Source organism: Myxocyprinus asiaticus, chromosome 6 (assembly GCF_019703515.2).
Source record: "Myxocyprinus asiaticus isolate MX2 ecotype Aquarium Trade chromosome 6, UBuf_Myxa_2, whole genome shotgun sequence".
Classification (NCBI taxonomy): Eukaryota; Metazoa; Chordata; class Actinopteri; order Cypriniformes; family Catostomidae; genus Myxocyprinus; species Myxocyprinus asiaticus.
The window spans coordinates 10,538,960-10,680,919 of NC_059349.1; the positions used below are offsets into that span (position 1 = coordinate 10,538,960).

Below are 141,960 nucleotides of genomic sequence, written 5' to 3' on the forward strand. Positions count from 1 at the left end.
GCTCTGGCTGACCCGCGGCAGGCTGGCTCTCTTCAGGTTGTTATAGATGAGGAGGATGGCTGTGGGAAGTTGTTGGGCCACAAGTTGCAATTACCCGGAGAGTAGTGGCAGCAACCGGGCATCCCACTGGTCAGGCGGCCATCTCCACACCTTGGCTGTCTTATCGAAGAGGTCGAGGAAGGCTTCGGGATCATCGAGGGGCCCCATTTTTATTAGGGTCACCAGTGGGACAATCGAGGTGGGATCCGGGGTCACAGCAGCAACCCCCCCGTGTGTGATCAGGCTCCGGAACGCGTGTCGGTCTTCCGCTTGTGCCTGGAGCAGGAGTTGAAAATGCCATTCCTGCTCCAGCTGCAGCTCAACGAATGCTTGGTGCTGGTTCTGCTAGATGCCGGCGAGGGTCTTGATCTCTTCTCCCAGTGGTAAAGTTTCCACGATGACCCAATTGGGTACTTTATATGTATTTAAGGAAGTTATAAAATATAGTTTTTCACTATAACAGGTGCCCAACCCTGTCACTGGTTTGTCCCTCCTCAGACTACTGTCGGTAGGTACTCACCACTGCTGACCGGGATTACCCCACAAGCCTTGCCGTTTCAGAGATGCTCTGACCCAGTCGTCTGGCCATAACAGTTTGGTCCTTGTCAAAGTCACTCAGGTCTTCACTTCTACCCATTTCTCCTGCATTCAACACATTGACTACGAGAACTGATTGTTCACTTACCATCTAATCTACCTAGACCTTGACATGTGGCCTTGTCAGGAGATGATCAACGTTATTCGCTTCACCTGTGAGTGGTCATAATGTTTTGGCTCATTGGTGTATATTGGAAAAAATACTTGTTTGTTTTATTGCCTAATGTTTTTTTTCTTTTTGTCAGTTACCCTGTCTTTCATTTTCCATTTTTACTGAATTAACATGACATGAATGTCAAGTACCTAATATGCTTAGAAAAATTCAATAATGTGGGTTGTGAAAAAAAACCCAACAACATTTATTTCAAAACACTAGCAAATATACTGTACGTTTTATTTGGCAAATTGGCAATTTAAAAAAATAATAATTTTAAGCCAGTGAGACGGGAATTCCCAATGACACAAAGGATACTAAAAATGTTACCACTTTTATTTAGAAATTATATTTCAATGGAAACATGCTATAAAACAAGATGTGAAACTTATGAACTATTGCCCAACAGTCAAAACTTGTATTAGAAATTACCTCTTTTCTTGCTAAACAAATTTCATAACATTAACCATCAGCTCGTTTGGGGGGTGATGTGTAATCTAGTGGTACAAAATTTGAGCTTGTACCCAACAGATCCATGAACTGTGTCCTTGAGCAAGAAACTTTTTTTGTTAATTCCAGTGGGACTGAATGTGTCATGTGACTGAAAGTTGCTTTTACATTTACATTTAGTTGTGTAGCAGATGCTTTTATCCAAAGCGACTTACAAGTAAGGAACATAGCAAGCAATTTGTTACACAAAAGAAATATTTGTCAATTTAGGTGTCATCTAATAGAGAAATTTGTAAAGATATGTAAATCTACTTGAATTCTGGTGAATATTTAAGAAAAATGTGACACAGTTCAAGAGATTTCCCATCATGCGCTAGTTAATTCCTACATATCACTGTGAAATTACACTAATAGGAGGATAATTTATTATTAAAAGTGTAGATTCAACCCATAATGCACTGTTGTGTCACTGAATAGCAGCTGTAGCACAGTAGCAGGATTAAACACTAGACACATTTTACAGGAAGTTAACAAAAACAGGATGGGCTGATGATCTCTTAAGAGTTGTGACCATACCAAGAAAAAAGGAAGGCTAAATGAGACTGAAAATGGATGAAAAGGGTAATGAGATTTTGCTGCGACTAATAATTATGTTCCTTCTGAGAGGTAAACACATTTATATTTTTATTGCTCTATAAAACATTTAAAAATTACATGGTGAGACAGACGCTGTTTCTGTGTCAATAAAAAAGTGTGTAGTATGTGGCAAATCAAAGACAAAACTGAACTGTGTGTTCTGTTAACTCTTAATCTTAAAGGGAGACAGTATTTGCGGGTGGGGTGGGGGGGGGTTGGGTCACGGTATTTTCCCGTCGACGTTCTCAATAAAAACGCTGACGTAAACACAGAGAGGGGGCGCAACGGCTAAAGCTGTCCGTGTAGCGCATGATCATCGAGCGATAACATTCCACCACAAGCCATCAAACAAAGCCGAGCTGCTTGAATTTTTGCGCCAGATGTGACATAAAGTCACCCAACAGCAGTGTGAAAGACTGGTGGAGAGCATGACAAGACGCATGAAAGCTGTGATTGAAAATCAGGGTTATTCTACCAAATATTGATTTCTGAACTCTTCCTAAGTTAAAACATCAGTATTGTGTTGTTTAAAAATGAATATGAACTTGTTTTCTTTGCATTATTTGAGGTCTGAAAACACTGCATCTTTTTTATTATTTTGACCAGTTGTCATTTTCTGCAAATAAATGCTCTAAATGACAATATTTTTATTTGGGAGAAATGTTGTCAGTACTTTATAGAATAAAACTAAAATCTTCATTTTACTCAAACACATACCTATAAATAGTAAATCCAGAGAAACTGATAATTTTGCAGTGGTCTCTTAATTTTTTCCAGAGCTGTATATATACACGAAAATAGCCAGCCTAGTTATTTTTTGCCGCTGCTAAATGTCTTTTATCTGCTATATTGAATTATAAATGGAACAAACAGTTTTTTATTTATTATTTTACATTACAATATAAACACCTACATCTATCATGTTTCAGGTGCGAGTGGGGTGCTAAAGAACGATGTGTTCTGCAGTTACGGAGATAATGTCACTCTCTCCTGTAAAAATACTTATTCTTATTATAATTCAACTGAATGGATCTATGAGAGAAACAGAGATTCAAGGGCAGTTGTACTGTATGCTGACGGAATAAAGCAGAATGACTCAGAGAGGCATGACAGACTGAGTCTGGGATCTGACTGCTCTCTGAACATCTATAAAGTTACAAAAGAAGATTATGGGCTTTACAGCTGCAAGCACTATAAGGACGGAATCAGACTACTGGAAGATGGTCTCAGTTTTTCTCTGCATGTTCTTCATGGTCAGTGTTTTTGTTAATTATATGACTGCTTAGAGAAGGCAACATTCTGTCTTTACATTTACATTTACATTTACGTTTCAGTTTCTTCACCATCTACACAAACAGAGATCAGACCAGGCAGCTCTGTGACTCTCTCCTGTCATCTGTATTCATATGATGGATATTATTGTGACCCTTTGGTTGGTATTGATGGAGTTCAGCTGGTCTGGGTGAATCATGCTGGTGTTAATCTGCAAAGAGACTCCAGATATCAGATATCACACTCAGGACGCTGTAACAGCACTCTGACTACAACACTTCTGAATGAAGACAACAACGGAGAGTGGAGATGTGTGGCTACTCTTAGAAATGAAGAGAAGACCTCATCCAGCTACACTGTCAAGTATTTAGGTGCGAAAACTGACAGTTCCATAGTATATTTATCACACTTTTTTGAATGTTGTTCAGCTTTCCATTATACAGCTCATGCACTGTAAATAAATGTTTTGTCTAGGTGTGCTTCATGTGGTGACATAAATTAACTGCTTTTATTCCATTCAAAAATGTTATTTAATCTGACTAAATGTACCTTTCAAATGATGTTACACCAACTATTTTATTGGATTAAAACTTTTTTATGGATTAGATAAAGTAGAAATAATTCCATGAGGTAACAACTGCAGGTACCACTTTTTTTTTTTCAGTGTGCATAACCAGGACAGCCTCATAACGTAAATGTTGCTGTAGTGACCTTTATTTTGTCTTGTGACATTCTGCAATCTTCAGATAATATCATGTGTCTACATAACCACAGTGTTTTATTATATTTATCTAAAAAAATATTAGGATAGTTACATTATACTATTATATAGATATTTTTGAAAATAATTAAAAAACTACATAATTGGTTCGGATCCCTCGTTGAAACCAGGAAGTTATTGCGTTTGCATAATCAGTGACGAGCATGATTCAGAGGTTGTATTTTTTCATAACATAATGAAATGGGGGGCAGGGCTGTTTCTGCATTCCTCTTCTCTGTTTTACATCCTGTATATCTGAAAAAAACTTGCTTTTGGCATCCCTCTGTTGACATTACACCCAGAAAATGGAGCTCACATGTGCCCATATGCCCAACAACATTTACCGCTTTGGCCACTGGGGGCAGTGTTTTGAATTTCGGTAAATATATTGTTTTTTTAGCTAAAGAATGGTCAACCTACTGTTTCCGATTTCACTGTGGGTGCTTCTCAAACAGAAGGCTGCAGCCTATTAAGGCTGTGTCCTTCCTAAACCAGTCCTATGGAGGCTGTAGGCTAGACTCCTGCTCAACATTCAGCGCTAGAAAGAGACGGTCTAGTAAGTGCACATGGCGAACCATAAACTTAGAACTATGTGATATTTTACTTTGTTTAGAAAACCCATATACTTCAGAAAATGAGAAATATGTCCTTAATCCTTGAATTATTTTAGCCAAACGTTTTATTCAAAGCTAGAGTCACTCAAATAAAGCCTTTATATACTACATTTTGCAACACTAATCTTAGAATTTATTCTTGATGTGTTACATGCAAACAGTTTGATATATCAAAAATCTGTGAGTAACTTCTAACTAGCATTGCCTCTAGATTATTTGACCCAAATTTGGGGTTGACCCATTGAACACCCTAGGATGAGTTTGCAAATATAAACTGGTGGCCAATGACTGTATATATATATATATATATATATATATATATATTACAAAATGATCACCAACATCTATCATGTGTCAGGTATGAGTGGGATGGAAGAGACTGGTGTTTTCTGCAGTAATGCAGATGATGTCATTCTACCCTTTAATAATGCTCATCCTGACTGCACCTCAACTACATGGAATATATACAGAACTTGACGTCAGTATGTCAGAATTTTTGCCAAAATTTTTTTGGGCCAAACAGTTTAGACAAACTTTACCTATGAAGTTAAATATATTTTAATATACATTACTAAATGAACACTATCTCTCATGTTTCAGGTTCGAGTGAGCCAGAAGAGAAACATGTGTTCTGCAGTTATGGAGAAAATGTCACTCTGCCCTGTAATAATGCTCAATCTGACTGCACTTCAACTACATGGATCTATGAGAGAAACAGAGATTCTGGGACTATCGGACTGTTTATTGGAGGAATAAAGAAGACTGTCATAGAGAGACTCAACAGAAGGAGTCTGGGGTCTGACTGCTCTCTGAACATTTATAAAGTCACTAAAGATTTTGGAGTTTATAGCTGTCAGCAAAATGTAAATGGACAAAGACAAGGAAATGATGCTCATGTTTTTCTACATGTTCTTTATGGTCAGTGTTTTTGTTATTTATATAATCAATTTAAAAAGGACATCATTGTCTCTTTAAACTTATTTTACTGAAAAGTCTGTAATGTTATTTCTGACTTCTGTCTATTTCAGTTTCTCTACAATCCACACAGACTGAGATCAGACCAGGCAGCTCTGTGACTCTCTCCTGTCATCTGTATTCATATGATGGATATTATTGTGACCCTTTGGTTGGTATTGATGGAGTTCAGCTGGTCTGGGTGAATCATGCTGTTGTTAATCTGCAAACAGACTCCAGATATCAGATATCACACTCAGGACGCTGTAACAGCACTCTGACTACAACACTTCTGAATGAAGACAACAACGGAGAGTGGAGATGTGTGGCTACTCTTAGAAATGAAGAGAAGACCTCATCCAGCTACACTGTCAAGTATTTAGGTGAGAAAACTGACAATTCCATAGTATATTTATCACACTTTCCTGAATGTTATTCAGCTTTCCATTACACAGCACCCAACCAGTCCAGAAATTAGCCTACAAAATGAGTCCTTTTCACCTTTAACACAACATGGAATTTTATTCAACACTAAGCCAGCTGAGCGATTAACTAGAAAAGATCAATTTCTGCAAACTGTAGGCTTTGCAATGTTTACAAGCAATGCTATATTCATGATGCTACACAACACAGCGCAGTGGTAGGCAAAATCGTAATGCGGCATTGCTGTGGCTGGAATAGTAATCATTTATAAATTCTAATTGTAAGAAACAACAAATAATATTTTAAGAGATTTTAACAGGGTAATGCAGTAAATTCAGGTACATTAACTTTCAAAATTAAACAAACTGCTTTAGAGTTTGTCAGGAACCTTAGAAACGACCTGATAAAAACATCATATCTGTGAACAGGCCAAGCCGCTAAACTTACAGCTTGCTTCTGTTTGAAGAGATGCTGTCAATTAGGCTTTTGATTCAAAACCTCCTAGTTAATTAAATATAGTCCTTAGTAATAGACAACTTACCATGTGACTAGCCCTGGTCTGCCCTTTATAGGATTCCTTGCATATTATGACAGTATGGTATACTTCAAAATGTAAAATTCTGTATGTAAATGTAAATGCCTTTTCTAGATATACCAACAATCATCCCCCATGTGCTCTAGTATTATGATGTTGTTGATATGATGATGTGGACCTGAACTAACTAATGCACATCTAAAGCTCTAGTTGACATAATTTTGCTTTGTGACACCATCACAAACTCTGCAGGAAGCTCATCTACTGAAACATCAGCAACTCCAACAAAAGTTAAATAATCAGCATCCAGCAGTCTTCAAGAGACTGAATTTGTATTTACTGTAGTACTAATATCTCTACTGTATGTCATTTGTAACACTTTTTTTCTGAACGTGACAGTCAGTCCAACTTTGGGTGCATCATCAAGCAGAGGTATGAAATGTCTGTACACCATTAAAACAGTGAATATAGTTTAAGTTACAAGGCTATTTACAGTGTAATGGATTTAATCCTGTATTTGTCTTTCTACTGTAACATCTATTTGAACAAATCTTTCCATGACTCTAGTGATTATACTTCTTGGTGAAATTGCAGTATTAATGGCTCCTACTGTAATTCTTCTTCTGATCATCTGTGAAAAAAGACCTAGTGAGTTTTGGTTCATTATCTGAATTGAATGATTCAGGCTGTACACATTAATTCGGATACATTTTTTTTTTAAAACAGCGTTTTCATTTTCGCAACGCTCTCCGTCCACACTGCCATTTTCAGGCGTTTTCCAAAAGTTTCTCATCCACACTGAACCATATGAAAACGCTTAAATCCCCTTACTGCACATGTGAAAAATCACCTTTCCATGTATGGTCTGAAACGCAATTGTCCTCATGTTTCGTTGCCGGACAGCAATTCTGAGTAAACTTCCTGTCGCCTTTAGGAATGAAATGTGAAGGTTGTACAAAGTAACATTTATCTTTAACAACACAATCAAAGTGAATCGCAGGCACAACAACGGTGCTACATCATGAGCCGCCATCTTGATTGTTTTAGTTTGAATAGATCACATGACTGTGCCACATGACATCTTCGTTTCCCCTGTACACACTACAATGCGAAGTTGGCATTTTCAAATTTATCCACTTGGGAGAGCGTTTTCGAAATGCTAAATTATTTTCTGTCAAAAACACTGTCTCAGTGTGGACAGAAGTCCAAAACGTAGAGAAAAAGATGTGTTTTCAAGCGAAAATGTATCCGTTTGGATGTGGCCTCACAACAATCTATAACAATGAATAGAAAGTGACATGTACACCAGTTTTAATTGTTGCAGTTAAACATGTAAATAATATCAATCCCAGTAATGTGGATTATATAGAAATGTATATTCTTTCTGAACAGTTTTACAGATGTTGCTTTTGTTAATGAATTACATAAGTTTTATTTATTTATTTATTTATGTGTGTGTGTGTTCTTCTCAGGAAACAGAAGGTCTCAGAACACCCAGAAGATATAATGATACCATACATAATTAAACACCCTCTTTTCAAATGTAAAAACAATGTCATTTTTAATTAAGTGTATTTTTACAGTGGCCCAAGTGCTATGTGCTTTAAATATGATACTATGTACTTTTTTTAAATAGTATTTTATGAAGTAATTTGTCTCCAAGATTAATGCAGCATATTTGAATCTTTTAATGTTTACAAACGCCAATTATGACTTTCTTTCTTCAGTATAGCACAAAAGTAGATGTTAAGCCAATGTTAGACTCAGCCACCATTCACTTTCTTTGTAAAGAAAATAAGATGCAATGAAAGTGAAAGGTGACTGCCCAACATTTTGCCCATCTCTTTTTGTGTTCCACAGAACATAGAAAATATTGCAGATTTGGAGTAACATAAAATTATGTTGTAAATGATGACAGAATATTCATTTTTAGTTGAAAGATCCCTTTAAATGTCTTACTTATATCGTGGTGATACTGTTAAATACCAGAGTAATGTGTGTACCTTTCAAAGAAAAATTATAAACCTTTAAGTGATGACCTGGCAGCTTATTGTGTTTCAAAAAACAATTTCTGGCTGGGAGTCTATGGCAGCCCAAAGTTGTGAAATATGGCGATTTTGGTGGGTCTGATCATTAATCTGACCAACTTTAGGGTCTGTCATTCAAACTCTCTAGCTCCACCATCAGCTCAAAATCAGACTCTTTGTTGGTATGTTACTTTTGACGCGTTTTGGCTAGAACCATAATTGTTTTGTCTTCTGATCTGAATGATCATGCCAAAACAAACCAAATCAATACAATTCCTGCCCACGTCATGGCCACCAGTTTGAATTATATCGAAAACACAATTATCGAAAACATACAAATCAAACTCATCCTAGGGCATTCATCGGGTCAACCCCAAATTTGGGTAAAATAATCTAGAGACAGTTCAGGTAAAAAGTTACTCACCAATTTCTGATATATCAAAATTTTTGCATATAACACATCAAGAATCAGCTGATGGGGAGGCAAAACATGATTTGAGGCTGTATCATATTAAAATGAAATTTTCAGTAATTCAGGCATATTAAATATCAGAATTAATGTTAATCAAATCCAGCACAACTGCTTTAAAGTGAGTGAAGCCTTGGTTCTCTAATTGGTGGTCTTTCACTGCTGTACCATGGGTAATGTAGTTGTTTACCATGAATTCTGCTATCAAACACAATTTTTAAACAAAGTAGTTGAGATAACGTAGATGGATGGCTTCATCGGAAACATATACCATCGATGAACATCGTCATAGCTCACAGTAGGTCTGTCTTTAAAGTTTATAAGTTAACGTTGAAAATCAATTTGTTTATGTCAGTGTTTCTCATTTCTTTCCTGGAGTACCATTAACACTTAGTGATGTCCGATTCTTGAAAGAATCATTCTTTTGAGACAGTTCACAACATCGAACTGAATCGAACTTTAGATCTGGGTTGATGACACAAGATGCACAGCTGAAGTAAATGTACTGGCTACGCAACACGTCGAACTGTCTGAAGAACCGAATGAGCCGGTCTCACTTACTGTCGAAGTTTGCAGAGAATTACCGAAGACTTGTTATGTGCTGAGATGTTAATGGCAGTAGCCGAATAAAGCATTTATAAACCTACAGATGTTTTTCTGTGTTATTTTTGAATTATTTCCAAATATTTCCAAATGAAGGTCTTGAGTACGGCGTAATTTTTATATCACCAGAACCTGAATTTGAAAAAGCCTCTGAATTCATGATCTTGAAAATGACTGAGTGTAATTTGATGTTATCAAAAATTTTTGCTGTTTTAAATATTTGAAAATATTTTGTGTAAATTCACCTAAAAAAAATCCTGGTTGTGAAATTCAAGCTCTTATTATATAAGTGTAGATCTCAGGTTGTGAAATTCAGGTCTCAATATTCAGGTTGTTGAATATGGGTGTCATGGTTTTATGTGTTTTTGTTCATGTTTTGTGTTAATGTCTTTTATTTTGGAAGTTTAGTTCCTGTTTTATAGTCATGTGTTCCATGTCATGTTATTTCCTGTTTCCCTGCCATGTCATGTGATCATCCTGTTTCCCTCCATGTTCATGTGTCTTGTTTTCATTGGTTTATTATCTTGTTATCTTGTTTATAGTTCTGTCTGTTCATTGTTTGTCTTTGTTACACTTGTCCATGTATTTATACCCTCATGTTTGCCTTGGTCCTTTGTCAGGTATTGTGTGTTGTAATGTTGTTTGGAAGTCAAGTCAAGTCAGGTCAAGTTGTGTCATGTCATGTTATGTTATGTTATGTTATTTCAAGTCAAGTAAAGTCAAGTTATGTCAAGTCTAGTTTAGTCAAGTCAAGCTCATGTTTATGTTTTGTTTTATAGTCAAGTCAAGTCAGGTTCATGTTTATGTTTTGTAGTCATGTTTTTGGTTTTCACGCTTCTAGTAATAAACTGCACTTGGGTTCTACATGCCAGCATCGTTACAGAATACCTGACTGCAAAATGAACCCAGCAGTTCAGCTTCTTCATTTAAGTTAGGGGAATCGTCCCCTTGAGGAATATGCAGAGTACTTCTGCGCTCTGGCCTGCAGGGTCGACGTCATGGTCGACGAGCCAGCATCCTACGTCAAGGTTGACGAGCCAGGGTCCCACGTCATGGTCACCGAGCCAGGGTCCTACGTCATGGTCACCGAGCCAGGGTCCCACGTCAAGGTCGACGAGCCAGGGCCCCACGTCATGGTCGCCGAGCCAGAGTCCCACATCATGGTTGCCGAACTTGTGCCACCTTCTGCCCCGGATCCTGAGTCTGCTCCATGCCATGTCACAGCCACCCCTGAGTCTGCTCCATGCCATGTCACAGCCACGCCTGAGTCTGCTCCATGCCATGTCACAGCCATGCCTGAGTCTGCTCCATGCCATGTCACAGCCACCCCTGAGTCTGCTCCATGCCATGTCACAGCCACCCCTGAGTCTGCTCCATGCCATATCACAGCCACGCCTGAGTCTGCTCCATGCCATGTCACAGCCACGCCTGAGTCTGCTCCATGCCATGTCACAGCCAAGCCTCAGCCTGCTCCATGCCATGTCACAGCCACGCCTCAGCCTGCTCCATGCCATGTCACAGCCACGCCTCAGCCTGCTCCATGCCATGTAACAGCCACCCCTCAGCCTGCTCCATGCCATGTCACAGCAATGCCTCAGCCTGCTCCATGCCATGTCACAGCAATGCCTCAGCCTGCTCCATGCCATGTCACAGCAACGCCTCAGCCTGCTCCATGCCATGCCACAGCAACACCTCAGCATGCTTCACACCATGTCACAGCCAAACTCTGGCTTGGCGGCCATGACGTGGACCTCTGGCTCGGCAGCCATGACGTGGACTTCTGGCTCGGCGGCCATGACGTAGACCTCTGGCTCAGTGGCCATGTCATGGACCTCTGGCTCGGCGTCCGCCTCCCCCACAGTGAACGTGGAACCAATAATCTGCAGGGCGAGGTCGATATATTGAGCCAGGTTGTGGGTATTCTGACCACATGGCATCAGTGAAGAGATTGGCTCATTTAATCCAAAATGGAAAATGTCTTTGAAGGCAACCTCATTAAAGTCCATGAAGAGCGCAGAAGTCCTCAACATAATCCTCCAGGAGACGATTCCCCTGACGTAGGCGTTTGAGTTCAATTGCTGGTTTCGTTATTCGGTCAGATATTCTGTAACATAGCTGCCAATGAGGTAAATGAAGAGACGATGATGATGAGTGAAGAACCCAAGTGCAATTTATTTAACAAAAGTGAGATCTAAAAAACCCTACCTACAAACGTGAAACATAAACATGAACTAGACTTGACGTGACATAAACTTGACTTGACATAAACTTGACTTGACATGGCATGACAATGTTACCAAACACAATACCTGACAACCAACAATGGAAAACATGAGGGCTTAAATACTTGGACATGGGAGAACATAAACCAATGAACAAACAGAACTCTAAACAAGATAATCAAACAATGAACCAATGAAAACAAGACACATGAACATGGAGGGAAAACAGTACATCACATGACTAGGAACACATGACATGAAACAGGAACTAAACTATTCAAAATAAAAGACATGAAATACATGAACACACACATTAAACATAACACAGTGTTTATGACTAATGTTTATATTGTAGTGAATAAAGTGTAGTGTGAATAAGGTCTGTGCTTTATAATCTTATGTGTTGTTTATTGACCAACATCAGTATACTGAACATTTACATTATAGTGCTTTTTTTGTTTACTATAATGTGTTACAATAATGACATACCATAGTCTGGGTGTTATGAACTTAACATTGTCCTATGTGAATTTTCAGTTTAATTGTATGTGACTCCATTGTGTTATATAATATATATTGGCCTATTTACACAGTATTTACACAGTATATTACAGCATATAGTTACAGAAATACTCAAACCAGCCCATCTGGTACCAACAACCATGCCACTGTCCAAATCACTGAGTTCACATTTTTTACGCATTCTGATGGTTGATGTGAATATTAACTAAAGCTCCTGACCTTTATCTGAATGATTTTATGCACTGCACTGCTGCCATATGATTTGCTGATTAGCTAATCGCATGGGTGATTGTTGGTGCAAAACGGATTGGTTTGAGTATTTCTGTAACTGCTGATCTCCTGGGATTTTCACACATAACGGTCTCTAGAATTTACTCAGAATTGTGGCAAAAACAAAAAATATCCATTGAGGGGCAGTTCTGCGGATGGAAACACCTTGTTGACGAGAGAGGTCAACAAAGAATGGCCAGACTGGTTCAAACTGACAAAGTCTAGTAGTCTACGGTAACTCAGATTACCACTCTGAACAACTGTGGTGAGAAGAATAGCTTCTCAGAATGCTATTCTGAGAGGCGGGTTGGTGCAGTTTTGGTGGCACAAGGGGGACCAACACAATATTAGGCAGGTGGTTTTAATGTTGTGGCTGATCAGTGTGTATATATATATATATATATATATATACACACACTCACACACACACGCAAGCAAAACAAACAAAACCCTTGCATCAATTTCTTGAAAGTTGCTGGAGCATTGAAAAGAACAAAAGGCATTCTTTCAAAGTCAAACAGTCCAATAGGGGTCTTTCAATCTCTGGGGTAAACCTCCACTAACCAGTAGGCATCAGCCAAATGAAAGGTCGAAAACCTCTGTGACTGCTTTAGACAGGTCAGTGACTCCGCAATCATATTTACTGTATTATGATGGCACCGCAAATGGCCGCCTCAGTGTGGAGCTCTCCAATTCTTTTGCTGTTTTTGTTTGTTTGTCCTGTGTTTAGTCATTTTTTTCAATCAGTTTTTCCAGGGATGAACTGCTGAACATTCGACAGCACACAACAGACAATCTTTTCCCGGTTTTTGACTATTCTGACGTTTTGCTGGACATTTGAGGTGCAGGAGCAGTGGTGTTGTTTAAGTGGGCTAAGAGACGCAAGTGAGGGAAGTGAGGATGCAAGCAAGGGAAGTGAGCCAGCTTTCAAACAGCACTGCCATCTAGTGAATCTCCACTTTGTTCATAACAAAATGGATGAAGTACTTCTCACCCATACAAACAAGAACTTTTCAAACTCTGCTGCCTTGTACTTCACAGAAACCTGGCTGAGTGAAGCCATTCCAGACAACGTATTACATCTGCCAGACTTCTAGCTGTTCAGAGCAGATCGCATCGCAGAGTTATCTGGGAAAACGAGAGGCGGTGAAACTTCCTTTTACATCAATGAAAGTTGGTGTACAGATGTAACAACGTTAAAAATGATATGCTGTCCTAATTTGGAAGCGCTCTTTATTAACTCTAAGTCTTTCTACTCGCTGTGGGTGATTTCCTTGTTTATTCAGGTGAGTGTTTATATTCCTCCACAAGCATGTGTGAGCACAGTGCTGCAACAGGTTATCAGATCACAAACACGAAACAAAAATACCCAGTTATTATAAATACTCACTTATTATTTTAATTATAAGATTTTAACAGAGCAATCTCAACCGTGAACTGATAAAATACAGACAGCACATTACATGCCCCACCAGAGACAGAATTATACTGGATCACTGCTACACAATATTATAGTATGCATACCGCTCTGTCCCTAGAGTAGCTTTGGGACACTCTGATCACTGTCTGGTTCATCTTCTTCCGACCTACAGGCAGAAACTTATATCAGCTAAGCCTGTAATAAGGACTGTAAAGAGATGGACCAATGAAGCAGAGCTGGAACTACAAGCCTGCTTTGACTGCACTGATTGGAGTGTTTTAGAATCTGCAGACACCAATCTGGATGAGCTCACAGATACTGTGATATCGTATCAGTTTCTGTAAGAATATGTGCATTCCTACTAGGAATTATTTAATGTTCAACAACAACAAACCATGGTTTACAGCAAAACTCAGGCAGCTTCGTCAGGCCAAAGAGGATGCTTACAGAAGTGAGGTACAAGAAAATCTTGTACAATCAGGCCAAAAATAAACTGACAAAGTAGATTAGAGAGGCTATGAGAAGCTACTCTGCATCAGTGTGGAGAGGCCTGTAAGACATTACCAACTACAAGTCACCATTCCCCAACTTTGTGGGAATAAACAACTAGCTGATGACCTGAATGAGTTTTACTGTAGATTTGAAAAGCCCAGTCTCACACCCCACACCCCATCTGAACTTTTCTTCACACAAACATCAACACCTCCTGCGAGCCCCCTTCTCCCCCTCCTGCTACTCAAATTGTATTTAGGATCTGTGAAGAGGATGTGTGCCGGGTCTTCTGGAAACAGAAGACAAAGAAAGCATCAGGCCCAGACGGCATTTCACCTGTCTGTTTAAAAGCCTGTGCTGACCAGCTGGCCCCCATCTTCACACAGATCTTCAACAGATCACTGGAGCAGTGTGAAGTTCTCAGCTGCTTCAAACACTCCACCATCATCCCAGTCCCAAAGAAACCAGAGATCAAAAGACTTAATGACTACAGACCCATCACACTGACATCTGTGGTCATGAAGTCATTTAACAGACAGGTGTTGGCCCACCTGAAGGACATCTTTTTTTTCATCTGGACCCCTTCAATTTGCTTATCGAGCAAACAGGTCTGTGGATGATGCAGTCAACAAGGGATTGTTTCATATCCTGCTACATCTGGACAGACCAGGGACATATGAAAAGATCCTTTTTGTGGATTCAGTTCAGCTTTTAACACCATTATCCCAGCAATTCTCCAGACTAAATTAAACCAATTCTCTGTTCCCACCTCTATCTGTCAGTGGATCACCAGCTTTCTGACATATAGGCAGCTGCTAGTTAGACTAGGGAAATTCACCATGAAAAAGCACCTGTACGATCAGCACTGGCACCCCCCTGGGATGTCTGCTCTCCCCACTACTCTTCTCCCTGTACACCAATGACTGCATCACCAAGGACACAGTGTGAAGCTCCTGAAGTTTGCAGATGACACTACTGTCATCGGCCTAATCCAAGATGCTGATGAGTCTGCATACTGAAGGGAGGTTGAACAGCTGGCTGTCTGGGGCAGCCAAAACAACCTGGAGCTGAACACACTCAAATCAGTTGAAATGATTGTGGACTTCAGGAGAAACACTCCAGCATTACAAGCTTAGTCAGTTATATTTATTTAACATACCCTACTTCTTCTGCACATTAAATTATCTTGCATTATCTGTATATAACAGATTATATTTGTATATATGTATATTTTTGTGTCTTATTGTATATTTATATAAACTTTATTTTCTATTCACTTATTTTTATTCTTTATTCTTTTTATTATTATTTCTTTATTATTATTGTATTGTTTGTGCACTGGAAGCAAGTCAAATTCTTTGTACGTGTAAGCATACTTGGCAATAAAGCTTATCCTGATTCTGATTCATATGTAAGAGATATCCTTTTGAGTCAGGGCATGGACCTTACAGTAATCTATACAAAACCTCCATGAACTTTCTTTTTTCTTCACCAGCAAGATGGAAGCAGCCCAAGGAACTTTCTTTTACTACCCCAATATACCTTTCAGAAGAGCCATTAATTAATTTTCACATCCACATCTACAGTTTGCTCCAGTACAAGGGTGTGGATAATAGTGGGGGGACAACTGATTACATCATCTTTTCATTTTTCCACATTAGGAATGCCATAATTATGTTGGTGGTGCCAGAACTTCTGTATCCAGCAGTGAATTTCTTTGCCTTGCTGCTCCTGTTCTTAAACCTAGACTTCTGAACAAGCCTCAGTGCAGGTGAGTTTGTTTTCAGCCCTGTTATCATCAGATCTCGGACTCCATCTTCCTCCAGTAAAGCCCCATTTAGTAACCTTTCTCTCCATACGTTATAAAGCTCCTGAAAACGTAGAACATAATTTTACAAAAGATGGCTGTTTATATTATGTTTTTAGTTCAAACTTTAGATCAAGAATGTCATTTGGGTGTCTCTTCTGTTGCCCATAATAGAAAGTCAACTATTTGCACCTCATCTCAGCTCTGAGCTCTAAGTATTGACTCAACCTGACCTAAACATGTGTTAAATTTAACATCTCCATCTGTGACAAGGTTCTTTGTTTCTCTCAAGGAGGAAGCAGGAGCTGGGTAACAATCCAGCGTGAGTCTTTTATTTGTACACACAAATCTTTTGCTTTATAGCAGAATTCTCTCCAACACACACACTCTCTGGAAGCTCATCTCTCTCTCCCTTTAAATCACTCTCCGCTCTCACTGCAAACACAAAACAGCTGTTAAAGGTGATTTCCCACAGGTGCCAACCCTTACCGCACTCACTCTCTCGGCCTTGCTCTCCACAGATGTTGCTCGGCCACGCCCCCATCACCACATACCACCATCGCCCAACTCAGGTTGGGGAGCCATCTGGCCTGTTACTTACTCCCCCCCCCCCCTTTCTGGAGAGGAAAACCGCAACAGCCATCTGCACCCCCAGCCTGTAGACCACTTTGAACTTAAAAGGCTGGAGAGCTAGATACTAATAGGAGATCCGCGCATCTTTCATGCGATGGAGCCACTGGAGCGGGGCGTGGTCTAAACAGAAGGTGAAAGCACGTCCCAACAGAAGGCAAAGGAGGGTGAGGACTGCCCACTTGATGGCCAAACACTCCTTCTTGATTGTGCTGTACTTAGTCTCTCTCATCGATAGCTTGCGACTAATGTACAGCACAGGGCATTCCTCCCCTTCCACCATCTGAGACAGTACCGCTCCCAACCCCCTGTCCAATGTGTCAGTCTGCAAGATAAAAGGGAGAGAGAAGCCAGGAGAATGTAATAATGGCCTGCTGCAAAGCGCAGCTTTCACTTGCATGAACGCCTGCTGACATGGCTCTGTCCACTGGACTGGATCTGGTGCCCCCTTTTTATTCAGATCAGTCAGCGGGCTGGTGATGGCCAAATAATTAGGCACAAACCTATGATAATAGCCAGCTAGCCCCAGGAACTGTCTCACCTTCTTTTTGGTCTTATGTCTGCATTTGCTGCGGTCTTATCAATTTGGGGCTGCACCTGTCCATGACCCAAGTGGACGCCCAGATACCGTACTTCCACCTGTCCAATTGCACACTTCTTAGGGTTTGCCATGAGTATCGCCCATCTCAACGACTTCAGAACAGCCCACAGATGCTGCAGGTGCCGCTGCCAATCATTACTGTAAATAATGATTTCATCCAGATAGGCTGCGGCGTAAATGCCGTGCGGTCTGAGGATTCTGTCCATGAGCCGCTGAAATGTAGCCGGGGCCCTGAACAAACCGAAAGGAAGTTGGTGTAAGCTGAAGAGTGGAAAATGCCATTTTTTTCACGGGACATGGGAGTAAAGGGGATCTTCCAATATCACTTTGTCAAATCCAGTGTCGAAAGAAAGTGAGCCACGCCTAACCAATCGAGCAGTTCATCAATCCGAGGCATCAGGTATGCATCAAACTTAGACACCGCATCGACTTTTCTTTAATTCACACAGAAATGGACTGAGCCGTCACTCTTCGGAACCAACACCATTACACCATATCCAGCATGGCCTATAATTCGTCCTGAACCACTTTTTTTGTGTTCAGGTAATCGGTAGGGATGACTGCCCACCACTACAACTGGGGTTTTGATATGGTGCTCTGTGAGATTTGTATGACGGGGAAGAGGCAAGAACACATCAGAGAATTCTTCACGGCGACCACCTCTCTCCATGGTTTTAAGAGATTGAGGTGGTAAATCTGACATGCTCCGCCTCTGTCCGTTTGTTTAACCTCATAATCGATTTCCCCGAATTGCCTTGCCACTTGGCGAGTAATTTAGAGCTTGATGTCGGGAATAATACAAGGACTTTATCTCCCGGTGCAAATTCCCATAGTCGAGTACCCCTATTATACAGCCAGCTTTAACGTTCCTGAGCCTGGAGCAAATTCTCCTTCATTAATTGCCCCAGTGTGTGGAGTTTTGCTCACAGGTCAAGAATGTATTGAATTTAGTTTTTACTGTTTGAACACACCATCCTTCCCAGAACATTTAAGTTTACATTGAGTGCCCATTTATGGAAGTAAGAAGCAACCTCTCTGACATTTATTTTTATTTTCATCAAACATCCTGTATTGCTGTGGTGTGGTAAGGGACCCTGCCAGTTATGTCACAGGTCTTTCAATTACTTGTTACCTTTTCTTAGCTCTAGCGCCCTTTACTTTATTAGTGCCATTCAATGTATTCTAAACTTACAGCTCCACTTGGAATCATGGTGCTCTCTAGCTGGGTGGATTTTTGACCCAGTGTATCTTCTACTCTCTCTTTTGAAGGAAGCTGTTAACTGACAAACACCCAAAAAATATTCAGCCATGGGTAGTGTTACGTAATTAGGATACAACATTTATTTAACAGTCTACTGCTTTGTCTCGTGGTTGGTTAATCCATCAACCATCTACATCCCTAAATGAAATTTTTGTAAAACCAAAACAAAAACCAACAAACATCATTAAATACATAAGTATTAAAGAGAAACCAAAAGTAAAAAATTCCCATTACAACCCAGTAGGCTATTATTTATGTTACAACATAACATGTACATTTTGATTGATTGATTTTTTTTCTTCACAAAGTAAAAGGGAGAAACAAAAAACAAGAACTAAGCCCGTTTTAAGTGTGAATAAATTGCATCTCACTTGTAAATCAGCATGGTTTGTCAATATGGCCACTTCTTAAGTGCCGTGATTGTGGCCATCGGAAGTGGAGAGGTAACGACACAAACGGAGAGGAAATACACACAAACGGAGAGGCATCTTTAAAAAGCCGCTCTCCGTTAATGCCACTCTTTTAGAAGGGAAAATATACTCTTTAGCTGCTGAAGCGCCCAGGGGCGTTCTCTGCACTTCACCAGTGCAAGAGGGGGAGAAGCCGCTGTAATGCACCATAAATCCAACAGCTTTTCGAGGTGAATGGATCGGCAGAGTAATTCAGCTCTCTGAACACAACCACACAGCTCCGAAGAGAAAATCTGAATGAGTGGTTGTGAGCCAGCTCCTTTTATACCCGTATGTTCGGGGGAGTGGCATGCAAATTCCACTCTTCTATTCCCATTAGCCTTTTTTCAAAATCAGAGGTGTTTGGGGCTCCCAAGAGTGACCCCCAGTGTCACTACATCGACACAACATCGAGTGACAGATAGGGAACTTAAAATTTCCAAATCAAATGCATTATATTTTCTGTTATTTTTATGAGATGTGTCATTATACGCACATAATACCATGGTTTACTCGAACTGTCATGCCCCCTCAGACATTTTGATCCAAGTGGATTTTGCACACAGCTTCAAAAAAATATATAAATTAAAGAAATAAAAAAAGAAATCTATTGCACTTTGAAAAATTACATGAAAGAGTTTGCCAAACATGCTGTGGCAGAAATCCCCGTTTAAATTTCTAAATATGGTTACCAATTCAGTCACATCCTACACAGATCATTTGCTTAAACTAAAAACTATGTCATCATCTTCTCACCCTCATGTCAGTTTGAACTTCTAACATAACTCTTCTACAGTTGATGCCATTCCAATCAGGGCCACCACGTTAAACTCTGAAAAAAGCTTGTCTCCTGAAACATCAGAAATTCCAAAAAAAGGTAAATAATCAACATCTCAGGGCTCTCAAAGAGAGCATAGATTATCACTCACTTTGAATTCATATTTACTGCTGCACTGTATTAATTTGTCTGTATGTCTGATGTAACACTTTTGTCTTTTTTGGAAACCCTTGCAGTCAGTCCAACTTTGGGTGTATCATCAAACAGAGGTATGAATGACTCTACACCATTAAAAATGTGAATATATTCAAATGGTCATAAGGTAATTTACAGTTTTGTGGATCTGAATATCAATCTGTCCATGCCTCATTTCCTGTATAGTGATTATATTTCTTGGTGAGATTGCAGCATTAACAGCTCCTACTGTAATTCTTCTTTTGATAATCTGTGAAAGAAGAGCTGGCGAGTGTTGATTCATTATCAGAATCAACAATATATAACAATTAATTGAAAGGCACATAGTATTTGCAATTAAATTAGTGAACTATGTCTCAGTATGTTAATTAAATATGGATTATCATTTCTAAATGGTTTTACAGATGTTGCTGTTATGACATTTATTTATCCTAAAAATTCTTATAACCTTAGATGTTTGGTGAAAATGGAATTATTTGTGTTTTTTAGAAAACAGAAGGACTCAGAACACCCACAAGATATAATGACACTACACGCAATAAAACATCTTCTTTATAACTAAAATAATTTTATTGTGACTTTATTGAGCCCACAAATTGATATTTGCATACTGATTTGAAGGTAATTTTTTTAGTGGCACATATTCAATCTGCTTTAAATATGAATGCATAGCATGTATAGCAGCCACATGTTGTTATTTTCCTTACTCAAGCAGAGATCATTTTACTTGATTTATACATAATTAAAAACTCAGCATATTGTTAACTTGACACCATAAGGGCTGCATCATATTTAAATCTCTTAATGCTTACAACCCAGCATGTTATGAATTTGCACACTATGGTTATGATAAAAAAAAAAAAAGACATGTAAGAAACTGTCTGCATGAAACCTTTTCACAGACTGTGATGACACATTTCTGCCTTATTTAGCAGCGTAAATCTAGAAAACCTTTTATATTTGCAATATTTTGTTTTTATTTTTTTTTTATTTGGTGTAAACTTTTTACATTATAATTTGTATTATATTACCATGGAAGTTTTAAAAAAACGAGTTATCACAGCTGTGATGGGGTTTCTAATACAGCTGCTGAGGGAGTGCCGGACAATTTGGCATCTTTCTCTTTGCTGTAATCCACTGCTCTCTATCCTTCAGAAGGATCCCAACATTAGAAATGAGAGGCCAAATGGGTTAGTTCACCCAAAAATAAAACTTATGTTGTAATTTACTTAACTTTATTTATTTTATTAATTTTTTTTTTATTTCCAAATATGATTTTCTGTTATTTTTTTCTTGAGTCTATGTAAATGTAGGGATGGGTGATAGAAGTAAAAAATTATATTGTGATATTCTTGAAATATTTGATAAATATCGATCACAAAAAAAAAATAAAAAAAAATAAAAAAAAATAACAAGGTAATGGTAGGCCAGTCAAGTCCATTGCAATAAAACAAACTGATCAAAAGATAATATTATTTAAGAAATAATATAAAAAATATAATTTAATATATATATATATAGAATATATATAAAAATATAATAGAATAATAATATAGACTATTATTTTTAAAAATTAGTTATCTATCTTGTCTGCTCTGCATAATTTTTTAATACAAGCAAAAAAAAAAAAAAAACAAAACAAAAATTAAGCTTCTCTCTTTTTTTAGTTTAACATTAGGATTTGCTTTGAATCTGAAGCAAATCCCTCAATCACATATTTGTTTTGGATTTAGTCATCCATTAGATAGTGGAAACCTTTTTGGCTACTATACTAGAAATAAATGCACATTTAATAAAGGCTTAATTTAATCATTCCTGATGTAATTGACTCATCAATACAGTACACTGTAATTAAGTGAGATCGCTTCTCTCTCTGTGTTTGTGGTAGAACAGATGCCGGAAGATAAGCTTGATGACATCAGCAATAGCAATTCTTCCGATTTCCTTGAGCTTTTCTCAAATGGAGTGCTCCTGGGAAAATATTCTACCAAACTAGTTTAAATGTGAAGTGATTCTTTTTTAAATATACACTGGTGGCCAAAAGTTTAGAATAATGTACAGATTTTGCTCTTATGGAAAGAAATTGGTACTTTTATTCACCAAGTGGCATTCAACGGATCAATGTGGCAATGTATAGTCAGGACATTAATAAAGTGAAAAATGTATATTACAATTTAAAATTTTTTTAGCTCTTCTACCAAAGGCCCAGAAAAATAAAAATGCTCACAGGCAGGATGTATGTCACCAAGTTTTAGCTTGAGAAAATGTTTGTAACTCGGTGCAGAAACCATTGTTAACATTTTACTTCATTTGAAATATATGGTGTAAATAATGTTGTGTTGTGGCATTTCATTCTTTGATATACATTTCTACAGATTAATGTCAAAAGCTCTAAATGTAGTAAATTAAGACTGAAAAGGCAAACATGAATAATCTTATCTATAATGACCATGAGGTCATTTTATTAATTTTAAGCTATTCCGAAGCACGTGAATACAGGCCAGCATCGTATGCTCGTGGACATACGGCGTGCACAACAGCACCGATGCTGAAAACAATCTAGGAGAAAAAATGAACACATTATTAGAAATATAAATTTATATAAATTGTGTCATATCTTTTTTGTAAATGATCTCTTCATATGTTTATAATGTAATGAGCCTTCAGCCCCTGCATTCAGGGGGTTTCTAGTAAAATGTATTCACACATACTAGAACAAAACATAGACTAAAATTAAACAGAGTTGAATAAATAGAATAAAAAAGCTCACTCCAAACCTACAAAACGTTTTGAATCCCCATGTCAACATACTGGAGAAAATATATAATTTGTTTGCTATATATTATCTAAAAAATGCTAATTGCTCCTTTAAGCTCATACTATATTACACTTTTATCAAATGTGTTATATCCAGATTTTTAATAACAAATATTAATAATTAGGTTATGTAGGTAATAGATATCCCAACCAGCACTCTAGTCCAGAAGACAGCAGTAATGCACCATAAAGTTGCCAACCCCCATAAAACTTTGTAAGAAGATGACAAACCTTTTTGTGGCCTAGTGCAAGTTCAGTTGGACTGCCTTAGCACCATGGTTATATTTTCCTAACTCCTTATGAATTCTCCTTTCTACCTTTCCTTGACCTCGTGACATTTTCCATCGAGGTTAGAGGATAATTCTGGTATTTGTAAACCTGGGCCCTATTTTCCCATGTTTTCGGGTCAAAATGATTAATTGGGACCAAAATGCTTGCAGTCAATCCAATATTTTGCGAGAACGCTATAACCGGCAAACGCATAATGGCTGCAATGTAATCATGCGGGGCATGTGTACATACTACTGGATGATTAAATGACTGTTTACGATTGAGTACGCTTCCTGTTCTGCAACTCTGTAACATTACTCCACTCTTCCCCGGACGGCTCTCTCTAACTGTCACTCACATTTACATAGTTGTCTTCCTGCAACGACTCAACTCCCGTGAGATTTCAGAGGGAGACTTCTCCTTAAGCAAGACTTCTGTTACATGTTAGACACATGTCTATCTCTGTAGGGATTCTTTCCATAATGTTGTCAGACATTTATAATAACAATCTGAGCAAGTTAACTTTTAGCTCAATGCATGATGTGGTTTGTCTGTCTAACTTGCTAATAGCTTGTCAATAATGTAAACTGAATCTTTCAGTGTGACCTACTCTTGTAAAAACACTACACATTGTTCTGCTGCTGTATGCATTGTGTGTCTGCAGACTCTATTCGCCCATTGCACATGATAACATGTTACATAGTTTAGTCACCCAACCAACATATTTTGTTCATTTAAAATCCGTCAGTCATCGACTTGGTTGTAAAAGTGTTCCAACAGGAGAAACATTATAGACTCCTATGCAATACTCCTGTATTTATATCAATTGTTGGGCTCATTGAAATTACTATCACTGTCTTCTTAAGACTCATTTGTTTTTATGTAAATTGTGCATGGGGTCATTGCATATACTCAAATGCAACACAGAAGATAGACTGTGTGTGTGTGTGTGTGTGTGTGTGTGTGTGTGTGTGAATAATAATAATAATAATAATTATAATGTAACAACAAACACCAATAATAATAATACATTTGCTATTTCCTTGTTTACAGAGTTGGTTTTCAATATAAAACTTGGTGAAATGATTTCAGTGTGTGTATCAGTACTTTTTGAACATTTCTAGCACATTTTAACAATACTGCGATAATACTGATAACCGTGATAATTTTGGTCACTAAAATCTTTTATGAAATTTTCATACCGTTTCATCTCTAGTCTCAGCCCGTAGCTAAGTTTACAAGAATTTGCCAAATGTTAAGATACACGGCAAACTAAGCTAAACAGTTAGACTGCATACAGACAGCTTTCGTTTTAGCTTGTTTGTAACAATTCGCTTTCAGCCGAGCTAGTGCACTGCGCTTGTGTAAAACAAACCTCTGCTCTCTTCGACACAGATGGGGCTGGGAGAGTACCTGTAGTCTAATAATAAATTACACCAAAACGTTAAAAAGTATTGATAAAAGAACCAGTAATGTTGGAGCTTATTATTACTATGGTCTTTAATAATTTAGCCACGGGCCCTTTTAATACCGGGTTTCGGAACCCATCCCCAAATCAATCATACAAACTGGACCCTCTCCCACAGCAACCCACATATCATTAGCATTAACTTGCTGAACAAGAGCAATTTGAAAATTAAGAGAATTGGCTTAACTGTGTTTCAGACATTGAAGATTTGCTTTAGTAGACTTGCCAATAATGTTAAGGTTACATAACTATTTTACAAGCTAACGATAGCAAACATTACAGTAGCAATTTATCAGAGGAATACTAACATTAGCTTCAAGGTTGTCAACTTGAACACAAAAGCGCAGCGACACGGTATGACACATTGAAAATGTAGGGCTTTACTGGTTGTTTAGATCAGTGTTACTATCAGAAACAATTAATAATTATTTCTTTAGTTATTAATTAATATTTAAATTAAATAATAGAATCTAACTCATTAAAACCTCATATGGGGCTCCAGTAAATGTAGTGCGCTATGTTCAGGAGCGGGTTTGGTTATTAGCAATAATTCATATTTATCAAAGATAATTACTAATTATTAAAATCAATAGAACACTGATGAGAATCAATGTTAGCTTTTTTAATCCTTTAAATCAACAATTATCAAAAATAATAATTAATTATTAACATCAATGAAACATTGATTAAAAGTAACACTAGCTTATTGATCCTCCAAATTCAACAATCATCAAAGATAATTATCGATTATCAAAAATCAATAGAATATTAATAAGGATTAATATCGCCGGGGCACCACCCTGGAATCAGGAACTAATAACCAGATAGTATAACAGTCTCAATATTAGATTGTTCTCTTAATTAAATTGACATCCAAAGAATATCGATTTTCGAAAAAAACAAAACAACGAAGGCTTGAATCCGAGCACTGACATCCCGTCAGCATTTGACACAGGTGTATGCAAAACAAACCAAAACAATTCTCTTTGAAATATAACAAAGTTTATTTATGCAGTAATATCAATTAATAATCAATACAATGCAGTCAATAAACTTCCGACTTACAACTACAAACTAAACAGTGATATGATTAGATATGGTAACCAAAATAATCCTATAACACATGAGGAAGGTGTGTGTGTGTGTGTGTGTGTGAGAGAGAATGTGTGTGTGTGTGTGTGTAAGGAGGGACACGCACAAAATGGCAGACGTGACTCTTGTGGAGAGCACGTCACACGAGATTTCCGGCCAGAGAATTTGGCCGCGAATGTGGGCGGAGAGAAACCGGTCAATGGTGTCTGCCCGTTTACCGCGTGTCTCCGCTTGTACGATAACTTAGGGACAAATCTGAGCTTTATCACAAAGTTATCTACTAGCCAAAAGTGTATGAGAATGTTTGTGAGGGGTCGCGCGCGTGTGTGTGTGTGGTTAGTACGAGAGAGAGGGAGAGAATAAAGTGACGGCACCAAAGCCGGTTTCGCAATCGTGGGAGAGAAAGCAGCTGTTAGTTTATCACTCAGAGTTGCGGTGGTAGGCTCGAAAACAGTCCCGCGGTCTTTGATTCTTTAATGGATAAACTCAGTGTGCCGGTCTCACCCGCGATGGCGGAAATACACAACAGTCCAATGTGGTTGGACTACAACACAGCAGATCTCATTCGTGATAACAGTACATTACAGTAATACCTTTAGTATTATTAGCAGCAATGAGCGGACTCGGCGGTCCGTAAACTGTACAAGCAATAACTTGATACACAAGAATAACACACTATAATATTCTATCTCTGCCCAGACGTAAACCTCTTACTTGAATCGCATGAGGATGCAGCTAGAATGTGTGTTCATCCATCGTTTGTCTCCGACTCGGTTCCTCGAGGCTTGGGTAATAACGGGAGGCCGTTTCCTCGCTCTGTCGGTGGGCGGTACGGCTGCTGATTCTCGGCGGGCTGGCGGAGAATTTAGCGACGTTGACTTCATTGAAGATGGAAGAGAAATCTTTTATCTCTTCACTTCTGCAGGCAAACGGATGAAGATGCGGATTGCTAAGCGGTCTCCTTCGGATCCGTTAGAGTGTTCGGTGGAACACAGAGTAATCTCAACTCGTCCAGCGAGATGGAGATTGTATGACCACAGTTTCAAGTCGGACATTACTTCCTTGTGCCACGAGGCTACACCTGAGGGCAGCGATGAGCTGTGTCTACGCACGGCGAGCAAAGTTGCTGGAAGCAAATCCCGGAAGGATCTCAGAGTTATTTCTACTCCCGATGACGTCATGGTTGAGGGGCGTTCTGTTGTGTGCCTCATCCAATAGGAGTTGAGAGTTCGATCCTTTAGTGAGCAAGGCTTCATGGGATTTGTAGTCTGTTTTGGACTCCCTTTGTTTGATTTTGGTGCGGTTTTTATCAGTAAGATTTATGACTTTTGTTCTCTGGTAGGCTTTTACAACTGTTAGGCCTGCCTTTGTTTTCTATCTGAATACATGAGGCCCAACAAAAATATTATTCACGTGTTATCCGAGACACTTACCTCAACCGGTGGTCGGTTGACATGTCTGCTGTGGCTTTGATAAAGGTTGCTATGTTTGTGCTGTTGGCACCATGCATCAGGCTCGCTGAAAGGGCACGTTATTTTTTCCCACACAGTCACCCAAGACACATCTGACATTGGTTGTTGTAGGTGGGATGAAGCAGACTGGAAATTGGTGGCAAATTTAAATCTGCATCATCTGATTGCATGATGGACATGCGCACGCACACACACACACACACACACACACACACACACACACACAAATATATGCCTCTGAATAAAGTGTGTTGTTGTTTAAAAGTTTGAGTGTTAATTGTTGCTGCTGGCACCTAGCTTGAGTCTGTGTTTGTAGCCTGCTAGCTTTTTTAGCATCTCTTATCTATCTGTTTTCAGCTTTTAATCTTTAATATCTGCCACTTTCAGTGCGCATCAGGTTTCCCCCTGCATTATTCTCTTATCGCGATTCAACTGCATGCATTTTTCCATGCGTATCCGCTTTCTATTTTTATCGCGATTAAACTGCATGCATTTTACAGCGTGCACCCGTTTTCTCTTCTGTGTTACATGGATTATTGCATCGATCTCAAAGCACCGCATCTCAAGAACAACCATAACAACAAACAATTGCGTGAGGAATTCATATTGATCTCAAACCCTTGCCGCTCGGGAACACCCAACAACAACAAACAATTGCGATAAGTCATGGCATATGCTCATATTATTGCTTCCTGTATTACATGCCACATGTTTACTATAGCTTCTTCCGTCAACAGTGAGGGATTCACATGTGATAAATGTAAGGAATTAGTCAGGCTGACGGAGAAGGTTAATGAGTTTAGAGACCCGCATCCGAACACTAGTGGAGCTCAGTGAGAAAGAGAAGCTGATAGATACTGTTTCGGATGCGGGTAGAACAGCGAAGAACACACACACTTGGGTTCCGGCTCTTGAGCCCCCGCTGCAGGGCATTTGGGTGATGTCTCGGCAGCATACTCGCTCAGCAAAGCGACACCACTCTCCCATTCCTGTTAGGGTTTCCAATCGATTCTCCCCACTCAGTGATGCACCCACTGAGAATCATGTTGAAAGAGCCTTGGTCATAGGTGATTCTATTGTAAGGAACATGGAAATAGAGACTCCAGCCACTATTGTTAAATGCATTTCGGGTACCAGAGCATCTGACATCAGATCAAATTTACAAGTGCTGGCTAATGCTAAACATAGATTTTCTAAAAATTGTATTAATGTCGGCACTAACGATGTCCGGCTTCGCCAGTTGGAGATTACTAGAGATAATGTTGAAGAGGTGTGTGAACTTGCAAAAACTATGTCAAACACTGTAATATGCTTTGGCCACCTCCCTGCTCATCGTGGTGATGAGGTTAATAGTAGATTAGTGTCACTGAATGGCTGGATGTCTGAGTGGTGTCTGGAGAATTGCATAGGATTTATAGACAATTGGAAGAGTTTTTGGTGTAGACCTGACCTGCTAAAGAGACACGGACTCCATCCCTCCAGGGAAGGTGCCGCTCTCCTCTCTAGTAATTTGGCTCATAGTCTTAATAGTGATAGTATTTGACTAACTATCCTTAGGACATGTCCCAAGAAACTTTAAAATTGCAGATATCAAACCGCTTATTAAGAAGCCACAGCTTGATCCTGGAGAACTGGCTAATTATAGACCAATTTCAAATCTCCCGTTTATGTCAAAAATACTAGAAAAGGTTGTGTCCTCCCAATTATGTTAATTTCTACAGAGAAATAGTATATATGAACAATTTCAGTCAGGATTTAGGCCACACCACAGTACAGAGACTTCACTTATCAGAGTTACTGATCACTTGCTCTTATCATCTGATCGCGGCTGCATTTATCTTCTAGTGCTTTTAGATTTTAGTGATGCCTTCGACACGACAGATCATGATATTCTCTTGAATAGGCTAGAGAATTATGCATGGTTTAAGTCCTATTTATCAGACCGCTACCACTTTGTCTGTGTAAATGAGGAATTGTCAAATCAAACAAAAGTTAAATATATATGCCACAACGATCAGTTTTAGGACCTCTGCTTTTCTCCTTGTATATGAATCCCCTGGGAGATCATGGAATAAGTTTCCACTGTTATGCTGACGACACCCAACTTTATATTTCTTCAAAACCCGATGAAATTTCACAATTCTCCAAATTAGCAGAGTGTATCAATGAAATCAAAGATTGGATGGCCAGAAATTTCCTTGTATTCAATTCTGACAAAACAGAGGTAGTAGTTTGTAACAGGGTTAAAATGGGCAAGGAGGAGGCGGGTACCGGACGAAGCATCAAATTAAAATTTTAATGAAAACTTAAACAAAAAGACACAAAACACAAACACACATGGCATCTATGTGTGGCTCTTTCTCCTCGGCTGTTTAGCCCAATTGGGGCCGGCCCCGCCCTCCTCCTTGTCACACTCCTGCCTCCTTTGCTTCAGGCCGGGGAACCCCCGGCATGACATACACCCCTGCGAACTGCGAAGCACCTCACTGATCTCAGCCTGCATCACCTCGGTCTAATGATGGACAGCACTCTTAAAATGGAATACATAGACTATCAATAAATGTCTTCATTAGCCAAAAGACAAAGGACAATGCATCTATATGAACATCTGCAGTTAATCCAAGATGAATTTCAATGACATTAGACATTATTCTTATAGTTCATACAAAATCTTTGTTTAAACACTGGCCCTTAACACTTACTTAGTTTAATCATTTTAAACCATGACTTGCACTGCACATAAATAAGTAATATTGGCATTATATTCATTCTGTTAGCCAGAGGAGAACTGGCCCCCACAATGAGCCAGGTTTCTCCCAAGGTTATTTTTCTCCATTAACCAACATTTTATGGAGTTTTGTGTTCCTTGCCACAGTCGCCTTCAGCTTGCTCACTGGGTTTCTAAATACAATTATAATTTAATTACTTATTTTTATACACACTTCATAATTTTATTTAAACAAACTACACAATGATGACTCTAAGACTTTATAGATACAATGTGTGTTGTGAAAGGCGATATACAAATAAAAATGACTTGACTTGAATTATGGAGCTGAAATTAGTATAATGGTGTTTCAGTTATGTTTTGGAAATATTCTGATCAATGTCAAAATGCACAAATCTTTGACTATATATATATATATATATATATATATATATATATATATATATATATATATATATATAATACAGTTGAAGTCAGAAGTTTACATACACCTTAGCCAAATACATTTAAACTCATTTAAAGTTTTTTACAAGTCCTGAAATTTAATCATTGAAAACATTCCCTGTCTTAGGTCAGTTAGGATCACTACTTTATTTTGAGAATGTGAAATGTCAGGATAATATTAGAGAGAATTATTTACTTAGGTTTTTATTTCTTTCACCACATTCCCAGTGGGTCAGAAGTATTCATGCACTTTGTTAGTATTTGTTAGCATTACCTTTAAATTGTTTAACTTGGGTCTCGAATTTTGGCCCATTCCTCCAGATAGAACTGCCGTAACTGAGTCAGGTTTGTAGGCCTCCTTGCTCGCACATGCTTTTTCAGTTCTGCCCAAAAATGTTCTATTGGATTGAGGTCAGGGCTTTTTGATGGCCACTCCAGTACCTTGACTTTGTTGTCCTTAAGTCATTTTGCCCCAACTTTGGAGGTATGCTTGGGGTCATTGTCCATTTGAAGACCCATTTGCAACTGAGCTATAACTTCCTGGCTGATGTCTTTTTTTTTTTTTTTTCAATTTGGAATGCCCAATTTCCAATGCACTCTTAAGTCCTCATGGTGGTGTAGTGACTCGCCTCAATCTGGGTGGCGGAGGATGAATCTCAGTTGCCTCCGTGTCTGAGACCATCAACCCACGCATCTTATCACGTGGCTTGTTGAGTGAACCACATTATAGCGACCACGAGGAGGTAACCCCATGTGACTTTACCCTCCCTAGCAACCAGGCCAATTTGGTTGCTTAGGAGACCTGGCTGGAGTCACCCAGCATGCCTTGGGATTTCGAACTCGCGAACTTCAGGGGTGGTGGTCAGCGTCTTTATTCACTGAGCTACCAAGGCCCTCTCCTGGCTGATGTCTTGAGATGTTGCTTCAACATATCCACATAATTTTCCTTCCTCATGATGCCATCTATTTTGTGAAGTGCACCAGTCCCACCTGCAGCAAAACACCCCCACAACATGATGCTGCCACCCCCATGCTTCACGGTTGTAAGATATAAGTAAGATATTTGTCTTCATGTGCACTTGCAAACTGTAGTCTGACTTTTTATGGTGGTTTTAGAGCAGTGGCTTCCTCCTTGCTGAGCAGCCTTTCAGGTTATGTTGATATAGGACTCATTTTACTGTGGATATAGATGCTTGTCTACCTGTTTCCTCCAGCATCTTCACAAGGTCCTTTGCTGTTGTTCTGGGATTGATTTGCACTTTTCGCACCAAATTACGTTCATCTCTAGGAGACAGAATGTGTCTCCTACCTGAGTGATATGATGGCTGCGTGGTCCCATGGTGTTTATACTTGCGTACTATTGTTTGCACAGATGAACGTGGTACCTTCAGGAGTTTGGAAATTGCTCCTAAGGATGAACCAGACTTGTGGAGGTCCACAATTTTTTTCTGAGGTCTTGGCTGATTTCTTTTGATTTTCCCATGATGTCAAGCAAAGAAGCACTGAGTTTGAAGGTAGGCCTTAAAATACATCCACAGGTACACCTCCAATTCAGTACACCTCCTATCAGAAGCTAATTGGCTAATTGTCTATAGGCTTGACATCGTTTTCTGGAATTTTCCAAGCTGCTTAAAGGCACAGTTAACTTAGTGTATGTAAACTTCTGACCCACTGGAATTGTAATATAGTCAATTAAAAGTGAAACAGTCTGTCTGTAAACTATTTTTGGAAAAATTACTTGTGTCATGCACAAAGCAGACATCTTAAATGACTTGCCAAAACTATAGTTTGCTAATATGAGGTGTGGTTGTTTCAAGGTGCACAGTACTTGTTGACCCCTCTCCAAACATGGCGCTTATGGTTGTGGCCATAAAGCTCTATTTTGGTCTTGTCACTCCAAATTACAGTGTGCCAGAAGCTGTGAGGCGTCTCATGGTGTTGTTGGGCATATTGTAACCAGGCTTTTTTGTGGCATTGGCTTCTTTCTGGCAACTCGACCATGCAGCTCATTTTTGTTCAAGTATCGTCGTATTGTGCTCCTTGAAACAACCACACCATCTTTTTCCAAAGAAGCCTGTATTTCTCCTGAGGTTACCTGTGGGTTTTTCTTTGTATCCCGAACAATTCTTCTGGCAGTTGTGGCTGAAATCTTTCTTGGTTTACCTGACCTTGGCTTGGTATCAAGAGATCCCCAAATTTTCCACTTCTTAATAAGTTATTTAACAGTACTGACTGGCATTTTCAAGGCTTTGGATATCTTTTTATATCCTTTTCCATCTTTATAAAGTTCCATTACCTTGTTACGCTTTTGACAGTTCTTTTCTGCTCCCCATGGCTCAGTATCTAGCCTGCTCAGTGCATCCAAGTGAGAGCTAACAAACTCATTGACTATTTATACACAGACACTAACTGCAATTTTAAAAGCCACAGGTGTGGGAAATTAACCTTTAATTGCCGTTTAAACCTGTGTGTGTGTCACCTTGTGTGTCTGTAACAAGGCCAAACATTCAAGAGTATGTAACCTTTTGATCAGGGCCATTTGGGTGATTTCTGTTATCATTATGATTTAAAAAGGAGCCAAATAACTATGTGATAATAAATGGCTTTATATGATCGCTATCCTTAAATAAAAGACAATTGTTTTGCATGATCAGTCATATTTTCTAAATCAATGCCAAAATTTCACAATTTCTGCCAGGGTATGCAAACTTTTGAGCACAACTGTATATATATATATATATATATATATATATATATATATATATATATATATATATATACATATTTATTTGGAATGGAGGGTGTCTAGGGAGCTGGATTTTAGGTGATTAAAAAATTTGAGTGCTCTCTTTTGAATGTTGATTATCAATGAGTATCTGCCTAATTCGGCTCTATATGCATTTGCTGGTGTTTTTCTGCAGTAAAGTTTTTCACCTCCTAGCTATGATGAATGAGTGGACCCCATACTTCACTATATAGTGCAATTGGGTTGGATGACACAATTAAATATTTTAAGCTTGCTATAGGTAGAAGTGGTTGCTAAGCTGTTACAAAGCAGATTCGCAGAGCAAAATTTGTGAATTAGCCTTTGATTCAAAGCACTGTCACCACCCAGTCCGTGGTAATTCTCACAATTAGTCACTGTATTAAATAATTCAACTATTTAAGAAAATCAATTATGAAAAAACAAAGTGCTATTTTTTTACAGGGTACAATGACAACTAGTCCCCCTCCACAAATTACATAAATCCATAAAGTCAAGTTTCTGTAATTTTACATTCATTTCTTTGTTATCACAAACAGGAAAAAATCAGTAAAATATTACATTTTTGAATCTGTAAAAGTACTATAAATTGCCATTTAAAAACATAATATTGATGTAATCTCAAATTATGTTTAATTACCTGCAATTTTAAAGGGTAAAACTTTAAATTACGGAAAATATCTGTAAACAAGTGGCATTTCAATGTTTATTGGGAAAAAGGGAAAATCTGTAAAAAAATAAAATAAATAAAAATACAGAACTTTTCCTGTAAAATTATTATTATTATTATTATTATTATTATTATTATTATTATTTAACAGTGTTCCATACACATTCAGTTGGAAAATGTCTTAATTTGTAGTACAGAGTCATACACAGGCTGACCGTGAACATGCACATGACCTTCTTCACTGCTGGCATGATAGAATACATTTCAAGGTTTTATTTAAAAGGACTGTAGGTAAATATCCAGCCCTATTTTTGATCTGTCTTCTAAAGCATACCGTTAATGTTTACCGATTTGAGAAACCGCTCCAAACGAGTCAGTCTGTGTGTGAACTGAATTGTTCAAGTGATTTGGACTGAATCGCGTGCCAATTTAGGCCATTTTGCTAGCACATCAGACCAGACCATCTAAATTTATGCATTTGGGTGACGCTTTTGTAGAATCAGAACTCTAAAGAATTCTGATTCTACACAGCCGACAAAACCCTCACCCTGCTAAATCTGTCAACATTCTAGGGAGGGCGCTACTACATTTGTTCACTTTTTATAGGAGCTGGATGTGCTACTCTTCTCCCTCCCTGAGGACGGAAGCCCACTCGTGGTCCTCTGTGACTTTAACATTCACCTCAACAAACCTCAAGTCGCAGCCATTTGCTTGCCTTGCTTGACCTCAAATGCCTCACAATGTTGCCAACTCACAAGTCAGGTAACCAGCTAGACCTCATCTACACATGCAGCTGCACCTCTGACACCGTTCTTGTTACTCCACAGCACACTTCTGATAATTTCTTCCTTAGTTTTAACATACATCTTCCATTTTGCCTGACCCACTCTCCTCCTCAGGTCTCTTTTTGATGTAATCTACACTCACTGACCACTTTAGTAGGAACACCTGTACAGCTAATTATTCATGCAATTATCTAATCAGCCAATTGTGTGGAAGTAGTGCATAAAATCATGCAGATACAGAAATCATGCAAGACCTTCAGTTAATGTTCACATCAACTATCAGAATGGGGAAACAATTCGATCTCAGTGATTTTGACCATGGCATGATTGTTGGTGCCAGACAGGCTGGTTTGAGTATTTCTGAAACTGATGATCGCCTGGGATTTTCACACAAAGCTGTCTCTAGAGTTTACTCAGAATGGTGCCAAAAAAACAACAAGAACAAAAAAAAACATCCATGCGACAGTTCTGCAGATGGAAACTCCTTGTTGATGAGAGAGATCAACGGAGAATGGCCAGACTGGTTCGAGCTGACAGAAAGGCTACGGTAACTCAGATAAGCACTCACACTACAAAACACAATTGTAGTGAGCAGCACAACACCCCACATAGCAATGCTTGTTGCCCAGCTCCGTTCCACACAACCGATTTCATTCGGCTCACATGCAGCAAAGAATGATGGGCGGCCCAGATCCAGTTTGCCAACAAGGACTACACATGTGCCATAGCTTGACCAACTGATCAAAAGCTAATAACCAGCCCTGTGTTGGCCAGGAATTTTCGATACATATTATATATTAAATAAAGCTTCATTATTATTCATGATTTTTATTCTTGTGCTTCTCTAAGCAATTCACAACTTTGTATTACATTGCTTCTCATATTACTGCCTTCTTAAGATGAATCGCTTCTGTTGTATTCCTCATTTGTAAATAAATTAAATGTAAATGAACACCCCTTGGGGCTTTATATAGCTCCATCTCTACAGGTATAAAAACATACACTGAGAAGAGCTTATGATGTGTTATTGAAATGTTTCATCTGAAGTCACCTTTATGGTGATAAGTGTTTTTTTGGGTGAGACACTTGAACCTTGTGTTACACTGTATTTATTATCTTCCGGCAGGGTCAGATTGGGACTAAAAGTGGTTCTGCGCTTTCTGGCCTGCAACACACCACTCCATAACACTCCAGCTCATTGATTTCATTTTCCAGCTCAATTTCAAAATTTTGTGTTGAAAAAAAGACATTTCTATTGATTGCTAGTCATGACAATAGGCTCACCAGTGCAAAAACTGTCAAAACTTTAAAACTTTTAAAACCACTTTAAATGTGATGAGTGGATTTTTTAGAGAAAACACTAAAAATAAGGACTTTATTGCTCAGACAAATAACATAACTTTTAAAACAACGCAACAAATCTTTGACTTATCACTGGAGCAGATTTGGAGTAAATAGTGGATATATATCTCTTGTTTGTAAACGAATTTCAATTAAGTGTGATGTGGAATAATCTTGGAGTTTATGAGTTGACAGTGTCTTTTACAGTGATAACATAACTCATCATATCTGTTTTCTTTATTGCAATGAATGTGGTAGAAAGTGACTCTTTGAAAAATTAAAACCATACCATGAGAAAATTGAACTGTTACACCCATAATTTATTGGCTTTTAGGCTTGTATGATATAATATTGTATTATAAAATTAATAATTCTTAATATAAAAATGAATATACCCTATACATACAATATATATACAGTATACACCAATCAGCCACAACATTAAAACCACCTGCCTAATATTGTGTAGGTCCCCCTCATGCCACCAAAACAGTGCCAACCCACATCTCAGAATAGCATTCTGAGATAATATTCTTCTCACCGCAATTGTACAGAGCGGTTATCTGAGTTACTGTAGACTTTGTCAGTTTGAACTAGTCTGGCCATTCTCTGTTTACCTCTCATCAACAAGGCATTTCCATTCACAGAACTGCCGCTCACTGGACGTTTTTTGTTTTTGGCACCATTCGGAGTAAATTCTAGAGACTGTTGTGTGTGAAAATTCCAGGTGATCAGCAGTTACAGAAATACTCAAACCAGCCCATCTGGCACCAACAATCATGCCATGCTCCAAATCACTGAGATCTGAGAGTGTTCTGCATTGTGAGTGTATCGTCTCACCAATTCGTTTCTGATTATGTATGTTTATCTTTGTGAATTATTTATTTATTTTTTATTTTTTTGACAAATGTAAGAGAGAGTGAGAGAGAGAGTGGGTGTGTATGTTTTGCACTGAGAATGTTTTAGAGTCTCTGCATTTTTTTGCATTGTGACTGATTTATTGATTTTATTTGACAGTTTAAAAAAAAATATATTCTGTTTTTAGGTCTTTCCTGTTCATTTTCAATGGTCGGTCAATTCTGACCACGAATACCAAAGATGTCACTTTTATATATGACTACTTAGACTTATCGAATCGAGCCTAATTTTTTTTATTTTACTTTTTTATGTTCAGATGGCAAATGAAGGATGGCAAATGGTGTTTCTTCTACATCATGATTTTGTTTCTGCATTTTGGATAAATTAATTATATGTTGTTTTTAATTGATCAACTTAATCTAACATTAGGTTTACAGAAAATTTAGAAAATATGAACGTTGCCATATGGCAACAGTGTACTATCCCACAATAGAAACATTTCTATGTTGCCATATGGCAACTCTGTACTATAATGGAATTGCACGAATGAATTTTCCCATTGGGAATTTTTATGGGATCTATTATATTATTGCATTTTTCATTTATTTGGAAATGTTTACCATAATATAATTGCATTTATGCAAATATAATACAGTATATTCACAATTTGTATTTCTCCTTTTCAGACAAAAATGAACACTGGAAGTTTTATGGAAAGGACAAGAAGAGTGCACAGTGCTCATTTCTGACTGACAACAGTGAGGATGAGCTAGGCTTTAGTGACAGTGAAAATAATCAACAACATTGAAGAACACATGATAATGATTCACAAAATTTTTGTTTGTAATTTAATTAAAGAATTACTGATTTAATTTAAGGAGAAATTGATAATATAACTAGTTTTGGACCATTTTCCATAGAGTTGCCATATGATATGTTTTTCAAAAATGTCTTTTTATTTTTGATATTAGAGCTCAACAATACACTTTATACTTTATTTCAGAAATTAAAATGGGGAAAAGTACTAAATCGTTAGATAATGCATATACAGGAATGCAATGTGTGCTGTCAGAGCTTAAATTAAAATGTTTAAAAAAAAAAACTAAAAAAAAACATACGACCAAAATCTAATTCTGTCATCATTTACTCACCCTAATTTTCTTTCCAAACCCAGAAAATGTTCTTTCTTCAGTAGAACACAAAAGCAGATGTTACTGTAGGCAGAATGTTTGGGACTGACAGCCTTAGTCTTCATTCACTCTTTTATTGTATGGAAAAAAAGAGCAGCGTCAACATTCTTCAAAATTTCTCCTCTTGTGTTCCACAGAAGATTGAAAGTGATACATGCATGTATGCTGGAAATAAAGTTCCAGCATGAAAACTGGCTAACTGGTTCAGTCATTGAGTCCTACAGAGTGAATCTGTGTAAACCTTAGCTTGGGGCCTGCATGGTCTTGTCTGAAATGATAGTGTAGCTTCAGCATATAGTGCCCATGATGGCTGTCTGAATAGGTCTTTCCCTGGGATGATTCATCATATTTGTCAAACTGCAGCAGCCCTTAACAGATATCATGCACCCTCATCTTTCCAAAACACACATTCCAGCTCCAAAATGTTGTTTCAAAGACATTTCCCCTGAGCCACTGCCAGATTTGGGATAAAGAGATGATGTGTTCACAAAGTTCATATGAAAAACAAACCCCAGAAGATGATGAAAATGTCACCCTATAGGCAAGTGATGACAACAGCATAAGGACAAATATAGACTGACAACAAAAGTAGCTTGCACTTACACTGTCCCACTGGCTCAGCATTATGTCATGTATTACAGCAGTGGTTCTCAACTGGATTGGTCAGGACCAAGGGCATAGCCAGGAAATTACTTTTAGGTGGGCCTCAATAAAAATGGATGGGTCAAATTTTCGGGCACAATTTTTTAAATTTTGTTTTTCACCAAATTTTCATTGACAACAGAAAGGTGGCACATTCAAACAGTTCTTTCACACTTTCAGAAATCAGAATTTATGCATTTTGTAAACTATTTAAAAAATATATATTTGAAGTCAAAGAATAATCTGTAATATTCTTTGTGGGCCTGGGTCTAATTTGGGTGACTGACCACCCTTGGCTACGCTACTGGTCAGGACCTGAATTTGACATTCAACGTCAAGTGCTGACACAGTATCAAAACTATTTATTGCATAAAAGTAACAAATATGTGCTTAAAATTGAACATGGAAATGTATTAATGGTGCGTACACGTCATGTCGTAATTACTCAAGTTGTAAACTCTGAATTTTTATGAAAGCTCCGACTTGACCGTTGTAGCATTGTGTAAAAAGGACCAATATGGCAGCGTGCTCATCAGTTAAAGATAGTGAACACACATTTCTGTTTGATATGCCATTTTATTATGCCATTGTTACCTGGAGTGCTGTCTTTGTTCTTAAACATTATGCAAAAACATACTGTATAGAGGTGAACTGATGTAGTGATAAATATTTTGCTGTTGTCAACAACAGAGTCGTTTTGTCATAATGAGTGTTGCCATAGAAACAAATAATTTCCAAGTTGTTCCAAACAATCTCCAAGTTGCCATCTCATCATTACGGTAATTCCAGCATGTGAACGCAGCATAACATTACCAAGAACAGCATAAGTCCAGCCATATGCAATATTATTAGCATGGCATGAGATAAAAAGAAAAACATCAGAAGAGTATTTTCACAGCGTCACATGTGAAACATGGTCTGAGGAGGGACAAACCACAAACCGGCCACAGGGTGTTGGGCACCCAAAGCTCATTGATGCGTGAGGGCAACAAAGGCTATCCTGTCTTGTCCGAACTGACAGAAGATCTATTGTGGCACACAGTACTGGTCGGAGTGCCAACATACTTTACACAGGCTACTATGTTGTCTTTTCTGCAGAGGATTAATGCAAATAGCTGAAATAATGATTTTAGTGTATAATTAATAGATTTTTTTTATTTTTATTTTTTTTTATAAAATTAACATCAGTACGAAAATAAGAAAGAAGCAGTTCATCTGCAGTCATATTTACCCATATGCAAAGATTTACATACACAGGAAAACAATATAGAAATGAATTGCAATAAATCTGATAACAAAAATCTATTCATACATGGGTGAAAGTCAGAAAACCTGGGCCCAGGATCATATATACCCCAAAATCAAAGTATTTATATATCATGGTAGTATTTGTTGTTCCTTTCATTTATGCTGATTTAAATAAAAAAAAAAAAAAAAAAAGAAAAGATAACTGTGTAATAGTACATTTTAATTTTCATGAAAATAATAACACAACTCTTAATGTTCCTAATATATATATATATATATATATATATATATATATATATATATATATATATATATATACACACCGATCAGCCACAACATTAAAACCACCTGCCTAATATTGTGTAGGTCCCCCTCGTGCTGCAAAACAGTGCCAACCCTCATCTCAGAATAGCATTCGGAGATGATATTCTTCTCACCACAATTGTACAGAGCGGTTATCTGAGTTACCGTAGACTTTGTGGGTTCGAACCGGTCTGGCCATTCTCTGTTGACCTCTCTCATCAACGAGGCATTTCCGTCTACAGAACTGTTGCTCACTGGATGCTTTTTGTTTTTGGCACCATTCGGAGTAAATTCTAGAGACTGTTGTGTGTGAAAATCCCAGGAGATCAGCAGTTACAGAAATACTCAAACCAGCCCATTTGGCACCAACAATTATTCATGCGATTATCTAATCAGCCAATCATGTGGCTGCAGTGCATAAAATCACGCAGATACGGGTCAGGAGCTTCAGTTAATGTTCACATCAACCATCAGAATAGGGAAAAAATTTGATCTCAGTGATTTGGACCGTGGCATGATTGTTGTGCCAGATGGGCTGGTTTGAGTATTTCTGTAACTGCTGATCTCCTGGGATTTTCACGCACAACAGTCTCTAAAATGTACTCAGAATGGTGTCAAAAACAAAAAACATCAAGTGAGCAGCAGATCTGTGGATGGAAATGCCTTGTTGAAGAGAGAGGTCAACAGAGAATGGCCAGACTGATTCAAACTGACAAAGTCTACGGTAACTCAGATAACCGCTCTGTACAATTGTGGCAGTATCATGTAGGATTTCAGATCATTAGGACTGAATCAAGTACTCGCTTGTGTAACCTCTCTAGCTGCCAGTGGCGAATTCTCAATGCCAGCAAAGCCTTCTCTGCTGGCCTAACATGCCAAATAAATAAATATTTTTTTCTCAATCACCTTTTTGCCTATGTATTTTTAGTCGCTTTCCACTCTTAATTAATCTACAAACAAACAGAGAAAAATTAAAAGTTTATCCAGTCAGAAAGTGTGACAACTGTTTCACAAATCACATGCCTGAAGCAGTGCGTGAGTCTGAGCTCCACCCCCTCAGGCCTTCAGAAATTCCACAGAATCCCTCAACAGTGCAAATGAATGGGCAACTAAAGTCAGATTGTCAGATTCAACAGCCAATCAGATTGATTTATTTGTTCTTGGTGGGTGTGATCTTTAGGATATGTCCCAGCCTTCTAGCTGACCTTGAGTGACACGATCATGCTTTAAGTGATGTACGTAATTTGAAAGCGAAGAGTGCGAGATCTTGCTGACAAATCAGTTGTCATCACTGCCACATCACCACTGAGAAAGAGATCCTTATGGATTTAAAAGCACGAAATGTTCTGCATGATCGTGTGAATGCTTAATTTATTAAACAAGAAAGGAGGACTGATTTTCACTTCAAGTAAATTGGTAAGTGCTTTTTGCATTGTTATAGCAACATCAGGAGTTTTCTAAGTGTAAATTAGGTTGCTTGAGCATTCAGTGTCAGATCAAGTTTTGAAAAGAAGTGCTGCGTTCCATTCAACTTGGAAAGTCAGATTTTACAACTTCCTACTAGGAAAAGTGCAATGGAATGCATCTTTAAGTCAGAATTACAACTTGTAGGCTCGTGCAGAAATTCTCAACTCCAATTTTGCCTAGATGAAGGGGCATGATGTCACACAAACATGTCGACACTCAGAGAGATATACAAAGTAAGTGATAAACATTCACTTTATTAAGTAATATCGATAAATGAGTTTGTTTCCACATTACATGATATTAAAGCTTGTTTAACAAACGCCTGCAGAAACAGGTGTATAAAACATTATAATCTCTTTTGATAATCATACACCTGAAGCACAAATGTTATCGCTGCAGCATTGTTTATCAGTTGGGTTTCTAGGAGAGATCTCTAATGAGAGTCAAACCCCTGCTAAGCTAACGGGAGAGTTGCAGTTCCAAATATCGGGGAATGGAATGCATTTATGGTCGGAGATATCAAGTAGGAATATCCCTCATCCAACTTGAATGGAACGAAGCATAACAGTGTACCCTGACGCAATGAAATTTATTGCATGCAACATTTAAATCGCAAATATTATATGATAGATTTTTCCAGGTATTATAGACCTCCTTGGTAGATTCATATGAAAAATTATTATTTTTGAATGTCTGTTTGGGAGACGTTCATTTCACAAAACAGTCATGCTGCAGTTAAAATTAGGCTTGCTTAAGCATTAAGTGCCGTTTCGAGTTCTGGCTTTCGTGCATGGACGTGTTTTTAAAATGTCAATTGGTATTATTATGTAGGTTCGACTGGTTGTTTAGATCAGTGTTACTATCAGAAATAACTAATAATTATTTCTTTAGTTATTAATTCATATTTAAATTAAATAATAGAATCTAACTCATTAAAGCCTCATACAGGGCACCAGTAAATGTAGTGCGCTACGTTCAGGAGCGGGTTTGGTTATTAGCAATAATTCATATTTATCAAAGATAATTATCAATTATTAAAATCAATAGAACATTGATTTGAATCAATGTTAGCTCTTTTAATCCTTCACATCAACAATCAAAGATAACCATCAAATTCAATAGAATATTAATCATTATCAAAGATAATCATTAATTATTAAAATCAATGGAACATTGATTAGAATTAACACTAGCTTATTGATCCTTCAAATTCAACAATCATCAAAGATAATTATCAAATATCAAAATCAATAGAATATTAATAAGGATTAATATTGCCAGGGCACCACCCTGGAATCAGGGACTAATAACCAGACAGTTTAACAGTCTCAATATTAGATTGTTCTCTTAAGAAAATTGACATTCAAAAGGATACAATGAAGGCTTGAATCCAAGCACTGACATCCCCTGCCAGCATTTGACACAGGTGTATGCAAAACAAAACACTTCTCTTTGAAATATAACAAAGTTTATTTATGCAGTAATATCAATTAATAATCAATACAATGCAGTCAGTAAACTTCCGACTTACAACTACAAACTAAACAGTGACATGATTAGATATGGTAACCAAAATAAACCTATAACACATGAGAGGAAGGTAGGTGTGTGTGTGTGTGAATGTGTGAATGGGTGTGTGTGTAAGGTGTGACGCGCACAAAATGGCAGATGCGACTCTCATGGAGAGCACGTCATGCGAGATTTCCGGCCAGAGAACATGGCTGCGAATGTGGGCGGAGAGAAGCCGGTTAATGGCATCTGCCCATTTACCGCAGGTCTCCGCTTGTACGATAACTTAGGGACAAAGCTGAGCTTTATCACGAAGTTTTCTACTAGCCAAAAGTGTGTGCGAGAATGTTTGTGAGGGGTCGCATGTGTGTGTGTGGTTAGTACGAGAGAGAGAATAAAGTGGCGGCACCAAAGCCGGTTTCACGATCGTGGGGGAGAAAGCAGCTGTTACTTTATCACTCAGAGACGCGGTGGACGGCTTGTAAACTGTCCCGCGGTCTTTGGTTCTTTAATGGATAAACTCAGTGTGCCGCTCTCACCCGCTATGGCGGAAATACACAACAGTCCAATGTGGTTGGACTACAACACAGCAGATCTCATTCGTGATAACAGTACATTACAGTAATACCTTCAGTATTATTAGCAGCAATGAACAGATTCGGCGTTCCGTAAACTGTAGAAGCAATAACCTTGATACACAAGAATAACACACTATAATATTCTATCTCTGCCCAGACATAAACCTCTTACTTGAATCACATGAGGACACAGGTAGAATGTGTGTTCATCCGTCCTTTAACTCCGACTCGTTTCCTCGAGGCTCGGGTGTTGGCGGGAGGCCATTTCCTCGCTCTTTCGGCGGGCGGTACGGCTGCTGATTCTCAGCGGGCTGGTGGAGAAATCAGTGACGTCGACTTGATTGAAGAGGGAAGAGAAATATTTTTCTCTTCACTTCTGCAGGCAAACGGATGAAGATGCGGATTGCTCGGCGGTCTCCTTCGGATCCATTAGAGTGTTCGGTGGAACACAGAGTAATCTCAACTCGTCCAGCGAGATGGAGATTTTATGACCACAGTTTCAAGTCGGATGTTACTTCCTTGTGCCACGAGGCTACAACTGAGAGCAGCGATGAGCTGCATCTACAAATGGCGAGCAAAGTTGCTGGAAGCAATGCCCGGAAGGGTCTCAGAGTTATTTCTACTCCCAATGACATCATGGTTGAGGGCCGTTCTGTTGTGCGCCTCATCCAATAGGAGTTGAGAGTTCAATCCTTTAGTGAGCAAGGCTTCATGGGATTTGTAGTCTGTTTTGGACTCCCTTTGTTTGATTTTGGCATGGTTTTTATCAGTAAGATTTATGACTTTGTGTGTGGGCCTCAGTTAGGTTTTATGACTGTGTTAGGCCTGCCTTTGTCATCTGAATACATGAGGCCCAACATTAGTTAGCTGCAACATAATGTATGATGCCCAAAGGCACAGGGTGTCTTATTCATTGTGAAATTGTGTTTCTTAATGGCATGAATCACACTGAAGGCCTAGACTTAAAATGCACGGCCCGCAACTGCTAGCTGCCAACATCAACCAGGGTAATCCCTCTTCCCAGTCTCATTGTAACTCAATATAACAACAATATAAGCGCAGTAAGGACTTTAATGTTTGATGGAACCGCTCGCGTGCCACTTGACTCTGTGGATGGTAGCCGGATGCCTGGTTATGCTGAATGTTAAGTTGGCGCATCACCTTACCAAACATACGGGATGTAAAATTGGTTCCTTGGTCAGTTTGGATGACCTTTGGGATACATAAAGTGGACATGAACGGCGTCAATGCTTTTACTACAGATTTTGTGGTTATTGAACGGAGCGGAAAAGCAGCGGGAAAGCGAGTTGTCTGGCACATGATGGTAAGTAGATAGGAATTTCCTGATTTTGCCCGGGGCAACGGTCCTACAATTAAGTATTCAAATAGTTTACTTTCAGCAAGTATGGACCAAAGTGGAGCTGGTTTCAAGACTTGGTTGGGCTTACCAGACAGTTGATAGATGTTGCAGGTTTTAATGTACTGAGATATGTCCTGCTTTAACCGGGGCCAGTAACAATAGCGGATGATGTGATAATACGTTTTTTTTGTACACCTAGGTGTCCTGCAATACCACCGTGTAAGGTTTCCATGACTGTTTGTCGAAATACAGTTGGTACAACAACCTGGAATATAGGCTCCCCTATGAACCCATCACTCTGAGGTGACTAATTTCTTATCAACACATCATCAAGAAGGAAATATCTCTGTGCTACATTTCTGTCGGAAATTACATCGTTGAACAAAGGTTTTAACAAAGGATTGTGACTTTTACCAGGTTCTCACATTTTATAATCCCAAGAAGTAAAAAAAAATGGAAGACCAGCTATTTTTGAACATTCAAATGCTGATTTTGCAAGCTCAGTTAGGGCTTGGCTAGCGGCACGCATCATAACACAAGAGGTGAATACCTCTGGTAGTTGTTCTACGCACTCATCAGGCTTTCCTGATAGTAACTACCTAACTAGGTGGCCTCGAGTCATGCCATACCTTACCACCAGCAAGGTTATTGCCAAGGATGACTGAGACACCATCTATAGGTAGCGCAGGGTGACTCCTAATTGTACTTCATCCTGGACCAAATTTGAGTACAAAATAATTTGTGCACAGGAACTGACAGCATTTCTAACCCAATGCCCTGGACCAGCAGAGACTCTCCAGTGAACGACTCGAGCGAAAAAAGTAACATGGTTTCTAGCACAAACGACTCTGATGTGGCAGTATCATGTAGGATTTTAACAGCTCTTACATTTTAAAATACTCGTAATTGGACTGCAGTTACTTTTTTATAGATTACATGATTACATATTAACAAGGCTACAGCAGTAAATTGTTAATAATATATTGATCATCATATTCTTACCCCGAAGCGCTATAGTCTCACAGAGGAACATTTTGAGCATGTGCTTCTTTTATGTTACAATAGTAAGATATGCACCTCTGCTAAGGAGTGGGTGATGGACTATTACTAAGTAGTAAGGGTTAAACATAAGTGTGTCAGAATTTTGAGCTGTTAGCTTTGACCTAGCAATGTCACTGCTGTTGATTCCAGGTTCATTCATTTTTGTTCATGTAATGCTTTATGCACTTAAATTGAACTAGATATGTAAAAAAAAAAAAAAAAAAAAAATATATATATATATATATATATATATATACACACACACACACACACACACACACACACACACACACACACTGGCGGCCAAGTTTGGAATAATGTACAGATTTTGCTCTTATGGAAAGAAATTGGTACTTTTATTCAGCAAAGTGGCATTCAGCAGATCACAATGTATAGTCAGGACATTAATAACGTGAAAAATTACTATTACAATTTGATTTTTTTTTTCAGAACTTCTTAATCTACTTCAAAGAATTTGCATCAAAAAAATCCTCCATGTGCAGCAATGTCAGCTTTGCAGATTCTTGGCATTCTAGCTGTCAGTTTGTCCAGATACTCAGGTGACATTTCACCCCACGCTTCCTGTAGCACTTGCCATAGATGTGGCTGTCTTGTTGGGCACTTCTCACTACACCTTACAGTCTAGCTGATCCCACAAAAGCTCAATGGGGTTAAGATCCATAACACTCTTTTCCAATTATCTGTTGTCCAATGTCTGTGTTTCTGTGCCCACTCTAACCTTTTAACCATAAGGCCTGCACCCCTGAGTCTTCTCTTTACTGTTGTACATGAAACTGGTGTTCAGCGGGTAGAATTCAATGAAGCTGTCAGCTGAGGACATGTGAGGCATATATTTCTCAAACTAGAGACTCTGATGTACTTATCCGCTTGTTTAGTTGTATATCTGACCTTCCACATCTCTTTCTGTTCTTGTTAGAGCCAGTTGTTCTTTGCCTTTGAAGACTGTAGTGTACACCTTTGTATGAAATCTTCAGTTTTCTGGCAATTTCAAGCATTGTATAGCCTTCATTCATGACAAGTTTCTAGAGAAAGCTGTTTCTTTTTTGCCATTTTTGACCTAACACTGACCTTAAGACATGTCAGTCTATTGCATACTGTGGTAACTCAAAAGCAAACATAATGTTAAGCTTCATTTAATGAATCAAATAGCTTTCAGCTGTGTTTGATATAATGGCAAGTGATTTTCTAGTACCAAATTAGCAATTTAGTATGATTACTCAAGGATAATGTGTTGGAGTGATGGCTGCTGGATATGAGGCCTGTCTAGATTTGATCAAAAATGACTTTTTTCAAATAGTAATGGTGCCATTTTCCTGACTATACTTTGTTATCAGTTGAATGCCACTTTGGTGAATTAAAGTACCAATTTCCTTCCGAAACAGCAAAATCTGTACATTATTCCAAACTTTAGGCTGCCTGTGTGTGTGTGTGTGTGTGTGTGTGTGTGTGTATATATATATATATATATTACACACACACAGTACTGTGCAAACGTTTTAGGCACTTAAGATGTTTCACAAAAACATTTGTCTTGAGATTGTTATTTATATCTTCAGCTTTAGTGTGTCAATAGGAAAAATACATTTTAGACTTCCAAACATTACTTTTGCAAATAGAAACAATTAGAATAGAAGAACAGGGCACTCTGCAACAGATGGTATTGCCCCCACAGAGCCCCCCACTGAACATCGTGTCAGTCTGAGATTACATGAAGAGACAGAAGCAATTGAGAGCACCTAAATAGGTAGAATAACTGTGGTGAATTCTCCAAGCAGCTTGGCATTCCTGTCTGCCAACAACCAAGAAAAACTGTATCCAGGTGTACCTAGGAGAATTGGTGCTGTTTTAAAGGCAGAGGTGGCCACACCAAATATTGATTAAGCTTTTTATGTTTACTGGATTTTGTATGATATTAAGTGATAAATAAAACTATTTATGTCATTATTTTTGAAGACATCAAAACATTGCAATGTGTCACTATGCAATATTTTTCACAAGTGCCTAAAACTTTTGCACAGTACCATATATATATATATATATATATATATATATATATATATATATATATATATATATATATATACTGTGTGTATATATACAGTAATTGCTTCAAAGAATCTAGTGAATGCCATCTCTAAGTGTCCTGCCTACAGGGTACACAATAGTTTAACAAAATGTGCAGCAACATGGAACAAAGCCCATTGCTCTACTGTTACTGCTGATGCAGTGGAGTCCACTGCATTAAACTTGACACAATTGTTCCTTGTGTGAGTCGGTGGAACTCTGCTATTTTAAAATATTCTGCTCTTTTAGAATATTCTTGCTGTTCAAATGAAAATATATTTCACACCAGCTTTGGAGTAGGCGATGGACTATCAGTAAGCAGTAAGGGTTAAAAGTGTTTTAATGTTTTTAGATGAAAACTTTGACCTAGGCATCTTCATTGCTGTTTATTTTATGGTCATTAATGACCGTAATGCTGCTACTGATTTATGCACTTAAAATGAACTTGACCTCTCAGTGTTTTGAATTATAAACTTTAGCCATGCACTGTCATTGCTGTTAGATTGAATGTTTATTTCATTCATATTATATTTAATTAAATTTTTAAAAATGTCATAAGAGCTCTTTTTTGAGGCTCTTTTTTAAGTAATATAGAATGTAATACATTTTTCCTCTTTGTACTTTTATGTTAAAATGATTATCCTACTCAAATGCATGTGACAAAATAAAATAGAATTAGGTTGAAATTAATGCAAAAATAATCAGATTAGATTACCGCAAAAATTTTATCTATGAGATTACGTTTTTGATTGCATTTTTTTGTCATGTAATTTGTAATCAGTACCTGACCAACAATCTCTGAGTGCGCTCTCTCCGCCCCCTAGAGGAGAAAGAGATGAATTAAAGCTGAACAAATTCTGGGTTCCTGAATTGGTTTTAGTTTGACAAAACTCACCAAATCCAATCAGGCTTCATTAGGGTTAAGTGGTATCAAGACATGTTACCAACTTTCTCTATCAATTTAGAGTTTGATCCCTAGGTTATGATTAGTTCATGTGCGCGTTCACATGAATGAAGCGAACAGCCAATCGAGTCACATCTCACAAGACCATCAGCGAGACTTAATTCTCCGCTGAAGATGTTTATGAAAATTATGATAAATTATAAGAATTTAAACACAGTTATAACACAGCACAAGAGGACATTGAAAAATATGATCAATCAAATCACATTTACACAACACGAATGATGATTATGAAATCATGCATAATTCTAGTACATTAACAGCACAGAGGATCACTAGTAAATGATAAAGAACTGAAAGGCAGTTACACAGCAAGAAGAAACATTGCTTCTGCTGCTAGAGCACGAAAAAGCCCCGAATGTGATGAAAATAGTAAAATAGATAATATATCGATGTGAAAGTAACTTTATATTGGTCCACTACAATAACATTCAGGCTTGTAATTTTAAAAGTTTAATATCTTGATTTGAAATGTAAAACATTGAAATTAAAAGCTTTAGTATTAATTAAAATTTCTAACTTAATATAATTTAATACTATTAGACATTAATACACTATCGAATAATAAAAATGTGAGCATTTGGAAAATGAGTAGATGGTACGCACTAATAAAGACTTGTTTGTTCTATCTTTCTAGCAGCATAAGACACAATAATCACATATTTGTTGTGTTAGTGTGCTTTTATTGAACTTCAAGTGAAATACTGTATGTTCATGGCATCTCTGCCAGCAAATCCTAATAAGAAGGGGTTTGGGAGTCATTCACACTTTTCTGATATATCTACAATATACTGTGGAGTGATTAAGTGTTTATATTTTAAAGTAATTCGATCATTATTGATATTGTATTAATATGTTACTTGAAATTCTGTAATTATTTTAGGTTTATTTATTCATACATATTTTATGGCCAGTGTGGGAAAATGATTGGGAAAAAATTATAGTGTCTTTAAACAAATGCAAGACTGCCAAAAATATATTTCTTGCAATAAATAATGATCATAAATAGCTTATTTTGTAAATTTCTAAAACTGTCTCGTTGAAGTGCACTTTAAATTGGAGTGAGAGATACTGGGGGGGAGTGACTGTCACTTTGCTCACAGATGATTGTTCCAGAATCTGGATGAGATATCTGATTGGTAACATAACCTGCCCCGGAGCAGGTTAGCTGATTAGCATAGGTAACTATGGCGAGTAACCACGATGAAAGCCTATCCACTTTACTGGTACCGCAAATAAAGAGTTCACTTAAACTAAGTTTAAACTTATCTAGCTAGCTGCTTAATCCTGCTTTGTGACATAGGCCACTGCTCCTGCAAAGGACACAAAACAGAGGCAAAAACCAAACCAAAGCAAAACAACAGGGTGTCTTCCATTAGCACATGTTGCTAAGCTAATGACATGATCCTTAAATAAACACAAAAATACTCTGCAAATACAAATAAATAAATAAATGAAAAAATATGTTAAATTCTGCATTTAAAATTCGATATAACTAAGGCTGGGTGATATGGAATATTTACAATATATTTATGATTATTTTGCTGTTGATAAATTTCCCAAGGACCATGTAATTAGACTAGTTTTGCTATCGCTCCGTGTCCTGGTGAGTATAAAAGCTCTAAGACAAATGTTTTAAAGGTATCTTACATCTTAGGTGGTAAACAACACAGTGTTAGAGTTGGTAAGTTCAGTTCACTTCTGTAATTCAGTTTATACTGTCCATTTCAATGAACTGATTAAAAAATCTGATATCATAACATAGAGGTATAACTAATCTGATAAATAAATCTGGTATCAATCCAAATCTGACCATAGAGGACCTTAGTGGTCTCTCCTTGTGACTTGTTCCCAGTTGTCCCTTCTGATGACGGCCCTGCCAATGGTACTTTGTTGTCCATGTGGGCATGTGGAACAGAGCCACAGATAGGGAAGGCAGCAAGAGAAATCCGAGGTCTACCTTGGAATTATGGTTAATATCTTTAGGTAAAACAAGCTCTCAAACAGTTTTTAAAACTTGTGATTTTAGACAATTTTGGAGAACATAAGCTGCAGCTGAGCCACAAAAGCTGCTGTCACATCTGAAATAATGCAGGAACAGGGGGCCTGGGTAGCTCAGTGGTAAAATACGCTGGCTACCACCCCTGGAGTTCGCTAGTTCGAATCCCAGGGCGTGCTGAGTGACTCCAGCCAGGTCTCCTAAGCAACCAAATTGGCCCGGTTGCAAGGGAGGGTAGAGTCACATGGGGTAACCTCCTCGTGGTCACTATAATGTGGTTTGTTCTCGGTGGGACGCATGGTGAATTGAGCGTGGTTGCCGCGGTGGATGGCGTGAAGCCTCCACACGCGCTATGTCTCCGTGGCAACACGCTCAACAAGCCACGTGATAAGATGCGCGGGTTGACTGTCTCAGACGCGGAGGCAACTGGGATTCGTCCTCCGCCACCCGGACTGAGGCGAATCACTATGCGACCACGAGGACTTACAGCGCATTGGGAATTGGGCATTCCAAACTGGGAGAAAAAGGGGAAAAATCCCTCCAAAAAAAAAAAAAAGAAATAAAAAAAAAAGAAATAATGCAGGAACAGTCAACAAGCCAACTGTCAAGAGCAACAGCATGTGAGTGAAGAAACTTATTGAGATTTGGTTTGGTTTAAATCTGAATTAGGAATTCCATTTCCAATTGCACAAAACAAAAACTAGAGTTAAATTTCTATTGCTGGTAATTAGGTTGTTTTGAGAGTTAGGGTTAACCCTAACCCTAACCTTAGTTGTTTCACAGCAGAGAAACATAAATGAATACATCATTAAAACATATATATAAACATTGAATGAGGCTGATTAAGACCACTGCAACAAACGTACTGTCATGAATTGTTCCTTGGCAGTAAATATAATATAGATCACTAACAAAAACTGAATGTCAAACAGATGTTATTAGGATTTGAATGCTGGTTAAAAGAAAGGTAGGGATAATATAATTTGTCAATGGATTTTATTTTCAGTGTCAAGGTACAGTAGCTTCTCAGTTTCCTCCTGGTTTGCTTTAAATATAGTAGTTGCATAAGGGTTGTTTTTATAAAGTTAAAATAAATCAGTGATCCATGAATGTCAAAATTGTTTAACAGACTTCCAGTATGGTCAATACACTTGCATGCATTGGAATTTAGAGAAACATAATATATCATATAATAAATCTAGAAGCGCATTAAGAATTTTTCTGAGTTTAGGTGAGCACAAGTAAAGCAATATGAAGAAAGTTCTACTGAACCTATTTTCAGAAATAAATACCATCCCTCTAAACAAATCTAGACTGGTATATTCATTGTTGCTTTTTGTTAAAGGTTCATTAGAACATTGGGGACATGGTGTTCTACCATGCCCTCACTAACAGTAGCTTGGTTCAGCAGGGACAGTGTTTTCTGACCAAAACATCCAAAGATGATGGTCTTACTGTGCAAGTAGTCAAGTAATAGTTTACCATTAAGATTTAAATCCACACAGATGTTTTTCCATTTTTTACTATTGTCCCAGCCCTCTCAGTGCTGGCTTTAGGTCGCGCACCCTGTTTTTCCTGGGCTGTGTTGACCCGATTCTGCTCCGTCATTGTGCCACCAGAAACAGGGCTGCTGGCTCTGGAAGTCTGAGCATTTTTTGTGCTGTATGTCTGAAAAGCCATGTCCAGTTGTTCTTGAGCTACCCGTAAATGGTGGTGCAAGCTAGCCAGGTCAGATGGAATGTTCTCATCGGGACTTGTGCAATGTTGCTCTAGGACAACACTGGCCAAGTTTTGGTCATGTGATAGCATGCTGTTGGGAATGCAACCTGGTTTGTCTGCTTTGATCACTAGGTTGTACCCTGGCGGAGAAGCAGGTATGTTGCTGGAGTAAGGGTAGCCGTAGGAAAGTTGTCGGCCTTGGCTTCGACGCTTAAGAAGAGCATCACGAAATGCACCAATTCCCAAGTGGAACATCTCACAAACGTTGAGCAGTAGACAAAGACAGCTCACGACATACATGATGAGCAAAAAGATGGTCTTCTCTGTGGGTCGTGAAACAAAACAGTCTACTCGATGTGGACATGGGATCTTGTTGCAGATGTACAAGGGGTTCACACGAAAGCCGTAAAGGAGATACTGACCCGTGAGGAATCCTACCTCAAAGATAGCACGGGATAAAAGCTGAAGCACATACATCCTCATCAACCCTTCTTGCATGATTTTGCGACGACCATCATGCTTCACGAGATCTTGCTTTTTGCCCTTGTCTGTCTCTGGTTTAACCTCATGTGCATCCAGAGTGTCTTCTTCATAGAGCATTGGCTCTGCATCATCATAATCATCACCCTCTAAAACCTCCCCTTGGTGGTGTTCATCTCTCCAACGGCTGTGGTGACTCCTCTTCTGATGTCTATGCTTCTTGCGCCGTTCCTCCTCCGAGGTACGGGCGATCTTATGTATGGCATAACCCAGGTACATGACAGAAGGGGTGGATATCATAATGATCTGGAACACCCAGAACCGGACATGTGAGAGTGGGGCGAAGGAATCGTAGCATACATTGTCACAGCCAGGCTGCTTAGTGTTGCAGGTGAACTTTGTCTGCTCATCTGAGTATATCGACTCACCTCCCACTGCTGTCAGAACGATGCGGAAAATGATTAACACAGTCAGCCACACTTTCCCCACAAACGTGGAGTGGTTGTGGATTTCCTCCAGAAGACGAGTGAGAAAGCTCCAACTCATGTTGGTGATAGAAACTTTTTATCTATGATCTGTAAATAGGGGAAAACAGAAGAAGGTAAGGCAAAGAAAACAAGTGTGCATGTATACATATAAAAGATATTGGGCAAATTCCAAACAGCATTTTTGCAGTGTCAAAGTAGACGCTACTCGTAGTGTCATTGTAAATGCAAGTGAGCAATAGGAAGAGCCCTTCCACAAGGCCATTTTGAAAAGTACATATGATGTCTAATTTATTGTAACCAAGTAATATTGCCGTTTATGATAATGTGGTCCTTAGTAGTGAGTCTTAATGATTCATTTTGAAACCCAAGTTCATTTATTTATAAAAGTTCACCTTACCTAGGGTTTTACACCCCTCATGTACTCTCACATACCCAAGGACTATTAGTGGAAATATTTAGTTAGGTCCTGTCCCAAATGCCACTTTCAGCCCTCACAGAGTCACGGCGCTCCCCCAAGTCTACACATTGCGGCATGGACTTTTGGGTAATTGTCCAAACCAGTGTAGCTTGGCAAAAGTGTGCATTGGAGAAGAATAGCAACCACAAAGAAGGAGTCAGTGACCACTATTCTGAGTCATACAATTACAAAGTGGTCTTGGGGACTTCATGCAAGGGCCACAAGATCACAAATCCCATATGTGCATCATTTGTGACAGGGCCATACAAATTTACATTTTTTAATATGCAGAACACGAATGGAAATACATTTGAATTAAAGAAACAAACAAAAAGGTAACATTTTTATTTGCCACATACAAAATGAATTTAGCTGCTACGTTATCAAGGTCCCTATTCCCTATTCAAAATAAAATGGAAGTAACATACAGCCAGGGACGGAGTGGCTATTCGGGAGGAGTTCCAGGTGGGTTGCTCATGAATTGGGCCAGCAGGGCCGCATATTGATTGCTAAACTACTTTAAATAATAGGGAAACATTTCCCTTGTTATAAAATTCTCTTAAAAAAAAATAAAATAAAAATATATATATATATATATATATATATATATATATATATATATATATATATATATATATATATATATATATATATATCCCTGTTAACACTGGAAGGCGGGTAACAGGATGTACAGTTCAATAGTTTTTTGCTCTTAGGCAATGAAACAGCATACACACCTGGGTGTACTTCTCTCTCACACATTACCCATGAATAATGTCTTTCCAGAATTGTGTTTTATTTTAGGTCACAGTTGAATTCATGTTTCCAAACATGACCCTAAGTACAAAACTAGGTCAAAAGTCCCCTTGAGAGTCAAAGCTCAGCACATGAGCATGGTGTGACAAGGAATTTTCAGAATATGATCTGGAAATTGTAACTGTGAGTCCTTTCTTTACTATTTAAATGATATTACAGTACATATACTGTATACAGTATGTCATACATGTCAAGGACAGGTTGAACAAGTTCCCTTGGTTGCAAAGCCATGCAATACCTTTGTGTAAGGAACATGCCAAAATTTAATCTGTTATTCACAGAAAAGTCACAGCTTTATGGTACATTTTGGAGCTTGGCAACCCAGATGCTCATTAATTTTCATTATTTGGAAAATAGTGTCATGTACATTCTTTAACAGTTCTCCTTTCATGTTACACAGAAGAAAGAAAGTTATACAGGCTAGGAACAACATTAGGATGACCTGATTAGTACATACATTTTCATTTTGGGTGAACTATTTATTTTTTTCACAAAAGGTGAAATTAGAAAAGATATGTTAAATCCTTTATTTTTCACAGATGTGATTCATGAATATCCATACTCTGTCATACTACAGTAGATTCGTACTCTATCTATCTTTACAGCACAATGACACAGTGTTAAACATAAAAAAAATTAAATACAAAATAACTGCTGAAAAAATGTTTTTTAAGGATATGCACAACTTTTGATGTGAAACGGCTTGAGAGACACTCTTCACTAAGTCAATCAATTCATAGTTGTTATGTTTTTAATAACTTGGAAAGGTTTGCAAAACAACTATAAACGGTCCCCTGTTCATGTTTTCAACATTGTATTCCCTGATGTGGGCATGCCATCTGAACAGGCAGAAATGGCTGCCACAGGCTCACTGTGTGTATCACAGAGGAAATCTTGGATAACTAGACACAGATGGCACTCAATGTTCATGGTACCCTGTTGCCTGAGACACCTTGGGGAGAACAGGTGTAAAAAAAAAAAAAAAAAAGAAGTGTATAACCTTTTAATATCCATAAGATTATTGACTCGAGTGGAAAATTCTGTCATAGAATTTTACTCAAAGAGTGTACTTGTTTCATATCTTATAAATGAAGGTGACACGAGAGTATGTTTTTGATTCTCAGCTTGTGGGTTAAGGAATTCTACTGTCAAATAACATCTAGTTTGTTTTTATTTATTATTATTGCAAAATATAACAAGTATCATTGTGGTGAGTATCCCATGCGCATATCAGCATCGCCCTGGAATTGGAGCGTATCATCCCTGGAATGCAAGCGCTGATCTGTCCCACCTGCGAACAGCTGGAGAAGATTTAAATGCCAGCGGAAGAGGAAGACAATGAGCCACGACTCCAGAGAATGCCACTAACCCTCTTCTCTGTCTCGCTTAAATCTCAGGGTCCAACGACGGGTGAAGGCCGATCAGAGCATGGAATTTGGGAAAGCTGCACTGCACACGGGATTCACAGCACAGACACTGCGGCACGCCCACCTCGCCCCAGCACTGATGACACTGCGCACCATTAAGTTTCATTCTCTCACTATTGTTTGCTGTGTCAATAAAACACCCCATTCGGGACATTGCACTAGAGAATTGTCTGTCTGTGCCTCATTCATCCTGCCACAGTGGTGGAGAATGCTGGCTAGAGTGAAGAGAATGAGGTAAGATGATGAAACTCATCCCAACTCTCTGTCTGGTTTTTCTGCAGGTCGCATTCTCTCTCTGAAGATGATGGAAGATCTGGTGCATCAGCTTGTGAATATCTCCCTCTGCCAGCAACAATTTGCGGAACAGTTAACAGCACGGCAAGAGCAGGAACTTATACAACTGCAATTGGAAGCCACTGCCCACATACTGATCCTTGAACCCTGTGTCCGAGCCAACCAGCGTAACACCAAGCTGACGGAGCACGATGATGTGGAGGCATACCTGCGCACATTTGAGGTGATAGCTGAGAGGGAAGGGTGGGATGAGAGTGAGTGGGCGAGAATGCTTGTGCCCTTTCTGACGAGGGAAGCGCAGCACGCCTATTACGCACTCAGCCCAGCCTCCATTGATGACTATACGGAGCTAAAAATTAGATCTTGGCATGGGTGGGGCTTTCACCGATATGTGTGGTGCAGCGCTTCCATGAATGGGTGGATGATCTTCAGGTTACTGCCCACGTACAAGCTACACAACTGTCCCATCTGGCCCATCTCTGGCTGTTAACCGGGCAACCGACACCAGTGCAGGTAGTGGAGTGAGTGGTCGTGAGTAGGTTTCTGTGGGCCCTTCCCCGCATGCAACGGCAGGCCATAGGAATGCGGAACCCCGAGACCCTTGCCGCCCTTGTGGAGGCCGTGGAACTGGCAGAGGCGACGCAAACCCTAGACGACGAAGAGAGAGCTGGCACCTATCACTGGAGGATGCCCCAGGAAAGGCGACCACTGGAGGGCACATTGTGACCAGTAAGCAGATCAGCAACACCGACCGTTCGGCTCTAACCCATGCCCACAGACTCAAACCCCCCGGACACCCGGGCCTGGCTGGCAGGTTGCATTGTACACCGAGCGGTGCCCTGGGAAGCCACAAAGAGGGAGGTGAAAATCGAGGGCCGATGTGTGAAAGCCCTCTTGGATTCCGGGAGCACAGTGAGCCTGGCCCAGACCCAGATAGTCCTCCCCCCCCCCGACAAAACAGCAAAGCGTCAATCCCAATCATCTTTGTACATGGCGACACTCGTTATGTCCCGGCTCTGTCTGTCACCATCAAGGCCGAACCGGGGAGCTGGCCAGTGGAAGTCGGGATTGTCAAGTATCTGCCAGTGCCCCTGCTCTTAGGAAGGACTGGCTGGGGTTCGAACAGCTGTTGGCCCATGCTGTCCAACCTGCCAGCCGCTGGGGACAATGCCACAAATGTCACAAGCGGCAGACACCGGGACATCCAGTGCTGCTAGCCACTGACAGTGAGAGAGATGGTGAATTTAGAGAATTGACCCATATTGTGTATTCTGATCTGTTCCAACAGATAACTGAAGGGGGCTCATTTGGGAAGGAACAACGGGAGGATGACCACCTAAAGAACTGCTGGTCCCAGGTCAGAATAATCAACGGTGAAGTACGACATCCTGCTCCATCCCTCTCCTCACTTTATTGTGGAAAATTGTCTGCTTTACTGTGTCGCCCACAGGCGGGGTGCGGAGAAACGCCTTTTGGTGGTGCCACATACAAATATGGAGACCGTACTGGAACTGGCCCACTCGCATCCCATGGCCGGGCACGGTTCTATTGGCCTGGGTTGGACACAGAAGTGAGGCGCTATTGCCAGAGCTGCACGGTCTGCCAAAGGATGACTCCACAACGCCCTCCCCCCAGCCCCCTCATTCCCCTGCCCATCATCTAGGTGCCTTTCGAGCGCATCGGGATGGATTTGGTGGGATCTCTGCCGAAATCTGCCGAGTATCCCTGGAATTGGAGCATATCATCCAATCATCCCTGGAATGTGGGTGTTGATCGGCCCCACCTGCGAACAATCAGCTTGAGAGGATTTAAGCGCCAGCGGAAGAGGAAGAGAGTGAGCCACGACTCCAGAGAATGCCACTAACCCTCTTCTCTGTCTCGCTTAAATCTCAGGGTCCAGCGGCGAAGGCCGATCAGAACATGAAATTCAGGAAAGCCGCACTGCACACAGGATTCACTAGCACAGACACCACGGCACGCCCACCTCGCCCCAGCACTGAAGACACTGCGCATCATTTATTTAATTCCCTCACTACTGTTTGCTGTGTCAATAAAACAATCCGTTCGAGACATTGCACAAGAGAATTGTCTGTCTGTGCCTCATTCATCCTGCCACAATCATATACAATATATTTTTTTACAGACATTACAGAGGGAACAAACAAGAAATAAGAAAAAAGCTAAATAAATAAATAAAAATAAAATGGAGAATAAATGGTTAAACAAGTCTAACAAACTATTATGCCTGAATGTAGTAGTTATAGTCTTATTATGTTCTGTATGCAAAGTTCATATTTGGTTGAATGGTCTGATATACAAAGAAAGTGATTAAGGAAAGGAAAATAAATAAGCAAACAAAAATAGATAAATAAATAAAAAGTAATAAAAGAGAAGAAGAGAGAGAAAAAAGTAAATGAAAGAGAGAGGGAGGGGGCCAGTGAGCCAGTGTACAGTCAAGTGGTGAGCATGGCATTCTGCTGTAAATGCACATGGTGCATATCCAATGCTGTTATGAGGTTGTTTTGTGGAGGGATGCCTTTGCTTTCCCCTAAGCATGGTACCTTGGCGGGAACTTCAGAGCATGGGTGCATAACCTGGTCGTGTCTCTACCACTGGTGTCTGAATATCAGTATCAGGGGATTCACCTGTGGTGATCCTGTGGTATGTGTCTCATCCAGGTGTCTTATCTCAGCCAGCCTGTTCTTGTTGTTCCTGGTCCATAGACCTGTTGGTAATGTGATCTTGTGATTCTCTCTCTCTTTCTCTTCTCAAAAAATACATAAATAATAAAAATAATAATTTAATATAAATGTTTATTGAAATATAGAAATATGATGATGATAATGATAACTACGATGACACCAATAATAATAGTAATGATAATAATAAAGAATCATAGAAAAATAAGTATGAGATAAAGAGATTGATAAAAACAACTTAGTAAAAGAACAAAATGGAAAATAGTTGCATTAATGGGGCAGAATAGTAGGTTATAATATAATATACTGCATAATAATATAGATAATAAAATAATGTAATGTAATATAATATAAAATACGACATTATAGTATTGTGCTATATTATTTCCAATACTCTCTCTCTCTCTCTCTCTCTCTCTTTATATATATATATATATACACACACATACACATCCATATATACACATACACATACATACTGTGTATAATTATTCATACATATAGGTATTAATTTGTATGAACGTACATTTGTTCATGTATATATGTACAGTCCATTACAAATGTCTGCATAAGTGTGGTGTCATCTATAATAAATAAATATATGTGGGCATTGCAGGGCATTAATTCACTGATCATGATGTGTTGCTGTTTAGAAAGGAAGCAATAGAGCTATTTAGTTGTTTCAATTTGTGTAAGTTGTGTTTGAATGCTGCTGCCTGTCTCTCTTTGTTAATATGGTCTGTTAATAATTGTAGCCATTGTGTTATGGATATTAAATTTTATTTTTCCACTTGATCATAATTCACAAATCGACATAAATTTACCTTTGTGCCTGTGGCTATTCGACTATATAATGGGTGATATCAAAGTTTCTTATTATTATTATTGCATTTTTTTGTATGCATTTATTTATTTTTAATATTTATTCTCAATGTGTGATCTGGTATGCTGTATTCTTGTTTAGTTATTGTGTTGTTGTGTGAAGCACTGCTGTAGCCCTATATTAACTGCCCTGCGGGGATTAATAAAGTTCTAATAATAATAATAATAATAATAATAATAACAATTGTTTTCTTGGTGATAGCTAGAGACAAAAGTAGGGGGGTTGTGTGTTCTGGTGTGGGGGTTATCTGTGATATATCACCTAAAAGACATAGCGATGGTGTTGCAGGAATGTGATAATTAAGAAATACTGAAAATTTAGCATCGATTTCTTTCCAAAATTGGGCAACAGGTGGGCATGTTCAGAGTACATGAATGTAGTGATCTTGGGTATTAAGATTGATATAAGATGTTAGATCTAGTTGAATGTCTGTTAAGGTTTTCATTTATACAGTGTCATTGGTGTGTGTGTGTGTGTGAATGGGTGAAAGAAACAGTGCAAAGCTCTTTGTAGAACCGCTAAGGTTAAAAAAGGCGCTATATAAGTGCAGACCATTTACCATTTTACAAGTCACCATAGAATATCATTTAGTGGCTCTAAAATGTATTTGGAGACTTTTGCATACATAGACACACTTAAAATGTATGAAACAAAATATTAAATGAAGTGGCATTTGCAAAGGTGCTAGAACTTTTCTCAAAATTACCTTTAGCTACATGGTTATTTTGTTACACATGAATAGACATTCTTATTTTTTAAAATTTCTGGGGCCACTGAAAGACCATGACATGAAACATTGATAAATGTGTTTCATTAGTTCAATACCATTCAAGGAATCAAAAGTATAATTACAAAAACATACCCACACAGACCCAAAATAACAAATTCTAAATGATGCACAACATTTTGACCTTTTATGGATTTCCAAAAATATAGTTCCACTCTCATTAGTCATACTTCTGAAAAGCTGTTCCATCCTATAGACACAAAGGCTCAGTTTTGGATAGCTGTTACAACTCTATCATACTGTACTTCAAGTAAGCGTTAGTGTAATAAATGGCTGAAGGAAGCACAAGGTAAACATGAAGATCATAAATACACATCTATGGATGACCAGAGGAGCCAGTCAAATTCATACAAACTATTTATATAGTACTATAAATACTTTCCATTTTCCTCTCCAAAAGTTACTACAGTACCATAAAGGGGATATGGGATGTGAAATGTTGTGATGCTGTTGTAATTATTTGCATATTTCTTTGCAGATCTCATCTTAGGCTACTACATAACTTAGTGCATTTGTGTGTGTTATCGGTTTTATATGTAAAACTATTCAAAAATAAAAAATCTAAAAACTGTTTGAAAGAAAACCTGAAACATAAGGCTAAGGTACAACTAGACAAACACATGTTGTTATAACCAGTTCAGTGAGGTGAGCCTATTGCCTTGTTAGCTGCATATTGACACGTACTAGTGCTGAACGATTAATCAAAATAAAATCGAATATGAAGTAGTGTGATTATCAAACCTTTGTGAATCCCACTACAGACAAACATCTTCCTTCGCATTCCGTCAAAATAAAAGCTCCGCCAAAATTAAGGCTTAAGGGTTTAACCAGATTTTAATGTTTTTGTTTTTTTTTAAATAATCACGAGTAGATTTTTTTGTCCAAATCATTTGACTTTTTTTTTACAGTAAAACAACTATGAAACACTAAACAATTAATGAAACTAATATAAAAGGCAAAGTACAAAATTATTAAAACATTGTTTTGGCCAACAGATATTGTAATTAATAAACTGTATAAAATTACAACATAACCTGCCCTGATATATAGCACACCATTGTATACACAGTTAAACCTTTTAATTCAATTCTACCTTCATAATATCAAACAAGGTGTTTGAAAACAACATGCAAAACCAATGCTAAAAAAAGGCATTTATGCAATTTGACTTTTTACTCAAAACTTTTAGCTTCTGAGATATAGCTGATAAATACTGTATGTTCTATAACAACTTCCCCTTGTGACAACTAACTCCTATCATGTTTGTTAATGTTATTAATAAAAGTTAATAGGAAATATTAGAATTTCTATGAGCTACAAAAATAAATAAATAAATACAAATAAAAACATTAAAATAGAATCACTTCTAGTGGAAAGCACCTGTTAAGACTGCGTATATAATTCGCCCCTCACATGTTCTCACATGTGTTGCCAACTACAAGGAAACTACACACAGACCTTGGGAAGCTGCAGCAGGGAAACACCTCCAGAAGACACTCGATCCATCCGGCCATAACCTTCCCGCGAAACTGCGGTGGCCCCTCAACATTCCATTTCAGGTGTGCTCTATGACATGTCTGCCGCTCCACAATCAAATGGAACGATGTCCCATTATCATCTAACAGCTGTTAGAGTGCACTAAACACTTGGCATCCCACATTTCGTACAGTGCGTGAGAGAGCGTCTGCCTCTCTCAAGTCCTGACTCCTCTCTGAGTCTGGCTTGTTTTACACATCCCCACAGGCAGCAGAGGAAGTATAAAGAAGAAGAAAAAAACACACATGAGAAAGAGCTTCTATGGCAAATGACCAAGAATCAAGGGTTTAAACTGTGACTGGCTGCTGGTGGATGCCAGCACTTAAATGGTTATTTTAAATGGCAACATTACAGTGATCTCTTGTAAAACTTTGCAGTGTCATTCCTACTATGCACTGCATTTTCATGCCCTCATCCTATAGGTATGCATATTGGATAAAATATTAAATTGACCAATTTTAAAAATGAAAATCATTATTAGTTATCACAATATCACAATTAACTGAAGGAGTGAATCTGAAATAATTTAAAGGTGCACTCAATAATTTTGTCCTCATTTAAAGAAGCTGTACTCTTTAAGAAATTAATTTCAATTTTGAAACATGTTTCAAATCATTAGCAAACACATGAGATTAAGACTCAAGTCATATCAGTAACCTTATGAAAGCTGTTTTATAAAAGGCTCATGGGGGCTGCCAAGTTAGAATCACATGACCAGCCGAATACTACTCGCTTAATCTCAGTAACCATCCTCTTATTTGACACTTTCACTTCATTGAAAGTAATCATGGTTGCAGCGTGAAGCATCTACATGTTTCCATTGATCACGGTATAAATATTGGGGAGGTTGTACTTGCTTGTTTTGATTACTGGGGGGGATACTTCCTCCCATCCCCATCCCCCCAGAAACTACACCCCTGGCTGACTGTGAACATTACATTTCTACAATGGCTTCAGAAACTGAAAACTATTGTGTTTGAAAGATGCTGCATCAACACCCATCAGGGCAAGTTCAAGACAAGATGCATACAAAATTACTGAGTGAACCTTTAACTATGGTTGTCAATTTTGCCATGACACCAAATGTTATGCTTTTAATTTTTTTCCTTTCTCTAATCAAAATGTTTTCAATAAAACATGTTTTTTTTCTCCCCTTTTCTCCTGAATTTGGAATGCCCATTTCCCAATGCGCTCTAAGTCCTCATGGTGGCATAGTGACTCTGGGTGGCGGAGGACAAATCTCAGTTGCCCCCATGTCTGAGACTGTTAATCCACACATCTTATGTGGCTTGTTGAGCACGTTACCGTGGAGATATAGTGCGTGTGGAGGCTTCACATTATTCTCTGCAGCATACACGCACAACTCACCATGTGCCCCACCGAGAGTGAGAACCACATTATAGCGACCACGAGGAGGTTACCCCATGTGACTCTACCCTCCCTAGCAACCGGGTGAATTTGATTGCTTAGGAGACCTGGCTGGAGTCACTCAGCTTGCCCTGGATTTGAACTTGCGACTCCAAGGGTGGCAGTCAGCGTCTTTACTCGCTGAGCTACCCAGGCTCCCCTAATAAAACATGTTTCTAAAATATTGCTTTAAATGAATTGTGTCTGTTCTTGCCTAGGGCACCATGTGAGTCAGGACCGCCACTATGTTCTAATTTCAATTTCAAATCACACACATAAAAAATATTAACAGACCAAAATAAGTTGTTATTTACTGAAAATCTAGCCCTCAAATGCAGCTCTCAAATCTCATTCTACATATCCAAACTGGTGTGCCGTGCCACTGCCGTAACTATAGTGAACACATAGCGTATGCTCTCTATAGCATCAAACTGACATGTAGTACTATTTTTTTTAATTAATGCAGACACAAATAAGATTTAAGACCTTCAGTAAAGAGGAAGAATATCAGTTTATAATAACTCAAAAGTGTAACAATGATGGATTTAGAACTCAAGTGCAGAACTTTTATTATATATAAAAAAAAAAATCTCAAAAGTAAAAAACAAGAATTCACTTAACACCAGAAACATCAAACAATGCTAGACAAAGACAGGAAGAACACAAGGGCCTTAAGTGCACAAGAACTAACTAGGTAACAAGACACATGTAAACAATTAAGGTAGACACCAAACAGCATTTTTGTGCCCTTAAAAGGGAAGTTTGGGAAGGGGATGCCACTCAAAAGGTCATTGCAAACAAATTTTTTCACAAAGGGCCCTTTCACAAGACTTTTAGTGAAGGCTACAATTAAACTGTAATTCCATGCTCCCTTCAGAGTGCCCATATAGCGATGATCACTTTCGATTGGAATTCACCCATGGAAACAATTAAGGGGGACACCAAGAACAAAGACACAACTAGAACAATTCACAAGAACTTCAAAATAAAAGTCACACCTCTAGCGACACCTACTGGTCACTAGGGAAAAATTCCATACATTACATAGCCACTGGCGATCCAGCGGACGACCAAGAGGTAGGTGAGCATGAGACCACGGGTGAACTGGTGGACGAGCAGGAGGCCAACGGACTTGGGGACTCTGGCTCAGGCAAGGTCAAGGCTAGAGGCTCAGGCGAGGGCAATGGCAAAGGGATCAGATAAGGTCAATGGCAAGGAGACAGGGGAATCTAGCGGGGGTAAAGTAGCTGGGGACCCGGGCAAGGTCAATAACAAGGCGAGGGTAAAGGTATAATAAAGATATTTGCACCTGCCAATTGGCATACATAATTTTAGTAGTTTGTTCAGTCCAAAACGATAAAAGTCTTTGAGAGCCACTTCTCCCCAATCCAGACAATTGGCTAAGACACAAAACAGTTCAGTGTATTACACAACTGAATCACATTCCTGTCAAAGAGCCAAGATTTCAAGTTCTGCTGGGTTCAAATTAGGTCTAGCATGTAACAGTGATGGGTCTGACAAGCAGGGGATTTAGAACCCAAATGCAGAACTTTTACTGTAACCAAGAAAACCATCAAGGGCACAAAAACAAAACAAAAAAACAGCAGAAACATCAAACAATGCTAGACAAAGACAGGGAGAACACAAGGGCCATAAATTCACAAAATCTAACTAGGTAACAAGACACACGTTAACAATTAAGGTAGACTACAAGAACAAAGACACAACTAGAACAATACACAAGTACACCCTACTGGCCACTAGGGGAAAGTCCCATACATTACAAAAAGATGTCATATGACTTGAGAAGAACTGGAATGTGAGTTGTATGGAAGGCTTTTATAATACTGTGGTGATGGGGTGTGGCTGAGTAACGTCTGTCTGTGGAGAGCAAGGGCGAGAGAGTGAGTACGGTAAGGATTGACACCTGTGGGAAATCACCTCTAACAGCTGTTTTGTGTTTGCAGTGAGAGCAGAGAGGGATTTAAAGGGCAATCTAGACCGCTGGAGGAGGGGAGAGCCGAGCCTGAACTAAAGTATAAAGTATTACAAGAACTGTTCACCTGGCCCCCTCTTCCTCCTTAAGAGAGTACAAGAACCTTGTCAGAAATACTTTTTTGGTGTTTTTATTTTTTGTTTTTTTGGTTGGTTGGTTTTTGTCTTGACAGATGTGGTCACAATGAATAGTCATTTTACGGAAAAGAGATATTCTGTGTTAAATAAAAATAAAAATAAAAACAGCATAAGAGTTTGGATGACATGAGGGTGAGTAAATAATGACAAAATTTAGTGGGTGAATTATTCCTTTAAGGAAAAAAATAAAAAATGTTGCTTGTTACAGTACAGTATATCATTGTTAGAAACAGAACGTTGTTATTACTGTTACATCATGCATATAGCTGAATAGCATCAGCATAGAATTCTACAGAACAACTAAGTAACTTAGGAGCCATGAGGGATAGATGTGGCACGATATGGAGCACATTGCCACAGTGCAGAATGGTATGCTCTGTCATTTCTTGTGTCATAATATTTAGATGTTCTACCCAGGCAAAGAGCCAGAGATAGGATGGAGAGACGGGCCTTGCAATGCGCTGTGCCTATTCTTTCCCAACATAGAGCTTGGAAGTTTGCACTAGGGATTCTCTCTCCAGGGAAAGTTGTAACATACGGCATGGGCGCTGGTTGTCACACTCCTTTTGGTGAGCAGGTTAACCAACTCTGCCCAAGTGCACCTTGGCCTGCAAATGGTTTGAATTGCTGCTAAAATAGTTTGATTTGTAATAGTTCTTACATTTTTCCACTAGTATAGACCATAAAATTGGATCTGTTCTGTCTCATGAAAAGGTTTACAAGAGGTCATCAAAGACAAGAGAAATTTTAAGAAAACTAACGCTGTTTTTTATTTTTTATTTTTTATTTTTTTTTATACCTAATACTAATAAACTTTCAGGTTTATAATTTTCTTCCTAAAGTTTTAGGTTAAGTCATATGGCTTCCAGTGAACTACAGGCATGACCAACGTTGGCATTTCTCAAAAGTGTTTTCCTTCTAATCACTTTTAAAATTACATTATTTGTGAAGTGCTGAAGAGATTATTGATGTCTGGACAGTTTCTTCCATTTTAGCCAAATTAGCATGCATGCAGGTCTCTCTGTGGTGTCTTACAGTGGCCCTTCTTGTTCAATTGCTGCATGGCCTAACCTTAGTAATATCTGGGTTGTGCAGTGTTTTAGTTTCTGTTTGTTGATTTAGTTGTGAGACCCCACAAAACTAGTGATTTTATAACTTAATCAAGCATTTATTTTTGTACATTTGGAATACACTTTTATGCGAAGGGACAAACAGTGTATTCAAACTATATATTTGATCAGTTTGTGTGTTCGCTGGGAAAAGATCTTGGCTTTGCTTCTCTTTTAATTTAAAATGTTTAAATCCAGTCCATTTGAAATCTAATTAATTTGACTCATTGGATAGCCCAAATAAAACAAATTAAATTAAAAAATAAATAAATAAAAAGTTAAAGAATGTGCTTTATACCTAATCACTTATGTAACCACTGGGAAACTTCAGAGTCAAAACTTGCACAGTTCTTCATAGAACCCAACAGCAAATTGCAAACAATAAAGTAAAAAAATGTATTATTATTATTATTATTATTATTATTTCAATTGTGGGGTAGTTGGCTCTGGTCATGTGACTACATCACTTATGTAAAAACGTTTATATGAAATTGACAACTCTGCATAAAATACGTCAACAACAGTTTTTATGCCCTACAAATTTCAAACTACATTTTGGTTACAAATTAAATGTGATTAAATGGATTATTGCACAGAGATGTAATGCATGCTACAGTATGTCGGCAACTCTCATACATATACTGTTTCCTTGTGTGACCCCACACGCACATGCGTGGACATTGTATTTTGGCTTCGCTATATGCAACGCATAATTTCATTTTATTTAAACCAACTGATATCAGTTCAGGAGACTCTGGGCTGTCAGTAATGGGTTATACTTTCAGTGTATGGAATCATGTGACAAATCAACATGGCACTAATCACAGCGGAGTTTGTCTTTGGGATAAACCTGATTAAGTTTTTACATTGAAACCTGTTTGAGTCAAAAGATTACAGTCCCGAGCTTCATCCGATATGCCATTTTTAAACTTTGAGAGATTTATTGCAAAATGTCATGCTGCTTAACACAATGTATACTAATGTGTACAATAGCACAAGGTTTTCATTAGAAATCCTACACCGATCAGCCACAACATTAAAACCACCTGCCTAAATATTGTGTAGGTCCCCCTCGTGACGCCAAAACAGCGCCAACCCGCATCTCAGAATAGCATTCTGAGATTATATTCTTCTCACCACAACTGTACAGAGTGGTTATCTGAGTTACCGTAGACTTTGTTAGTTCAAACCAGTCTGGCCATTCTCTGTTGACCTCTCTCTTCAACAAGGCATTTCCGTCCATAGAACTGCCACTCACAGGATGTTTTTTTTATTTCTGGCACCATTCTGAGTAAATTCCAGAGACTGTTGTGTGTGAAAATCCCAGGAGATCAGCAGTTACAGAAATACTCAAACCAGCCCATCTGGCACCAACAATCATGCCACGGTCCAATCACTGAGATCAAATTTTCCCCCCATTCTGATGGTTGATGTGAACATTAACTAAAGCTCCTGACCCATATCTGAATGATTTTATGCACAGCACTGCTGCCACACGATTGGATGATTAGATAATTGCATGGATGATTGTTGGTGCCAGACAGACTGGTTTAAGTATGTCTGTAACTGCTTATCTCCTGGGATCTTCATGCACAACAGTCTCTAGAATTTACTCCGAATGGTGCCAAAAGCAAAAAACATCCAGTGAGGGGCAGTTCTGCAGAAGGAAACACCTTGTTGATGAGAGAGGTCAACAGAGAATGGCCAGACTGGTTCGAACTGACAAAAACTACAGTAACTCAGATAACCGCTCTGTACAATTGTGGTGAGAAAAATATAATCTCAGAATGCTATTCTGAGATGAGGGTTGGTGCTGTTTTGGCGGCACGAGGGGGACCTACATAATATTAGGCAGGTGGTTTTAATGTTGTGGCTGATTGGTGTATATTTACTGTGTATTTTCACATTGAGAAAAAAAATACTTTCAGAGGCTTTTATGGAGTTAGGATGAAAATACGGGGCATTTCGAACTTTTCTGAGACCAGTGCAGACAGACAGCACACTGGAGGTAAAGTAATTCACTAAATAGGGAGCAAGGGAGCATCCTATAGCTTTCATTTGAAACCAAGTGCATTTGATCCAAACTTCCTATCAAAAGTTCAGTTTCAGCCTGCAGAATATGTTTGAACCACTCAACATGTTTGGCAGACATGGAACAATGATAATCAGTACATAGATTCAGAATTTATAATACATAATTTTATTTTAACATGTTTGGCAGCAGTTGGACAATGCTGGCCATTACTTGTATTCAAATTAATTATGCTAATTTCGTATTGGTAAAATGCTTCATCACAGGCTATCACTGTGAGAGATTTTTTACACAGATTTTGAGATTTTGTTGGCAAAGTAGGAAAAAAAGCCATTATAATCAAGTCAAATAAGTTTTATACATATAGTTTTTTATGTATTATTTAAAATTTCACAACTTAGTCCTGCTGTCCATATATGTGGACATAAAGTTTTAGGGAAACTATTTGCTATAGAATTATTATTATTATTATTATTATTATTATTATTCATGTTTATTAGGTGCTACTAGTTACAAATCAGGGAAAGGAACTGCACACAGCAGTTATGCTTGGGTATCAGGATTTTAAATAGAGGATGAAAATTGTTGACATAGCATGCATTACATCTCTATGCATTCAAATCTTGATCAATAGTGACAGTGATCCAGTGATTACTTTAACGGCCATTGAAAAAAAAAATACATTAATGCTCTCTAATTGTACTTTAAAAACGTAACTTTTCCAGAGAGATACTGTAGAGACAAACCATAATAATGTATATAAGTGTTATTTTAAAGCGCACTGTCTTATGTAATGTTCTTAATTTGTTCCACTCATCACAGCTCTGCAGAAGATAGGCAGTTGTCTAGAGGGAGTGCCCCACCATTGCATTTACTATTGTGCCAAGAGAGAGCATAATATGTTCAGTGAGCAGAAAGCTACTGGTGGACTTCTGTGAATGCATGTGTTCTCAAGCCTCTGTGGACTTGAGATCTACAATGGATGGGTGTTGCCCACCAACTCAGCTGGGCTTTTGGGCTCCATCAACTGGAGGCTATGCCAACTTATGACAGAATGCATCCCGGATGTTGTGTACCCTTGTTGGGTCATTCTCAAGATTGTACTGTCTGTGAGAATTTTATAGCATTTGGGATCCAGCTACCCATTTATGTGCCCTCGCTCAGGGATCAACAGTCAGATGAGACCACATGTCCCAGTGGTCCAAAATCTGTTCCTCTACAATAGAATGAATGTAAACTTATATATATATATATATATATATATATATATATATATATATATATATATATATATATGTGTAAAATTCATGTTGGATCATAATTTCTTTTATTCTAGTAAGACCTTTGATATTAGAGCAAAAATTGTATTCTTGATTATAATTTTTGTATTGTTTTCCTCTAAAAATATCTAAAAATCCTTAAAACAATATCAATTTGATTTATCTTGTTTTAGAAACAACACTGCATTAGATATTTAGGTTTTTCAGAGAATGTATTTTTAACATGTGTATTTTGTCTTACTGTACTGGCAGAGTTTTTATAGTCAAAACAAGTGAAAAAATCTACCAGTGCTGAAGAAGTAATCCAATGTATTTAGAATACTTTACTGACCTTGAGTAATCTAACGGAATACGTTGCAAATGACATTTTACAGCATGTATTCTGTAATCTGTAGTGGAATACATCTCAAAAGTAACCCTCCCAACCATGTATATATATATATATATATATATATATATATATATATATATATATATATATATAACATGCTGGTAGTGTATAATGTAGAGATGCGAGATGTTGCTTAAATTTAATACAATTACTATTAATTTATTATTAGTAGTAGTAGTAGTAGTAGTACAGTGAATAACTATACAGTGGTGATAACTCTTTTGTCATACTTTCTTTTCCATTTAAATTGAGCTTTTATTTTGAAGTGTTTCTGTGTTGTTATGACGGTGGCTTCTCAATCCGGAAAAGCCGGTCTCTACGTGAATCAAAGTGATTATTAAACCACAAAAATGCTGCTATTTAATTGAAGAAATATGTAGTCAATTTGTGCCTCACGCTACGGTAAATTAGTGCTCTGCTCACTGTCATCTGCTACAAACAGAGCATGCGGTGCTCATGATGGTATTTTCCGTGTATGAGCCAAGGAGCTCCAAATGGTATGAGCACATTGTGTCTTTATGTCAGCACAACACAGGCTCCACACATTCACAAGCACTCACATTTGAGGAGCGCAGCACATGCAAATTAAATATTTATCTCAATAAATCACAGCCTTTGCTGTTTAATAATCACACTGATATAATGATTTTAAATTGTGCGCTGAATATTTCCGAAACGACATTCATATGAGCACAGTTTCGGACCCGATTTTGATACCAGTATCAGTATTGGGACATCCCTAATAACATGGTATTCTGCAAAGGTAAAAGTGTCTGATTTGTGTATACCTGTGGTTTATCATGATTATAGAAGATAGTTTTTAGCCACCCTTTTCCTGGACAAATATTGTATGTGCAAATAGATGAATTTAAAATTCTTAAAGGCATAGTTTACCCAAAAATTTACATTCTGTCATCCTCATTTAAATCCCAATGCTTATGATTTCTTCTGTGCAACACAAAAGATTAATTTTTGAGGAATATCCTGACCTCTTTATTTCCATAATGAAAGTCAATTGGGCCTGGAACTGACAAACTCCAATATGTTAAAAAGAAAAAACTAAAAGTATGATAAAAGAGGTCCTTGTGCATATTATTCCAAGTCCACTGAAGCCATATCGTAGCTTTGTGTCATGAACATATTTAAATGTATGTTATTAGCTGAAAAACTTTCCCTTTACTGTAGATCTCAAGTGAAATATGGCAATCATTAGATGTGTTGCTTCTGGTTTAACATCAATGACATCTGGTCATGAAACACATGGGAACTAATGACTTTTGATGTCACTGTCATCAAACCTTCCTTGAGAGCTATAGCAGATGAGGGTGACATGGGGTGAGAAATTGGAGGGAAAAAGGCAGTTAAATTATGTAATCATTATTAAACAACTTTTACTTAGCATTGTTAGAATAATTTAAATGGCTGGTGAAGTGAGCATCCAAACAGCCATGGTATGCTCTTTCTAATGTCAACTCTCAGGTTCCTCCAAAAATCTTAAGTTGACAGGGTTGGTCTGGGGCAACAGTTGTCTGGGTTTATGTAACAGCCATGTGACTGAGAAGTGCCCCCGAGATACTGAGAGAAGACCCTAATCTGAACAACAAGGAAGTAACTGTAAAGTCCTTCTTAAGATCCACATCCCTACTGTCTCTCTCGCTCTCTCAGTTACAGACAAATACACACACACATACACAGGCACTATGACTAGACCCATAAGCTAGTGTGGTGGCTAACCTACAGGCAGTTTGTGAAGTGGCAGTCTCATTTGTTTACATCTTCTGGTTGAGCCAGGCTTAGCATGCCTTTCAGTCAGTGCCCCTCGCACAGAGTTTGATGAAAACATGAACTTACTGAAATTACTTAGAACGAGTGCCCAGAGGTTCATGCCAACATTGCCAGAGAAACTTCCCTCAGCAAGGCTGAAGACTCTTGTTCTGCTAGCGCTCTAATCAAGTGCAGAAGGACATCACTGGAACATCACAGAAACTGCCAGCTAGTACAGCTACTGCTGAGGCCTAAGCATGCTATAAACAGTGCTGGGTAGATTGCCAGATTACAAATTACATAACTAACATTGTAGTCAATAACATAATATTTTGGATGACTTTTTAGGGTAAACTAATCTGATTACTTTTGGATTACTTCTGACCTAATTCATGTTTATTTGATGTCACATGCATTTGAGTAGGATAAGCTTGTACCATTTTGACATAATTTTGCTTAAATGCATTAAAGAAAACAACAGTTCAGCCAGGACCACTTTGGCAATAAACAATTTATTGTATGTTAGATACAATAATTTTATGTGGAGGGTTCTTCTCCTGCTCTTAAAGGAAGTAGAGGGAAGCTCTTCAAGAACCCCTCCCATACAGGAACCATCAGCAAGGAAAGCATAACATTTGGCAAAATATCCAAGGAAAGGAGACTCCTGATCTGAAGAGGGGTATCTTGGAAGGTGATGCATCTGGGCTCCTTAGAAGATCTGGTCATGATGGCTGTCACCTGGAACATAAAGCAACAAACAGAAAAGTGCACAGAACTAGGCCGGCTAAAGCTATAAACCTTTAAAGGTGCACTCAGCGATTCCTGAGAAACACTGTTGATATTCGAACTCAACTGCCAAAACAAGCACACCCCTCCCTTCAGTGCTCCTTTGGAAGCTCCGCCCCCCAAATTCATGCACACGAGTGTTACCCACCTATCGAGAAGAAAAAGAACAACTTCTGCATCCGTCTTCAAGCCTTTTACCTCTCGGAGGTCTCTCCACTGCTGAAAAGCCTCACCGATGTTGACACAGCTCCTAGCCCTCGATTTATCATAATCCTTCTTTTTTAGTTTATATTCATCTGACCTTTTTCTCTTGGTCTGTTTCTCAGCCATTTGTCCTCCTTGGAGTTTAGAAAGTTCGCATCAGCCAGATTTGCCATCGCTCTTCTAATTAATTTTCCTCTCACTCTGCCCCACCCTCATCCTGTGCACGCACAAGAACCACCCCCTGTTGCTGATTGGCTGGAGTAGTGTTGGATCGGTCTGTTCAACTTTGTTTTTGGAGCCAGGGCTGTGTACAAATACTAGATTTTTTTTCAGCCCACCCACAGAATGGACCGCTAGAAGACCATGAGGAGATATTTGCAGAATTTGACAAAAAGTGTATTGGATTAGAATTACTGAGTGCACCTTTATCAGTGGAGAATAATGCATATGGAAGGTAGCTTGTTGTGGGTTGTTGTCACGTGCTTGGCTTGGCTGGCAAGAATGCTGTGTTGAATATATATATATATATAGGCTGTCATTGATAGATAGACTACTATGATTGGAGGAAGTAGGTCAGCTGGGTGTCAGCTGATGCTGAGTTTGCCTCTCGTGGCCTGACTGAACTAACGCTTGCACTCGATTTCAGCCAGGACTGTAAATTAAGTTGAGCAGCTTGGGGGAGACAGCAGATTGCCCCTCGTAGAGAAAGCAGCAGAGGGGTGCCCCTCCCCTTTTTTAGCAGTGGGGGAGAGGGCAGCATGCCCCTCGTGGAGAAAGCAGCAGAAGGGTGCCCCTCCCTTTTTTTGGCAGCAGGGGAGAGAGCAGCATGCCCCTTCTGGAGAAAGCAGCAGAGGGGTGACCCTCATGGAGAAAGCAGTTTCACAGTGGTAAGTTTTAATTTTGTAACTTTCTTACAAGTTCACTGTTGATTATTGTGAACCTAACAAAGCTTCAAGTAAAAGACACATAGTGTGTCTAAGTTAGTCATCTTTTGCTGGAATGGGTATAGCCAAACTTTATTTGCCTTAGATATGAACAGAGAACAGAGGCTTACTCCCGCGTTACCGGATGTATTAGAGAGTTAGTGAGCAAGTTAGCCATGGACTACCATGGATAGCGGCTATAACATTACAGCTTGTAATTTTACATATATATATATATATATATATATATATATATGTTAAAGTCTGAAAAGTCTGTTACTTAGGAACATTTCTTGCTTGGTCAAGGTCTTCTGTCATATCTCAACATCTGCAAATGTCAGATGAGAAGAAAAAAAAATACAAGAGAGGTTTTCCAGATAAGTGTCTATTTTCCATTTCCTTGAGCCCAGTACGAATAATAATTCATAAACAGCAGTTTAACAGACACAGGCTGTCCCATTCACTGTAGCTGGATTACATTTTAACAGTAATGTGACAGATAAATAGACACGCTACATCATGAAGTCAACAGCAAATTATAAGATTGAATGTTTCCATTTTCAGAAGAAAATGTGAATAGTGCTTCCCCATGCTTATTCTGCCACTACGCTAGGGTGTTCTGGGTGGTTGCATACAGTTCCAAGTCAAAAGTGCCCACCCCTGTCATGACTTCAGACTGACCAACCCAGTTTTGTGCCATGTGCTCATCTCATGATGAGCATCTCATCATCATCTCATCTCAGCATCTGTTACTTGTTTGTAATGATTTGTTTTTCCCTTCTATTTGTCCTGTGCCAGACTGTCATGTGCTGCTTTGTGTGTTTCATCATCTTGTTGGTCTGTCGCATTTGTCAGTCCCAATGAATGCAACAAAAATATAGTCCCATGCTATCCTCAGATGCCACTTGGGTGAAGTTCCCACAGAAAGAATATTTAAGAACCGGGTGTCCTTCTCTTCCACGTGAACTAGGGGAGATGAAGCATCAAATGAAGAAAGAGTCATCTTGCAAACTGTACTCTAACTCATGCACCCGCAACGAGTACTGTAAGTATTACATTCCTTAAATTATAGTCAATGTGCATTGATCCAGACACCCGTTCCAACTGCTCCCATCAAGTCGTCTCCCTGGCACATGCTGGGAACAAACTCAAATTGCATCTCCACACCAAAGCCCTGGCATGTATCAAATCTTTTGAAGAGTATTTAACACACATTGATCCATCCACTCAGGCCGAATTCCAGCTTGTCCTCATCCTTTTAATAACTCAGGTAATTCAGTCTGGGTCCTAACTATCCACTTATACTATCTATCAGTAGAAGGTTCCATCCCTTCCCTCCAGAGGTGGGTAGAAACGTGCTACATTTACTCCATTACATTTACTTGAGTAACTTTTTGAGAAAAAAAAAATTACTTTTAGAGTAGGTTTAGAAGTGGGTGCTTTTTACACTCACTCATGTAAATTTCTAATGAAAATTGTTTCTTTTATTTCATTACAATGGTTCCTGTCATTACATTACTGGGTTTAATTTTGATTAATGCGTTATTTATTGAGTGATTATTGAATGGGACTTTTACGACAGCAGAAGTTCACACAGCTGCGCACGCTGTCACAGACTGTCACTCAAGCCAAGTCCATCACTGCTGCAGCATCAAGCTCTTCAAAGTGAAACACTTTCTTCGCTCCACACACTGAAAAAAGAATAGTGCCTTCATTTAACACCAAGACAAGTGGATATTTCAAGATTAAAATTGAAGCTCCAACTTAAGGCAGCACTCTGAGGTAAGTTGTGGTTCTAATGATAACACGTGTTTTCTGTGACATGGTGATGGTCATTTTCAGGGTTATTCTGTAAATATGGGCTCTTATGACATCAGTTTTTAAGTGTACATTTTTTAATCAGTGCAGGAATATATCAGTGCGCTTTGTCCCATGTCATGGCAGTATTTATGCATTTACCCCACACCCTCACGGGGGTACTGGAAACTATCGCAGCTACTTCGGGCTGATTAACTGAATAAATCCATGTAAACATCCAAGTTAGCGTGATTGACAACTGGAGCGTGAACAGACAGCATTTCTGTGCGTGCAAAGTGAGATGCGCGGGGCGCGCGCATGAGAGATGTGCAGGCGCAAGGCGATCGTATGCGAAGAGAGTGGCTGTGTCCGAAATCGTTCAGTCATTCACTATTTCATATATAGTGAATGGCAGTTAGTGCTCTATATCTCAACAGTGACTGAACGAAATGAGTCGGAGCTCTGGAGCTATCGCAGAAACAACGTCACATATGAACTTTTACAATACTTGGGCCTTACTTTTTATTCTTATTAAATAATATATTAATACAATAAATCTTCATTCTGTTTGTCATTTTTAATATATATGTTCAAATAAAGATTAAACATATTAAATGTACATTATTGTATTTATTTGTTATACTTTAGTATCTTTAAACTTTAATACAAGCTGGGTAGTGTTTCTGGGTGTATAGCGCCCTCATCCGACCATAAACAGCACCAAAGTAATCATAACCTACATGTTATAACTGAATATTTAAAACACCCACAAAATTAACATATCCACTGTGTGCAGTCTCCTGAGTTAAAATAATATCACCTCAGTGAATTATTTAGTAAATAAAGAATTCTTCAGCTTAATGGGAAAATTCTGTATAATTATAAATAATTAGTACATTTTAAAATGTATCTGTATGTTTTGCCTCTCTATATGTTAGTATGTTATTTTTCTCATGTAATAATTTGTCAAAAGTAATTTAATACATGAATTAAAACATTGCAAGTGTGAAGGACGCTTTAAACTCCCAGCTCGTATGTCTTCCCCGCGGTGGGTTATGGGCAATTAAACCATTGTCAAGTGTACATCAAGTGTACACTCAAAATTAGAGTGCATTGTGGGTAAGAATGAGTGAACAAAAGTAGGGAACGAGTGGCTCACTCAGAATTCAGACACTCCTACAAAATGGCGGACACCCAAAATAGTACATTATACAGTGGATAGGGGGTGGTTTCAGACACAGCGAGTGTTCCGCGACTGGGGTTGAAATGTTTCCCAACCTCTCTTCTTATTGACAAATTCATCCAGATCTGACAAGAGCCCTTAAAGGAATAGTTCACCCAAAAATGCTAATTCTCTCATCATTTACTCACCCCTGTACTCAGCCACAATGACTTTCTTTCTTCTGCTGAACTCAAGTGAAGATTTTCAGAAAAATTTTTCAGCTCTTTTGTTCCATAAAATGCAAGTGAATGGGTGCCAACATTTAAAATAAATAAATAAATAAATAAAATCACGTACGTCAGCATAAAAGTAATCCATAAGACTCCAGTGGTTAAATCAATATCTTCAGAAGTGATGAGATATGAGAATGTGTGGATGAGAAACAGATAAACAGATCACTTTCACATTCTTCTTCTTGTGTTTTTGGTGATTCACATTCGTCTCTGCATATCGCCCCCTGCTGGGCCGGGAGAAGAATGTCTAGCAAAAAATGACAAATATTTACCTGTTTCTCACCCACACCTATCATATCACTTCTGAAGATATGGATTTTACTTCTGGAGTCTTATGGATTACTTTTATGCTGTCTTTATGTGATTTCTGGAGCTTGAAATGTCTGGTCACCATTCACTTGCATTGTACTGACCTACAGAGCTGAAATATTATTCTAAAATCTTAATTTGTGTCCTGCAGAAGAAAGGAAGTCATACACCTCTGGGATGGCATGAGGGTGAGTAAATGATGAGAGAATATTTGGGTGAACTATCCCTCTAAAGTGATAGCTCAGCCATAACGTCCATTATGTCATTTGTGAAAGTAACGAGTTACTCACTACTTCAGTACTCTTTTAATTGGATACTTTCTTACTCTTACTCAAGTAAGTATTTATGTTAGTACTTTTACTTCTACTTGAGTAATTATTTTTTTAAAGCAATTGTATTTTTACTTGAGTACAGTTTTTGGCTACTCTACCCACCTCTGCTCCCCTCCTCCTTTGGAAAACACACCTGCGCTCCTCAACACACAATTAATCGTCCATGTAATCCGATGTTAGTGTAAACAATTCATAAGTCCACAAACATATGGCCCATTCTGTCTCAGCACATTATAATCCTTTAAAAGTACACTTTGGACATCAGTTTCTCACTGATACATAACATTATTAATTTAACATCAATACATTAAGTCACACCCATAACATGACAAACAGTTTCCTCTTTTTAATTGAGCCTTCATTTGAGTCATTGCAGGGCCATTTTCTGGCAGTTAGATCTGGCCAATATGGACTCGGCTGTTGAAAACCCGGTGAGATCGGCAGTCCAGTTGCAGAATGCACTCCTCGGCCACCATGAAAATCAATCAAGCAGGCCATGGCGATGGCAGCCCAAATAGAAGATGACTTTGAATACTCCCACAGGGCAGGTTGAATATCGGGTCATGCTTTTTGGGTTGACCAACGCCCCGACTGTCTTCCAAGCCCTTGTCAATGATGTGCTAAGGGATATGGTTAACCAGTTTGTGTACCTGGATGACATTCTAATCTTTTCTCTGTCTCTTCAGGTACACATCCAGCACACCAGGCAAGTGCTGCAATGGCTGCTGAAGAATCCACTGGATATCAAGGCAGAGAAGTGCTCGGTCCACCCACAATTGGTTCCGTTCCTTGTTGGACCCAGAATTCAGTGTCGGATCCAGCAAAGGTTAGGGCTGTTTCTAGGTGGCTGACTCCTACCTCCTGCAAGGTGCAACAGCAGTTCCTGTGTTCGCTAGCTTCTACCAGTTCTTTGTTAAAGACTACAGTCAGCTGACTGACCCCATGACTGCTTTCACCTCCATAAAGTCACGTTTTCTCTGGTCACCTAAGTCTCAGGCCACTTTTAACTCTCTTGAGGCCTCTCTTCTGCTCCTATTCTCTGTTTTCCCGACCCTGAGAGGTAGTTCTTTGTGGAGGTCGATGCCTCCAAGGCTGAATTTGATGCAATCCTCTCCCAGCGGTCCCCTAAAGACCACAAAGTCTACCCCTGTCCCTTCTTCTCCGACCAAATGTGCCCAGCTGAGCAGAGCTGCAACATCGGTAACAGGAAGTTGTTGGCTGTCAAGTTGGCTTTGGAGGAGTGGTGCCACTGGTTGGAGGGCTCAGCCATTCACTTCCTTGTCTGGACCAACCATAAAAATGTAAAGTATGTTGGCTCCGCTAAGAGGATGAACTCCCGGCATGCTCGCAGGGCACTATTCTTCGGATGCTTTAACTTTTATAGACCCTAGATATGACTCGGGTCCCTCTTTCAATGTAGGTTTATGAGATTTCGTCTGCCAGGTAAAAATTCCAAGTTTGATTACATGGCACACTTTTCATCAAGCTAAGATTTGAGGTATCATTCATATCCGTAGCAAACAGTATAGGACGAGCTACACCTAGAAATGTATTCAAATCACTAACTCTAAAGCACCGGTCACATCACCAGCAAAACCACTGAATGTCTCCAGTTTCTGTACTATTTGCTGCTAGTTGCCGTTCCTACTGCTGGTAACCCTTACGTTATTACTAGGCTGCATAACTGATTACAAATTAGATATATTACCAGCAAAATAAGATATCATTCTAATTTGCTGCTAAAAAATGAACATTCTGAATGGGAAAGTGTTTTATGTAAACTACAGCAATGCTTAATGCATCATATCATCAACAAGATGAATGATCTACTGTATCAATGTATAAATCAAACTCAGAATGGCAACAATTTCTGACATGGTTTTCCACGCATACATTTTTAATTTATAATTTTGTATATTTTTTTCATGTACATGGTTACAGACAAATTATGCACAACAGTGAAATCATTCACAGCAACATCAACTGGAGGGGGATGACGTGAGCTCCACTGTCTTCAATCCCATTGGTAGTCACTGATGAAATTACTCCTTGTTTGCATAAATGTAAACATATCTTACTTTAGCATGTAGCTTGACATACATAACATTATTAATTTAACGCTTTTGCTCCTGCCACTGGAAGTTGCCAGCTCTTGTTGAAAATGAATGAGATCAGATCGCATTGTTGCTGCAAGTATCTAGCAGGATGTAAACGGCCCTTAAGTATGAGCAATAGTAATATGCTTGCATTAGCAAACACCTCTAATAATTAAACATTTATCTTTCAACTGATTTTCTTGTGCATTGTTTGTTTAAAGAGCGCCCAAACACCCAAAGTTCTACAGGACTTGCTGCATGCAACTGTTGCATGTATGCAGACACAAGCACTTAGCATACACAGTTGTTTCTAACACTCAACTTTAGCAAGCCTGAGGTTCTTCATCTTTCACATGATCTTGTCAAAACTGCCCATGTCATGGATAGGACGAGGCAAAGCCCAAGGAGTTTTCCTCACTCCAAGGGTCATCAGGGTTGTCATAGCAACACAGAGCCACATCTCCTCCTCAAAAGGCCAGCAGAGCTGCAGTGTACTGGGTGAACTCACGCCCCGGGCCCCCTGTCTTCAGCCCTGACAGTTATAATGGTCAGCATTGACCAAAATCATTATGCTCACAACTGTTATCTCATGTTGATGAGGTCACAGTCATGATGTTTACTGAACAGCTCATATTATGATGCTTATCAAGTTAATTTGGTGGAAAATGTAAGTGTAGAACACTAAAGCTGTGATGAGTTTTATGTACTTCTGTACATTTAGAAAGATTTTTCACTTAATATACAGTATTGGGTAAGATAACATATATAAACAAGAAACACTTATATAAACTGACTTCTGTAGATGCAACACCAAATCACCAAATATGGTTGAGAATTAGAACTTGACACATGTTTCCCCATGAAAATGTCACAAGACTTATTGCCTGGTGTATGCTTTTAGTTATGGGAATTTAAAAACATCACTACATCACAGTTCCCTTACGACTCAGTACACTTGACTTTGCGTGCTAATGCAAATGGAGAGTGTCCTTCCACATGACCTAGTTGAAACCTCTCTACAATAATGGCAAAATTCTAATATTGGCTATGGTGTTTGAGCCCCGCCCTTTTAGGCGAGCAGCTGTCCGCTATAAAAGTAGGTGCACAAAAACCATTCCTCAGAATTTTCTTCCTTCAAGACAGCGATTTATCTTTCGTCTAGAAGCCCTCTACTGCTTCGCTGTTGACTACACGAGTCAGTGGGCGGAAACTTTATGGCAATGAGAAGACTCTCCGCTCTCCTGCAGTGCTCCAGTGAACATCACTCCACCTTGCTGCTTGCCGCTTCGCTGGTGAATGGGCCGCTTCAGCATCCTGATTCCCTGCAGCGCTTCGGCAGGTGTTGTGTATCCTTATAAATCAATTATATATTGATTATTGTGTGTATATAGTTGCTTACATGTTCTCGTCTTTTTAAAGATGTCGTTCCGTAAGTGTTCCTTGTGCGAGAGGCACATCCCGCCGACAGATCAGCATGAGAGCTGAATTCTCTGTCTGGGCCACACCCACGCAGAGTCAGCTCTCATGGAGACAGACTCACTGCGAGGGCATGAGTCTCAAGATGCTTCACTCGTGAATCGCCCTCGTTCTGAGGGATGATTTAGCCTAACGTGCCCTCCCACCCACCTCTTCTGTGACACCCAAGGGATCACAGGAGGAGTCACGGTGGGGCCACAAGTTAGAGCAGGATGAATTTGAGGTGGACCTCGTTCCGGCACACACCCTGCGAGCCCCTCATTCTTCATGCAACGTGTCTATGCCGATACATTATGTGCGTGATGTGTGCTCTCTCACTGCATCAGGCAAGCGGTCAGTGGATGATGCTACCGCCCTTCCCCCCAGTGAGGGCAAAGAGCGTGTATGTGCCACTGACAAGGAGATGCTTTTCATCCTTTCAGGGCCGGTCGAAGAGCTCAATATCGAGTGGTCTCCTCAAGAGGAACCTACACAATCTCACCTTGATGAATGGTTCCTGCAGTCCGGATGTTGTCAAGTAGATCTGCCCCGTTCTTCCCTGAAGTTCATAACGAACTGTCAAAATCCTTGTGCGTGCCTTATTCAGCTTTCCCGTGCAGCGATTACATCCTATCCTATGTGGATCACGGGGAAGAAACCCCACCCCCCCAGAAAGAGGTGGTAGCAGGGCATGGAAATAACGTCCCTTTCATCTTTCTAAGCCATGTCGTCTAATATCCGCACTGGCTGGAAGAGCATATTCGGCGGCGGGCCAAACTGGTTCAGCACTCCACGCTATGATGGTGCACCAAGTTTTCCAAGCTAAGCTCTTCAAACAAATGGATGAGCAAGGCTATGATCCAGAGATGTTCAAAGAGCTCCACACCGCTACGGACTTAGCGCTGTGAGCCACGAAAGTCACTGCACAGGCCATTGGCAAGTCAATGAGCAACCTGGTGTTTTTGGATCATCACATCTTGCTGACCCTCATGGAAATGCGTGACGTGGGAAAAGCCGCTCTATTTGATGCTCCGGTGTCTCCAGCCGGCCTTTTCGGAGGCTCTGTGAATAGAATTGCTGAGCGCTACAGAGCAGTACTTCATCACAACCGGCTAGCTCCCGCTCTGTCTCAGTCCAGTGCCCGGCTAAAATCCCCACACCAGCTGCCTGTTGGTAAAGATACGCAAGCCATGGCCCAAATGAAGGCAGCCGACGGAAAATGTCCCCCTCACCCAAGTTGCAAAGCGCTCCTGACACACAATACTGTTACACTCTTCCCCACTGCTGTTTGTCAGGAAAAGGAATATTGTTATTCACAATATTGTTCAATATGTTGTTTTCTGTGTCTCACATTAATCACATGCAATAAAGTTTGCACATTATGCACAACCGCTTCCCAATGGTGAGTAGTGCATTATATCATATATGAACATACAAAGATTGTAAAAAGAGTACAGCAATTGCAGGAGAGCTCACACTTTTTCAATAAAGGGCTTTCCCACTTCAAAGCCTACATATTTTGCACAACCGCTTCCCAATGGTGAGCGGCACATTATACCTTGTAATGAATTACAAAGATTGAAAAAAGATTACAACGCTCGTTGCACATGCACGAGACGCTCACACTTTTCAATAAAGGGATTTTCCACTTCAAAGCCTCACATTATTCGCAACTGCTTCCCGATGGTGAGCGGCGCATTATATCATGTTATGAATATACCAAATTGCCCTCTGTCCCGTTATGCGGACGCGTGGTGAGTTCTTACTGGCATTCCGACTGGATGCTAAAAAACGATCGAACATACAATCCAATTTGCACGTCGGCCGCCCCATTTCAACAGTGTTCTGTCTTCTATGGTTCCGTCCGAAGACGTGCCAGTGTTTACGAGCCGAAATACACAACCTTCTCGCAAAGAACGCAATAGAGGTTTGTTTCATATGAATTAATAAGCCTGCTGATCGAGCACAATCTGTGGTCTGACCACACGAAATGCCAGTGTTGCGTGCACAGACTGCGATACACACAGTGGGATATACAGCCGTTTATTCCTCATTCTGGAGAAGGACGTCGGGATTCAGCCCATTCTAGTTCTGAGGCTTGAATCGTGCGCTCGTGATGCACCCATAAAAATTTTAACTCAGAAACAGATCTTATCGCACATCCGTCCTCAGGACTGTTTGCATCAATAGATCTGAAAGACATGTACTTCATGTACCAATTGCACTGCGTTACAGGCAGCTTTTTAGATTCGCATTTGAGGGAACTGCGTATCAATTTCAAGTTCTTAATTTCAGTCTGTCTCTGGCTCTTCGCTTGTTTGCGAAATGTATCGGTGTGGCGCTCGCCCCATTGAAAATGAACGGTGTGTGTTTTGAATTACCTCAGTGATAGGTTATTACTAGATAATCAGAGGCACTACTGAGCGAACACAAAGACTTGCTGCTTTGCCATATGGAAAATCTGGTCTAATGTCAACTTGCGAAAAGCACACTTTTCCCCAGCCAGTAAATCTCTTTTTTAGGAGTTCATGCGTGTGTACCTCATGAACGAGTGCATACAGACCATTCTTCGGTGTCTGTTTCAGTTCAAACTGAAAAAACATTACCACTGAAGTCATTTTATTTTCCTGCGCATTGCGGTAACTCGCCACTGTCTGGCTGCTCTAGCACCATGGACAGTGCCAGCCTTCTACCAACAGGGTGTTATGCTGGGTCAGGTTTTCAGAAAGAAAGTGCTGACCACAAATGCATCCAACACAGATTGGGGCACGGTGTGTAATGGACGCCCAACTTTCGACACCTGGTAACAGGTGCGAAACGGCCATGACCTGTCAACCGCCTAGAGCTACTGGCTGTTTTTCTAGCTTTGAGAGCTTTTCATTACGATATTGTGAATCACCACATTCTGATTTGTTCAGACAACACAACCGTAGTGACGTATATATGTTGCCATGACACGCTGGCCCACGTATAGCCAGCGAAACGCAAGTATGCGCTTCTCCAGGTGCACCTCCTTCATTTTGTCATCAGCAAAGTCCAAGAGGACATGTAAACAGTTCTGTTAATTCCACCAAAGTCAAGGTTTCCGAAAATTATAGAGATGTTATACAGCTTGTCACGGGAAATACCGCTGAAGAGGGATCTCCTCTCTCAGGCACGAGGCACAATCTGGCATCCCCAGCCCAAGCTGTGGAACCTGCATGTGTGGCCCCTGAACGGAGCGCACTAAACGCATCAGAACTGACGCATTCAGTCATGAACACCATTTTACAGGCCAGAGCGCTATCCACAAGATGCCTCTACGTGTTAAAATGGAATGTGTTCACTGACTGGTGTCAGTAAACTACCCCATATTTCTTCAAAAGCGATTAGACGCAGGTCTCACTCCGTCAACGCTCAAAGTTTATGTGGCAACTATATCTGCGTATCATGCACCTGAAGCCAGTGCCACTCTAGGCAAGTATGATTTAATCATAAAGTTCCTTAGAGGAGCAAGATGATTAAATCCACATCAGCCGGTTACAGTCCTGACTTGGGACCTAACTTTGGTCCTAAAAGTGCTCACAGGGGCCCCCTTCAAGCCTTTGGACTCTGTTGATTTGTGCATGCTCTCCATTAAGACCACACTACTGCTGGCTCTGGCCTCAGTAAAACTATCAATTGACAATTTATGTCTGGAGTTTGGCCCCGGTCTTTCAAAAGCCACTGTCAAACCCAGAAAAAGTTATGTGCTTAAGGTTCTTACCACAGCCTTCAGAGCGCAGGTGGTTCACCTTCAAGCTTTCTTCCCTCCTCCATTTAATTCGGATGAGGAACAATCCTTGCATTTGTTATGCCCTGTGCGGGTGCTACATGCATATGTTAAGCACACCCGCCAGTTCAGACTGTCTGATCAGCTCGTTGTGTGCTATGGAGGATGCATAAAAGGAATGTCCGTCTCCAAGCAAGACTTTCTCACTGGATCGTTGATGTGATTGCCCTTGCTTTTGAGTCGCAGGGTAAGATCTGCACAATTGGTGTTAAAGCACACTCAACTAGAGGCATGGCCTCCTCATGGGCATGGACGAACGGTGTGTCTTTACAAGACATATATTTTGCAGTAGGATGGTCTTCTCAAAACACATTTGCAAGGTTTTACAACCTAGTCTCTCTCTTCACAAGTCCTCTCTGTTTAGAGCACTTGCTATTTCATTTGCCAAACATATACTCATGCCCCTCCCCTTAAGTACAGGCTCCCCATCATTTTACACAACCACCTACATCAGGTCGTTGTAATTTACCATAAAGTCACAAGCACTTTCATTATAAATAAACTCCCTTCCCGACTGGGTTCCTGAAGGGGTAACTTCATACTATATGACTATAGTTCATAAATTTATTCTGAGTGCTCCCCTCCTGGCCCAACATGAGGGTCACTCACTTGCGGCATACTCATATCGGTTGCCGTCCCGCGGGACTGTGGCATCATGTTTCCTCTCTGGAAGGTTATGTTGTGTATTGCGGCGTGATAGGATTCTGTTTCCCATATGCATTAGCACGCAATGTCAAGTGTACTGAGTCGTAAGGGAACGTCTCGGTTACGTATGTAACCTCGGTTCCCTGAGAAGAAGGGAATGAGACATGCGTGCTAGCGCATATGGGGAGCTGCCTTCCACAAGACCTAGTTGAAACCTCTCTACAATAACGGCAATATTCTATGGTGTTTGAGCCCCACCCTTTTAGGCGCGAAGCTGTCTGCTATAAAAGCAGGTGCACAAACACCATTCCTCAGAATTTTCTGACTTAGGGACAAGGAGGGACATCGCTCGCACCTTAGAAGAACTCTGAGTCTTGTAGTGCGGCCAGCGTTCGCAATGTCTCGTTCCCTTCGTCTCAGGGAACCAAGGTTACATACTTAACCGAGACGTTATCTGCTATCAGATGGACCTCAAAGCTATCAAAGCTTACAAAAGAGGGTTCCACTATATCATTCACTCAAATAAATCTAGAAAACAAAGATGTTCTTCAAACATTCTGTTAACAATTAAAAAGACCCAGATGCTGAATTTGGTTTTTGCATCGGTAGGGCCTGTTGAGAAACTATAAGTGGCACCAGACCAAATTTGATATAATCTCCTTACTTCATGCACAGGACAAATGACAATAAAACTCTAGTAACAACAAAACAAAAGCTGTAACAACAACAACAACAACAACAACAACAAATCAGTGCTGTATTCAACCACAGGGATCTATTCTATGTACTAGCTGTATGACAGAATGATTGAAACTAAATAAACATTAGACTATATGTTATACTGAAAAACAGGCGAGCCGTTGCATCCACTTTACAACAAATAATGTAAAATTATGTTTGATTTTACTGTTAAAGCATGTCATAATGTCATTAATTTTGGCTGATTGTGAAAAAGATTTGGTCACACTAAAAGGGGTAATATGTTACAATAGTAGCCTGCTGTTTATTCACACTCATTTAAAAAGAATATATATTAAAAAAAAATACTATATAGCAAAGTCAATGAAATGGAAAAAATGGTGTGCGAAGTTAGATGTTCATTGATTTAAATACTATATAAAAAGACATCCTACCACAACATATGTTTATTTAACATGTATTACAGTATTATGTATTGTATAGCAAAATGAAAAGAGTTTAAAAGTCATGAAACTGCAAAAATGTAAAAGGCAACAAAAATATCAAAGCATTTTATTTATTTATTTATTTATTTTTTTTTTGCTAACAGGAACTGAAATTATTCAATTAAATTTCAAAGCATATATACATATAAAAAATTACAACATATAAACAGTGGTGGAGATAGGGGGTGTTTGAGGTGGCTGTGGCCACCATGGACCGAAGCCTGGCCACCTCATTGGCCAACCCACTCGCAATCGCTGTTTTGGTCATTTTTTATCTTGGGCACAATTTAGTTTGGAACTGTCTCTGTACAACCACAACACACAGGAGACTTAACATGTGTGCACAACATTAACTGAGAGCATAAATATTCATCATTGCCTCTACTATCATTTTGATCAGCTGTGATCAATGAATTTTTCTAGGGCCTAAAAAAAAAGTGCTCCATTACACACATTTGATAATAGGCCAATAGTTAATATTAGATTATTAGACAGTATAAAAGTGTATTGTTTTAATTATAATTTTTATTATATTTTTCAGTTTAAATAATTAAATAATTAAATAAGTTATTCTTAAACAATCAGTCAGTCAATATTAACCTATCCTCATGTTTGAAACCACTAGATGGCATAATTACCATAGTACATGCTCTCAAAAGGATGAGTACTTCAACACATGACCATCCATATTTGCATGTCAGTGCTATTCAGTGTTCAGAAACTTGGCCCATCCAGTCACACTGAGGTAATAAGGAGGAAGTAGGTTACACAACTTTATTCTAACGATAAGCGTAAATTGTGAGGAAAGTCTGACAAACATTGTGCTGCTAAGTTTTTTTAAAAAAAGGTCCCTGATCATTTCAGTTTGAGTCATTTCGGCACATTTCAGCACAGATTGTTTTGTGATGTTGTGTCAATGTAATGCACACTGCAAGGAGGCTGAAATTGAAGGATGGATCTGACAGCAAAGCCTAAATGCATTAGTTGTGACAAACATAAATGTTGTAATTAATTTCACATGTGAAGAGGTCATTGTTTAATAAGAGGTACAGTAGCACGTTTGATTATAAAGGTTGGAGAAGGGGTGAAAAACGGTTTTAGTGCTAAAAAAAAAAAAACTTGACTAACATTATTAGTAGACTTTTATGCATTTTGTCAGACACTTTAATCCAAAATTGGCTAGTATCAGGTTTTTTTTTTATTATTTTCCCAACCCCCACTGTTCTTATATCAAGCAAACAGACTTATTTTGACAGCCAAACTTGCAAAATTCCAAACTTAAGACAAAGTCTTACTTTTTTTTTTTTTTCACTGTTTTTTTTTTTTTTTGGCCATTTCAACCCTGTAATCCATACCAGAGGTCAGAGCAGATCATTCGGATAGTAAACATGTTGAAGTAGCAAGGCTGCACCAAAACAGGCCTTTGATGTCCACTGAATAATTCAGGTAAAGGACAAACAAATATCAAAAGTAATCAATACAACTAATGCCCTATTCCAAGTCTTCTGAAGCCATACTTTGTGATGAACAGACTGAAATTAAAGTTGTTTTTCACCCTTAAATCATTGATGACCTGAGTATGTGGCACACAAATCCAATATTATATATACGGTGCAGGTCCAACCAGTCCAACATGCACCATAGTCTCCATATTTGATTTGTCCACTGCATATTCAGCTCATATCAATTCTGGAAATACCCCATATGTTGTATGATGACATGCATTTATACCAAAAATTTGTAATGTATTATTAAAAATCTACACAGCAGATACATGAATTCCTTAATTCCATTTTAATTACACTTCCTTATATTCAAATTCTTATTATAATTCTGCATTTTGGGGCGGCACTTTTGCCTCACAGCAAGAAGGTCCCGGGTTCGAGTCCTGGCTCAACTGGGCCTTTCTGTGTGGAGTTTGCATATTCTCATTGTGTTCACGTGGGTTTCCTCTGGGTGCTCTGGTTTCCCACATAAGTCCAAAAACATGCAGGTTAAGTGAACTGGAGACTCTAAATTGCCCCATAGGTGTGAGTGAGAGTCCCCCAGCCAAAGGGGGTTGCGTCAGGAAGGGCATTCGACGTAAAACCTGTGCCAAGTCAAATATGTGGATCACTGATGGTCTGCTGTGGCGACCCCTAACGGGAGCAGCCGAGAGAAGAAGATTATAATTCTGCATCTTGTTTGGTACCTCAGTTTAATTAAATTCTGAATGGGGCTCAACTCTGAACATGACTGGCTTGACTGGTTGCTGAACCAGTAGTTGGAACATGCAGGAACAAACGTGTTTCAGCATGTTTCAGTAAATGATAGCAATTCACCCGTATGCCTATACTATGGGAAGACAATCTGTTGACAATTTTCCCATTTTGGCAATTTTTGTGCATAGTATTTTTTGACCATGATGTTTTGGTTTTGCAGATTAACTCCTTTCTATATCATTTTATTTTAACCATACAGGTGCACAGTCACACTGACCTGGCTCATTTGTGGTGTTCTGACCCACAACAGTAGACTAAACATATAGAACAAGGCCAGTTATTTATATTATTCAAAGACTGCATGGATTCAAAGGGAGAATAGAGATTTTCCAGCATGTGCAGCACTCAGCGAGTCATTGTCTTTGACTAACTGAACTTTGCAACACTGTTTGAAACAGTAAAATCAATTTTAGATTAAGATTAAAGGTGCACTCAGTCATTTTTTGAAGTATGTTGAAGTGGCATTTATTGGCTTACACTGACACCTGGTGGCCTGAATGCTGCATCATTCATACACAGTAGTTTTAAGTTACCAATGCCATTGTAGAAATTCACTATGCACAGTAAAACAGGATTAATTTAATCCATAAATGAAAGTGTCCAAAAACAGGGCAGTTACTGAGATTAAGTGAGTAGTATTCAGCTGGTCATGTGATTCTAACTTGGCAGCCCTCATAAGGCGCCCCTGCCACATGTAGAATAAAAGAGCATTTATAAGGTTACTGATATGACTGAACACTTCATCTCACATGAGTGGTCATGATTTTATACATATGCTTCAAAATTACTATTAATTTCTTTAGAAGTAAATCTTTTTAAATGAGGAAAAAAATTACTGAGTGCACATTTAATTAACCTCATTAAATTACATGTCCATATAAGCACACTGTACTGTTGTAGACAAATAAAAAAGGTGATCAGTTGTGCCAATTTATCTGAATTTTGTTTTCTTGCCAGTTAACTTAATGACTTTACTGTCATTCATGTCATGCAGTTGCCAATCATATAATTTTATCATACGTATGATATGGAACCGCATTGACAACTGTCGTATGGAGGGGCGCCAAAAGCGAGTTGTGAAGCTAATTGTTTTCAGCTGTACAGGATGTAAAACAGTGAAGAGAAATGCATATTTTATAAACTGAACCCCCCAACTCAAACCCCAAACCTAAACCTAACTATCAGTGGAGTAAAAATGTAATCTTAGATGGAAAAACGCAACCTCTGAATCGGGCACATTACTGATTGTGCGAACGCAATTACTTCATGGTTTCAAAGCGAGATGCGAACCCGGTTCTCCCACGCTGCTGACGTAACGCACTTCTGATCACACCACAAGGGAAGGTAAACATGCTTGAGCCAATGCAAAAATGTCTGATAAGAGATCGTACTAGTCAGTGAGTTGGCACAATGTCGCCGATCCAAGGGCACTGGATCTCTCGGAAGCAACAAGCCGACTTGTGATCATGTTGTGCAGTACACAGAGTTAAAAATAACTCTTAGTTGAAAACATAGGCCAAGAACATACTTTACATTTTACGAAGACACAAGTGCCTTACCAACACAAAGCAATTTGCTCTCTCAAGTTGCTCTGGCAGTAACAAGCCTCAGTGTTTATTAGAGTTACCTTCACATGTCTGTGCCATTAAACTGAAACATGTCAACAATTTATCTACATTTAACTAATTTAATATTCAGATTGGTTCCCCGCCATGACAGTAGTTAAACTGAAAGAGAAAACTGACAGAAGAAGACAGTTTGCAACATGTTTTTGCATTGCAGTATGAATTGCAGTCTGACACATATCAGATAGCATTAAAACCTCAAATTGAGCTTGTGTAGCTAGAATCATTTCTGTTCATTCCTTTAAACTCTTAAATTATTACCAACATTACGCAAATTCATATTTGCCAGGGTCTCCTACAACCCCATGTGTATTGGTCAGTAAAGCAGTGTTAAACAATGCATCATTTGCTCACTTTTTTTTTTTTTTTTTTTTTTACTTTTGAACAGTATAGTTAGATCATTACAGTTTGCATAACCAAACTGTAAGTGGTGTTACATGTATTTCAACACATGACCTTCCACATTTGCAAGACAAATAAGCCCTTTTCAAATCCTCTGAGAATTGTATTGGAAAGTTGCTTACACTGATTTTTACACTTACTCTATTTGTGATAATGTGATGTGTGTCTGTGTGTCTGTTGATTGAAAGAAAAATAATAAAAGCACACATCCTGATGAATACTTGTATTGTGTGTATGGGCATGGGACAAACGTGCCTGAGATGATGACTGGATTGTTTTTGTCAGTTTGATTCTTCTCATGATCTTTGATAGCAGACTCAGCAGTCTGGGTAATTACATCTGTGCCTCACAATAGACCAAACATGCCAGAACTGACAAGTTTATGTTTCATGTAGGAATGACAGTCATGTCATATCACAGAAAAAAATTGGACTAGTTGCCTGTAAGGATGAGAAATTAACCTTAACCTAATGATACCAGAAAATTATCTAGATTTTTGCATTAAAATTAAGTAATTGACTTGATTATTTGACACTAGTCTACATAGAAAATGTTAAAAGCAAATAAAAACACAACTTCTAAAAAACTGAAATCATTATAGAATTCTCTTCCAAGGCACTTTGTGCACTGCACATGCAGTTCAAAACATGCCAACACTAACAAACTCACTAAACAGATCACGTACCTCTCCACATTGATGGCAGATTAGTATCTCCTTTCTATGTAGAAATAGCAGGGATGAATCGTGAAACCACAACCTCTGACTGTATGACCACAGCAGGACAAGTATTGACAATGGACAATTTTCCTCAAAAACTTTCACTACCAGGCAGTGACACTGTGAACACAATTGACCAATAGACCCCTTTGTTCTCCAGGCTATCCTACATGAGGATGCACTCTCGTGATTGTGTTGTTTTTTTACTGTGGTTTTTCTGGCCAGATTTAGTCGCTGCACAACTATCTCTGTTACATCTTGCAATCCCTTGAAGCCTAAGAATCTGTTCTAATGCTTAGAGGGGAACTGAACAACGATTATAAGACTGGTGGCATTGCATGAGCAATTTTAGATTGTTCAGTGAGGTCTCTTCTAATGGTCAATCTGTATGGTTTCTTTTAAATTATTAGACATATCATATACAGTAGTTTAACAAACAAGATTGAAAATGAATTTAAAGAAACACAACCAATACAAAGTAACAGCACATGATCAGAATGATCAAATGACACGTTGCACCAGGTTTGATAACAATAAACTTACATTGGTCACACAAAGCTAACGTTTGGCTTTAAAAGACATATACTGTATACGTATAGTGTATGTATAATATAGCGAAAGTCATATTGACTATTTTTACAGTACATTTATGTTGCCGTTTTATTTTATTTTATTTTATTTTTTATTCTGCAAATCTTCCTTTTGTGTTCCACAGAAGAATGTCAAATATGAGTAAATGATGACAGAATTACCATTCCTTTTAATAAATCTATTGCTTTAATAAACCTTAATAAGCCTGTACAAGATTATTGTTATTATTATTTATTTTTATATGTGCAAGTTGGAAAAATATAAAATTGTTGCCCAGGGATTGGAAACATATCAGACATAAAACATTAAATAATGCAAAGAGTGACTGAGAAATGTACTGTAAGTTTTAACATGAGGTGAATACTCTTTTAATTGCTAAACAACCGTCTGCCTGCATAGACTTACCCAATGCACATGGTTCCTTCCTGAAGTTTCTTGTCTCTTGAGCAAATAAGAAAACGTGTTTACATCCCCTTGAGATGACCAAGGAATGTAAACATGACATGTTTAAACTGTCTTGTAAAACTGATGCTATTACAGCACAACGTTGCATGTAAGGTCAAAATAAGTATTTTAATACAGGCAAATGTACCTAATCATGTACTTGGAAAAATTATAATTGTACATTTGAAAATAACCTCTTAATTTTCCCTGTCCAGTTCAAATATGTTTCTCTGTCCTAATCAAAACCCAGTATAGGGAGATATTATTGATAGCTAATCCCTCTGCTGAATCACAAAGTAAGCATGTACTTTTCAGAAATGTTGCTATGATTAGTAACATTAACTAGTAACATTAATTCTGTTCTGGGTGAATTTGACCTCAGCAAAAACGAATAGTTGAAAAATAAACAGAAACAGACAACTGGCTCGAGTGGATCTCTTCAGTGTATACAAATTTTATCATGGTGTGGTGACTTGACGTGGTTATGTGGCAGGACATGGAAACATGGTGAAACAAGGTGTGGGGCATGGCCTGGTGAGACAGTGTGTGGAGCATGAGACCAGGGCAGAGCCCATGGGGGGGTGGAGCCAAGAGGCTCGAGGGGCGGAGCCATGGAAGGCAGAGCCGTGAGAGGCTCGAGGGGCGAAACCATGGAGAACTGGATACCCAGAGAGTAGCCGAAGACTCGAAGGGCCAGGGTGGAGCCGGAGGCAGGGAGGACCAAGGCGGCGCCGGAGGCTCGGAGGAGCAAGGCAGAGCTGGGGGAATCGGAAGACTGAGGCGGAGCCATAAGGATGGAGGTCCCCAGTGGAGCTGAATGATCAGAGAGACGAGGCGTAGCCAGAGGATCAGAGAGCCAAGGCGGAGCTAGGTGACTGACAGACCAAGGAGGAGCTTGAGGGACGAGGGACCCCGGTAAAGCCGAGAGGCTGAAGGACCGCAGTGGAGCCGAGGGAACGCAGAGCCGAGGTGATATTGAGGGATCGACAGGCCAAGGCGGAGTCCAGGGCTCGGAGGGTCTAGGCGGAGTTGGAGGTTTGAAAGTTTTCCATGTCTGGGATATCTCAGAGGGCGATGATCGAGCTGGTGGCTTGGGGGGGAACCGGCTGATCAGGAGAACTCAGGGTGGGCACAAGGGTGGGAACCAATTCCAAATCAAATAGCCCAGTGAGAGATGGCTCTGGAACGGACGAGGTTTGCAACGCTGGCTGTGGGATGGACGAGGCTTGCAACGTTGGTTTGTTGGCCGTGGCAGACGTGGGCGTTGGCTCGTTGACCGTGGCAGGTTTGGTGTTGGCTCGTTGACCAGAGGTGAGCCTGAGACATTGCATGGAGCAGACTGAAGCTTGGCTGAGACATGGCATGGAGCAGGCTCAGGCATGGCTGTGACATGGCATGGAGCACACGGAGGATCCGGGACAGAAGGTGGTGCAAGCTCGGCGACCATGACGTGGAACTCTGGCTCGGCGGCCATGACATGGAACTCTGGCTCAGCGGCCACCTCCCCCTCAGTGAACGATGAACCACATATTAGTAGGGCATGGTCGATATACTGAGCCAGGCTGTGGGTACTCTGACCAAAAATATTAACTGTAATTTTCTATAAATGTTCATATATCCATATTTCTGTATGAGTTTACTAAAACTTTGCTTCCCTTGCAAGAAATATCTGTGGGTGGAGGCCACTTGAGTGTGTATCCCATATATAATGATGACCAATGGGTACTTCACCCCGCCTGCTTATGGAAAAGTAAATCTGGTAAATACTATAATATAGTGGGTTGGGAAGGAATCAACAACTGAAAGTGCCTAGCAACAAAATAATTCTAGTTTGGTATCTGAATCTAGGCACAGCTGGCACAAGAAAATTAGCATTTATAACAGGTAATAGCATTTAAGTATAATACAGTTTGGGCCATGTAAGACATTCAAATTTTTTATTTTTTAGCCATTCCAGTTTGTGTTTGAGATCATTGTCTTGCTTTAAAGGTGCACTGAGTTATTTTTTTCCCCATTAAAAAAGTTTGACTCCTAAAGACACTAATTGTAATTTTGCAATATATGTAGGAAATAATTACCACTCACATTAAAAATGAAGACTCCAGTCATATCAGTAACCTTATAAAAGCTGTTTTATTCTACATTGAGAGGGTCCGCACATGGGGGATGCCATGTTAGAATCACATGACCAGCTGAAATCTACTCGCTTAATCTCAGTAACCGTCCTATTATTTGACACTTTCATTTATTGATTAAAGTAATCATGGCTGACTGTGAATATTACATCTCTACAATGGCATCTGAAACTGAAAACTATTTTAAATGATGCTGCATCCAAGCTGCTAGGTGTCAGTGTAAGTCCAAGATGGCACAAAGACAAAAGTTACTGAGTGCACCTTTCAGAAGCATCGGTTTTAAGGAACAATTGTTTCAGAATCTATATTGTTTTATGCTCCACAAGGCTGCATTTGGTATTTTTCCTGAAACAGCTCAAAACATTTAGAAGAATATAAGATAATATAAGATATAAGAAGCCGTCACTGGTGGATAACATGACCTGCCAGTTCTTATAGGCAGATGTCAGTTTACTTGCCACTTCAGGAACCATTGACTTCTTTCACAGTTAAGAAAAAAAAATTATCTATTTTCAGTGGCAAGAAAAAGTATGTAAACCCTTTCGAATTACCTGCATTCCCCTTCTGTCACTCACTCGATGTTGTGTCGATGTGGTGACACTAGGGGTCGCCCTTGGGAGCCCCAAACACCTCAGATCTTTGAGAAAAGGCGAATGAGAATTGGCGAGTGGAATTTGCATGCCACTCCCCCTGACATGTGGTTATAAAAGGGGCTGGTTCACAACCACTCATTCAGATTTTTTCTTCGGAGCCGAGCGGTTGTGTGTCAGCAAGTCTTCCACTACTGGTCCATTCACCTCCCAAGAAGCGTTTGCTGTTGGATATACGGCGCATTCCAGCGGCTTTTCTCTCCTTCTCCACAGATCTGTGCAGATTACGCCAACTTCTTCCAGGGGAAAGCCACTCTAGCCGCCCCCCATGCCGTGCCTTCTACCTCCGGGTACGAGGCCGGCCCGGCTGGCGCTGGAGGCGATTTGGGGGCTTCAATGGGCGCGGCTCCGCTGGGTAAATCCCCACAGACCTCCCATTCCCCAGCATGCTCGTTTGCCCCCGGTGAGTTCCGAGAGGAGACTGCCAGGGCCGGCTTAGTGTCCCTTTCGGAGCTCCGGAGCAGGATGAGTGCTCGATCGCTGCATCAGAGAGCATAGAAGGCTGCCACCTTCGGGTCGGTCCGCCCAGTCTGAGGCTGATGGCGAGATGACCGCCATGCTTGCCCGGGCCACCGCGTGTGTCGGGTTGGAGTGGAACCTTCTACCCTCCCCTGAGCCCTCATGGCTAGATGATTGGTTCCTGGGTTCGGGACGCCGCTCACAGCCACGCCCCCCCGGTCCCTTTCTTCCCAGAAGTGCACGACAAGCTGACGAGGTTGTGGAGGGCACCTTTTCTGCCCGAAACTGACCTCCCAGCTCGTCTGCTCTCACCACCCTCGATGGCGGCCACGGGTCCCTCGGAGGGTAGGCGGAGGTCCCTCAGGTGAATAAGGCAGTTGCGGTGCACCTGTGCCTGCAAAGCGCAGCCACCTGGCGGGATCACCCAGCACTCCCTTCCAAGGCCTGTAGGACAATGTCGTCTCTGACGGCCAAAGCCTACAGCGCTGCTGGTCAGGCCGCCTCTGCCCTGCATGCCATGACCCTCCTGCAAGTACACCGGGCCATGGCACTAAAGGAACTGCACGTGGGTAGTCCTGAACCCAATGTGATGCAGGAGCCACGCTCGGTGGCCGACCTTGCCCTCCGGGCGACGAAGGTCACGGCGTGAGCACTCGGCAGGCAATGTCCACCCTCGTGGTCCAGGAAGGCCACCTGTGGCTGAATCTGGTCGAAATGAGGGATGCGGACAGGGTTCGCTTTCTCAATGCCCCCATCTCCCAGATCGGCCTATTCGGCGACACTGTCGAGGACTTCGCTCCTCGACGTGGCATCCCCTGCACCCTCCCGCCATGAGGCCCCACCCACAGGTACATTAAACGTGATCATCCCCTTAGTGCCCCTCGCCCGGAGCTTTGACGCATGGCTAGCGCTTTCCAACCCGTCGCGGTGGTTGGCCAGGATCATCCGACTCGGCTACATGTTTCAGTTCGTCTGGCATCCTCGTGGGCACTGGCCCATGGCACCTCTCTTGCAGACATTTGCAGGGCAGCGGGCTGGGCGACACACAATACCTTCACGAGATTTTACAATCTCCGGGTTGAGCTGGTTTCGTCCCGTGTTCTGTCAGGTACGAACAGGTAAGTTCAGGACTACGGACAGCTGGCTGGGTGTATCACTTGCTTACTGGGCCTTTCTCCTCCAAGGAGGTGAAGATGTGCGCTTCTTTTCCCATGCGAGTTCACGAACCCATGAACCCTGAATGTCCTTCCTCCCTAGCCCTGTGGCTCACGAATTCAGCGGAGGAATTCACAGCCGGAACCAGTACGTGTGCTAATATGCCCTTACTGAGGTAGGTGCTCCACAGGTGCCAGTTACTCCAGTAACCCCCTGTGATGTATTTTCCGCAGTACAGTCTCCCTGTCGGCAGACCTGCATCTCCCTTCGACAGAGCCCTCTCTGTCCCGGTCAGCGTGTTTGTAGAGCTAATCCCCTTTCAGGCAGGACCTACCACCGCGCCTCTACCATGTGCGGCTCTGAGCCCACATGACGTGCTTGCCACATGTTACCGCCCCTCCGGGAAGGATGTGGTCTCCGCGGGCTCTTTTCCCCCTGAAAGAATAGGATAGGAAAAGAATACCTTCCCCGGCGCATATATTGAGCGTTAAAATGGCTGAATATCGAATAACTGAATACTCTGTGGAGAGAAAACATAGAGAGAAAAGGCTGCGGCTGGCGCGGCCTGCTTCCATACTAGATACGCCCCCCCCCCCCCCCCCGGATGTGGGGAACTATACGACGTTTTTTGGGGTGTTGGGGGAGGCTACGTGCAGACCGGTGTACCTACTACTACGCACACAGCAGCTTGCTTGCACCTGCACCGGCAATCCACGTAACACGGTTCAGCTAGTTGTGGCATTTCGTATAGGGACCCCTGGTGTCACTACATCGACACAACGTCGAGTGAGTGACAGAAGGGAAACGTCTCGGTTACTTGTGTCCACCCTGCCACAACGCTGTACTACCCGCTGAAATGGCCAGGACCCTGTCTCGGCTCCTCAGCACAAAACCTGAATTGAGTGGTTGCGAGCCAGCTCCTTTTATACCCGTATGTCCGGGGGAGTGGCATGCAAATATCCACTCGCCAATTCTCATTGGCCTTTTCTCAAAGATCTGAGGTGTTTGGGGCTCCCAAGGGTGACCCCTAGTGTCGCTACATCAACAAAACGTCTCGTTCCCTCCATCAGGGAACGGAGGTTACGACAGTAACCGAGATGTTACTGCATAAGTATTCATTAATTTGGTCTCGTCTTCACCTAAGTCTCTAATAAAAGATAAACACAATCTGCCAATAATAATGAAAAACAAATCATTTCCAATGTACTTGTCAATACATGCATTGCTGAAGCAAGTAAATAAGAACCTAAGGAAACATTGTTACTCTATGCCCATGCGCTACACGGATGGGTTTCGCCATTGTGCACCGTCTCTGTGTTTACATACAGTATGTGTCCTCCCGTGAATGTCGCTGTTGGAGAATAGTGTGACAGATGCTGCAACTGGGCCCCAAAGCACATACTGTTCTTGCCTCTGATCAATTCAAGTTCACAATAAACTGTGGTGATCTATCCTGAATTGCTATAAATTTCCTTTTTTAATTGTTTTTTAAAATAAGCCTTTATACAGAGCTTACTCGCAATATACCTGGTCCATTTCTCCTTGTGTGATTAATTCCTAACTGGAAGAAAACTGCTGCTCATGGATCTATTCTTATGCATTAACATCTTTTTTAAGGAATTTCTTTGTGATCCCATCTTGAAGAAAACTCTCGTACACTTGTACCGGTTGTTGACAGGAGCAACAATTTCCTGCCAGTTTGCAGGAATTCGGAGCTCTACTCAGCCAGCCATGATGAGCAGCAGTTAGGAATTAATATCATACAATGAGAAATGGACCATGTAAACTGCAAGTAAGCTCCATATAAAGGTTGAACGTTAAGTGCTGAGAGAACTCAACCGCAAGCAGTCATTAAAGAATAAAAAATAATAAAAAATCCTTATTAAAAAAAAAATAAATAAATTAAATAAAATAAAATAAAATAAATAATAAAATAAAAACTGGGTGCGAAAAAACTACACAAAAGGCCCAGAATACAGCTGATAAAGGAAGTTTTACACGAGACGTGGTGGGCGGCAGGCTTTGCTTGCCGTTTCTTGTTTGTACAGGCGTTTTCCATTCGCACGAGAAGCGGTGTGAAACGTGCCAGTAGAAGTGCAACAATGCCCCCTACTGCTTCTGCTCAGATACCGGGTCTCTGAGGTGATTACTGTAAATATTGTATTAGTTTTCATGTTAGTTATTGCTCATAAATAAAATGGCACTTATTAACTAGAAATATTGTAATAATCAAATTTTTTTTAATCAATGTAATATTATATCAAGGTTAAATTGCTAAATAAATTATTGTAATTATTGATGACGTCTTGCCATCTGTCTCCACATTTGATGAATTCCACATTTTTTAATGACTGGAGAAACAGACTGCATTGCTTTATGTTTCTATTGCCAAACTGATATAGTATAAATAACATCACATCAATCATTAAAACGGGAGGGCTACAAATGAACATTCAAAATCCACAAAACACTCTGCTAATAAACCACGTGAGAAATTGTATTTTCTGTTTATCTAAAGTTGTTGTTTCAGACACCTGCAGCAGAAGGGAACATTTAAGTAGATGGACCATGGTCCATTTGCATATATCGCACAGTCATCTGTCTTCCGAACATAAACCATGCAAGTATCCGTAGCCTATTTTCACTTGGTTCACCGACTCGGCTGTTTTCTTATTTATATATCTATAAACGCTTAAACAAACGTTATATAGCTCAGGAAATTCAGCAACAGTGAGTTTATTCTTCTCCATTTTGTGTTTGACCATATAAAAGTTAAATGTCATTTGATTGGTTGTGAATAAAGTCAGCTCTGATTGGTCAGTGACAAGCAGCAGCCGCGTAGAGATAAAAATGTTTTTATCTTGCGCGGTGTGTGCCGCAAGCAGTCATGCACAACAAATCGGCTCGTGAACGAGCTTAGAAAGTGGCGCCGCTTCGACTGCGCCTCCGTTTTGCCACCTGCCGCATCTCTCTCAGAGAAAATGAATAGGGAACGCACTGTGACCATGTCCCGCGTAGAACCGCTTTAAGGCAGGACACTCAAAATACCCATGAGAGGGTAAAACAAGAAAGAAAAGAGACTAGACAAGAAACAAAGAGAACAAAACAGAAAACACTAGAACTAGACTAAAAATAAATCCGATAATACTGCCAAAAAAATTAACCAATGATACCGACAGGAGAACTTGATGGAACAATGTACAGGACAGGAATGAACCAGTACAGGACAAGATGCCTCACAAAGCTGGTTTCAGTGGCTACCTAGGTTAGTTTGAGTATAGTTTGAGCAAAATCTGTTATTTTGGTCTCAAGAAAGCAGGTCTTTTTTTTTTTTTTTTAACTGTGTTTATCGTCATGGTAACTTACACAACACCGCTAACCTGTTCCAGAGCAGGTTTTAGTCTGGGTTGCAGATTGCAAACAGATGCTGAACCAATGAGCTGTGAGTAAAGTGACATCTCTGACACACTAGCCTAGTTTCCATCCACTTTTCGCACTATTTTGTTATTGACAAAGTGAAATTTGCCGTCTTCTGCCTGTTTCCATTCAAATTGCCTTTTATCGATAAAAATGGTGTGCATGATGACGTCATGCCTAAAAAAAGACTTTGTCGCATAAGTTTTGGTTTAGTGCAAAAGAAATCTGCCCTGAAGCCGTTTCCATACAGAAATGTGTGTTTATCACTAATTCACCTCCCAGATGTCCTTAATTTTTTTTCCCTCCGAAGTTTTGGTAAAATGAGGAGAGTATTGAGACAATTCATTGAAATTAGCCAGCTTACTGTTATTTTAATTTCACAAATAAAACCAATCAGAAGACGAGGAAATGCAATCAAAAGGGAACAGTTGCCCTTCTGATAGGACTGTAATATTGGTCCTGATGTTGCACCTATCGCAGGTTGCCACCGGTTCCGACCCAAAAGTGAATCGTCATGGTCCTGGTCAATCTGGCAACCTGCACCAAGTAGTGGGGGAAACTTTCAGTCTTAGTATAAGGACCATCAATCGATGTGTATATGCTGTGTGCACAACTATTAAAGAAAAAAATGCGGTGTAATATCAGGGTTTACATAAGATACATTCCTGATATTCAACAGGCTATTTTGAACAATCATCTAAAGCATCGCCATCACAACTGCATTATGTCCCGCATATTTGTCCAGCAACTTTTAACGACCAACTGAACTTGATAGTCATCTAAAATTAATTTAATGTCATAATACAATTTACATTTTCTGAAGAAGCTCAGCAAATGTGATCCAAGGTAATGAGGGTTAGATTTAAAATATTTAAATGTTTTAAAATGTTCAAAAGCTTGTTTTCTGAAAGTGAACTCAGCACTGGACAAATAGTTCTGATAGTTTATAGTCCTGAAAAAAGTGTAGAACATTCTGAGAATGTCGCCTACAGAACAGCGTAAGGCTAATTTAAGTTTGTGTAAAGAAAAGGCAAGTATATAGGTCTATTCGTTTGGTAATTAATTTTTTTTAATTTAATGCTTTTTTTCGCTTGGTAATTTATTTTATTTAATACAGGGAAATGTGTTGCCATTTTTTCAAAAGTAAGCTAAACAATAATTTAATAGAATTGGGCTCTATCTTAGTGTTTCAAAAAAGCACACTGAAGCATTTCTCCTAGTATTGTGTATTTATTTTTACTGCCATCTATTATTTTGAATGGTTTGGAAAAGCAACTTTAATAAATAAATGGATGTGATTAAATTAATCACAAACAATGGCCATTAATTTGTTCTCCGTGCACTTGTCGATGTGCATGATACGAGATATTTGTGTTGGCACTCCTGGAAGTGTCATGTTTGCAGCATCGGATCTGTGCAGGAATGCCGTTCAGATCAATCCATAATCATGTACAATAAATTGGCTTTCAAGGCTAATGATTGGGGCAAATTCTGTCATGTGACACTACATTTTTGCATTAATGCCAATTTTCTCAACAAAAAGTGTTTCCAAACCAGTTTTTCGCAACATTTGAAGTATCGACATAGAGTTTAACGGAAAAATATGTCGACACTTGTGAAATTTTAGCGATAATTTGCGTTTCCATCAGCTTAATTTTGATGCGCTAAAACTTTTTTCGCAAAAACTCCTTGGATGGAAACGTAGTTACTGAAGTCATTACCCTTCAAATAAAAGCAGGCTTGATAGAGAAATATATGAAATATATTAGGCCTATATATTTATGTTATAAGATTATTTGAGATGTCCTGCAGTTTCTTGTATCTTTTGAGCAGCACATTAAAACGTATTATTATGTTTCTTTGCATTTGTTTACACACTCTACCTTTTTGCAGAGCGTGATGCTAAGAACTTCAGTCAAAAAAGGAGTCAGCAGGGCATGATTCAGTGCATGTACCAAGCAGGAAGGAGAACCCAGGGAGTTGCTGGCAGGACTAACCAGAGGGATTGACTCTGGGTCAAGAGCGGATTTGAGTGACTCCAGCCTGGGGAAGCAGGTGGGACAAACCAAGGGAGTGCCGGTCTAGCAGAAGGGTAGGGAGCAGACCAAGCAGACCAAGAGGAAGTACTAGCAAGGCTGACCAGGAGGTGCCAGCGCAGTAGGAAGGGAGGGTGGGAGGGGGAGGGTTGGAGCGAATAAGATTTCCTATAACTAAATAAGTTTGTACGTTTAACAGATGGTAAAATATAAAATTGCTGCCCCGGGGATTGAAGACATACGTACCAAACGTCTGCCTGCATAGAGTGACCCAACGCTTACGGTTCCTTCCTGCAGTTTCAGTGCCACCCAATCCTTTGAGAAGGCCATGGAATGTAAACACAACATTAAACTGTAAATCTTTTTTATACTTATTGCAGCATAAAATTACAAGCAAGGTTACTGTTCCCTGTCCAGTTCTTTAATTATGTTTCTCTGTTCCAGGGGTGTCAGTTTGTTTTTAAAAATGGTGAGGAACTCATGAATATTAATAAGGTTATGTGCAAATAATGTAAAATAATCTTTTACTGTTTTGATGAATATTCATTTTTGATGACCAAATCAAGCACTCCAATAAATATTTCACAAAATTGATTTTGATAACTTGATCATACCTCAAACACTGTCATTACTGGGATTTGTTAGTCAGTGGAATAATATATAGATCAGAGAGCTTTAGCCAGAATGACTGATTGGTCTCATGATAAAGTTTTCACCTCTAGTACAAGGAGTTCCGACTTCTAATCCACCCTCATATAACTTATAAATATGTCCCACCGATCCACCCGTAAATAAAGCCTTTGCTCTGTCCTAATCAAAACCCAGTATGGAGATATTACTGGTAGCTTATCCCTGTGCTGAATCACAAAGTAGGCTATACTTTTCATTAACGTGGCTGCTATCCACTTTAGTAACATTATTTCTGTTTTGGGTGAATTTGACCCCAAGCAAAACAATTTTTAATAAAGACAACTGGCCAGAGTGGATATCTATTGTGTGTACACCAATCTGAAAATCTTATCATGTGAAAATTCATTAAATTTATTAACGCTTTATGTCTCTCAGACCACAAATGTAGGATGTTTGAAGTGTGTTAAACTGAAATTTTGTTTATAAGTAGTTCTCATTAGATTTAGTATTAACCTAAAACTTCAATGTTAAGTATATTTTTGAGGTGTTAAAATAGCCTTGGGGTTATTTTATCTCAGACACCAAACGGAACATGATGGACAGACTGAGTTGAGTTATAAACCTTTATCTTCAGGCTTGGACAAATGATACATTATTGTAGTAGAATTTTTTCAAATCTTATTCATTTACAGACAAACATATTGCATGGTAATTTAGGACTTCCACACTGACTCTGCTTCCATGTCATGGAAATATACTGTATTACAGAGTTCCTTGGCACAAAGTTTTAGCACAAATTTTCCTTTAATAATATCTGCATGAAACCTGGGGCATTTTAGTTTGCTTAGACAAGTTCCCAAATAAATGTGCAGTTAGTGCTTATAATTGCTGGGCAACATGTGTTTTCTTGCCAAATCAATATCGTTAATAAAATATGTATCTCTCTATTGCAAATATTTGGTTATGCTTATCAAAGTAGGCCTACAAAAAGTTTCAGCATGCTACTTAGATAACACAGCTTTTGGGAAATGTGTTGAAGAGATTAAGTACTACTTGCGTTTGACCCACTTTCTCCTTAGTGCTTTGAGAAACACGGCCCTGTTTTGGGAAAAAAGCTTGTAGTATGTATGACAGGATGTTCTAACTTTTCCTTTTATACAGTGCTCTAATTTTATACCATGCTCTGCTCAGTTATAAAAAAAAATGATGAAAGACGGGGAGTTTAATTAATGCTTTTATTTTATAATGTATGTGAGATACTTAAAAAAATAATAATAATAATAATAATAATCTTATATAACACATGGGCAATCTGCATAATACATAAGATATTTAAAAAAATACGATAATCCTGCACAGTATTTCCGTTTGTATAAATATCACGTTCTTAACAGTGTTATTGTCTGACATCTGTTCTAGCATGGGTAAAGTCCTTTCATAACACAGTAAACACACACACTCATGGTCTCTGTGAGATATTAACACTAACTTTTTTCCAGAACCACTTCAAATGCACAGGAAATAAAGGCACATTTCAGTTTCAAAGCAAGCTTTCATAAGTGCAGTTGCCTGATAATAAGTATATTGTTCAAACTTGTGGAATTTGAGTTTATAAATTAATAACAGTCTAAAATTTTAGTCTGTATCTAAACTGAATTTCTTTGGTTGGATGCATGGAGCCAAAGCCCCATCGTTTGATATCAATACCTGGAATCTCTTCATGCGGGTTTTTCAGCTCAAAGTCAAAGTAGGTCAGCATGAGAAAGACAAACTGCTTTAGCTCATTGGTGGCGAAGAATCTTCCTGGACACATGGTGGTTCCAGCACCCCACGGCATGTTGTAATACTTGAGTTTCTTTCCAGCCTTGTAGAAATCAGTCTTTTTGCTTCCATCTGGTGTGAGAAAACGGTCATACTTGAAAGTGAGGGGATCCGGGTACACCTCTGGGTCCACCTGAACAGCAGTGTAGGGGAAAACCGCCACCCTGTCACCCTTGCGGATGTCGTACTGTTGTCCATTGGCCATGTTGATGGTCATATCCTGCAGAACAGCTCTGGTAAGGACAGGTGCAGCCATAAGACGGAGGGTCTCCTCCACTGCACTGTCTAGGACAGGCGTTTTTAGGAGCATGTCTCTGGTCAGGTCAATTAGTGGCCCACCAGGCTTTACCTCCTGCCCGGTTTCTCTGAGAACCTCCTCAACTTCCTTCTTGACAGCTGCCATTGCATCAGGGTGCTTCATGAGATACAAGAGAAGCCAGAAGGCTGCAGGACCCGTGTTTCCTTGAGATGCCCAGAGAAGTAGAAACATGTACCGATCCCGCATAAACTCTTGCACGCCCTTCTCAGCCCTGGCCTGTTGCTGTTCTTGCACCCAGCCGCTGATGTTGTCCCTGGAGCTCATTTTCTGCACCGAGAGCATATTCCAGAAAAGCTTCTTCAAACGTTCTGCTTCTATCTTCTCGCCAGGGCTCTGGATCCCATAAGCCAGATTGGGGAAGAGCTGGTCATACTTTCTGAACTCCCAGAAAAGTTCCTCTGAGTGTTGCCTGTCAATTTCCTTAGCTTCTTCTGAAGACCCTGTACTCTTGGGAGACTCATTACCAAAAAGCGCCAGGTAGCCAGCACGGAAGACAATGTTGTAGCTGTAAGCAAACAGTCCAGTTTCTTGCCAAGCCTTGTCATTCCCAGATACAACACTATGGAGCATCAAGTTCTGAAGATTGTTCATCATGGCCTGAGTCATGACAACCAGACCATCTCCCATGAGATATTTTGTGCTTGAAGATTGGAGTAACTTGTGCATGCTTTCCATGGAATGATAGCCAAAAACTCTTGCAACCAGTTGCTCTGCAAACTTGGTAAAGTCTAGTTTTGTTCTTGCCTCTTTGACCACAGCACCAAAAGAGAGTGGGTCTGTAATGAAAGTGAAATAAAACCCACCCAGCTGTACTGTGAAAATATCTCCATGCTTTTCCTTCATTCTCTGCAGGAATTTTGCAGTGTCCTTTCTGAATTCCAGTATATGGCCAAGCCAGGGAATAAGACCTTTATCCAGAGGGGGTTCTCTAGTGCGTCGGCAGCGAAAAACCCCCAGAAGGTAAAGACCACCTATGACAGAGATGAATAGAGCGAGCAGCATTTGAATGAGGTAACCCATGTTCTTCTTTTGCTGTTTTCCAGGCAGCACTCTGCTCTGTTTTTAATTACTCGTTTTTGGCAGCTGTGTTATTTCCTTCCCAAGTAGTCATTACAGGTCACATGACTCACTTCTTTTCAGTTCCTGTTGTGCAGTTCCAGGAAACAACTCAAATATGGTCAAATATAAACAAGTGAATATTACAATATTGCGTTTGTGTTTACAGTAGTGTCAAGTTATCATTTTAGACAAGTGTTGTAGGCAGAATTTTCTATGTATTACCTTTTTTGTACCTTAACATCAGTTGAAAGCATTCCAAAAAAGTTATGTGACTTTATCTTATTACAAAAAAGCAATAATTAAATTAAATGTTCTGCTTGTAAGTCACATACTTAAATCATGTAACATTTTTAGTGCAGAATATTTTTAACAAATTGTTTTAGATTGTGATTTTTATAATAAATAAAATACATTTAATAAAGTATTTATTGATTTTCATAACCTGCTTGTGTCATTTTATATTTATATTACATGTATGTGTGGGTATAAAAAATGAATTGGGCTAATCTGTTATTACCCCGTTAAGCATAAATTTCAAAGTTTATATTTACTGTATATTTTGCTGAGTGAGGGACAATGTCTAAAATAAAATCTCCAACAGAAAGTTTTCATAAAAATTACTCAAGGCAAAAATACATAACTTCTTTGTTGGATCATTTCATCAGATTTATATTTTTCTACTTAAAATCCAACCCTGCATTTTCAGGTCAAGCAAGATTTATGCCAGTCCTTCAAAACTAATAAAAAATTAAATTAAAGAAACATTTTAAACTAAGAATATTTACGTTTAAAAATTTTCTATATGGCAGTGTCACTAGTCAAATAACTGATAGTGATTTGAATGCAGTAAATGCTCATGTCAATCTAGAAGGGAAAGGATCAAGGCTATTCTTATCATCTGCACATGTGGCACAAGAAAATTTGAAACTTTAACAGGTAATAGCATTTAAGAATTATACAATTTAGGCCATTGTAAGACATTCACTTCTTTGTTTTTTAACCACTCCAGTTTGTGTTTGAGATTATTGTCTTGCTTTAAGATGACCTTTCTCACAAGCATCTATTTCGAGGAACAATCTTTTCAGAATCTGTGTTGTTTCATTCTCCACAAGACTACATCTAAACACCAGTGTTATTATCATTCCTTTTCATTCCTTACTGGAATGTAATACAACCCACTCATTGGGTTGACAAACTCAGAATCTTGTGCTCATCCATCCACTCTCACTCCAAGTAATTACTGTACATTTATTATGAATTTAATCTTATGTATAACATCGTTTTAAGGAATTTACTTGTAACTGAAGTGGTTTAAAATAACTGTGATCCCGATTTGCAAAAAGGTCTTGTACACTTGTACTGATTGTTGACAGGAGTGGTTGTGGTACCCACGATGAGCTGCAGCTAGAAATGATACAAAGGCTTTAATGCATAAGAACAGATTAATAACCTTAGATTTAAAAGGAAATTAATAGCAATTCAAGAAAAGATCACCATCGTTTCTTGTGAGAATGCTTTGTAAATGCACTTAGAAAAAAAAAATCATCATTAATCTGCAAGGAGTCAATGGTTCCTAAAATGGCAAGTGGTATGACACTGGCTGGTCATGTCATCTGTCCAGCCTGTTCTCATAAAACCACGTTACTATAACTACATTTTTGCAAAATGAGTTTTTTGTGCCTCGCTCTATATAGTGCCTCGTATATATAGCAGTTTTCTGGTAAAATAAATACTAGAGGCGCAACAACGAGTTTTATTGACTTTCACACAAGTCATGAGTAAAACAGCAAATTGAAAAATCATAAACACCTATTTTTCCCCATGTTACTCACACAATGCTAACTTATTACATCAAAACACTTAACAAATGTTAATGTATCACATGATTCACACAAGATTCCCATGTAATTATTTCTAGCCTAAACCTGAGTGCGATGATAAATTCCTGACCTGAAGTGATGATTTTAAGTCGGAGATCATCTATCCGTCTCTTAAATTTGACAACATTTAAGAAATAAAGTCTTAACTGCTCAATAGAGTAGCCTATTCATCTGTTAGGAATATTCCTCCTTATGTAAAATGAAAAAACTGAAACATACTCTGTCTTTTTTTTCTTCTTCTTTAAAACTGTGCTAAATTTGAGAATGTTAAGTGTTCTTGAACTCTGGAAAAGCTCTACATAAATTTTACATTATTATTGTTATTATAATTTAACTAAATAATGGTGTCCTGTCGTAAAAATTCTTGATAGACTTACAGGACTTTCACCTGTTAGTAGGCTATATTGACTTTATTTTCATTTCTTTTAATGTTTGAATTTGTATTTATTATTCACTGCAAAATGTGTGCTTGACATTTCACATTTTGCTTGACACCTCCTGCCTCCAGAATAATGTTATTATACATGCACAGACAAACGAAAATTCTGTTTCATGCAGATATTAACACCAGAAATACCAGGAGAAACCACAACATATTCCACAGTTAATGTAGCCTACAAATTTAGCTTCATCTGGTAAGAAAAAAAAAAAAGAATAAAATAATATATTTTTTTTATAATTGTGTAATGATAATAATAATAACAATTATGATGCTTTTATGCACAAGTAGCCTGCAGAGAAACGTAAGTATGCATTTCCCCCCTGTAGATCTTGTGTAAGATTACTGTAGAGAAGATCAGGAAACAGTGTTGCTGGTTGTGCCAGTATGGCCCAACCAACACTGGTTTCCGGAGCTGGCAGAGCTATTGGAAGCTCCACTGTGCAAAATCCTGATAAGAAAAGATCTACTCTCTCAGGTGAAGGGCACAATTTGGAACCTCAGTCTGTGGAGACTCCATGTCTGGTCGCTGAACGGGAGCCGTTCGAGACAAAACGACTGTTGCAGTCAGTGGTCTACACCATTTAAAATTTTTCCTTTTTACCCTTTGAACCGCTTCAGTCAGTTGATTTACACATGCTTTCTCTGAAGACTGTGCTGTTACTCGCTCTAGCTTCAGCGAAGTGCATGGGTGATCTCCAGGCTCTCCAGTAAACAGTTCCTGTTTGGAGTTTGGTCCAGGCTTTTCAAAGGCCATTTTGAAGCCTAGAGAAGGCTATGTTCAAAAGGTTTTGTCCACCTCCTTTAGGTCTCAGTTGGTGACCTTACAAGCTTTTTCCTCCTAACAATTAAGCTCATTCTGATTCTTGTCTTCTTCTGATTTCCTTCCCACCTTAGTGTGGAGGTCGTTATTTGCACAGTTCTAATATCTTGTATATGTAGGCCCAGTCTAAATCAGTTTCATGGCGCTGTGGTATATGGCCCCTGAATCAGCTTCCTTTTTTTGTGATCAAATTTTTATTGTTACAGAATGTTAATGTAAGTCAAAAGTAAGAAATATACATCATTCTAAACACTTTTTTCCCTAGATTACCCTCCCACATCCCCAACGCGACCATACCCCCATCCCCATCTCCCAGAAGTACATTCAGAGCATACATAAATAGTCTTAGAAGAGTGCAAATCAAAATCCAAATACAATAAATAAAGATATAAAAGTAGGAACATAGATCTTACAACCGCTCCTTAATTTTTAAAATAGCATCTAGCCATGTTAAGATAGTCCTCTGAGAGGTGCCATGTAACCTTGCCACTGAGAGCTCCATATTCGCAATGTCCAAGAAAGAATGCATCCGGTGAATCCACGCTAGAGTGTGTGAAGGTTTCCAGCGCAAGGCAAGCATTTTCTTAGCAGCAGTAAGACCACAGAGAAACATTTTCTGCGTTAAAGAGAGAGTGTAAGAGGAATCATCTCTTAGAAGCAAAAGTCTCAGACAGCATGATACCTCAAACTCCAAAATGTCCTTCAGCATCGTGGAAACCTGTCTCCAAAACTCGCTGACTTCAGGGCAATCCTAAAACATGTGCATATATGTGCCTGTGCACCCACTTGAGCAAAAGTTACATGTAGGAGACGTGGAAAGCTTCATTAAATGACACTTCCTGGGAGTGAGATACATCCTATGAATCATCTTGAAATGGATCAATTGATGATTAGGGTTTTTAGAGACATGTTTGAGGTTAGCCCATATTGAGTCCCAACATATGTCATTACTGTCTTCTGAGCCAATCCCATAAATATCTCTGTACCAAATGTCTACAACTGGTAACTTTTTATAAGAAGTCTCCTAAAACAACAGGTACAGCGACGAAACCATACCCCTTGTACTTCCACATGAAATAAGCAACTTATGCAAAGTAAGACAGGGAATACAAGAGCCCCAAGGAACCCCATATGCACGCATGGCAGATCTCAGGCGATCTCAGGTGCCTGGTAAATTATATTCTGCACGTAGATCATTAAACATTTGTAAACCATTGTCCCCCCAAATATCAGCCAAAACATAAATCCCACTATCACTCCAGTCTGAGAAAACAAAAGGTTTATTATCCGAAAGAAGACTATGATTATGGAATAATGGAGAATGAGAATGCCATTTATGGTCATCATGGGAATACTTTGAAGCCGCCTGCCAGGTAGAAAGAAGATATGCTATTATTGGGACAAAATGCTGTTTCGCACTCTTCAACAGAGTGTTGCAATAAATCAAATTTTGTAGTCTATAAGGTAAAGCCAGATTAAATTCAATCGGTTGCCAAGATACAGCAGAGTCAGCTCAACCATACCGTAAGAGGTCGTAATTTAAAAGCCCAATGATAAAGCCTAAAGTCCGGATGTGCAAGTCCACCAGCATCCTTGCAATGCTGTAATGTTGAATACTTTATACGGGGGGACTTGCCGTTCCATATGAACTTGGAAACTAATCTTTGCAGTTTAGACCAGAAATCTAAAGGTGGTGACAGAGGTTTCATAGCAGAAAAAAATTCATGCGAGGCAAAATATCCATTTTGATGACAGAAATCCGAGCTTGTAAAGATAAAGGTAGTGTTGACCAACGAGTCAAGTCCATCTCTACACGATTATATATACCCTGGAAATTTTTCAGAGCTATTGTGTGCAGAGACGGAAATATATCCACACCCAAATATCTAAAGCTGGTTACTATTGGTATAAAAGATGGCAAAACCGACTTAGAGGATAAAGTATTTAAGTGCATTAATGAAGATTTGTTCCAATTAATCTTATACCCAGAGAATTGGCTAAAACAGTTAAATACTGACAAAATATGATGAATAGACTCAGTTGTATCACTAACATATAAAAGAATGTCATCTGCATATAACGAAATTCTATGAGAAGTGTTACTAATAGTGATAGGACTACCCAAAGAATGTTGATGAATTTTCTGTGCAAGAGGCTCAAGAGAGAGTGCAAACAATAGTGGCGAGAGAGGGCATCCCTGACGAGTCCCACGTAATATAGAACATTTTGGAGAGGTGATGTCCCCTGTCATGACCACAGTGGAAGGATTGGCGTATAATACTTTTTTAACCATATTAATATAATCTCTGCCTAAACCAAGGCGCTCCAATACTGACTAAAGGTAATGCCATTCAAGCTGGTCAAAGGCTTTCTCAAAGTTGCACACGGTATGTCCATTCCATTGGTCACGTGTATAATATGCAATAACCGGTGAACATTATTGGCCGCAATACGAGATTTAATGAAACCAGTCTGATCGTTATGCACCAATTTATTCATGAATGCATCTAAACGGGAGGCCAAAACTTTGGCGAACAGTTTCACATCACTGTTTAAAAGAGACAATGGTCTATAATTCCCGCACTGAGTAAAGTCTTTATTTGGCTTGGGTAACAGGGTAACAATGGCCATATTAGCACTACTATTAAAAGAACCCACCCGAATAGAATAATGAATCATATTCAACAGAGGCTGTCCCAGCTCATCCCAGAAAGAAAGGTATAGTTCAGGTGGGATTCCATCCCATCCCGGAGACTTACCCCTCTTCATACGTACAAGAGCATCCTTTAACTCATCTAATGAAATAGGAGCATTTAAAGATGTAGCCTCTGCTTCCGAGAGACATGTAAGAGTTAAATCTTGAAAAAATTTGTTGCATAAAGTTTTACTGAAGATTAAATCTGACCTATATAATTCTGATAAAAATCTTTAAACACCCTGTTTATACCTTTAGGTTCACTTATCAAGCTGTTAGGACATTGATTTGCCATAATATTTGAATACTTTTCACCATTCCGTAATCTAAGAGCTAAAAAGTGACTTGGCTTAGCACCATTGAAGTAATAAGTTCTTCTAAATTTGTGCATTAAAAGCTCAGCTCTATGCCGTAACAGTGATTTAAGTTCTGTACGTATCACCTTTATTCCTTTCAGATTCTCCAGCCTGTTTAATTTTGTCTCGAGAGTGCCTATTTCCTTCAATCTAGACTTATTTAATTGGGATGCAAAAGAAATAGAAGAAGACCGTATGCAACCCTTGATAGCGTCCCAGAGAATGCGGGGATCGTCCACCGAACCATCATTTATCTCTATAAACCAACTCAACTCTTTTAAGCATTGCACAGAAATATTTATTTTGTAACAGTGTGGTATTAAAACGCCAATGTGACGCTCTAGTAGGTGCAGATACGAGAGATTTTAGCTGAGACCACACTATGATCAGATAAAGGGCATGACTTTATATCAACACTTTGTAATTCTGAGTATGCAGCATGAGATATAAGAATATAATCCAGCCTAGAATAACTTTTATGTCTGGTAGAGTAGAAGGTGTACTGTCTCTTTGTTGGGTGAAAAATGCGATATACATCAATTAGACTAAGATCAGACATAAACGTAATTCAATAGATAATAAAGATTGCGTTGGATAATTCGATCAAGAGAAACATCAACTACCACATTCATATCTGCATCAATGATAAGAAAACAATCTTGTATGCGCAGTAAAATTGTAGTGAGGGCAGGAAGAAAATTTGGATCAAAATGAGAAGGGGCATAAATTTAAATAAATGCAAAATTCGTACCCGCAATAACTGTTTTAATGTATGATACTCTGCCTTCCTCACAGCTATATCTTTCTAGAATGTTAAACGAAAGCTTTCGTTTTAACACGATCAAAGTACCCCTTGATTTACTATCTAATGAGGATGAGGCTGAAAGCCCATTCTCTGAGACTTGTTAGTTACCTCCATGAAGGTACGCCGTCGGTTGATAGTGAAAGCACTATAGTCTGCAGCAAATCTGATGTCTTTCCCATCCACCTTGATTGGAGATTTTCTGGAAGCTCGGAGAATTTAATCACGATCAGTATAACGTAGCATCTTCTTAATGACCGTGCGAGGCCTGCCAGAGTTATTGGAAGGGCCAATGCGATGAACTCTCATGATCTCCGGTTTAGCATCGGCCAACGACAGGAACCATACAGGTAAAGATCCCGAGATGTATGCCGTGAGATTCGTGGCTTCCACGCCTTCCGGGAGATTCATAATACGAATATTATCCCTGCGGCTCCGGTCTTCCAAATCAGCCATCTTTTCCTCAAAGGTCATCAATCTGGCAGCAGATTTGTCATAATTTTTCTCCACTTTGCCGACCCGGCTGCTCAGACTGGAATATCAATCACGCAGTTCTCTCACACCATTAGAGCAGCTGGAAAGCTCAGACTGAATATTATCTAGCCTGTCTTGCAAAGTTTTAAACTGTGCTTCAATAAACTGCTGCTGTTTCTCCATAGCAGAAGCAATCATGGCGGCGAGCGACTCCTCCATCTTATCCGCCTCATGCGCTTGATCACGCTGCATTTGCTTGCCGGCTGATTTTCCTTGACGAGAAGACATGCTATCGATGCCCAATGTCAAAACATAAAACAAAATGTCGAGCAACTAGCGAAAAAGCTTAGATATATAAATAAAAATTTAGTAGGGTTGGCGGAGTCACAACTCTATGCTGCCATCATGCTCACAGGTCACGTGACCCTCCCCTGAATCAGCTTCCTGACATAATGTTGAGAAACCGACTTGACAGGGAACATCTGGTTTCTATTATAGTGTCGATACCCTGAAAGGAGGTAACGAGATGCTGCGTAAGCTGTCCATAATACTGATTATTGCTGAAAAGGATCAAGAGTCTGTCTATCCTCTTCAGTCAAAATCCTGAAGGGATGATGTTTGTAGCTCCTATATATACACTCGCTTTGAGTGCATGCACTGAGGGCGAAGCTTCGAGCATCATCAGCCAATAGGATTGGCATGACATTATAATAATCAGGGAGATCGGGGCTCAGCAGGAGTGACCCCGAGTGTTAGCTTTCTGACACAGCATCTCGTTCCCTCCTGTCAGGGAAATGAGGTTACAATAGCAACCAGACATTTTCCATCTCACATTTGCATTTATGACACTATCAGTAAGGTTCATGTGAAAGGTTTAGGGTAAAGAGGTCAGTTTTTTTTTTCACCTCACTTTTGCTTTTATGACACTGTCGGTTAGGTTTAGATGTAGAATTAAGGGTAGGGGCAATGGTTTTTTTTATTTAAAACTACAAAATAGTGAGGTTTTTAAGGTTGTTGCTCTATTATCTCATACTTGCTTTTTATGACACTATTGGTTAGGTTTCAGTTAAAGGTCTAGGTTTCAAGATAAATAAATGGAAAAATAGAAAATTGGTTTGAATATATTTATTCAAAAAATTATTTCTTAAGCCACATATTTGAAAAGCAAATTGGAGAAAAGGAGAGAAAATTATCCATTCATGATGAATAACAAAAGTTTTGAAACTTTCAATTTATTTTTGCAGTTGAATTGGTTTGGACTAAAAACAGAACTGTAAAGCATTACACTGACCATTTTACAGCCTTTTCCCTAATGTGTGTTTTTTCTTTACTTTATCTACTTTTTTACTACTTTGCATTTCTGATTTACAGACGGAATATTGATTAACCCTGAGAAATCTTTTTATAAAAAATTCGGTAGTTCTTTCAATTGTTCACCAAAAATTTTGCTCTTCTGGCCCCGCATCTCTAGAGCTGGGGAGGGGGACGAGGGGAGGGAAAAACAAAAACAAAAAAAAAGAGGAGAGGGAAAGGGCAAGGCGGAACGACAGGTAAGAGAGAGAGAGGAGAGAGAGAAAAAACTTGCTTGCTGGTTCCCAGACATGCCGTCGCCTGGTCCTTGATCCCTCCTCCACCCTCTGGCGGATGACAGCCGCTCCTCCCTGGGTGCACCGGAGCCAGTCCTCCGACCCCTGGCTGATGGAACGCCCCCTCCGCGTTTTTGGTGGCCGGTACTGAACTCCTCAGCGAGCCCCTCCTCCCCTCGTGGATGGCGGTCATTCCTCCACATCCAGGCGGTCGGCAGCAACTCCTCCGTCCCCTGGCGGATGGCCGCGGCTGCTCTTTGGGTGGATGGCAGTGGCGAGGACTCCACGACAGTGCATCCCTCCTCCTTCCCGGGCTTCGGCACCAATGTAACAGGGTTAACATGGAAAAGGAGGAGGTGGGAACCGGCTGAACAGTCAAAATAATATTTAATGAACCAAAAAGACACACAACACAAACACACACATGGCAGCTGCATGTGGCTCTCTCTCTCTCTCTCCCCCAGCTGAGCCTGGTTTCTCCCAAGGTTTTTTTTCCTCCTCCATTAACATCTTATGGAGTGTTGGGTCCTTTGCCACAGTCACCTTTGGCTTGCTCACTGGGGGCCTCAAGACAAATAATTTCAGTTTCAATTTCAGTATAATTTTCTATTACAGAATAAAAAATCTAATTACTGTATTTTCCTCAATATCTATTTCACATTTCATATACTGGCCAATTTTATATTTTAAAAATGATCAAGTAAAATAGCAATACAAAAAATAATTTTCTTAATCAGTATTTTGTCTTGTTCAGTATGTTTAGAAACACAATTTAGAAAGGTCTATGCTTAAAACAAGAAAACACTATTTGCCAATGTGGTTAAAAAATAAAAAATAGTTTTTTCTGAAACTATTTAATAATAAACCTCACTATATTTTGTAAGATTTATCTGAAAACATGACTAAATATCTTGTGTAATTTTCTCCAGCAAATGCATCTTGTTTTAAGGATGTTTAGATATTTTTTACTGGAAAATCAGACAAAAATACTTAAGTGCAGTGCATCTCTTGATTTATATTGTTTCTGTTGTTTATGGTCATTCTAGCCGTATACGAGTAAACAGTGGAAAGGTCACTCGTGCATTCCACAGGTCAATGGGGCAATTGCAGACTAAGCACACCATGTTAATGTACACAGGATATGTGTTAAGAGCAATTTGACTTCATCGATAGTGTAAACAATATTAGGAAATGTAAGCATATTTTTTTAGAATAGGAAGTAAATATAAGGCTGTTAAAAAGTCTGACACCACAAGTCTAGTACAGGTAACCCAACCATATACAGTACTTTGATATCTTGATTGAGGTTTTAGAAGGTCAAAGAGTTTATGGGAGTGGGAGGGATCATCTGTTATACTGAATATTTTGTGTGTAAAATGTGAGTGGATATCATAGGAAAGAGAAGCTACAATAAATTATATTGTTTAAATCTTATAAAGTGAGATGTAAAGTATTCGAAAAGTATATATATATATATACACTACCGGTCAAAAGTTTTGAAACACTTACTCATTCTTTATTATAATTTTTTTTCTTCACATTTAGAACAATAGTAAAGTCATCAAAACTATGGAATAACATAAATGGAATTATGGGAATAATGTTGTGACTAAACAAAATCCAAAATAAATCAAAACTGTGTTATATTTTAGCATCTTCAAAGTAGCCACCCTTTGCCTAGAATTTGCAGACATGTACTCTTGACATTTTCTCAACCAACTTCTTGAGGTATCACCCTGGGATGCTTTTTAAACAGTATTGAAGGAGTTCCCATCTATGTTGGGCACTTATTGGCTGCTTTTCTTTATTATTTGGTCCAAGTCATCAATTTCAAAAACTTTTTTTTTAATTAAATGTTAGTTTTATAATGAAATAAATTAATATGGTGGCACAATTATATTTTTTGTCTACAAAACTAATTTCAAACATTTAAGCATACGCCTTCAGATCAAACGATTTTTAAGATCGTGAGAAACATTTCAGTCAAGTGTTTCAAAACTTTTGACCGGTAGTGTATATATCCCCGTAATTAAGGGGGAAAAAATCTATGAAATCCATAAGCAATGCTGTTTGTCCCGTATTTTAGCGTCACACACCCAAACTGCTGAGAATGTTTCACAAATCGAGAGAAATGGACCTGAAACACACGCTTGCGTGAGATATCGGCTGTTGCTTTACACGGATGCTACACTTGAAACAGAAACAGCTGGGGGAAAGATCAGTGACAATCAGTGTGTGTTTTCTGTCAGAAGCAAGTGTGTGGTGTTTATATTGTATAATTTCACCCATTTAAAATTTTGATAGGCTTATTAAAAAGAATAAAGACTTTTTATAATGTTACACACTTCTGTGGGCTTAAAAGTAAAATTTCATTTTCTATTGTACTGTGTCACTTTCTCGTGTCCCAAAAACTGCACATCAAATATCTTTGACAAAAATAAATGCTAAATCATTGGATTTCTATTTCTCCCCACATACAGTTAAGAGTTTAGTGTTACATTCTCTCACTAACATGTATTCATTTGTGGTAAGTGTGTCATTTTAACACTGATAGTGGAGGTTTTTTGTGTGTCCCTTGATTTATTGCAAACCCTGTTATGTCATGATACCATGACCTTTCATTGAAGATATACTGTATTATTAGGAAATGACATCACACACACTGGAAGTGTACATCAGCCATTCATGAGTTATTTGATGTTTTTAACTCTGTTTTATTTATTTTTTCCTTTATTTTGTGGTGTTAGTCATATGTGGTCAAGCTTAACATGTCCACCCTGCTATGGGAAGATATATGGGAAATTAATATAATTTAATATTTCAATATACAGTATTTATGTTAACAGAAATAAATTGTAAATATTAGTTTACAAATATGTTTTCTAGATGTCAATCACAGATCATGTAGTGGCTCTGAATGTCCACCCTGATGCTGCCCATTTAACTGGATGGACATCTGAATTATTATTGTAAATTAGCTTGATCGATATGACTAATACAATCTTTAATATGTCCCTGTAATGATGAAACATGAAGAAACTTGTAAAAGTATGTTTCAAAGCCGGAATGCCATTGAACTGTAGGAATGACCCATTAACTATGTGTACAGAGTTGCAGCTCTATACGCAGATTACGCATTCTACAGTAACAGTACAAGTTTTACACAGGAATGTCTGCTTCAGAAAATGTAAAAATCTAGTATGGAGGATATAATTGCATATAATGTAATTGGTTATGGAAGGACATATATTTAAATAGTTTGTTATCACCTTGTTCCTATTTAAAACAAACAAACAAAAGACTGCAGAAAATAAAAGGTCAAATAGTCTTTTGGGATTAATCATGGCTGCATTTTATTTATTGAATTCTAAGCACTGATTAAGCCATATGAATTGCAACCTTACAAGGATCATTATCTTTGTCATTGGGTCATTCTTGTGCTTTGACTTTAAACAGATATAAGATAATTTCATTATATTCATGTAGCAAAGAAAATTGCTCTAAACATTTCAATAACAGTAAATAAGATGTGAAATTATTAACTTTTCATTTTAAATTGCATGTTTATTTGTAAGTCAAAAATAATGTTACTGCCTAGACCTTTCCCATTAAAAAATAAAATATATAGTTACATGTTAAGTTTGCCTTTATTAAAATAAGAACAAATCTTAAAATATTATATATATATATATATATATATATATATATATATATATATATATATATATGCCTTTAATAATAAAAAATAAATCTTCAAATTAGACTTGCTTTTATTAAAGAGTTTTTTCTATATTCATGTAGCAATTACAGTAAGCTTGTTCATAAAGAGTTAAACTGCATAATATAATGTCAAAGCAAAAAGTGAAATACTACACATACTCTTTGAAGCAGCAGCTTTCATAAGCAGTTTTGTTTTTGGTATACTCTTTGAAACTGTTGATTTAAAAATATATACAAATATCATAAAAAACATAAATATACTGATATTAAATATATAATATAAAATATGATCTCGAATAATACATATAAAAATAATATTAATATAAAACAAAAACAACAAATAACAAAAGCTTCACAAGTGCAGTTATGTCTAATCTTGGCTTTCTAAAACACAGATTTATTAGCTGTTTCCAAAATAGATAATGAACTGTGGATGGTCTTCCCATTTTCGTATAATAACAAGATATTATCAAGCATGGTGAAAAGCAAACCCTATAGCATATGACTTGAGAAATAATGGGATTTAGCTGTCTTGAGCAAAGATTAGACCAAAGATCTTTATATACTGATAAGATTGGCAACTCACATGTTGACCTTTTTCCATAGACAATCCCATTTCAGATTCACTCCCCATCCAAACTTAAACTGAGGACAACCTCCTTGAAGACACATAAAGAAAAGAGAATAAATATCCATGGAGCATTGTGTGATTGCGCTTCTTACACAGTCATTTTTAATCCAAAAGGTGAAGGGTCAAGGCTACCTACTCTATGATAAGGGCATTGGAGAAAAACCTCTGACTGAATTCAACTGATTAACTACGACAGGTCTCAAAATCACAAAAACAGAGTTGCTCTAAATTATGTACTGTATTGTTTGTTTATTTATTTGTTGAAGGAATATTTCTACATTCCACATATGCTTTGGTGTTTTATTTCATTTTTTAAAGCATTAGTGGCACACAACAGTTTGTTTTACCATTAAATATAGTTTGTTATATAAACTATCATCTACATTTATGCATTTGGCAGACATCCAAAGCGACTTACAGTGCACATATTACAGGGACAGTCCCCCTGGAGCGATCTGGAGTTAAGTGTCTTGCTCAAGGACACAATGTTGATGGCTGTGGGGATTGAATCAGCAACCTTCCGATTGCCAGTTATGTGCTTTAGCCCACCACACCACCACTCATCTAACTTTGAATTAACTTACTATGAAACGTAATATATTATAAACGGTTGAAGAGAAACATTTTCTATAAGTTAAGCACCCCAATTCACTGAGCAACAAAAACAAAATTGCTTCATTTTAGAGTTTCAGGCCTTGTTTTTTCCCTTTTTCATGGAAAGTGACATTTGTTCCTAAACAGTTGATGGATACATGATAAGCATTATAACTTACTTATAAGTACTCAAGTAATGCAAGTGCAGAGGAATAATGACTCAACATGTGACAGTTCAAATGGTGCAATATTCTGAGGAAATCTTTCCACATCAGAAATGGGGATATCCGTCGTCTCCTGGTGTGTTTATATTCCTTACAAGCAAAGTCAGTAACAACTTGCTTTTCACTTAACTTTATTTTGATGACAAGAGAAATAAACAAATGCAAAATAAATTATATTAGATAATGCATAAACATGGGACATTGGCCAATATACATTGTTCTTAGCACTTGATATCTGTTCTTCTTTGTGGTCTTTGCAATCTCTGTAAATGTGATTTGTGCACTTTCATATCTCTTAAGAACAGTTGCGGGCCGTGCATTTCAAATCTAGGCCTTCAGTGTGATTCATGCCATTAAGAAAACACAGTTTCACAATGAATAAAACACCATATGCCTTTGGGCATCATACATTATGTCGCAGCTAACTAGTAATACCAATTGACATTTTAAAAACACGTCCACGCACGAAAGCCAGAACTTGAAACGATACTTAATGCTTAAGCAAGCCTAATTTTAACTGCAGCATGACTGTTTTGTGAAATGAACGTCTCCCGAACAGACATTCAAAAATCATAATTTTTCATATGAATCTACCAAGGAGGTCTATAATACCTGGAAAAATCTATCATATAATATTTGCGATTTAAATGTTGCATGCAATAAATTTCATTGCGTCAAGGTACACTGTTATGCTTCGTTCCATTCAAGTTGGATGAGGGATATTCCTACTTGATATCTAATATCAAAAAATACATTCCATTCCCCGATATTCGGAAGATGACGTTTAAGGAAACAAAACTGCAACGGTCCCATTAGCTTAGCAGGGGTTTGACTCTCATTAGAGATCTCTCCTAGCAACCCAACTGATTAACAATGCTGCAGCGATAACATTTGTGCTTCAGGTGTATGATTATCAAAAGAGATTATAATGTTTTATACACCTGTTTCTGCAGGCGTTTGTTAAACAAGCTTTAATATCATGTAATGTGGAAACAAACTCATTTATCAATATTACTTAATAAAGTGAATGTTCATCACTTTGTATATCTCTCTGAGTGTCGACATGTTTGTGTGACATCATGCCCCTGCATCTCGGTGAAATTGGAGTTGAGAATTTCTGCACGAGCCTACAAGTTGTAATTCTGACTTCAAGATGCATTCCATTGCACTTTTCCTAGTAGGAAGTTGTAAAATCCGACTTTCCGAGTTGAATGGAACTCAGCACTACTTTTTAAAACTTGATCTGACACTGAATGCTCAAGCAGCCTAATTTACACTTAGAAAACTCCTGATGTTGCTATAACAATGCAAAAAGCACTTACCAATTTACTTGAAGTGAAAATCAGTCCTCCTTTCCTGTTTAATAAATTAAGTATTCACACGATCATGCAGAACATCTCATGTTTTTAAATCCATAAGGATCTCTTTCTCAATGGCAATACCAGCAGTGATGACAGCCAACTCGTCAGACAAATAAATCAATCTGATTGGCTGATGAATCTGACAATCTGACATTAGATGCGCATTCATTTGCACTGTTGAGGGATTCTGTGGAATTTCTGAAGGCCTGAGGGGGTGGAGCTCAGACTCACGCGCTGCTTCAGGCATGTGATTTGTGAAACAGTTGTCACACTTTGCTTATAAGCATCAAGGAATAAATTCTGACTGGATAAACTTTTCATTTTTCTCTATTTGTTTGTAGATTAATTAAGAGTGGAAAGTGACTAAAAATACATAGGCAAAAAAGTAATTGAGAATAAAAGGATGAAAAATATTTATTTATTTGACATGTTAGGCCAGCAGAGAAGGCTTTGCTGGCCCTGAGAGTTCGCCACTGCTCAAGAAAAACATACAGGACATTTATATGCAAAAGTAGTAAAAAAGCAGCATCAATAATCATACTGATGCTGGGTTTTGTACTTGCTTCTTTTGATTATATGGGGTTCCCCCCCATCCCCCCAGAATCTATGGCCCTGATCCCATTACATAACACTGCAGATATTTGATGGACAAAAACAGGAAATTCATTTCAGCACTATGAATATTTTCCTTTGACTTGACAATATCCTTATCTTAATAACAGTGAAACTACAAATCAGCTGAAACAACTTTACAAATCCATTGTTCTGTGAAAAAAATTGCTTATTGCTTTTGGAAAGAAAGTCAAGGTATATCTTCTCAACATCTTTCATTAAAACCTTAATATATTAGCATACAAACACAAATCACACATATAAATGTTACAACAGGTCAGCTTCCTGTATGATAAAATATATTTTATGTAGAAATATATGTTCTGTATATTTATATATTACAGGAAACCATTAAAGATAAGGGGCATAAATGGTAATTAGCATAATTATTAATTAATTACAGTTTACCAAATTAAATGCATTGAGCTTTTATGTTGCCTCAGGTAGGAAGGTACCAGGTCGCTCAGCACAAAAGCTGCTCAGGTCACGACCTTGATATCTCTGAACTGACATCAGCTCAATAGTATCATCCTGAACTGACATGTTTGATGAGTTATTGGATTCCTCCAGCAAATACTCCCTGGGAGTTTTGCATGCATTCCTTAACCGTTTCCAGATTTTTTTGTTTAAAAAGATATACAAGAGAGGATTTATGAAGACATGAGTGAAAGCGAGACATTCTGTTACATGAACAGCAAAGTCCAGGTGCATGTTTGAGGTGCACGCATACAAAATGTGAAAGTTTTGCAAAACGTGCAAGAAAATAACAACACTGTAGGGGAACCAGAGGAGAAAAAACATAACAGTGAATCCAGATTCATTTCTCATGGGCAAAAACCTCTGGAATGTGGTCCTCCTAAGAGCAACACGTGGAAGTCTGATGGAACAGAAGAGAAGAACTAAGAATGGTAAGATGAACCCAAGAATGTTCATCTGGAATTGTATGTACATTTTCCAACCCATTTTATCATGGAAGTGATATGTGCAAATCTTGTGCTGTTGGAACTCTTGAGCTTCGACAAAGGTGACATGAACAATTGTAGCCAAACCTGACAGAAGCCACACCAAACAGCACAAAATAGCATTCATCTTTGGATTGCTGAAGATCCTGACAGATGAAGCAGTGCATACAATGCCCAAAAATCTCTGCAAACTGTGGCTAGCGACAAAGAGATTGCTGCTGTACAAGCAGACCATATAAACAAATGTGATTGCCTTACAGCTAAAATCACCAAAGATCCATTCACTGTCTGCATACACTGCCCAGAATGGAAGAGTCAGTGTAAATAAAATATCCGAGATGACCATGTTCAGAGGAAACATCTTCCTTGGAGTTTTATACTTGATGAAAATGATTAGAAGGGTTATATTTGCAATTATACTCAGTACACAGGTTATAGTGTAGAATATAGGCAGAAAGGCATTGCTGAATTCTTGTATATGTGTCTTCTCGCATGGTCTGTATTCCTCAAGTCCCTCTGCATTATAATAGTCCTCATAATAGCTGTCTTCTGGAGGAATTAAAACATCCATGGTTTGGAAATCAGCTCCAGGGCTTTAAGGAATTTTTCTTGATGTAACAAATGTTTTCACACCAGTACAGCACTCTGAGGCACTCGAAAATGTCCACAAATATGTGACTCTTCAGGAAAATCCATTTGTGGGTCTCTGGGAAATGCAGAGTAAACAATGAAATCAGACTGGAAAATCTGAGCATTTAGAGCACATCCAAACCACACAGCGTCACAAAAGGGTACGCTGCGAGTTGTGGCTGATTTATAAGGATATTTGAGCAGAAACAGAGGAAGCAGGAGGGGCAGGAAAAGGGACAATTTTTCAAAATATGAGGAAATATATCCTTAAACTCATATTTGAGAAAACAGTTTAATCACAGGAAATGTTAAGTTTATTGGGGAGCTGATTTTAATTATATACAGTGGAGTCCAAAAGTCTCTGACTGTATTGACAATGTGGGATTCAAAATCTAATTTAAACCTGGAAATAATCAGAAAGTTGGATTGATGTGTGTGAAAGTTGATTTGTACTGCTTTGTTTAGCTCTTTTATCAGCTGTGCTGTTACTGTGAACAAGCCTCTCTCAAACACTTATTAACGTGCAGCAGATTTCTTACCAAAATCTTCGGAAGAACTGGAATATGATTCATGAGTTGCATGGACTAATTTTAGGATACTTTTGGGTACTTTTGACTTTGCTTCGATCTGAAATGTCCAGTTCTGCCAGCCATATTTTGTCTTGTTCATTATTATAGGCTATGTCACATCTGTTTTGTGATGGAGGGCCGCAGGCTGAAGAAGGGCCCCAGTGGTATATTAAAATGACAAACACTACAATATTGCAATTTTCCTGACAATATTGTGGGTGCTTATGAATGTTTGTGAAAATATTTGAGCAATTCAGTTGTCTGGTATATTTACATTTCATCTCAATATTTGAAGCTCGGGTCTGTTGTTTCCTGTTGGCCACACATTGTTTTCAAAATTTCAAATTCAGTTAATTATCTCATAATTCAAATAAACATAATAAAAACACTTTAAGTGTTATATAGTGGGTGCTTATGAATGTTTTTTAACTGTTGACTGACTCGGAGTTGACTTGGTGGTTCAATCCATCATCGTTTGTCATTTAGTGTGACACTGACACCTGGTAGATGTTGTTTTTTTTGTTTGTTTTTTTTAACTGTAAATGTGGATTAAAATACAAGTGAATCACATTTTATGGACACACCTATTTAGCACAAGTCTCTCAAATACACAACCAAGAAACTTTCAGTTCAGGGAAACCGAAACTTCAGTGTTGTCCAGCTGTTGTACAGTATGTGTGTCTGTTTCTGTTTGTACATAGTTTGTATATTTTATATATTGAAATGGAAGTAGGCAGTTTTTCTCAGGATCAGTTTTACTGTCCAGTGTGTGGATCTACTGAAGGATCCAGTGACGATTCCCTATGAACACAGTTACTGTATGAGCTGTATTACAGACTGCTGGGCTCAGGATGATCAGAAGGGAGTCTACAGCTGCCCTCAGTGCAGACACTCATTCACTTCGAGACCTGCTTTATATAAGAATGTGATGGTTGCTGAAGTGGTGGAGAAACTGAAGAAGACAAAACTTCAAATTGCTCGTCCTGCTCACTGTTACTGTTGGAGATGTGGAGTGTAACGTCTGTACTGGGAGAAAATACAAAGCTGTCAATTCCTGTCTGGAATATCTGAACTCTTACTGTCAAAATCATCTTGAACAACATGAGAAGTTCTTCAAAGATAAAAGGCATAATCTGATGGATCCCACTAGACGACTCCATGAGAAGATCTCCTCAAAACATCATAAACAGCTGAAAATCTACTGTCGTATTGACCAGATGTGCATTTGTTATCTGTGTACGAACATAAAATCCATGATACTGTAACAGCTGTAGCAGAGAGGACTGAGAATATGAACTGAAATCAGACACCGCTATGCTAAATGCTAATGCTAAGTGCTAATGGAGAATCCCGTATCTTCATAAAATTAGATGAGTATTAGCAAGTTATTAAAATGTTATTTAATGTTTCTTAGGTTTTACAGATATACTTTGTTTTTCTACAGAGTCTTTTGGGAGAGAGACAGAGAAAACTGCAGCAAAGAATCCAGGAGAGAGAGAGAGAAGAAGAAGTTTGAGGAGCTGAGAGAGGCAGTGAATTAAAACCTCCGTCTGTCTGAGGGGAACAGAGTGGCTAATTACACAAAAACAGTCCAGCAGTATCCTGATCATCCAGACAGATTTGATGATTATTCTCAGGTGTTGTGTAGAGAGAGTGTGTGTGGACGCTGTTACTGGGAGACTGAGTGGGAGTTTGGTCTGGGTATTTCAATGTCATGTAAGAACATCAGCAAGAAGGGAGGGTTTAAGTGTTTATTTGAATATAATAATCAGTCTTGGAGATTGGAATGTTCTCCCTCCAGATACACACTCAGACACAATAATAAAGTCTAAACTCCCTGTATCCTGCAGCTCTTCTAGAATAGGAGTGCAGGAACTCTACCTTCTACAGCGTCTCTGACACATTGACCCTCATTCACAGAGCACAGACCACATTCACTCAACCTCTCTGTCCTGGGTTTATAGTTTATAATGGATCAACAGTGAAACTGTATTATCTAATAAAATAGAAGATACAGATATTCTGCAAATAATACAGTCATATTACAGCTTTGAGCTCCATGATAAATCACAACAATTGAGTCAGTCTTACAGCCACACAATCAATCAACCTAAAATGTGAATAACAAGCTATATGACCAAAAGCTGGTTAAATGATACAATTGGACCAGTGTAACTCACAGTCATCAACCGTAAGAAACTTGACTCTGCTGAGGATTACCTATGGCCAGTGCAATATAATATATATATATATATATATATACCCCCCCCCCCCCCATTCTCTTTACCACAAAAAAAAAAAAAAAGAAAAATATCATGGTTTTCTCATTAGCGCAACGTGACAAATTTAAATAATACTTAAACTGTGAAGTATTTATCTTGTTATCCCTTAGTTCACTTAAACTAAATTTTTTTCTTACATGATTACATTTTAAAAATCATTGTACAACATCTTTTTTATTGTAATACAATAATAAATGTGTTACAGTAATGAGAATCAATTGAAAAACTATGGGAATATTAAAAGTAAAATGTTGGGACGCATAATGGCAATGAGAATTCGGAGCAAAAAAGTGCATACGTGTCCTGAAAATAATATCACAATGCAAACAATCTTAATGGTCCAATCCTATTGGGGTGGCAAAGCTCATTTTTAGGGTAGCAGCTGCCACCCTGTGCCATCCTTCTGGCTCCGCCCCTGAAAGACCAGCTAACCGGCTTAAGCTGGGTTTTTATTTATTTATTTATTTATTTATTTTTTCAGCATGGCTGTGGGCCACACTTGGTTCAGATAATAATACATGCTGATGCCGAGTCTGAGCAACAGGCTCTGCTCCACAGCAGAGTTCGGGACAATTGTTTCATGCTATCTCACCTGTATATTAGCTCTACTACACAGTACATGATGATAAATAGTTTCTTCTGCTGAGTTTGTTTTCATGTGTTAAAATGCACATGCTCCTCAGCATGTCCTCTATTTTGTCACTATATGACAAAATTGTATGTTAACATTTTTCTTAATTTTAATCTTTAAAATATCCTGAAAAAAATGCCCTGCACCTGTGACAGTCTCACCTTTCTCATCATGAGTTTTCCTCCCATAAATTTGCATGTTTGGCTGAATGCCATAATTGAATAATCTTTATAAATGTGTATTTATTAATTTACTTTTAAACATTGATTGTTATACATTGTGTATGATGTAACGCAATGCCTAAGTGATAATTAATGACATATCTCAGTGTTACACAAATTGTAAATACATTAATTGCATTAAAACATGATAGTGAGTCACAGTGACTCAGTATCTTAAACTTTTTTACACCATCTAGCGACACATTTTAGTATTGCAGCTCAAATTTAAATCACAGAATGTGTTCATATTGAAAGATTTCACTGAATTTTTGCTGATACATGTGATTTTATTTATCATTTCAAGACCACACTCACAAATACCTGCCTATTATTTACATATTCAACCCCAATGATAACATCAATACAAGAATTGGCACTTGGGTTGCAATTTTTGAAGTAGTTAAGGGGCACTCGGGGGTAATATCAAGGCCCCTTACCACATCCTCCAGTTTTAGCAATAAATGCGTTGAGTTATTAATAATACAAATTGTATATCCTTTCTTATGCTAAAATTAGAAATTTCCTGACCCATGATTTTTAAACTTTTATATATATAAAAATATATATTTTTTTTATTTTATCTTCTTTATCTTATTTTATGTACACATTTTGGTTGGTTTAGAAGTATTTTGTATTTTTTCCTTCACCTGTACTTCTGGTTTTTATGAATCAGTGATTGTATTCATACATTGTTCAATCTGTGTAATTTTGTACATCTTATTGAACATGTATATATAAAAAAAAAAATCCACAGGTTTAGCACAATGCGTGGACTTTTCAGACGGTCCCTTACCCACCTTTGATAACTATGTTAAATTAGCTACCTGGAACGATTTCACCATGACGACATCTGACCAGCTTAAATATGGGACAAATCTCGTTCCGTACTTTACGGGACGGTTGGCAACCCTAACTGGCACTGTGTTATTGCTGTCCAGTGAACAAACGCTGTACAAAGCTCCAAAGTAATCTTCATTCTGAATCCTGTGAACAGTGACTGACACTCGGGCGAAAACAATAATAAACTTATAGGCCTACGCTACATTGTATTGGAATTGTTGGTCATCTTTTACAGAATTTAGCCATGCTGGAAAATCCAGCTTAAAGTCGGCGTTAAACGGATGCTGCGACCGACTTCCGTATTGTGACGTATTTCCGAGTGAAACAGCTATATCGAACAAGAAAAAATGTAGTCTGGGGATTTGAGTTTATCCATTGGTTGTTGATTGGATTGTGAAAATATGGGCATTGCATAGCAGAACAGAGGCAGATCTGAATGCGAGATTGCAGTGGACACACACCCCTACCACCGTGCTGCTCGAGTCAGAGCTGGTTATCGGTGAAATTGAGCAGTGATCTCAACTCCTTTATTATCAAACTGTCAACATAAATGCACAAGCACATCGCAGTCTTTACTTACAAAGAGGCTGTAACCGTTGAAATATGATTGAGTAAAAGATAACCATATTTTAATGTTTTGAATCACAATACACTAAATATAAAGGGAAAAAAAAGACTTATTCGTGCTGGGCATCCCAAGATAACTGCATTCAAAAATATAAACTCCAGAGGCATCCGAAGCATCGTATTCATTAGTGATCACCTCAGCAATTCAGGCATGAAATGTCTTAAACACAGCCGCGAATTCACTGTTATTCCTCCTCATTCGAAATGTAAATTCAAGCCATTCAAGCCGTAACCAAGGAAGTTTGGGTTAAGGAACAATAGTTTTGAAGGAAAACAAATGAAAATACACCTTGCCATCTTCACCAACATGCGATTGACGCTTTGTTTAACTCTACGCAAGGTTGTGGTATTTAAAAGAAAGGGGCAGGGTTTAAGTGGACTAAATGATTGGAGAAGTCCTGCATACGTGAACAGAGAGAAGTCTGTAGTTTCACTGGAAGATCGAGTTTACATTTGATTAGAGATTACGAGGTCAATATATATATATATATATATATATATATATATATATATATATATATATGATATCGTTCATAATAAGATCAATAATATGCATTTAGAATATAGCATAGGATGAATTTTCGTTTCATGCCAACTTTAAGATCGAAGCTATACCATGCTGATTGACTAGACACCATATTCCAGAACTAGGGTGAATATCTTGAGCTGCTTTGATCAGCTAGATGGTATTCCAGCTTGAACCAGCTAATGAGCAGCTTGGACCAGCTAGAAACCAGCTACCATGTTCCAAAACACAGCTGCTAGCTTTTCTCTACAATGGAACTGCATGATCTTCATCAAGAGGAGCTATAAACGTATGTTCATGAATCAGACAACATGTACCGGCAGCTCTAGAGCACAAATAGCTGTCCATTACTGCAAGAACTGATAATATTCTGTAATCCGGAATCAGATGATGAAGCAGAAATACAGTTTTCAGTATATTATCTCCATGCAGTGTGTATTTTATTCAAGAGGAAACAGGCATAATACATAAAACTGAACATAAACATTTGAAAACCATTAAAGTGGCAAGCATGCACATGGTAATTGGTAAACAAGCTAAATAACCACCCCAAAACACTCAAATGAGCACCCTAAATTACATATAATAACCAGCAAAAACAAACTTCAACGTGCAGCAGGACACGTAGGGACATACACAAACGCCCCTTTCGTGTGTGTGATCAGGATGCTGATGATGAATGTAAAGTACATGGTGGCATTGTTTATGAGACATGGGTACATTACAAGGATCACACCCCCTGGCTCGTGATCGAGAGTGTAGCCACTGATAAGGAAACCCTTAGATGTGCCGCACAATTCTTCAAAATAAAACGCCTGAGGTTAATTAATTAATTTTGCATTACGTTTTGCATGTTGTGATCACATGTGTTTATTTATTCAATTCATCCATTTATTTCTGGATAAAAAAAATTAAATAAAAAAAAAACACAATTTAGACTCTAAACACACGCATTTAATGTTTATTTTATCTAAAAACGAATATAAAACGAAGACTTTTATTTTGTAAAAACGGATCGCTGTAGTAGCTGCGTCACTGTGATGCAGAGCTGTGTTACATCAGTCTGTTCCTAGCACACTGACAGTTACGCACGTGTTCAGAACCGGTGAAAGAGCTGCTTCAATCCAGAGTGGGAAAACGACCAAATAAGGTATTTTACTAATTTATTTAGATTTGTAACCATGTCTGGGTATTATAATTGCTTTCCGGAGCTTTGCATATGAATCAAACTAATTTTCTCTGTATTTCATATATAAAAAAACTCCTTTTGATACACGAAGAACTCATAAATAATCAAAGGTCATGCATCATTCCTTATTATTATTATTATTATTATTATTATTATTATTATTGATTGGAGATTATATCTGAAGTTCCACAGAATAAAAACTGTCATATACGTAGGCTATAGCTTAATATATTGAATAAAATATGTATGTCTTTATGGTCATTAATAAATATAAGGTTTAACATACTGTAGTTCATGTACCGGTACATTCAAAAACATAATAATGTAATGAAACATGCATGTATTTTCATAAATAGTAATACTTGATTGTACTATATGAACTACTAATATAAATAAAATATTAACTAATATTTGTTCCTAACCAATTGTAGTGTTGTTGTGAAATGAAAGATGATGTCAGACTTGATGTAGGACTCTTTTTCAGACAGTTTAATTCAGACCCAGATACAAAAATGTGTTCATATGAGAATTATTTCATTATGTATTGATAGCATTTATCTGCAACAAAATATCATAGAAGAACGGCATTGTTGTGGTTTATTTCTGACATCTATTGTATTATGTTTGCTCTCTGTTCCTTATAGCCAAGATGACAACCGTCGAATACGAAGACAATGAATCAAAGTTCTTACGGAAAGCGAAAGAGAATCCATTTGTCCCTGCAGGTAAACCAATTTATAATTTCATTGCAATGCTAGATAGATGGTGCAATCATGTATTCAATTATTGTGGTATCACAGTATTAAATCAAATGTGATCTCTTTTAACCGTGACTTTACACTGTATTAAATATAATATAACTGTGCTGTCTTTTCAGGGATGGCTGGGTTCTTTGCCATTGTGGCATACAGACTGTACAAATTAAAGACTAGAGGCAATACCAAGATGTCAGTCCACCTAATTCACATGCGTGTAGCTGCTCAGGGTTTTGTGGTGGGAGCGATGACTTTAGGTACCATCTAATGCTCTCATGATTGCATGTAGCCTATTAGGACTGGGTATTGATACAAATTTACAGAGTCGATTTTGATTCACAAGCCCTTGATTTGATTTAGATTCAGTATCGATTCATGGGTATATTGAGTTATATTGTCCATTTTGCTTGGGTAGACAGTTGAAGACAGAAGTTTACATACACCTTAACTCAGTTTTTCACAATTCCTGACATTTAATCGTAGAAAACATTCCCTGTCTTAGGTCAGTTAGGATCACTACTTTATTTTAAGAATGTGAAATGTCAGAATAATGGTGGAGAGAATGATTTATTTCAGCTTTTATTTTTTTCCATCACATTCCCAGAAGTTTACATACACTTTGTTTGTATTTGGTAGCATTGCCTTTAAATTGTTTAATTTGGGTCAAACGATTTGGGTAGCCTTCCACAAGCTTCTCACAATAAGTTGCTGGAATTTTGGCCCATTCCTCCAGACAGAACTGGTGTAACTGAGTCAGGTTTGTAGGCCTCCTTGCTCGCACACGCTTTTTCAGTTCTGCCCACAAATTTTCTATCAGATTGCAACCGAGCTTTAACTTCATGGTTGATGTCTTGAAATGTTGCTTCAATATATCCACATAATTTTCCTTCCTCATGATGCCATCTATTTTATGAAATGCACCAGTCCATCCTGCAGCAAAGCACCCCCACAACATGATGTTGTACCCCCATGCTTCACGCTTGGGATGGTGTTCTTCGGCTTGCAAGCCACACCCTTTTTCCTCCAAACATGATGATGGTCATTATGGCCAAACAGATCTTTGATCTTTGTCCCCATGTGCACTTACAAACTGTAGTCTGGCTTTTTAATGGCGGTTTTGGAGCAGTGGCTTCTTCCTTGCAGGCTTTCAGGTTATGTTGATACACAGTGCATCCGGAAAGTATTCACAGCACTTCACTTTTTCCACATTTTGTTATGTTACAGCCTTATTCCAAAATGGATTAAATTCATTATTTTCCTCAAAATTCTACAAACAATACCCCATAATGACAACTGAAAGAAGTTTGTTTGAAATCTTTGCAAATTTATTAAAAATAAAAAACAAAAAAAAATCACATGTGCATAAGTATTCACAGTGAAAATTGAGCTCAGGTGCATCCTGTTTCCACTGATCATCCTTGAGATGTTTCTACAGCTTGATTGGAGTCCACCTGTGGTAAATTCAGTTGATTGGACATGATTTGGAAAGGCACACACCTGTCTATATAAGGTCCCACAGTTAACAGTGCATGTCAGCACAAACCAAGCCATGAAGTCCAAGGAATTGTCTGTAGACCTCCAAGACAGGATTGTATCGAGGCACAGATCTGGGGAAGGGTACAGAAAAATGTCTGCAGCATTGAAGGTCCCAATGATCACAGTGGCCTCCATCATCCGTAAATGGAAGAAGTTTGGAACCACCAGGACTCTTCCTAGAGCTGGCCGCCTGGCCAAACTGAGCGATCGGGGGAGAAGGGCCTTAGTCAGGGAGGTGACCAAGAACCCAATGGTCACTCTGACAGAGCTTCAGCATTTCTCTGTGGAGAGAGGAGAACCTTCCAGAAGAACAACCATCTCTGCAGCACTCCACCAATCAGGCCTGTATGGTAGAGTGGCCAGACGGAAGCCACTCCTCAGTAAAAGGCACATGATAGCCCGCCCGGAGTTTGCCAAAAGGCACCTGAAGGACTCTCAGACCATGAGAAACAAAGATTGAACTCTTTGGCCTGAATGGCAAGCGTCATGTCTGGAGGAAACCAGGCACCGCTCATCACCTGGCCAATACCATCTCTACAGTGAAGCATGGTGGTGGCAGCATCATGCTGTGGGGATGTTTTTCAGCGGCAGGAACTGGGAGACTAGTCAGGAATGAGGGAAAGATGAATGCAGCAATGTACAGAGACATCCTTGATGAAAACCTGCTCCAGAGCGCTCTGGACCTCAGACTGGGGCGAAGGTTCATCTTCCAACAGGACAACGACCCTAAGCACACAGCTAAGATAACAAAGGAGTGGCTACGGGACAACTCTGTGAATGTCCTTGAGTGGCCCAGCCAGAGCCCAGACTTGAACCCGATTGAACATCTCTGGAGAGATCTGAAAATGGCTGTGCACTGACGCTCCCCATCCAACCTGATGGAGCTTGAGAGGTCCTGCAAAGAAGAATGGGAGAAACTGCCCAAAAATAGGTGTGCCAAGCTTGTAGAATCATACTCAAAAAGACTTGAGGCTGTAATTGGTGCCAAAGGTGCTTCAATAAAGTATTGAGCAAAGGCTGTGAATACTTATGTACATGTGATTTTTTTTTTTTTCCTACTTGCGTACTATTGTTTGTACAGATGAACATGTTACCTTCAGGCATTTGGAAATTGCTCCCAAGGATGGACCAGACTTGTGGAGGTCCACAATTTTTTTTCAGAGGGCTTTGCTAATTTCTTTTGATTTACCCATGATGTCAGGCAAAGAGGCACTGAGTTTGAAGGTAGGCCTTAAAATACATCCACAGGTACACCTCCAATTCAGTACACCTCCTATCAGAAGCTAATTGCCTAAAGGCTTGACATCATTTTCTGGAATTTTCCAAGCTGCTTAAAGGCACAGTTAACTTAGTGTATGTAAACTTCTGACCCACTGGAATTGCGATATAGTCAATTAAAAGTGAAACAATCTGTCTGTAAACAATTATTGGAAAAATTACTTGTGTCATGCACAAAGATGATGTCCTAAATGACTTGCCAAAACTATAGTTTGCTAATATGAAATCTGTGGAGTGGTTAAAAAATGAGTTTTAATGACTTCCACCTAAGTGTATGTAAACTTCTGACTTCAACTGTAAATGCTTTTAATTATGCTGGGGACCTTCTAACTAGGTACATTATGAAAATATTCATTTTACAAATTATATTTTTTATTAGTTTTTCATCATTTTGGTCTCATTTTAGATTTTTAAAAATGGACGAATCCATGATTTCCACCAATAAATATGATAAATTGCATGTATTATATTTTGTTAGGCTACATGTTTATTGTTCAATGCATAATTTATTAGGGCTGGGTAAAAAAATTGATTCTGTTACAAATCGCGATTCTTGAGCCAAAAAAACATGTTTATCTTAATGCTACAATGATTAATAGATAAATATAGGAAGCTATATTTGTGCAGAGTTCCACATTAACAAGGTTTTCTCAATGAGATACTTTGTCTATTTAATTCTTTACATTTAGTCCTGTAATGCACCGCTGCTACAGCCATCAAGCACCGTTTGTTCACTGTCTGATATCAAAATCCTCTGTTGTGATCAATATTTCTGTTATTATGCATAATCCAAAAGATTATTTGAAATGTTGTGGAGAGTATTTGTCAGGAGTCATTCTGCAGATTCTGTCTGACACTGCTTTAATAAATAGCTTAGTTGTAAAAAAGGCTTATCAAACTGTTGGATGCCGTAAACTAGGCTACATGTCGTGCCCTCACAATACTTTTTTTTTTTTTTTCTCCCCAATTTGGAATGCCCAATTCCCAATGCACTCTAGGTCCTCGTGGTGGCGTAGTGACTCGCCTCAATCTGGGTGGCAGAGGATGAATCTCCGTTGCCTCCGTGTCTGAGACCGTCAATCCGTCATCTTATCACATGGCTTGTTGAGCGCATTACTGCGGAGACATGGCACATGTGGAGGCTTCACGCTATTCTCCCTATCATCCACGCACTCACCACGTGCCCCACCGAGAGCGAACCACATTATAGCAACCACAAGGAGGTTACCCCATGTGACTCTAGCCTCCCTAGCAACCGGGCCAATTTGGTTGCTTAGGCGACCTGGCTGGAGTCACTCAGCACGCCCAGGATTCGAACTCACGACTCCAGGGGTGGTAGTCAGCGTCTTTACTCGCTGAGCTATCCAGGCTCCCTGCGCCCTCGCAGTTTGTGACTCTAGCCTCCTTAGCAACTGGGCCAATTTGGTTGCTTAGGCGACCTGGCTGGAGTCACTCGGCACGCCCAGGATTCGAACTCGCGACTCCAGGGGTGGTAGTCAGCGTCTTTACTCGCTGAGCTATCCAGGCCCCCTGCGCCCTTGCAGTATGTAAGAATATTTTTGTCTGTGAGAACACTGCATAGGAGCTCAGACTATCTCAGGATGGATATACAAATAACATGCAATGGGACTACAGGTGAATTGTCGTGTGTCATGTATAGCCCCAGCAACAATTCTTGAACAAGTTTACTCTTTAGCCTCCATTTGTATGTTGCAAAGTTATCATTATGATAATAGTATTAGTCTATGGTAATTAATGTTATATTTTACATTTTAAAATAACAAAATTAGTTAGATAAGTTAAAATGATATATCGTATATTTTTATTTGTTGAATACAAAAGGACATAATGCAGCCTTATACATGGGTTCCTTAGCTCAGACAATGCACTGACTGGTCCATTGGTAGTTTTAAATTGATAGTTTTACACATCCCTACCTTTTACCTGCAAATTATATATTACAGAGTAAAAACAAGTGTCATTTCAGACACAACTCTTCTCCAATAGACATTTCTTTATGAGAAAAAGGATGTTTTTCTTTTTCTTTTTATGAAGCATTTATATTTACATCACAATACTTACAGGATCGCAATACATATCAAATCGGCTATGAAATATCATTGTAATATTGAATCGGGAGGTCTGTGGCAATTCCCAGCCCTATATTTTATACTGTTTACAAGTATTTACAATGATTTTGAGAACATGTGTTAAAAATCGGTACTGTTACTTTAAGAAAACTGACAGTTCTGTAAGAGCGCCTGTAAATGAGCGCATGTTAACAAGAGAGGACTCAAATGGCTTCTTTACCTCATCTGTGCTATTCGTGATTAGGATTTTATTTTTATTTTTTTTTATCAACAATTGACTGTGAAGAACAGAAAGGGTATTAAAAGAGACATTATTCTGTGAAAAATTAATTGTGTGGATCTTGTCTTTGGACTGCTGAATACTCCACCACTATACTACACAATCACTGGTGAGTGAAATCTGAAGATTTACCAGCCATTGGATAATCACAGACATTTTAGTCGAATAGCACCAAATTTGATCTCATATGCGAGTGATTTACTTGCATATTAGAGAGTTGCGCATTTAGTAAAAAATCGATCTTGGGATTTAAGTATCGCTATCGTTCAAATGATGCGATGCATCGGAGAATCAATGATTTTACCCAGTCCTATAGCCTATATTTGTATACTTTTAAGCAAAGTTGCAAAGACTGCAACATTTTCTGTTTTTTTTGCAGGAGTGGTCTATTCCATGTACAAAGACTACATGCTAAAGCCAGCTGAGGCAGAGAAAGCACTGGAGCAGAAAGCATTGGAAAAAAAGTGAAGAGAAGAAGTGTGTTACACCCTGATATGCCCTTAATACTACCTCATTAAGGTGTTCCTCTGTATTTATTACTTGCAAATTTAGGACTTATTTTTTAAGAATGCGTTTAAACTCTTTTGCTTATATAACTATTAATAAACTTCGGAAAATGAGGTTAGCTCATACATATGTTGCCTGATGTCTTTGAGAACAGTTTATGAAATATCTTTTAAATGAAACATTGTATGTGATGGAATAGGGAATATCAGCTATTTTACAAAGCCAGAAGAGAAACTGATGGTAAACCAAACATGATGGTATAAAATGGTTATTATTTTGGCTATCATAGCTCTAAATGTAAAACTTTACAACACGTGTATCACAGTAAGTGGGGACCTCACTGTTGCTAAATTATTAACAGTACTAGTTCTTGTTCATGTAGTGTTGTTGTCACAAACAGGATATTAGGGACTTGAACCAATCTTCATTTTTTATTCTGAATTATTTTAAAGTGTGTGTGTGTGTGTGTGTGTGTGAGAGAGAGAGAGAGAGAGAGAGAGAGATTTGGCAGAGTGAGTGTAGAGTGTTATTTTGTGGATAGATTAATTTTGCTGTCATCAGACAAGTTGTGCACCTTATGTTTCATATTTCAAATAAAATATATATATATATATATTTTAGAGTGACTATTTTTTGAAGATCTCTGCAACAATTGTTTTTCTTTGCCAAAAGGATAGAAATAGTAATTCAAATATACATAAGCCAGTTGGTTTAATGCTCATGGGTTCTTTTTGATGTATGTACCGTTGTATACGTGTGTGTCTTTCTCAATCCTGCCCTTGGAGTCCTTCAGCACTGTGCATATTATTGCTGTGTGTGACACCCAGAAAAGAAAAAAAAACCCAATTCTGTCAATTTCTCATCCACAAAAAAATGTTTAGTTGCATGTTCATGCTGCTTTTGTCTACAAACGAAAAGATTCACTGTATTAAAGCAGTGGAAACAGCTGTAGTTTTCAAATCTTATTTGCACTTCTACATATTCAATGGGACCAATTTGTAAAAGTTCAAATACTCACTGTTTCAAAAGTATAGCCACAAGGCATAAACAATATGCATGTTAACATACTTTTTCTGTGTAAAGTTATAGCCATTATTTTTTTATATGAACAACTTTCAGCTCATAGTACACAATTATTTTACAGAAGAAATAATGTAAGTACTTTTCTAAAGTTATAAGCTTCATATTTCTGCCTTTAAACCCTAAAAAAACTGTCCCCATTCACTTCCATTGTAAGTGCCTCACTGTTACCTTGATTTTTTGCTTTTTTTAAAGAAAAGTCAAAATAACTTTTTGTCATAATCAAAATTATGCCACAAATGCTGTTGATTATACTGAACTTGTATTGAACCCAGAATATTCCTTTAAACACTCAGCAGAAGATAAAACCTCTTCACACTTGCTTGAGTTTCTGCTCTCCTGCAGTCACCTACATGTGAATGGAAGAAAATGGAGCACAAAGTCTGTTGTGACCGACCCTAATACTCCAACATAAAGTTAATGAGTTGCATCAGTTGTGAATAGGCCGACATTCAAATGTGCAAAGCTGAAGGGTTGAGAAACATTACCTGCCGTAATTGTATAAAGTAAATGGGAAAGTTTAAAGGAAATTGCATCAACATAAGGTGCATGGTTCGAGAAAAACTTTTCATTTTATTTAATATTATTAATATGCTATTAACATTTAAATAAATAGAAAGAGAGGTGTTGCTTATTATAGTTCATAAGATACCAGCCTCTGATGCTAAAGTGATGGTTTGCCATTCTGGAACATCTACCAGAATTGGCCACTGAATTTGACACGCCCCTTCATTCCAAAACCCTGCCCTAGAGAGATAAGAGATGGAGCAGGAGAGCAGAAGCACGTCCTCTTAGTGTTGTCAAAAGCAGTGGTAGCAAAAATATTTTTTGTATACTGAGAGCTGCATATGGTTTGTTGAATGTTTATTCTATTTATTTTTATGTCTGTCTATACATTTCTGATTTTAAAAACCTTCGATTGTGTTGAAGTCATTGGTTATTTTGAATAATTTCCTTTAATATGTGCATATTAATGGTGCTTAGGAAGTTTTTAGGAAACTGAAAAATAAGGCACAGTTTTCAGTGTTGAAGCACAGAAGGGTTGCAGAAAGTATATATCAGTCTTCCAAAATGTGCTGTGGCTGATTTTAATGATTATATAATAATTATATAAAGCTGATTCTGATAATAAATAATGAATTTATCAATGGCTTGTCTGTTTGTTGAGATTGCAGAAAGGATATATAAATTAAGAGGTTAAGGGAACATAGAGGAACCATCATGTACAACCTAAAACAAACTGTTTTATTTCTGGAAAAGTTCTGGAAACCAAGAGTTGGTAGTTGGGGAAACTTCTTCGATTAATAATAATAGGCTAATGATGATGATGATGATGATGTAAACTCACTCTCTTCATAAAGAGGCAATAGCATAATATTAGATTTCAGTCAGCAGTTTTTGGTTGGTAGATGTGTGTGTGGGGTGGGTTAGCGCTTGGCTACTGAGTTCAGCAGGTTGACAGCGAAGGGGAAAAGCTGTTCCTGAGCCTGCTAGTGCAACAGCGGAGACTCCTGTAACACCCTTTTGATGGAAGAGGGGTAAAGATTCCATGGTTGGGATGAGAGTTGTCTTTGAAGATACTTCTTGCTCTCTGAAGGCAGCACTTGTCCTGAATACCTTTTATGGAGGGTAGCTGGACACCGGTGATGTATTGGGCGGTTTACACCACTCGCTGGAGGGCCTTCCAATCTGAGACCATGCAGTTGCTGTACCATACTCTGATGCAGTTTGTTATTATGCTCTCAATGGTACAGCGGTAGAAGTTAATCAGGACTTGAGGGGACAGGCAATCTTTTCTTAGTCTCCTTAGAAAGTAGAAACACTTCTGCGGCTTCTTGATCAGAGAGGAGGTGTTGAGTGCCCAAGAGATGCTGATCTGGCCTACCACCATGGTGTCATCTGCAAACTTGATTATGGAGTTAGATCCATGCACAGGAACACAGTCATAGGTGAAGAGGGAGTAGAGGAGTGGGCTCAGCACACAGTCCTGTGGTACACCAGTGCTCAGTATGAGGGTGGAAGAGTCCAGGGTCCAGTTACAGAAGGAGGTGCTGATACCAAGGT

The 141,960-nt window shown here is 38.8% G+C and overlaps 4 protein-coding genes, 1 long non-coding RNA gene and 1 pseudogene across 11 annotated transcripts; 3 read left to right on the plus strand and 3 right to left on the minus strand.

The window, feature by feature from the left end:
• The first annotated feature begins 1,759 nt into the window (after positions 1-1,759).
• On the plus strand, positions 1,760-9,578 carry LOC127441952 (uncharacterized). 2 transcript variants are annotated; one of them, XM_051699557.1, is made up of 8 exons: positions 1,760-1,906; positions 2,806-3,129; positions 3,211-3,519; positions 5,123-5,440; positions 5,551-5,859; positions 6,834-6,866; positions 7,002-7,082; positions 7,907-9,578. In XM_051699557.1, the coding sequence occupies exons 1-8, from the start codon at positions 1,837-1,839 to the stop codon at positions 7,939-7,941; spliced, it is 1,479 nt and encodes a 492-aa protein (XP_051555517.1). In that variant the 5' UTR covers positions 1,760-1,836; the 3' UTR covers positions 7,942-9,578. The 2 variants fall into 2 exon arrangements, with proteins under 2 accessions (XP_051555517.1, XP_051555518.1); XM_051699558.1 differs by lacking the exons at positions 6,834-6,866; positions 7,002-7,082; positions 7,907-9,578 and adding an exon at positions 6,687-6,831.
• A 10,378-nt stretch (positions 9,579-19,956) lies between these two features.
• Positions 19,957-38,273, plus strand: LOC127441980 (uncharacterized). The gene is made up of 4 exons (XR_007897415.1): positions 19,957-20,084; positions 20,222-20,254; positions 34,512-34,667; positions 37,576-38,273. It is a non-coding gene; the product is annotated as an uncharacterized LOC127441980 (long non-coding RNA).
• Positions 38,274-52,266: 13,993 nt separating this feature from the next.
• On the minus strand, positions 52,267-96,816 carry LOC127441956 (gap junction gamma-1 protein-like). Of its 4 annotated transcripts, XM_051699565.1 has the most exons (4): positions 92,948-96,816; positions 62,784-63,042; positions 59,602-59,681; positions 52,267-54,049 (listed from the first exon to the last, which is right to left on the minus strand). In XM_051699565.1, the coding sequence occupies exon 4, from the start codon at positions 54,018-54,020 to the stop codon at positions 52,767-52,769; it is 1,254 nt and encodes a 417-aa protein (XP_051555525.1). In that variant the 5' UTR covers positions 54,021-54,049; positions 59,602-59,681; positions 62,784-63,042; positions 92,948-96,816; the 3' UTR covers positions 52,267-52,766. The 4 variants fall into 4 exon arrangements, with proteins under 4 accessions (XP_051555525.1, XP_051555524.1, XP_051555523.1 ...); XM_051699564.1 differs by lacking the exon at positions 59,602-59,681 and having other exon boundaries at positions 92,948-96,815; XM_051699563.1 differs by lacking the exons at positions 59,602-59,681; positions 62,784-63,042 and having other exon boundaries at positions 92,948-96,814.
• On the minus strand, positions 73,471-107,981 carry LOC127441950 (5-beta-cholestane-3-alpha,7-alpha-diol 12-alpha-hydroxylase-like). Of its 3 annotated transcripts, none has more exons than XM_051699550.1 (3): positions 106,205-107,981; positions 104,114-104,182; positions 73,471-90,112 (listed from the first exon to the last, which is right to left on the minus strand). In XM_051699550.1, exons 1-3 carry the CDS (start codon positions 107,655-107,657, stop codon positions 90,087-90,089), a joined length of 1,548 nt encoding a protein of 515 aa, XP_051555510.1. In that variant the 5' UTR covers positions 107,658-107,981; the 3' UTR covers positions 73,471-90,086. The 3 variants fall into 3 exon arrangements, with proteins under 3 accessions (XP_051555510.1, XP_051555508.1, XP_051555511.1); XM_051699548.1 differs by having other exon boundaries at positions 73,471-73,715; positions 106,205-107,980; XM_051699551.1 differs by having other exon boundaries at positions 73,471-75,218; positions 106,205-107,980.
• A 15,697-nt stretch (positions 107,982-123,678) lies between these two features.
• On the minus strand, positions 123,679-125,648 carry LOC127441962 (C-C chemokine receptor type 1). Its single transcript, XM_051699572.1, has one exon. It carries the CDS (start codon positions 125,424-125,426, stop codon positions 124,323-124,325), a length of 1,104 nt encoding a protein of 367 aa, XP_051555532.1. The 5' UTR covers positions 125,427-125,648; the 3' UTR covers positions 123,679-124,322.
• Positions 125,649-126,048: 400 nt separating this feature from the next.
• On the plus strand, positions 126,049-127,832 carry LOC127442193 (E3 ubiquitin/ISG15 ligase TRIM25-like; annotated as a pseudogene).
• The last annotated feature ends 14,128 nt before the right edge of the window (positions 127,833-141,960 follow it).

Excerpts from the sequence above, each read along its gene's own strand:
- LOC127441952 (XM_051699557.1), top strand. The coding sequence starts at position 1,837 with ATGAGACTGAAAATGGATGAAAAGGGTAATGAGATTTTGCTGCGACTA. Across the intron at positions 3,130-3,210 it reads TTCTCTGCATGTTCTTCATG|TTTCTTCACCATCTACACAA; the intron begins GTCAGTGTTTTT and ends TTTACGTTTCAG. Across the intron at positions 7,083-7,906 it reads CATCTGTGAAAAAAGACCTA|GAAACAGAAGGTCTCAGAAC; the intron begins GTGAGTTTTGGT and ends TGTTCTTCTCAG.
- LOC127441956 (XM_051699565.1), bottom strand. The coding sequence starts at position 54,020 with ATGAGTTGGAGCTTTCTCACTCGTCTTCTGGAGGAAATCCACAACCAC.
- LOC127441950 (XM_051699548.1), bottom strand. The coding sequence starts at position 107,657 with ATGGGTTACCTCATTCAAATGCTGCTCGCTCTATTCATCTCTGTCATA. Across the intron at positions 104,183-106,204 it reads CCCGCATGAAGAGATTCCAG|GATTGGGTGGCACTGAAACT; the intron begins GTATTGATATCA and ends GCCTTCTCAAAG. Across the intron at positions 73,716-104,113 it reads TCTATGCAGGCAGACGTTTG|GTGACAGCCATCATGACCAG; the intron begins GTACGTATGTCT and ends TTTATGTTCCAG.
- LOC127441962 (XM_051699572.1), bottom strand. The coding sequence starts at position 125,426 with ATGGATGTTTTAATTCCTCCAGAAGACAGCTATTATGAGGACTATTAT.